A 104,513-nucleotide genomic window follows, 5' to 3' on the forward strand; every position below is an offset into this window, starting at 1 on the left:
GTGGGAATGATGAAAATGACAACGAAATCGGCTACTGAAAAAGGAAACACATCAAGGTTTGGAGTCAAAAGGTATTATCTAGTGAAAGAATAAAGACATTTTAATATATACTTTGTTCGGGAGGCTGAGGCAGGAGAATGGCGTAAACCCGGGAGGCGGAGCTTGCAGTGAGCTGAGATCCGGCCACTGCACTCCAGCCTGGGCGACAGAGTGAGACTCCGTATAAAAAAAAAAAAAAAAAAAAAAAAAAATATATATATATATATATATATACACACACTTTGTTTTCTGTAGTATTAGAAATTTATTAGACTATCTTCTCCTATATGAAAGATAACCTTCAAAGAAGAGAAAGCATCTAATGTGTACAGAACTGCAGTCGGTTGCTGTTAGGCAAGTTGAACTCTTTATGATAGAAGATATCAAGTTGACACGAGCTGACTCAAAGGAACATCAAAGTACTCACCCTATTAACATTGACAGATTTATCTGTCATGTAAGCAACTGCCAAGTTAATTCTGTCTTTTGCTTCTCAGATTAATGTGAAGGCTCAGTATACCAAGTTGAGTTTCCAATGGACAAGTGGAACTCAGCCACAAACCTTGTTTAAAGTTTTGTTGTAACCCATTAGAGTTGTGGTATGGTGCTTTTCCCCCCAAATGATGGGGTTTTTTTTGTTTTGTTTTGTTTTGTTTTGTTTTTTTTGAGACGGAGTCTCGCTCTGTCGCCCGGGCTGGAGTGCAGTGGCCAAATCTCAGCTCACTGCAAGCTCTGCCCCCCGGGTTTACGCCATTCTCCTGCCTCAGCCTCCCAAGTAGCTGGGACTACAGGCGCCAGCCACCTCGCCCGGCTAGCTTTTTTTTGTATTTTTTAGTAGAGACGGGGTTTCACCGTGTTAGCCAGGATGGTCTCGAACTCCTGACCTCGTGATCCGCCCGTCTCGGCCTCCCAAAGTGCTGGGATTACAGGCTTGAGCCACCGCGCCCGGCCTTATGATGGGGTTTTTTAACATGAAATTCCATAGCGCTCATGTTTGCATGTAGCAAAACAACGGCCTAAAGAGAACCATTTCATACAAAACAGTAAAATTGTTGATTATTAAATAATACTGTCAACCACTTAGACATTATTTGTCCAACAAACCCCCACTGAGGGCCTACTCTAGCAAGCTGTTTACTTTAAGGTTTGGCCACCCCCTTCCTGGAGCTCACATCTATCTGACCAGACAGACAAGCAAAAGAACAGTGGACAGTTAGACCATGGGAAAGGCTCTGTGAGAAAATAGCCTCAAATTTCCCTATTATCTTTTCATATATACGTACTTTGTAACCTTATATTACTAATTCAAATTATACACATCCACATGTCATGTTTTCTGACTTCCAGATTCTTTTTTTTTTTTTTTTTTTTGAGACGGAGTCTTACTCCATCGCGCAAGCTAGAGTGCAATGGCGCGATCTTGGGTCACTGCAACCTCCGCCTCCCGGATTCAAGCGATTCTCCTGCCTCAGCCTCCCTAGCAGCTGGAATTACAGGTGCGTGCCATTATGCCTGGCTAACTTTTGTATTTTTAGTAAAGATGGGGTTTCACCAAGTTGGCCAGGCTGTTCTCGAACTCCTGACCTCAAGTGATCCACCCGCCTCGCCCTTCCAAAGTGTTGGGATTACAGGCATGAGCCACTACGCCCGGCTTCTAGATTCCTTTTTTTTTTTTTTTTTAAATAGACTCAGGCGATCTTCCTGCCTGTGTTTGCTGCATAGCTCGGACTACAGGCACAAACCACCACGTCCATCTCCAAATTCATTTGTAATTCCAGCAGTAGGAAAAAAGCGAAAAGGCCAAGCTTGCAGATGGAACCCAGAAGTGGGTGGGGCTTCGCTGTGAAATCTCTTGTAGCTTAGCAATGGCGTGGGGAATCTCAGAGTAAGCCCGGAGTTAGTTGAAAGGAGTCCTCAGCCAAAACTTTTATAACTTATTCTGGTGGGGGGAGGGGAAGCAGGCAAGTGGCAGGAGGGTGTTAAAAGGAGTAAAGGGGGCTCAAAGAAGCAGATTCTTGTTTCCCTTTTCATGTAAAAAGTTTTATTTCAAAGGAAGACTAAATATTTCTCTTATTCTGCCTGAATGGCCAAGTTTCCAAGTTTTTCTCAATCAACGTGCAATCCTGTTAATCTAAAATGCTTGAATTTCTTGCCACTCTCTGCTTTACAGGGTTCCGTAACTTTTTTTTTTTTTAATCTGAAAGGTGGAAGAAAAGTCTAACACTTTCACTTTAGAGTTAAGATACTGACCAAAAAGGCGCTGAGCGCCCAGGTGTGCTGGCTTCCAGCTGAGCGCTGTCCCCGCGCCGCCTCCAGGGGTCGGCGGAATGCTTAACGATAAACGTGGCGCATCCTCAACCTTGGCCCCACAATGAATCACCCAAGAAAATTTAAAAACCACCAGGGCCCGAGCCGCAGCCCAGGCTGGAAAGTGCGGTGTTTAGGGAGACCCCAGTACTTTTTAAAGCTGCCCGGGAGAGTCCCACGTGCAGCCAAGGGTGGGAAATTACCCACTTAATAAAAATTTCCCCTCTAAATGCGATGTTTCATTTTTAATGTATAACAGTTTTCTGAAATATTTCCATTGTTTTCATGGTATAGGTGCATGTACATGTGCACACCAAGACACATGCATGTGTGTATATACTAATTTTAAAAATAATGGCTACGAGAACATTTACATCGCTCAAGTTGCTAATAAGGGGCCGTACCTTCCAAGACTTCACTCCGCCCCTCGACGCCGCGCGGCGCTGCGCGTGCGCAAACGCCTTTCCCCGGCGAGCCGGATCTCGGAGTGTCCCCGTGCCTTCCGCGGCCTCCCTGGAAGGGGACAGCCCGCCCCGCCCCGCCCGCCGAAGCTCCGCCCCGCCCGCGGGCCGGCTCCGCCCTCACCTCCCGGCCACCGCTGCCCTCTGCCCCGGTTGTCCAAGATGGAGGGCGCTCCACCGGGGCCGCTCGCCCTCCGGCTGCTGCTGTTCGTGGCGCTACCCGCCGCCGGGTGGCTGACGACGGGCGCCCCCGAGCCGCCACCGCTGTCCGGAGCCCCACAGGTAGGGCAGGGCGGACCCGGCTGGCCGCTTTACGACTCCGACCCTCCGGGAGGCCCGGGCAGTCCACAATGACGCTTCCCACATCCCACCGGTGGGCAGGGGCGGGGGTCCGGGCTCTCGAAGGAGGTGTGGGGAGAAGCACCCCAGGAAATGGGGGCGGCGTGGGAGGCCGAGGTAAGAGGGAAGGGACCTACTGGGGCTGCGTCGCTGTGAGTGAGCCTCGAGCCACCCCACACCGACTCTCCGGCGGCCCAAGCCGGCGCGCGACCTGACGGGGCTTTGCCGTCGAAGCGCTCGGTTGCCGGTGATCGCAGGCCTTCGTAATGGCGCCTTCCCGGGGTAGAGCCGGCGCTTGGGCAGGGAATGTTTGTGTGCTCGGAAAGTGTAGAAGTTGCCCTCTTCGTGCGTTTCCAGGCCACCTGTGCCTGCTCGGCCTGCGATCGCGAGGGCCCGCCGTCCCGAGGCTGCGGGGCTCCGCTGGGCTGAAGTGGGCAGAGGCAGAGACCCGGCCCTCGCGCGATGTAGTGTTTTTGTCGGATGTTGGAGAAGAAGTTCTCACGGCGGGGCGCGATCGGCGGCGTCCGCATCCGCTGGGAACTCGGCCCGTCCTCTGGGGGCGGGGCCCAGCAGTCAGGGTTGGCGAGTCCTACAGGTGCTTCTGATGCCGGCTGAGGTGGGAGAATCGCATCCTAACATTAAAACGTGGCTGATGCTCACCATTTCTGCCGTAGAGTCGTGCCTACCTAGGCCAGTATCAGCCTTTTTTCAGTAGAATGGTAGGGAAAAGTTTGAATATTTTAAAGTGCAAGTTTTCTGAGAATGACAAGAAACTATGTTGGTACACCTTATCTTACTCGTCAAGACTTGAATACGAACACTCTAAATACAAAGGTGAAGGGCACGGTAAATGTCACTTTGACCAACAAGGTGAAACCCCGTCTCTACTAAAAATAGAAAAATTAGCCGGGCGTGGTGGCAGGTGCCTGTAGTCCCAGCTACTCGGGAGGCTGAGACGGGAAAATTGCTTGAACCCAGGAGGCAGAGGTTGCAGTGAGCCAAGATCGTGCCACTGCACTCCAGCCTGGGTGACGGAGCGAGACTCCGTCTCAAACAAAAAGCAAGTTTTAACGTTTTAGGATAATGACATTACCCTATGTGGGTACAAAAATGACGAGCATGTCTCAGTTCTGCAGGGCATTCCAAGAAGCCAGACATTGCCTGCCGTAAGAACTACGTATATCTGAAATTATATGTGGATCACAGTTGCATCTGGTTAAACAATAGGAATGTGATGGACAGGCACCAAGGGACCAAATAAAAGTGAAATAGTTCTAAAAAGTTCTGGAAATATGGACATTACTTTCCTATTTTTCAAGTTTTAAAGATTCATAATTGACACCTATGTGTCAAGCGATGTTTAGGTCTATATAATCTGTGAAAAATACATTTTGACTGCAGGCTTAAAATACACTGCATTGTCAGCTGGCTCTTAGTGATTTTATTATTTCAGTTCTCCCTTCTTGGACCTTCATTTCACTTTTGGAAAGTCCAGATCTAAACTCGGAAATTCACATATTAAGCTTGGTGCAGTGGCTTATGCCTGTAATCCCAGCTACTGGGGAAGCCAAAGCCAGAGGATCGCTTGAGACCAAGAGTTGGGTGTTGGCTGATAAGCCTGGTTAACATAGTAAGAGCCTGTCTCAACAATAAACAGTTTCACAGATTAAATGAATGCTGAACAACTAAAAAGAGAATTCCATTACCTGGACTGTGTTTGTGGGAAACTGAAGTCCCTTGATCTAAGTCTTCTCAACGTCTTATTGTGAAACATTTCCAAATAGGAAAGAATTTCACAGTGGTCCCATATATTGTATAAGTGCTGTCCAGTAGAACTTTCTGCCTTGATGGTTATGTCTTTTCTCACCTTGTGAGTAGCCACTAGACTACTGTGGCCACTGAGCATTTGAAATGTGGCCAGTGCCAGTGAGGAACTGTTTTTAAATTTTTATTTAATTTTAATCAATTTAAATGTAAATAGTCACAAGTGATTAGTGTGTACCATATTGAACAGTGCAGAACCAGACTACCCTTGACATTACTAGCTTTATCACATCTGTCCATCCTCATATCCAGCCTGATATGAATTAAACTGGTTGAAGTCAGGAAAATTCTGCCTTCTTCCAATGACTCAGATTTATTGGATTATAAGCATTTTTCGGTTTTTATGTATGCAGTTGTCAGAAGTTGAGGTTATACAAGATTGCACGTAAGATTGACAAATGAAAGTTTGTTTTTTGTTTTTTTTGAAACAGAATCTCACTCTGCCTCGCCCAGGCTGGAGTGCAGTGGCGGAATCTCGGCTCACTGCAGCCTCTGCCTCCCAGGTTCAAGTGATTCTCGTATCTCAGCCTCCTGAGTAGTTGGTACCACCGGCATGTGCCACCACACCCGGCTAATTTTTGTATTTTTATTTTCATTTTTTATTCTTGAGACAGAGTCTCAGTCTGTCTCCCAGGCTGGAGTGCAATGGCATGATCTGGGCCCACTGCAAGCTCTGCCTCCTGGGTTCAGGTTCACGTGATTCTCCTGCCTCAGCCTCCCGAGTAGCTGGGATTACAGGCTCCCGCCACTATGCCCAGCTAATTTTTTTATATTTTTAGTAGAGACGGGGTTTCACCATGTTGGCCAGGTTGGTCTCGAACTCCTGACCTCAAGTGATCTGCCCGCCTCGGCCTTCCAAAGTGCTGGGATTACAGGTGTGAGCCACTGTGCCCAGTCACTTTTTTTTTTTTGAGATGAAGTCTTGCTCTGTCCCCAAGGCTGCAGTGCAGTGGCATGATATCGGCTCACTGCAGCCTCTGCCTCCTGGGCTCCAGTGATTCTTCTGCCTCAGCCTCCCAGATAGCTGGGATTACAGGCATGTGCCACTATGCCTGGCTAATATTTGTATTTTTAGTAGAGATGGGGTTTCACCATGTTTGCTAGGCTGGTCTCAAACTCCTGACCTCAGGTGATCCACCTGCCTCAGCTTCCCAAAGTGCTAGGATTACAGGCATGAGCCACCATGCCTGACCGAAAAATAAAAGTCTTTATAGTAAATTCTTCTAATATTAAAATAACTTGGTCACCAAAGAGAGGCATTCAGAGGACACTTACTTTCTTGTATGCATAACCATATATTTCACTCAGACGTATTTTAAACCACCTGTCTATTACCTTTATTCTTAGGAACCCACTTGTGTCCCCAGTGGGCATCCTATGAGTAAAGGAATTAGAAGAATTGAAGATGGTTAGGGAGAAACTTTTCAGTGTCCCCAAGTATTGGGGGAACCAGCCCCTGATATTTCAACGTAGGTTCTTTTCTGTTTTCCCTAAGTGTCGGCTGGTCTGAGGAATAAAGGGAAAGAGTACAAAAGAGAGAAATTTTAAAGCTGGGTGTCTGGGGGAGACATCACATGTCGGCAGGTTCCATAATGCCCCCTAAGCCGCAAACCCAGCAAGTTTTTATTACGGATTTCAAAAGGGAGGGAGTGTATGAATAGGGTGTGGGTCACAGAGACCACATGCTTCACAAGGCAATAAAATATCACAAGGCAAATGGGGGCAGAGCGAGATCACAGGACCTGCACGAAATTAAAATTGCTATTGAAGTTTCATGTCCCACTGGGCACTCACTGTCACTGATAACATCTTATCAGGAGACAGGATTTGAGAGCAGACAACCAGTCTGACTAAAATTTACTAGGCAGATATTTCCTCATCCTAATAGGCCTGGGAGCGCTATGGGAGACCCGGGCTTATTTTGTACCTTATCTACAAACATATAAGACAGACATTCCCAGAGCGGTCATATTAGATACCTTCCCCTAGGACTGCATTCTCTTTCTCGGGGCTGTTCCTTGCTGAGAAAAAGAATTAAACAATGTTTTTCCTATTCGCTTTTGTAAGAAGAGAAATATGACTCTGTTCTACCTGGCTTCCAGGCAGTCAGACCTAATGGTTATCTCCCTTGTTCCCTGAACATTGCTGTTATCCTGTTCTTTTTTCAAGGTGCCCAGATTTCATATTGTTTAAACACACATGCTTTATGAACAATTTGTGCAGTTAACGCAATCATCACAGGGTCCTGAGGTGACATACATCCTCGGTTTACGAAGATGACAGGATTAAGAGATTAAAGACGGGCATAGGAAATCACAGGAGTATTGATTGGGGAAGTGATAAATGTCCATGAAATTTTCACAATTTATGTTCAGAGATCGTAGTAAAGACAGGCGTAAGAAATTATAGAAGTATTAATTTGGGGAACTAATAAATGTCCATGAAATCTTCACAGTTTATGTTCTTCTGTCATGGCTTCAGCAGGTCCCTCCGTTCAGGGTCCCTGACTTCCTGCAATACCCAAGCACTTTCTAAGTATATGCAACCCTGGCTCACAAGCCTGAACTTCCAGTTCAATCAGAAGTTCTCAAGAACAATAAATATGACCTGGCTCTGAACCTCTGGTCAGGAGGCAGTAAAATGATTCAGAAATACCAGAAAAGAATTTCATTGAACTTGGTTCTCTGGAAAATATAGTGTGCTTGTGTCTGTTAATTGTCTCTTTCAAACTCTGTAATTTTACTAGGTAGGTGAGATATATATATATATAAAGTTCAGTAAGTTGCTAACAATATAGTGTATGTTCACTGCTAAACAGCAGAAGCTATAAAATGGTTTCCTAGAACAACATTGGAGGCTTACTTCTGGGCTGTTAGAAGAATTGTAGTTTATAATTAATACATTCTCTAGTTTGCAGAGGAGATCCATATGACTTGAATTTGGACATAAAACAATATAGCTGTCAATCTGATGGCTCATTGAATGTTGATTTGTTTTAGATGCACTATTGATTCTAACCCTCTAGATCAAGGGGGTCCAGGAGAAAGCCGGCTAATTCTGAGGAACTGCTAGTTGGAAAGCTTCCTAGGCTTCTAGTTGGGAAGTGAACCAAAGTCACCCTAAATGTATGATATGGGTCTTGTGTGGTATGAATCCTGTTCCACAGGTTATTCCTGGAATCAGCTCAACCTCATGAAATTTCACCAGTCTTATTCTCTCATTTGTTGGAAATTATATATAAAGTATTGAGGATACTCAGGGCCAGCAGATGTACTTGTATATTCTTTTTGATGTTTATGAACAATTTTCTAAGTTAATACAACCTCAAAGAAAAATTATTTGAGAGGAGTATTGTTTTTATTCTAGAATAACAATGTCTGTTTGTGAATAAAGTTAGGAAAAAATTTGATTTACGAATGACAGATTGTAGTTCCTGTGGTCAGTGGTAAATACTTCTTAAAATAGTGCTTGCTTCTCTATATAAAGCATGTCATCTTCAATATTTGGGTATACTGCTTTTGATCATACCTTGAGAGGCAGTAAAATTGGAGCACTACAGATACTTGTATAAGAAGCACACTCAAGAAAGGGTCAGTGCAACTTTGGTCAGGTGTGGTGGCTGACGCCTGTCATCCCAGCACTTAGGGAGGCCGAGGTGGGTGAATCACGAGGTCAGGAGTTCGCGACCAGCCTGACCAACATGGTAAAACCCCATCTCTGCTAAAAATAAAAAAATTAGCCAGGCATGGTGATGCACACCTGTAATCCCAGATACTCAGAAGGCTGAGGCAGGAGAATCGCTTGAACCCAGGAGGCGGAGATTGCAGTGAGCTGAGATCACTACTGCACTCTAGCCTGGGCAACAGAGCAAGACTCCATCTCAAAAAAAAAAAAAAAAAAAAAAAGTCAGTGCAATTTTGTTTATAAAAGCAAAAAAGTCGGAAACAACTCAGATGTCCATGGGTAGTAGAGTAAGTAAATTGGTAGTCAGAAATGGACTACTGTGATTATAGCTATGTGCATCAACAGTATCAGCTAAAGTTAGGAAGAATACATATACTGTTATCCCACTTACTTAAAACTCAGAAACAGATAAAGCTAAGCAACATATTGTTTAGAGAGAGACACACAGGTAGTAAAACTATAAAGAAAAGCAAGAAATGATTCAAATGGAATTGGGTGTAGGATTCCTTCTGTGGGGATAGAGGGCAATTATGCAGAGCCTGCCAAGGCAGGGGTAATATTTTATATTTTATCCTAGGTGGTACTTACAGGAGTGCTTATCTTTTAAACTCTACATTTGCATATTATATATTCATGTGATACTTTTCACAAGTAAATAGAAAAAATATATATTATAAAAAATTAGACCTGGCGTGGTGACTCACGTGTGTAATCCCAGCACTTTGGGAGGCCGAGGTGGGCAGATCACGAGATCAGGAGTTCAAGACCATCCTGGCCAACATGGTGAAACCCCATCTTTACTAAAAATATAAAAATTAGCTGAGTGTGGTGGTGCATGCCTGTAATCCCAGCTACTCGGGAGGCTGAGGCGAAGATTGCAGTGAGCTGAGATCGTGATACTGCACTCCAACCTGGCGACAAAGTGAGACTCTCTTAAAAAAAAAAAAAAAAAAAAAAAAAAATTATAAAAAATTGGAATTGTAAATAAGGGTGGAAAAATGGCTATAAAATGGAAAAGATGGTCTTTTAAACTCTCTTAATGCTGTTATAAGTGATTGTACAATAGATATAATTGGAGGGAAAAGAGAAAGCCATGTTATTCTCAATCTGTGAGATGTAGACCTATCCAATTTACACAATACTTGTTTTACAGGACGGCATCAGAATTAATGTAACTACACTGAAAGATGATGGGGACATATCTAAACAGCAGGTTTGTCTCCTTTTCTGGTTTTAATATATAATTTAGCTAAGTGCTATGCAGCTTATTTGATTTTTTTAACCTGCATATCTAATTTAGTTAATCTTTTTTGACATGAAGAGTTTGCTATTATTTATAAATATTGGAATTAATGTATATGCTGCTTTATTTTAAGGTTGTTCTTAACATAACCTATGAGAGTGGACAGGTGTATGTAAATGACTTACCTATAAATAGTGGTGTAACCCGAATAAGCTGTCAGACTTTGATAGGTGAGTACTACTAAATTATTTCCATAATTGCTCTGCTTTTTGTTTGTTTGTTTTTGTCATTGTTATTGTTTGTTTTTTGAGACAGTCTTGCTCTGTCATCCAGGCTGGAGTGTATTGGTGCGATCTCAGCTCACTGCAACCCCCACCTCCTAGGTTCAAATGATTCTCATACCTCAGCCTCCAGAGTAGCTGGGACTGCAGGCATGTGCCACCATACTCAGCTAATTTTTGTAATTTTACTAGAGACAGGGTTTTGCCTTGTTGGCCAGGCTGGTCTTGAACTCCTACCCTCAAACCATCTACCCTCCTCTGCCTCTCAAAGTGCTGGGATTACAGATGTGAGCCACTGTGCCTGGCCTGTTCTGTTTTTAATAATACTAAATTAGCAAAACAATTTTTGGATGTTATATATTTCCATTTTAAAGTAAAAATAGGCTGGGCACGGTGGCTCATGCCTGTAATCCCAACAATTTGGGAGGCCGAGGTGGGCAGATCATGAGAGGTCAGGAGTTTGAGACTAAACTGGTCAACATGGTGAAACCCCGTCTCTACTAAAAATGTGGTGTGTGCGCTTGTTATCCCAGCTACTCGGGAGGCTGAAGCAGGAAGGAAAATCACTTGAATCCAGGAGGTGGAGGCTTCAGTGAGCTGAGATCACACCACTGCACTCCAGCCTGAGTGACAGAGCGAGCCTCTGTCACAAAAAAAATAAAAATAAAGTAAAAATATACGTCATTGAAGCAAGAGGATCACTTGATCCCAGGAGTTTGAGGCTGCAGTGAGCTATCATCATGCCACTGCACTCCAGCATGGGTGACCGAGCAAGACCCCATCTCTAAAACACATACACACATACACACACACACACTATCAGAATGTACAATAACACTAATGTGTTTAAAACTCTATTCTTATTTTATATTGGCTGCTTCTGGCATATTCACTATTTTCCATAAGATCAGCATTGATGGAACTGCATTTCTGGTAAGTTGATATTGATGTAAGAATGTGCATAGAGGTGGGGCATGGTGGCTCTAGCACTTTGGGAGGCTGAGGCGGATGAACTGCCTGAGCCCAGAGTTGGAGACCAGCCCGGGCAACATGGTAAAACCTTGTCTCTGCAAAAAATGCAAAAATTAGCTGGGTGTGGTGGTGTGTGCCTGTAGTCCCAGCTACTCCTGAGAGGTGGGAGGATCGCCACTGCACTCCAGCCTGGGCAACAGAGTGAGACCCTGGCTCAAAAAAAAAAAAAAGTGCATAAGGGTAGTAAATCAGATAGCAAAAGCCAAGAAAATGAATTATCTGATTATCTAGTTTTCAGTTTACCCTTATGTCAGTAGAACATTTTCTTTTTAACCTATAAAAATTTTGAGTTGTTTAAAGGTGAGCAGATACGTTGCATTGGAATATGCCATATTATTTGGATGAAATAGCAAATACAAAGAATATACATAGGATTTTTTTTTTTTTTTTGAGATGGAGTTTTTGCTCTTGTTGCCCAGGCTGGCGTGCAGTGGCACGATCTTGGCTCCCTGCAACCTCCTCCTCCCGGGTTCAAGTGATTCTCCTGCCTCAGCCTCCTGAGTAGCTGGGATTATAGGTGCCCACCACCATGTCTGGCTAATTTTTGTATTTTTAGTAGAGATGGGGTTTTGCCATGTTGGTCAAGGCTGTCTTGAACTCCTGACCTCAGGTGATCCGCCCGCCTCAGCCTCCCAAAGTGCTGGGTGACCGCGCCCGGCCCATTTGTTGTTTCTGTCAGTCTTTTAGTTGGGATTTTAACTTATTTACATTAATAAAATTACTGATACATTTGGATCTAAATCCTCCTTCTTAACTGTTTCCTCTTTGTGCCAACTGTTCTGTGTTTCTTTTTCTTCCCCCTTTGCCTTCATCTAGGTTAATTATTTTTGGTATCATAGCTCCCTTCTGTCTTGGTTTTACATAATTTTACTGTTCTTTTAGTGGTTACCCTTGCTACCAATAAATTAGTACTTTTGGCTGGGCATGGTTGCTCATTGCTGTATTCCCAGCCCTTTGAGAGGCCAGAGCTGGAGGATCACTTCCGCCTGGGAGTTCGAGACCAGCCTGGGCAACATAGGGAAACCTATGAACCCGGTGTGGTGGTGCAGGCTTGTTTTCCCAGCTACTTAGGAGGTTGAGGCGAAAGGATCCCTTGAGCTCAGGAAATAGAGGCTGTAGTGAGCTGTGATTGTACCACTGTCGTCCATCCTGGGTGGCAAAGTGAGAGCCTGTCTCAAAAAATGAATTTAAAAAATGAAAATAAATAAATTTATATTTTTATCACTTCCCAAACAATGCAAGAACCTTAGAACACTTAAATCCCATTTATTCCTTTTTGCCTTTGGGTTATTATATATTTTAACTCTTTGTGTTCTTAAACCCCATGTGACATAATTGTTATTGTTTTATGCAGTCCAGTATTCATGTTAATCATGGTTACCTTTTTCATTGCTCTTTATTCCTATCTGTGCTCCCCTCTATATCATTTGGTTGGAATTTCAAGTTCTAAAATTATTTCTTCTATCCCTGTTTCTCTGTACATTCTGCAACTCCTCCCTTCCCCTCACACACATGCATTGTGCCCTCGTCATTTTCCTTCAGCCTAAAGAATTCCCTTTAGTATTTCTTTCAGTACAGGTTTGTTAGCAGTGAATGGTCTGAGGTTTCATTTGTCTGAAAATATCTCTTTGCCTTCATTTTAGAAGGCTATTTTTGCTGGCTGTGGAAGCATAGCTTAGCATTTTTGTTTTAACACTTAAAACACTTTATTTTCTCCCCTGCTGAGTGAGACTGCCAGACACTTTGTCAAGCTTTTTTGCCTCCTAGTCATTGCTTTCTACTCAGCTTTTCAACCTCTCCACCTGTTCTGCTTGGGAGTTGGCAAATGCCTTCGGGGGAAGAAGTCACATAGGATATTGTGCTCACCTCAGGGAGCTCTTTTCTTGGCCCTTCAAGTGCTGGCCGTCTTTAGCTTCTGATGCCTCTAGACAGATACAGGTTTTGTGTGTATATGTGGGTGTGTATTTTTTACATCTTCTAGCGGTTCTTTGCAAGTGGTTCATTGCAAGAGGGTTGGTGTACTACAAGCTGATCTATGGTAGCTAAGAAAGTAAGTGCTAGTACTATTGAAATAATAATTATTTTGTTGTTGCATTCACTGGAAACAGGACGTGGAATGCAGCCTCTCTGCTCTCTTATGGCCATATTTTAGTCATCCCAGTCATTGCACTGAGTTTGTTTCTATGATAACTGAAGTAAATGCTCATCTTACCCAGTGACAACAGGAATCTTCAAAACATTAGATGCAGCAGCAACAACAAATCTTCTTTAATTCTTTAAAGAAACTTTTTCTTTAGTTGGTGTATTTGTTATTTATTGCTGCATAACAGTTTAACTCAGAAATCAGTGGCCTAAGACAATATTTATTATTTCATAGTTTCTGTAGGTCGAGAATCTGAGCTTGGCTTAGCAGGGTCCTATGGTTCTCAAAAGGCTGCCATCACGTCAGGGCTCATCTGGGAAAAATCTGCTTCCCAGCTCCTTCATGTGGTTGTTCGCAGGAGTCAGTTCCTTCTGAACTCTTGAACAGAGGCCTCAGTTCCTCACCAGATGTTGGTCGAAGGCCTTCCTCAGTTCGTTGTCACATGAAACTCCCCATAGAGCATCTCACAACGTGGCAAATTAGCTTCATCATTGAGAGGACAAGAGAGACTGCCAATAAGAAAAAGAGTTCTAGCAAGACAGAAGTCACAGTCTTTAATAATCTAATTGTGGCAGTAACATTCCATCACTTGTGCTACACTCTGTTTGTTAGAAACAAGTCACTAGGCTGTGTGTAATGGCTCGTGCCTGTAATCCCAGCTATTCGGGAGGCTAAGGCTGTAGGATCACTTGAGGCCAGGAGTTCAAGACCAGCCTAGGCAAGATAGCAAGGTTGTCTCTTTCAAAAGACCAAAAAAAAAAAAAGAAAAGAAAAAAAAAAGACTGTTTCATTCATGCATAGATAGAGAGGTAACTAACTGACTAGTCACTAGGTCCAGCCCACTTGAGGAAGGAATTGCAGAAATGTCTGACTCCTTAGAGGCAAGGGTCATTGAGAGGCATTTTTGAAAGCTGCCTACCACAGTAAGGAAGTCAGAATATGAAGGGCTTTGTTGTTTTTTATTTAATTTTACTCTGTATTAGAGGTACTGTATGAGACTCTTCTCACATTGCTATAAAGAAATACCTGAGACTGGGTAATTTATAAAGAAAAGAGGTTTAATTGGCTCATGGTTCTACAGGCTGTACAGGAAGCATGGCCCCAGAATCTGCTCAGCTTCTAAGGAGGCCTCAGGAAGCTTTTACTCATGGTGGAAGGCAAAGGGGGAGCCAGTGTCTCACGTGGCAGAGCAAGAGCAAGAGAGAGCGAGAGTGGCAGCGGGGTGCTGTAACACCAAGCCATGAGGGATCTGCCCCCATGGCCCAAACACCTCCCGCCAGGCCCCACCTCCAACATTGGGAATTACATCTCGACATGAGATTTGCGGGAAACATCCAAACTATATCAGGCACCAAATTTGCAGGCTGAAGAATTGCCACTTGGGTGTATTTATATGACTGCATTTTCTCACCCATCGAGTCTCCTGTACCCTGGTCTTTGGGCTTACGGACATGGTGACACAGCATCTGCTGTTTTACGAGGCAGACCCATGGGTGTAATGGTCAGCTGAAACGTGGGGATGGACCATGAGAGAGGGGGTACCTTTGGCAGTGGTGCCTTTCAAAGGACATGAAGGATTAGGCAGGCACACTAGAGAGAGGAGCAGCGAGGGGCCACATGAGGAGCCTGAGGAGGACCAGTTAGAGGACTGAGAACCTCACAGAAGTGCCACTAAAGGTGCATGAGCAGAAGGCTGTGGACTGAAAACCACGTCACAGTGAGATGAGCCTGGCACTGTTGTCTGAATGGTTTGGAGGGGGGACTAAAGCAGGGGAGAACAGGTAGGTACATCTTATAATAGTAAGTAGTTAATGAACTAGATATTGAGATATTCCAGACAAAGGAAGTAGCCCTATAGAAGCACAGAATCAGATTAAACAGCTGGGTGTGCATTCAGATTGTACATCTGGATTCCTGTTTGGCAAATAATCTTCAGATTATTTGAGAGATAGAAACAAAATGCTCCATCTGTGGCAGGTGCATTGGTGTATGTTGCTTTATCTTTTTCGATAGCACTTCTACCTTAATAGAGTAACCATTGGCTGTATAAACCAGTTGCAGGTACTACACCCCATTTCTACTGGAGCAGGAATAGGGGTTTCCTAGCTAGAGAAGAACATGGACAATAGCTAGTCCTACCCCATTATCCATTACCAGAGAAAAATGACAGACCTCCCCGACTCTCTTTCCCCATACCTGCTTTCTCTAATAGTAATGAGTCACTTATAGGGGAAAGGATTGAGAAAAGAACTTAATGTTCTTACTGCTTGGGCATCTTTTCTCACAGGATTTTGTGGATACATGAATGGATGAATGTATGTGCTTATTGTGTTAAAACATGGGATTGACTGTATCTTCTGGCTGGCTTTATAGTTATGCCTTGTTGGTTCCTCATTGCCAACCTGTGTAAAAGAATAGGAAAGATGGGCCGGGCACGGTGGTTCACTCCTATAATCCCAGCACTTTGGGAGGCCAAGGTGGGTGAATCACTTGAGGTCAGGAGTTAGCAAGACCAGTCTGGCCAATATGGTGAAACTCCATCTGCTAAAAATACAAAACATCAGCTGGGCATGGTGGTGCAAGCCTGTAATACCAGCTACTCGGGAGGCTGAGGCAGGAGAATCCCTTGAACCCAGGAGGCAAAGGTTGCAGTAAGCCGAGATGGCACCACTGCACTCCAGCCTGGGCGACAGGGCAAGACTGCATCTCAAAAAAAAAAAAAAAAAAAAGAATAGGAAAGATGTTGCTAGTGTGGTATTTCATACAAAGTCTAAAGATCAACATATTTTGCCCTTTCAAATGAGTGTAAGCAGTCATAAAGATTTGTCAGATTGTCTTTGTTTTTAATAAATCTAAAACGGCATTGAGATCAGGGATGAAGAAAGCCAAAGAAATTGGTTTACAACTGTGTTGTTCCATGTAAATGTCATCTAAATAATCAAACTCAGTAACAAATTTGGTGGTAATTTTTGTTCAAAGCTGTCACTACTTTTTTTTTTTTATAGTGAAGAATGAAAATCTTGAAAATTTGGAGGAGAAAGAATATTTTGGAATTGTCAGTGTAAGGATTTTAGTTCATGAGTGGCCTATGACATCTGGTTCCAGTTTGCAGCTAATTGTCATTCAAGAAGAGGTAGTAGAGATTGATGGAAAACAAGTAAGATAGTATGTTTATTAATTGGGAATTAAATTATAAAGATTTAGATTTGTGCTAGGTATTATGCATGTGTTCAGTTATTTTGTTTCTGACTTGATAAGGAAGGTGCCTAATGTTGCCTATATCCAATTATTTACAATTTTTGTATATTTATTTTAGCATTTGAAATGTATTATTAAAATTTCCCATATTCACACATGTTTATATCACTTTAAAATGTATGGACATTATTAAATAGAAAGTAAGCAAAGAGATTCAATTTGGCTCATAGTTCTGCTATCATTTCCTCTATGGTAAATGAAGTCTCTGTGTGTAAATGAAATAGAATCTAGATTTAAGCTTATAATAGTAAGTGTTAAAGCAGACAGGAATATTATTAAAGTTGCAAGTTAAGTGCCCCAAAGTGGGAGTATGGGGAAATAAAGAGTAATTGTCGGCTGGGCACAGTGGCTCATGCCTGTAATCCCAGCACTTTGGGAGGCCAAGGCAGGTGAATCACCTGAGGTCGGGAGTTCGAGACCAGCCTGACCAACATGGAGAAACCCCGTCTCTACTAAAAATACAAAGTTAGCCAGGCGTGGTGGTGCATGCCTGTAATCCTAGCTACTCGGGAGGCTGAGGCAGGCGAATCGCTTGAACCCAGAAGGCGAAGGTTGCGGTGAGCTGAGATCGCACCATTGCACTCCAGCCTGGGCACAGCAAGCGCGAAACTCCATCTCAAAAAAAAAAGAATAATTATCTGAATAGGACACATGTTTTAGTTATATAAATCTGGGAGGAAAATTTGCTTTTAAATTTTTATGGGGCTGTGCCACTATTTAAAATAAAGAATAATTATATTTTCTTTCACAGGTTCAACAAAAGGATGTCACTGAAATTGATATTTTAGTTAAGAACCGGGGAATACTCAGACATTCAAACTATACCCTCCCTTTGGAAGAAAGCATGCTCTACTCTATTTCTCGAGACAGTGACATTTTATTTACCCTTCCTAACCTCTCCAAAAAAGGTAACTTAAAAGACCATTATTTAAAGTATTAAGGAGATTATTTATTTAGTTGGTAGCTTTATATATACTCTTGAACTTTGTTATTTTTTACACTATTTGCAAAAGTTGCTATTGATCTTTAATTAATAGTTAATATGTTTGGAAATGAGCTTCTTTTTTTTTTTTTTTTTTTTTTTTTTTTTTTTTGAGACGGAGTCTCGCTCTGTCGCCCAGGCTGGAGTGCAGTGGCCCGATCTCAGCTCACTGCAAGCTCCGCCTCCTGAGTTCACGCCATTCTCCTGCCTCAGCCTCCCGAGTAAGCTGGGACTACAGGCGCCCGCCACCTCGCCCGGCTAGTTTTTTGTATTTTTTAGTAGAGACGGGATTTCACCATGTTAGCCAGGATGGTCTCGATCTCCTGACCTCGTGATCCACCCGTCTCGGCCTCCCAAAGTGCTGGGATTACAGGCTTGAGCCACCGCGCCCGGCCAGAAATGAGCTTCTTTAAAAAATGCTTTATAACGTGTTGCTTCATATGTCCGTTTAAGGATTTTAGGACTCTATTTTGAGCCTTAGTAGAATGTGATCAGTGCTGTTTGCATAGTGACATTTTTCAGTAATTATTCACTCTTACTCTGGGTACTGATCACAAAATATGTAATAAGACTATAGTAAAAGTTCGTTCAGATGAAGAACTATTCCTTTTTTCACAGAAACATAGAACTTCTAAAATTTTGGCTTTCTATGTGACAGAATCATAACTGCTTTAGCTCCTTTTATGTGTCTTTGTTTATAGCTCTCTTCTGGCATTTAAATCAGTGAACATTCGGATATGTTAATTTTTTTTTTTCTTTTTTTTTTTTTGAGACGGAGTCTCGCGCTGTCGCCCAGGCTGGAGTGCAGTGGCCGGATCTCGGCTCACTGCAAGCTCCGCCTCCCGGGTTCACACCATTCTCCTGCCTCAGTCTCCCGAGTAGCTGGGACTACAGGCGCCCGCCACCTCGCCCGGCTAGTTTTTTTGTATTTTTTAGTAGAGACGGGATTTCACCGTGTTAGCCAGGATGGTCTTGATCTTCTGACCTCGTGATCCACCCGTCTCGGCCTCCCAAAGTGCTGCGATTACAGGCTTGAGCCACCGCGCCCGGCCTGGATATGTTAATTTTTTCTCCCATGGTAAAATATGTGTTCTTACTATCCTAAATGCTATTAGTTTAGTAATCTCAGGTCTAGTAGGACAAGACAACAGCATTTTGGTAATGTTGCTCTTTCTCCTGGGTAGAAAGTGTCAGTTCACTGCAGACCACCAGCCAGTATCTTATCAGGAACGTAGAGACCACTGTAGATGAAGATGTTTTACCTGGCAAGTTACCTGAAACTCCTCTCAGAGCAGAGCCTCCATCTTCATATAAGGTAAATCAAGTATTTGATGTTGTATGTATTTGGTGTTATCATAAGCATTCATGGTTATGATGAAGATCGATCTAGCATTTAAAATGGAGTGGAAATTATGAAAATGGAACCATGGAACATTGGTGATAAAGGACTCATCTTGGTCTTAATGTGATATTTTTAGGTATTCCTATTTTCCTCTTCAAGCTTTGTTTAATAATATTGTAGTCAGATCATGATTATCAAGGTGCTGGATTTCATGTGGTTGGAATTATCAATTCCACAGTTCTTTCTCATATCCAGATTTCTGTGTTTATTCTGCACCTGCTACCTTGCATACACACATGTGCATTGTGCCCTCAGGATCTTGCCCAGTGATTCAGCTCAGGTGGTTGAGAATGTACTTCCTGGAGTCAGCCTGCCCAGGCTTGAAACCTGGTTCTGCCGCTGACTAGTTGTGTGAGTTGAACAAAAAATTTTTTTTTCTTTGAGATGGAGTCTCGCTCTGTCACTTAGGCTAGAGTGCAGTGGTGTGATCTCAGCTTAATCTTCCACCTCCCGGGTTCAAGTGATTCTCCTGCCTCAGCCTCCCAAGTAGCTGGGATTACAGGCGCGTGCCACCATGCCTGGCTAATTTTTGTATTTTTAGTAGAGACAGAGTTTCACCATGTTGGCCAGGCTGGTCTCAAACTCCTGACCTCAAGTGATCCACCCACCTTGGCCTCCCAAAGTGCTGCGATTATAGGCGTGAGCCGCCGTGCCGTCCTTGAACAAATGCTTAATCTCTCTAACCTCAGTTTCTTTATCTGTACAGTGGGGCACCCACTTAATCTGAATAGTAGTGTAAAGTAGTATCTCATGAAGTTGTTATAAGGATTAAATAAGTTGGGTACTACATATAAATATGCATTGGCACCTACTAATTTCTCGAATGTTACCTGTGACATTTATACTGCTTACTAGGAATATATTGATGGGTTCAGAGAGCATCCTGATATCTCTCTGTGTATTAAGTAGGCCCCTACCCAAAATTCATTTTAAATGAGCAGGGTCTATGGTTGGTCTTAAAGGAGTAGTAGTTCTCACTGAAGGTCAGGATTGCATATTTGGGGTCACTTTAGCAGTGTGGACTGTAGCACCTTTACCCTGTCTACCTAACCTCCCTTGGCAGGTCAGCCCCAGAGCAGACTGTCTTCATAGGCCATGCCATGAGTGCCCACCTTAGGTTCTTCTCTCACTCTTAAAGTATAGAAACATGTTTTGTACACAGTGAACTTCCCGTCTGTTCTAAAAGCTATTAATATGTTTGTCTTTCTCTTCCTTCTCTTGTGCTCTGGGTACTGGAAACAGATAGTGACTCTGCTCCATTTCGTTTATAATGGACTAGCCTAACGAATCTCTTGTCAATTAGCAATTATTTTCATTTGATTTGTAGTTAGAAAATAATATAAATAATTTTGCAGGCTATTAACATTTCTGTGCTTGTATTGTTAGAACATAATTTTTAAAATTGTAAGTAACTTTATTGAGGTACATTCTAAAATAAAATGTACCATTTAAAATATACAATTAGTTTTGACAAATGTAGTCACCCATGTAACTACCAGCACAATCAAAATATAGAATATTTTCATCATCCCAAAGCTAAAACATTAAAAAATTTAAAGTTTATTCTTAGAGATCGATGCAACTTGCATATCTAATCAAAACTCCTTTTTCAGGTAATGTGTCAGTGGATGGAAAAGTTTAGAAAAGATCTGTGTAGGTTCTGGAGCAGTGTTTTCCCAGTATTCTTTCAGTTTTTGAACATCATCGTGGTTGGAATTACAGGAGCAGCTGTGCTAATAACCATCTTAAAGGTGCTTTTCCCAGTTTCTGAATACAAGTAAGTATTTCTTATTTTTGAAATGTTAGTATTTTTAATGATTAAAAAGTGAGACATGTTTGCTATGTTTTAAAGTAGAAAATATAAAAATTAGAGAGGGTAAGACAAATGGGAGGGAAAATAACACCTACTGTTTTTCTAGCCCATCTTCCAACATTAGCAAAATTGAAACACATTTATTGAATAGCTATTGGAATCAGGACATTCTTAGAGATTCAGATGTGAGTAAGACAAACTCCGCTGAGAACTTAAAATCTAGTAGCGGAGGAAGGAAACAAATATGTGTAATGGAAAATGCAAGTGTATGATCAGAGGTGAACAAAACCAGAGGACTTCATGATGTATTTTCAACCCCAGAGTATCAGTTTAAAATGTCGTTAATTTCAGTAGACAAGCAGGATACTCATTGCAGCATTGTTTGTAATAGAAAATAAAAGCAAAATAGGCTGGGTATGGTGGCTCATGCCTGTAATCCCAGCACTTTGGGAGTCCCAGGCAGGTGGATCATGAGGTCAAGAGATCGAGACCATCCTGGCCAACATGGTGAAACCCCATCTCTACTTTAAAAAAAAAAAAAAAAAAGGCTGGGCGTGGTGGCTCACGCCTGTAATCCCAGCGCTTTGGGAGACCGAGGTGGGCGGATCACAAGGTCAGGAGATCAAGACCATCCTGGCTAACACGGTGAAACCCTGTCTCTACTAAAAATACAAAAAATAGCCGGGCGTGGTGGTGGGCGCCTGTAGTCCCAGCTACTCGGGAGACTGAAACAAGAGAATGGCGTGAACCCAGGAGGTGGAGCTTGCAGTGAGCTGAGATCGCACTACTGCACTCCAGCCTGGGAGACACAGCGAGACTCCGTATCAAAAAAAAAAAAAAAAAAAAAAAAAAAAAAAAAAAATTAGCCCAGACCTGGTGGCTCATGCCTGTAATCGTGGCACTTTGGGAGGCCAGGGTGGGCAGATCACAAGGTCAGGAGTTTGAGACCAGCCTGGCCAATATGGTGAAACCCTGTCTGTACTAAAAATACAAAAATTAGTCAGCTGTGGTGATGGGCGCCTGTAGTCCCAGTTACTCAGGAGGCTGAGGCAGGAGAATCGCTTTAACCCGGGAGGCAGAGGTTGCAGTGAGCCGAGATTGCACCACTGCACTCCAGCCTAGGCAAGAGAGTGAGACTTCATCTAAAAATAAAAATAAAAATTAGATGGGCGTGTGGCACCCACCTGTAGTCCCAGCTACTCAGGAGGCTGAGGCAGGAGAATCGCTTGAACCCAGGAAACAAGCGAAACTCCCTCTCAAAAAAAAAAAAAAAAAAGTAAAAGCAAAATAAAAACCCTCTTAACTGTTTGTCAGTGAGGGCTAATGAGATTTTCTCTGGCTGAATAAGTCCAAAATCTATTATGTGGGGGGAAATATGGCAAAGCAGTATGATCACATTTAGGTAAAACAAAAGTATTATGTGTATATAAATGCATAGAAAATTTCTGGAATGAGAAAATAAGTTATCTTTAATGAATGGGAATGAGAGCAGAGGTGGAGAGACTGACTTTGACTTCCTTTTGTATATTTTTTAGTCAAAAATTATTTTATAATAACATTTTAAATGAATTATTGTATTTTCCCAAGTCAGTCATTTTATTTATTTAATTAATTTGTTTATTTATTGAGTTGGAGTGTTGCTCCATCACCCAGGCTGGAGTACAATGATGCGATCTTGGCTCACTGCATCCTCCACCTCCTGGGTTCAAGCGATTCTCCTGCCTCGGCCTCCCGAGTAGCTGGGATTACAGGCATGCACTACCTTGCTTGGCTAATTTTTGTATTTTTAGTAGAGATGGGGTTTCGCCATGTTGGCCCAGCTGGTCTTCAATTCCCAACCCGCCCCGGCCTCCCAAAGTGCTGGGATTGCAGGCGTGAGCCACCCCGCCTGGCCCATTAGTCATTTTAATTATCTTAACAGAAACAAATCTCAATGCAGATGACCACAGTTCTTGGCTTAGCTACATTGCATTATACTGTTGTATAACAGGATTTTTGGAAAAGAAGACCTAATTTGAACATTTACTTTCTGAACCTCCGACTTCTTCAGGTGTAATGATGAACTAATGCCTCACTTGAAGGATTGTTGAAAATCAAAGTCATGAAGCAAGCAAAGCACCTGCAGAGGAAAGAAATATTAGTTGCCCCTCCCACCTCTTAGTTTATGTTTCCACTGAAGAATTGGCATTCCCATTCCTTTCTGATACAGAAGTATCCTTATCCAAAATGCTTAGAACCAAAAGTGTTTCAGATTTCAGATTTTTTTGGATTTTTGAATATTTGTGTTATACTTACTGGTTGAGCATCCTCAAATCTAAAATCCAAAATGCTCTTGGGAGCATTTCCTTTGCATATATGGAAATATATATATAATACTTGTATATATTTTATATATTTATATATACATGTATGTGGGTGTGTATGTATATATGTAGAGAGAGAGAGAGACGGGGTCTCACTATGTTGGCCAGTTTGGTCTTGAACTCTTGGCCTCATGCCGTCCTCCCTCCTTGGCCTCCCAAAGTGCTAGGATTACAGGTGTGAACCACTGTGCCTGGCCAAGCATTTTCTTTAAGTATCATGTTGGCACTCAAAAAAGTTTTGGATTTTGGAGCATTTTGGATTTGGGATTAGGGATGCTTGACCTGTAATAAAAATTATATAATTTAATAGATTTTTTTTTCCCCTTTGGCTGCCAGGAAGTTCCAAACTTTTTTCGAACTTTATTATGTATACTTGCATAGAAAATGGTGTTGTAATGTTTTTCTTTTTCTTTTGCCATTGTTTTGTTATGGGTTTCTCTGCAGGAACAGATGCAATATAAAATGAAAAACCAAATTTGCAGTTGTACTGCAGATACTTCCTGGTAGAAAAGGATTTAATAGAGAACTATAGAGAGCAATGAACTGAAAATATCTCTTCTCTGTTCTTCAATTCTTATTCTTCTACCTAGAGGTAGTCATTGTCAACTGTTTGAGTTGACATTTTTAATCCAAATTCTATGTACTAATGTAAATGTATACTAGATAGTCATAATTGTTTATCAACTCAGATTTTTAATTGTTCTGCATTGCATTTTTCACTTAAGACAGAGGTTTCCCAAACTTTCTTGGTTTACAGTATCCTTAGTGTGCCAGTAATTTTTTTTAATGCCCCTATACTTAGGCCAAAAGACAAATTTAAAGATTTTAAAATTTTGTTTTTTTTTTCTTTTGAGACAGAGTCTCACTCTGTTGCCCAGGCTGGAGTGCAGTGGCACAATCTCGGCTCACTGCAAGCTCTGCCTCCTGGGTTCATGCCATTCTCCTGCCTCAGCCTCCTGAGTAGCTGGGACTACAGGCGCCCGCCACCATGCCCAGCTAATTTTTTGTATTTTAAATAGAGACGAAGTTTCACCGTGTTAGCCAGGATGGTCTCGATCTCCTGACCTCGTAATCCGTCTGCCTTAGCCTCCCAAAGTGCTGGGATTACAGGCATGAGCCACAGCGCCTGGCAATTTTGTTCTTAAATTACTAATTTAAGAAGTACTGATGGGATGTGAGTGCCTATAGAGCACTTCACAATACCTCATATCTTGGCATCAGCGGGAAACTGACATCCTCATTTCTGGTTCAGTGTTAGTTTTGTACAGTATTTGCTTTTTATCATAGTAACCACTGTGTTATCCATTTTGTGTTGCTTATAAAGTAATACCTGGGCTGGTTACTTTATATAGAAATGAGGTTTATATATTTAGCTCATGGTTCTACAAGAACCATGTAGGCTGTACAAGAAGCATGGTGCTGCCGTCAGCTGGGGTTCTGGTGAGGTCCTCAGGCTGCTTCCACTCAGCAGCAGCGCAAGGCAAAGGGGAGCAGCATGTGCAGAGATCACATGTCTAGAAAGGAAGCAAGAGGAACAGCAGGGAGGTGTCAGGCTCTTTTTAACAGCCAGCTCTCCAGGTAATGAACAATGAGAACTCATTCCCTTCCCCTCCAGAGAGGGCATTAATCTGTTCATGAGGGATCTGTCACCATGGCCCAAACACTTCCTATTAGTCCACACCTCCAACATAGGGGATTAAATTTTAACATGAGGTTTGGAGGGGAAAAACATTCCAAATCTAGCACCACCAAAACCCAGCTTTGGAAAGACTGACTTCACTGAATGTTTTGCAATCTAATGTTAAAACCATGAAGTAACCTCAAACTAATATTACACATGAAGTCTCTTGAAAATTTATAATATTCTGTGGTGCCGCCGTGAATGTGCTCACCAACCCAGGGACCTCAGTGCAGTTTGGAAACCATAGACCTAAGATCTTTCTTATCACTACATATATTCTTTTTTGTCCCCTTAGTTATTTTAATTCCATTTTATTTTTTATTACTTATTTTTGAGACAAGGTCTCACCTTGACACCCAGGCTGGAGTGCAGTGGCTCATAGCTCACTGCAGCCTCAGTCTCCCAAGACTCAAGTGATCCTCTCACTTCAGCCTCCTGAATAGGTAGGACTAAGGTATGTGTCACCATGCCCAGCTAATTTTTTAAATTTATATTTTGTAGAGCCAGGTTGTCCCAGGCTGGTCTCAAACTCCTGGGGTCAAGCAATCCTTCCACCTTGGCTTCCCAAAGTTCTGGGATTACAGGCTTAATATTATTTTTAATATTAAAAATGTGCCCAGCCCTTAATATTATTTTTAACTGACATGTCATAATTATGTATAGCTCACCTATTCTTTTTATGGCTGCATAGTTCTAAAGGAAATAGGAAAAATACTTTGGTTTTTTCCTACTCTGACATTCTGGAGTACTTCACATTGGGCACCAATACGTGTGTGGGGATTTTTCCCCACCAATAACCAATTCTCCAGTGGACGCCAGCTGGGTGTCCTGTAATTCTTTCAGTTCTGATACTTTCCACCTGGACATAGCGTCAGATTTCCCATGGGCTAAGGGCTTCAGATGCCAGTTGTAAGCCCCAGATTGTTACTTGTGATTCTGACCAGCTGGGTTAAAGAGGTTCCCATGACCTCCTCTTTGGGTTTGCTTAATTTGCTTCGGACGTCTTTGGGGCGGCTCACAGATCTCAGGGAAATACTTCCACTTACTAGTTTATTACAAAGGAAACATGAACAGGCAGATGGAAGAAGTGCATAGAGCAGGATATGGGAAGGGAGAGAGGGGTTCAGAGCTTCCCTGCCCTCCCTAGGTGCACCTCTATCCAGGCCCCATACCTCTGTGTGTTCAGATATCCAGAAGCTCTCCAAACCTAGTCCTTTTGGGGTTTTTTTTTTTTTGCAGGTTTCATCACACAGGCATGATTGATTGCATCATTGGTTACTGGTGATCAACTCAACCTTCAGTACCCCATTCCCTTCCTCAAGGTTAGGGGATGGGACTCATCTCATGATTGATACCCCTGGCAACCAGCACCCCTGGTTGAGGCTATCCAGGATCTCCCCCCACCCCCACCATCAGTCATCATTAGCATCCAAAAGACACTTACCACTTTGGAGATTTAAGGGCTTTAGGAGCTATCCAGGAAGCCAGAGGAACTTACACATCACAATATCACAGGTGTTCCACAGTATAGATATACCTTAACATAACCATTCCTCTAACATTTAGGTAATTTCCAATTTCATGTTAATCCCAGTAATGTTCTAGTATATTCTTGCACATATATTTCTTTACACATGTGTATTTATGTACAATAGATTCCTAAAAGCAAAATTACTGGGTCACAAGTAATTAACTCCTTACAACCTGATGATAATCTTTTTTGGTTTTGCTACTAAAAATATAATTCATCTTAATTTGCATTTTCATCTTACTAGCATCTTTGCTAGTTTAGGTCTGGGTGGGTTCAACATCTTTGTGATAATTGGCTATATATGATTCTCTCATGACTTGCTTACTTCGAGCCTTTGAACGTTTTTCAATTGTGTTGCATTTTGTAACTATTATTATAGAAGAGCTCTTTTGTCTATTATACATATATAATGCACATTGCAGATTTTTTTTACTAATCCCAGCCTATCATTTGTGTTTTGCTCATTTATGGTATCTCATATCATACAAAAGCTTTAAATTCGAAGTCTAAGCAATTCATGTTATTTATGGCATCTAGGGTTTTTATTTTGCCTACTAAGTAGGCCAGACTTTCCTATCTTAAAATTATGAGGCTTTTTTTGTTTGTTTTTTTGTTTTTTAAAGACAGGGTTTTGTTCTGTTGCTGAGGCTGGAGTACAGTAGCAGTGTTATCAAGGTCCACTGCAGCCTTGACCTCCTGGGTTCAAGCGATCCTCCTGCCTCAGCCACCCAAGTAGCTGGGACTACAGGCACTTGCCACCATGCCTGGCTAATTTTTGTTGTTGTTGAGACAGAGTTTGCTCTGTTGCCCAGGCTGGAGTGCAGTGGTGTGGTCTTGGCTTGCTGCAACCTCCACCTCCTGGTTTCAAGCAATTCTCATGCCTCAGCCTCCTGAATAGCTTGAGATCACAGACGCCTGCCACCATGCCTGGCCAATTTTTGTATTTTTAGTAGAGATGGGTTTCACCATGTTGGTCAGGGTGGTCTCGAACTCCTGACCTCAAGCAGTCCACCTGCCTTGCCTCCCAAAGTGCTGGGATTGCATGTGTGAGCCACCGTGCCCAGCCTAAGCCTCTGTGCCCAGCCATTTTTTTTTTAACTTTATTTTGTGTAGAGACAGGGTCTCACTATGTTGCTCAGGCTGAACTCCTTGGGCCCAAGCAGTAGGCCCACTCCAAAGGTGCTGGGATTACTAAGGGCATGAACCACTGTGCCTAGCCATTATATTTTCTTTAAATTAATTAATTAATTTATTAATTAATTTATTTATTTATTTATTTATTTTTTGAGACGGAGTCTCGCTCTGTCGCCCAGGCTGGAATGCAGTGGCGCGATCTCGGCTCACTGCAAGCTCCGCCTCCCGGGTTTACGCCATTCTCCTGCCTCAGCCTCCCGAGTAGCTGGGACTACAGGCGCCCGCCACCACGCCCGGCTAGTTTTTTGTATTTTTTAGTAGAGACGGGGTTTCACCGTGTAGACCAGGATGGTCTCAATCTCCTGACCTCGTGATCCACCCGTCTCGGCCTCCCAAAGTGCTGGGATTACAGGCTTGAGCCACCGCGCCCGGCCTTTATTTCTATTTTTTGAGACAGAGTCTCGCTCTGTTGCCCAGGCTAGAGTGCAGTGGCACAATCTCTGCTCACTGCAGCCTCCGCTTCCCGGGTTCAAGCGATTCTTCTGCCTCAGCCTCCCAAGTAGCTGGGATTACAAGTGCGCACCACCACGGCCGGCTAATTTATGTATTTTTAGTAAGAGACAGGGTTTCACCATATTGGCCAGGCTGGCCTCGAACTCCCGGACTCAGTGATCTGCCCGCCTTGGCTTCCCAAAGTGTTGGGATTACAGGCGTGAGCCACTGCGCCCGGCCAAAATTTATTTTTTAGCATTACTTTTCTGTATACTTTTAAAGCTAGAGTTCTCATTTTATTTCCCAAACAGCGGCCATTTTTCCATTAGTAATTTCTCATTGACTTAGAATGTTACCTTATTATAAACTAAATTTCCATATATGTTAGTCTTTTTCTGGACTCTTTTCTGTCCCAGTGATTTGTCTATTCCTGTGCCAGTAGCACACTTTTATTCTCATGTTTTGTTTTTGTTTTTGAGACAGGGGCTAACTTTGTCACCCAGGCTGCAGTGCAGTGGCACGATCTCGGCTCACTGCAGCCCCCACCTCCTGGGTTCAAGTGATCCTCCTACCTCAGCCTCCTGAATAGCTGGGACTGCAGGTGTGCACCACCACGCCCAGCTACTTTTTTCTGTTTTTAGTAGAGATGGGGTTTTGCCATGTTGCCCAGGCTGATCTCGAACTTCTGGGCTCAAGTGATCTGCCCACCTCGGCCTCCCACAATGCTAGGATTATAGGTATGAGTCCCTACACCTGGCCTACTATCATGTTTTAATAAAGAGAACTAGTTAAGGCAACTTTGTCTTCTCCCCATTGTTCTTTTAAAAAAAATCTTATGGCTATTCTTGCAGTTACTCCCCTGTGAACTTTAGAATCTGTTTGGTTCTATAAACAACTAACCTCTGTTGGTGTTCTTATTAGAATAACACCAAATTTCCAATATAGGGTCCTAGATTCAATCCAAAGACGTACTCTCTGGTCTGAGATTTTAAGTAACAAAAAGAGCAACACTATCTAAAGACCTAAGGTTGTGTTCTAGTGGTGAGTATTGTTTAGAAAGGGGCTTAGGCTTAGGCTTTTTGCTCAACCTGGGTGTATCTAGGAACCTAACTCTGTCTTGGAGATCTATACTTACCCTATTCTTCCCTAAAATAGGAAATAATGAACTTCCTCGATGCCTTTCTATTCTCTCAGCCAGTTTGGTTGAAGTGACTTTGGGCTCAGAGTTTGTACAACCACTATGAATTTTTAAGTAGAATGCAGCAAAAGCACCTAACCTTAGGTATATATTATAACCTTGAAGTAGCCTTTTCTCACTATCTAACTACAGGCAGAGGAAACATTTAATTTTGATAGTAATCACTTTCTATTTCAGAGGAATTCTTCAGTTGGATAAAGTGGATGTCATACCTGTGACAGCTATCAACTTATATCCAGATGGTCCTGAGAAAACAGCTGAAAACCCTGAAGATAAAACATGTATTTAAAACGCTGTTTCATAATCATGGACTCCAAAGTAGCCTATTGCCTCCAAATTTGCCACTTGAATATAATTTTCTTTAAATCGTTAAGATTATCAGTTTATACACTAGAGAAACTGCTAAACTCTAAGACTGCCTGAAAATTGACCTTTACAGTGCCAATTTAAACTTCACCTTATTCTTGGCTGGGTATGGTGGCTCACGCCTGTAATCTCAGGACTTTGGGAGGCCAAGGCGGGTGGATCATGAGGTCACATCAAGACCATCCTGCTAACATGGTGAAACCGTCTCTACTAAAAAAATACAAAAATTAGCCAGGTGTGGCTGTGCACACCTGTAATCCCAGCTACTCGGGAGGCTGAGGCAGGAGAATTGCTTGAACCCAGGAGGCGGAGGCTGCAGTGAGCCAAGATCACGCCATTACACTCCAGCCTGGGCGACAGAGCAAGACTCCATCTCAAAAAAAAAAAAAAAAAAAAAATTGACCTTATTCTCTAAAAGGGCTGGCTATTCATATGATGAATTGTTAAGGAAAACTTAAAGTGGAAGAGAAGACATGTGAAGAGACTTTGAAATTATCAAAAGAAAAAAAAAGACCAGACAAAATCTCATGTGCCAATAACTTTTCAAGGTGCCTTTGTTAAGGGAATTATATCCACTTAATTACTATAATATATAAGACTATGAAAAGCACTTTATAAAATTCTAATTTAAAAGCTCAAGAACTTAACACTTATTTTTTTATTTAGTAGTGTGCCTTTATATGAAGTGTGTGACTCAGTATAAAATCACTGAAGTGTATCATGATTTGACTGTATCCTGTACCAAGACTACTTACCTTGAATGTGCCAAGATTTAAAAGTAGTATGACATGTTCTCACTCCAAAATAAACTTTTTTTTTTTTTTTTGAGGAAAAAAGTATAGCCGTTTTGGTTACACTGATATAAAACCTTTGCCCAGGTAAGAATGACCGAGATGCAGGAGTAGGTATACTTTCATTTACACTGGCTGAAAGCATGGCTCAAATTGAATGAGTCCATTGATATCATGAGTTAGACTGTGCCCTTGGTCTTGTGGTTCTAGATACAGTGCTGTTTACCCTAAAAGTGTTTTATTACCTTTTTAAACCATCACTCATATTGACATACTAATATTTTACAATGTGAGTACATATAACTCATCTCTATGTGACTGATAGTTTCTATTGTTTCATTAAAGAATATTTTTACTGCAACCCATCATTCTGAAAACATTATCCAAGAAAGTAATGGTTGTTTTTTTTTGAGATGGAGTTTCACTCTCATTGCCCAGGCTGGAGTGCAATGATGTGATCTCAGCTCACTGCAACCTCCGCCTCCCAGGTTTAAGCAATTCTGCCTCAGCCTCCTGAGTAGCTGGGATTACAGACTCCCACCACCATGCCCGGCTAATTTTTGTATTTTTAGTAGAGATGGGGTGTCACCATGTTGGCCAGGCTGGTCTCAATCTCCTGACCTCAGGTAATCCACCCACCTAGGCCTCCCAAAGTGCTGGAATTACAGGCGTGAGCCACCATGCCCGGCCATGGTTGGTTTTTTTGAGACCACTTTATATTTAGCCCAAACAGGTATGTGTGTGGTGGGGGTGGAGAGGATGACAAGAAGTAGAATGAAGGAGTGATGTTTCATTTTGCCAGACTTTAATTGTTACATTGCATGGAATACTGCTGAAAAAAAAAATAGCCTGCAACTTATAATTTGATCCTAGAGTTAACCAGCTAGTAACACTTTTTCTTTATACCCTTTCTCATTCCGTAAGTTATTAGAAAGCACCAGTTCTAACTCCAAATGATGACATGGTCTTATTTTATCTATTAAGCATAAGCTTACAGATTCTAGTGAAGAAAAAACTTTAGGAGGCTACATGGTCTATTGGAGAGTGTAGACTTTGCAGTCAGCAGATCCCTATCCGGGCTTCTTTCTTTCTCAATAAGACTTGGGACCATAGCAAGGTCCGCAATCTCCTGAGGCTCTGTTTTCTATGGTTGTGATAACATGGTAAATTATTTTTTTCTAAGTAGTCACACATGGAAATCTTACCTAAATTTTATACCATTAACTTTCATTTCACTTATTAACTTATACCATTAAATATTACTTTAGCTATGTTTAGTATGCATGAGTTAATGAGTGATTAGAGTACTATGAGCAGCACAGGTTTAGAAATGCCTATTTGCCTATAGTGCAGCCTTTTATGTAGGCAAAATCAAAGTCAAGTAAGACTTTTATTTTTTCTTTTTAAAATGCAAAGTAAAATGTGTCTTTAAAACTCTCCAGGAGGTGAAGGGAAGCTACCATAACACCAGGTGTTATGGGCTTGGCTCATGCTTTAATTAGCTACTGTGTAAAAATGTTCCAGGATTTTCGGTTATCCACTGGCACCCAGAGGCAATGGGTAAAGTTTAACTGGAGCTAGAGCCAATTTTTTCCTCCCTATAAGGAGTGACAGCAGCAAACAGTGGGAGAGAAGATGCCAAGTTAGAAGTGCGTATAAAGACAGCTTTCCTAGGCCCTGAATCAAGACAGGTGGTGGTTTGCCATTGTAGCTGTTGGTTTCAAACAAGAGCCAAGATTGATGTCTTTCTTATGGTCTGTTGGCTAATCCCAATATGAATGGCCAGTTCAGTTGGAAGAAACACAGTCTTGAAAAAAATAGAAAAAGCAAAGAAAAAAAAGAAAAGACAGCTTTCCAAGCTAAGTAACATTTGTGTTGTAACATTTGTGGTCAGTGAAATAGAAATCTAGTAATGCTAAAGTAAAACAAATTTTCAGCTTAAAAATACTGCCTTTATTCAGAATCATACAGGTTTAAAAAAAAATCTTACCATTATGAAAGTTAAAAAAAATATAGCACTCAGTGCAATGAATTACTACATTTAATATTCAAACACTTAAGGCACATTTCTCACAATTCACATGTGAGAATTTAGCATGATCCAAACTCAAATATCCATTTCTCATATCTTTCAATGTCTGCAGCAGACACTGACTTAGAAACCTTTTTTAAAGCCATCTCGAAATCCTCCATAGTTGTAGGCATGTGCATTTCTTCTTTGGACAGATTTCGGATTTCCTCTGGAGTCAAACCTTCAATGCGCCTTCTCATTGCCATCAAGGACGCATCCCTAGGTTTTAAGTTAAAAACAATAACAACAACAGACAAAGTGTTACTTTGGTTAAATGAAAACCTGTTAATAGAAACATTTTCAATCGATCTGTTGTAGCCTTCTCTAATTATATATATGTAGTATTGTAGAGAAGCTTATTGGAATACAAAGCCTGTTGTGTTTTTTAAGCAGTTAAATCTGTAATGAAATAGGATGCTAATTTAAATAATTAATACTGAATATAAAGCCCCAGAAAAAGCAAAAGGGGTATTAAAGCTAGCAATTTGAATTTCATTATAACTATTCAATAAAATGAAGAATAAGCATCACAGAGTCAGAAGAGAACCTGTTAAGAAAATTAAATATTTTCTCCATGTAGAGGAAAAGCTAGGTAAGTTCAGTGGTTTCTCCTTTTCTCCTCTATTTGTGTTAAAAAAAAAACAAAAACAACTTCAGATTCAAATAGCTCTTTCCTTTTACCAAGTTTTATCCTTAATAGCAGCCACCATTTATGCAAAGGGATAGCAATATAGCTGATTGATGTATTCACCTTAGTTTTAATCCTCAGAACCCTGTGTGGGATGCTCACTTTAGAGAGGAGGAAATGAGCGCAGTCAAGCCCCTGGGTAATTAAGTACCTCTACTAATACTTAGATTAGGACAAAACTGACTTGAACCAGCTGGATTAAAGACAGTCTTTTTTTCTTTTTACTGCTATTCTATCACATTTAGGATAAGTTCACTGAGAATGAGACTGTACTCTGTGCATATGGCAAGTCAATATCTTTCACAATCATTTCCTATTTTATAATATAGTGAACAAAGGCACCAACAATTTTTTTAATCCAAGACAATTATTGATGTTCTATGTTACACAATTTATCCTAACATTAGGTTCTTGAACTTGTAGCTTTCAAATGAACTGTAGACTCTTCACTGACATGAAAGATACCCAGATATCTTACCAGTACCTGCTAACACCAACAAAACCAGAATTTGTGACCCTGTCTACAAAATGTATGGGGGGCTGGGCACAGGGGCTCACGCCTGTAATCTCAGCACTTTGGGAGGCTGAGGCAGGCGGATTACTTGAGGTCAGGAGTTGAGACTAGCCTGTCCAACATGGTGAAACCCCATCTCTACTAAAAATACAAAAATTAGCTGGGTGTGGTGACACACACCTGTAATCCCAGCTACTCAGGAGGCTGAGGCACAAGAATCACTTGAACCCAGGAGGCAGAGGTTGCAGTGAGCTGAGATCAGACCACTGCACTCCAGCCTGGGTGACAGAGCGAGAGTCTGTCTCAAAAAACAAAACAAAACCAAACAAAACAAAAAACTGGAATGTGAGTCTTTATTCATCTTTTTTTTTTTTACACAGGGTCTTGCTCTGTCACCCAGGCTGGGGTGCAGTGGCACAATCATGGCTTACTGCAGCCTCAACCTCCTGGGCTCAAGTGATCTTCCTGCCTCAGCTTCCGGAGCAGGTGGGAACCACAAGTGGGCACCACCATGCCCAGCTAATTTTTAAAATTGTTTCATGGAGATGAGGTTTTGCTATGTTGCCCAGGCCAGTCAAACTCCTGGAACTCCTAGGCTCAAGTGATCTCCCACTTGGCCTCCCAAAGTGCTGAGATTACAGGCGTGAGCCACCACCAAGATACTGATCTATCTTAATTCAGCATAAGAACTTCACATCAGAGGATCACTTGAGCCCAGGAGTTTCAGGCTGCAGTGAGCTGTGAATGCGCCTCTACTCCCCAGTCTGGGTGACAGAGCAAGACTTGGTCTCAAAAAACAAAACCAAGAAACTTCATATTAGAAGTTTATGCCTACAAAAACTTATGCTTCTGTGATAATCCATACCTGCACACGTTGGTAATGTCCGCACCTGAATAACCTTCCATGTTTTCTGCTATACTTGCAAGGTCAACATCATCAGCCAATTCCAGCTCACGTAGACTTATTCGTAATAGCTCCTCCCTGCCTTTTGCTAATGGTAGAAACAAATTTTAAAATGTAAGCCTGCAGCATAAACATAGTATACTGTTGTCTCAAATCTTCTTTGTGTGAGATGTTGTTTTCCAGTAAGAATTGGATTTCTAAGAAGAGATCATTTGCTTAATTCAAGAGCCATTCTTTACTTTTTAATTCCTTACTATTTAGTATTAAGGCATTTAGCCTAACTAGTACTGTAAGGGAAAATATTCCTCATGTATCTCTTCGGGAAAGTTAGTTAATACCAAATTTTAAATTCTCTAAACAAAACTACCTGAAAGTTAACAGGCTTTCTGACAAGATTGAAAAGAAGATACCTGATGGCAAAGGAATATAGATTCGTTTCTCAAGGCGTCGTCTTAAAGCCTCATCTATATCCCAGGGAAAATTCGTAGCTGCCAGAACCATAACCATTTTGGAAGGGTCATCATTTTCAGAAGCACCTCCAACACCTAAAATAAGGGTAAGGAGAGAGTGAAAAAGATACTAAGTTGGATTATACCAAATAAAGCTCAGCTATTTAAAGATCATCAGATATTTAGTACAATACAAGGAAGCATAGTCTTCAAGCCTCCTTAAGACTTAACTGGTACATATGTGAATTTGTAATCCAAAGAAAATGAGTTCTGTAGTAAGCAAATATATGACTCAAAATAGATTTAATCGAAAGCCAGATCAGCTCAACTACATAACAATTTTAAATCTTTTTCAAAGCATACAAAAAGGCCAATTTATCTGCATTTATTTATTTCAGTTTCATAGCTAAAGTAAGATAGTTGTATATACCAAAAGGGTGCCCTGTGGGTGGCCATTAATTCTGACTTGTCACCACTGTCAGTGTACCAGATCTATTACTATCACTATCAGGAACTACTTGCCACCCCCTCTAGTCCATCTGAGGTTATGAATACCTATTAAAAGCCTTGGGTTAGCAGTATGAGTAAAGTTTGACCGACTGGAGCTGGAGACGCCATACCTAACAACCTCCCATCCCTGGTCAACTCATGCTAAACACATAGATACCATCCATTTGAACAAGCAGCTCCGCTTTCACCCTTCTGCTTGCTTCATGTTCTTCAGAAGTCCCTCGGCGACTACAAATGGAGTCTATCTCATCAATAAATATGGTGGCTGGAGAATAAAATCGAGCCTAAAGGAAAAAACCATGCAATACCAAGCTATTTCATTTTAAAATAATCCACAGGTTAGCAATCAGAAAACAGCTGAGGGAGGCTGGGGGCAGTGGCTCACACTTGTAATCCCAACACTGGGAGGGTGAGGCAGGAGGATGGATTGAGCCCAAGAGTTTGAGACCAGCCTGGGCAACATAACAAGACTCCATCTCTACAGAAAATTAAAATATTAGTTGAGTGTGGTTACACGTGCCCGAGTCCCAGCTACTCAGGGGAATAGGTGAGAGGATCCCTTGAGGCCAGGAGTTCAAGGCTGCAGTGAGCTATGATCACACCACACCACTGGGTGACAGAGTGAGAACCTGTCTCCAAAACGAGGAAAGAAAGAAAACAACAAAACAGCTAACGAGCCTGCCACACTGTGCACCTTTCACACTAACATTGGGGAGATGGGATAGAATTAGAACAGCTAAAGTATGGCTTCTAATGCAACCGTTTTTTATTTATTTTTCTCCAGGCTGGGGTGCAGTGATAAGATTTTAGCTCACTTCAACTTTGAGCTCCTGGGCTTAAGCAATCCTCTCACCTCAACCTCTCGAGCAGCTAGGACTACAGGTGTGTGCCACCATACCGGCTTATTTTTATATTTTTTGGTAGAGATGGTGTCTTATTATGTTGCCCAGGCTGGTCTCAAACTCCTAGACTTAAGCAATCTTCCTGCCTCGGCCTCCCAAAATGCTAGGATTACAGACATGACCCACTGTACCTAGCAGCATAATTTCATCTTTAAAGAAGAGTCAATACTTGGGTTTCTATGTATAAATATTTTTGTACTTTTTCAAGAAATGGAGAGGGAAAGAGTGAACTTAATCATCATTAAAACATCCAACAAAATTCTCAAATTTTAGTTAGGAACCATCTGTCAAAAGAACCTACATCAACACAAATTAAATTTCGATCTGTTGCCACACCAAGCAAAAGTGACTAGACTGATTCTTCCCACATACTGAGGGTATGTAGAATGATCTGACTTCAAGTAAAGGCTACGTGTCCTGGGTTTAGCTGGCCCAGGAAGGTACTGTAGAGGACACCAATTGGTTCTCCCTGCACAGCACACATCTGGTAAAAGAAGCCTCTTTTTCATTTGCAAATCATCCTTCCTTTACTTCCTTTCCTTTCTTCCTTCCTTCCTTTTCTTTCTTTCTTCTTTTGAGACAGGAGTCTTGCTGTGTCTCCCAGTCTGGAGTGCAACACCACGATCTCGGCTCACTGCAACCTCTGCCACCCAGGTTCAAGCGATTCTCCTGCCTCAGCCTCCCAAATAGCTGGGATTACAGGTGCATACCACCATACCCGGCTAATTTTTGTATTTTTAGTAGAGACGGGTTCATGATGTTGGCCAGGCTGGTCTCGAACTCCTGACCTCAAGTGATCTGCCAGCCTCGACCTCCCAAAGTGCTGGGATTACAGGCATGAGTGAGCCACCATGCCTGGCCCCTCTTTCATTCCTATTCCACTACTTCAAAGGAGGCTAACTCTACTTGGAGCTCCAGGGGTTTTATTCAGGCCTGGCCAGTCAGAGCACTCCAATTCTCTGACCAAAAACAAGGAGTTTAGGCATAGATATGAAACTCAAAACAGGCCAAATATTAATCATTGGACTTTTGCTGGAACTATGTAGCCTGGGCAACATAGTGAGACTTCATCTCTACAAAAAAATCAAAAAAGGCCAGGTGCAGTGGCTCATACCTGTAATCCTAGCACTTTGGGAGGCCAAGAGGGCAGATCACCTGAGGTCAGGAGTTTAAGACTAGCCTGGGCAACATGGCAAAACCTCATCTCTACTAAAAATACAAAAATTAGCCAGGCATGGTAGTGCACATCTGTAGTCCCAGCTACTCAGGAGGCTAAGGTGGGAGGATCGTTTGAGGCTAGGAGGTGAAGGCTGCTGTGAGCCGAGATTGCAACACTGCACTCCAGCCTAGGTGACAGAATGAGACCCCGTTTAAAAGAATAGAATTCATGTCTTGACCAGGATTGGTGACCCCTGCCTGTAAATCCAGCACTTTGGGAGTCTGAAGCAAGAGGATCACTTGAAGCCAGGAGTTTAAGATCAGCCTGGGCAACAAAACAAGACCCATCTGTAAAAAAAAAAAAAAAAAAAATTAGCTGAGTGTGGTAGCTCATGTCCATCGTCCCAGCTACTTGGGACGCTTAGACGGGAGGATCACTTGAGCCTGGGAGGTCACGGCTGCAGCGAGTTGTGATTATGCTCCTGCATACCAGCCTAGGCAAGAGTGAGAACCCATTTCAGAATAATAAAAATTAACATCTTTGTCACTAATAGCATAACTCTATCCTAATTACATAAAACTACTCTGTTTCTTAGAGGCAAGAAGTAATCACTGAAGCTTAACAAAGTCTGAAGTTTAAAAGGCTGTGGAATTCAATCTAAACACTCTACCAGAACTTGTTGAATTACATTTCTTCTCTTGGTACTCTGATTTGTATTGGTGGAAGAAAGAACCTAATCCAAAGATTAGGTCATTAAAATGAAGGCATTTGATATAGTTAATAGATTGGAAGTAACCTAAGTTCCACAATAACTTAACAATCCTCACCTTTTGGCATCATTGTTACAATACTGTGGTTATCATATTATAACTAAACTTATTGATTTAAAAAACACAGTAATTTCAGATTCCTACAGAAGACTAGTAATGCAGATCCCATAATGTGAGCATGCCCCAAAACTGGTAGATTTGGATCTACATCTGGAGAAAAAGAGACAAAGAGAAACTCTTAATTATTCATGTTTGTAAAGAAAGCTAGCTTTAAGGACACCAAATCATACTCTGGGCAAAATGGCATCCTGCCTAACTATTCCATACACTGGAGATAGTTACAGCTCTCTCTCTCCCCTTTTAGAGAGGTAAGGAATCATTAGAGCTGTCTCAAACATTCACCATTTCAAACAGAAGACGAACAAGCTTCTCAGATTCTCCTCTGTATTTGGAAGTCAGAGTTGATGAAGAGACATTGAAGAATGTTGTCTTGCATTCTGTAGCTACTGCTTTAGCAAGGAGCGTCTTCCCTGTGCCAGGTGGGCCGACCATCAGTACTCCCTGTTGTGAATATAATAGCCTAAGCAGAGGATTTATCTGCCATTGTTCTAATTCATAAAAATGTCATTACTAAGTAGGAAATTTCAACCAACTTATATATAATATCAAGACAAATAAAAGACAAACAGATAAACAGAAGAATACTTTGTCACAAATTTACTCTTCCCATTAAAAAAGAAGATAACCACATTATTAAAAATTTGGAACTCAAAGATGAGAAAAAGTAGTTTATAATATCAACACCCTAACAGAGGTACCATTAGCATCTAAATTTATATCCTGATTGTCCTTTTGCTCAAATTAGGTTTTTTAAAAATATAACTTATTCGGCCAGGCGCGGTGGCTCACGCCTGTAATCCCAGCACTTTGAGAGGCCGAGGCAGGCAGATCACGAAGTCAGGAGATCAGGACCATCCTGGCCAACACGTGAAACCCCGACTCTACTAAAAATACAAAAAAAGTTAGCTGGGCGTGGTGGTACGTGCCTGTAATCCCAGCTACTCGGGAGGCTGAGGCAGGGGAATCACTTCAACCTGGAAGGCGGAGGTTGCAGTGAGCCAAGATTGCACTGAACTCCAGCCTGGCGACAGAACAAGACTCCGACTCAAAACAAACAAAATATATATATATATATAATTTATTCAAAGTATGTCTATCATTTTGTATCTTGCTTATCACTTAATGTATAAAGAATTTTTACAACTATTCATACATGCAGAGTTACCTATTAGTGTGTCTTCCAAATCCAAGAAAGGCTTTTTTGATGGTCTTTTTTTAGATAAGCCCATGACTTTAAAAAGTATTTATCACATGCAGGTATTTCCCATTAATTTATTGAGAACAATCCCCAAAATACAGGTTACAATCATGCAACATGACATAATAAGCATTTCTGCACTAGCTGACTAGGTCATATTTGCAAATACAAGCTCATTCTAAATGGGGTGAATTCTAATTTTTTTTTTTTTTTTTTTTTTTTGAGACAGAGTTTTGCTCTTGTTGCCCAGGCTGGAGTACAATGGCATGATCTCGGCTCACTGCAACCTCCGCCTTCCAGGTTGAAGTGATTCCCCTGCCTCAGCCTCCCGAGTAGCTGGGATTACAGGCACGTACCACCACGCCCAGCTAACTTTTTTTGTATTTTTAGTAGAGTCGGGGTTTCACGTGTTGGCCAGGATGGTCCTGATCTCCTGACTTCGTGATCTGCCTGCCTCGGCCTCTCAAAGTGCTGGGATTACAGGCGTGAGCCACCGCGCCCAGCCAAATTCTAAATTTTAATGCTGTGTATTCCACTTTCCAAAGATCACATTGTATGTATTTCTTATTCTAGAAATCTTGCAATAGCTTACGGTTTAACAAAATTCTCAGCAGCACAACATATACCTTTTAATTAAAAAATTTCCTTACTCTACTTTCTCCCTCCACTTTTCCCAATATAGATAAATATTGGCTGTCTAAATCAACATGCTGCCATTTACTTTGACAATGCCATCACAGTAATAAACTTACTTTCCATGGTCTTCTAATGCCCTTAAAGAATTCAGGCATCCACATTGGTAACACTACGGCTTCCTTAAGCAACTTTTTCGCTTCTACTAAATCAGCGATATCATCCCTGAAAGAGAGGACATTTTATTAACAACCCCTTAGATGATACATGCCTATGGAGTCACTCGTGAGAACCACTGGAAGCACAGGATGTTGCGCTGCTGACAGAATGGTAAGCCTCTCTCTGAGCCCAGGTGAACTAATGCACTGTGATGAGGCCCACCATGTCAACCAGCAGATATATGCGCTGCTGACAGAATGGTGAGCCTCTCTCAGAGCACGGGTGGACTAACACTGCAATGAGGCCCACCATGTCAACCAGCAGATATATAGAGAGCACAATGTTTTCTTCAGTTCTTGGCAGTTGACAGTTTTTAGCCTGGATCATGAGAACATAGTCTACAGGCACACTCTTCAGGGTTATGTGTCATCTCATTTTAAACTCCTGCTTTTATGGTCCTCCTTCCATAACCTCCATGATTTAGAAACAATAAGCCCATTTTTTTAATTAAAAAAAAGCATAAAGAATAAAAAGGGTATAAAGCAGAGACACGCTACAGCATAGCTGCTTTGCCTCCAGCTCATTAAGAGGTAGATGCCAACGTTAAAGAGTATCATAGAGATTGCTATGAAGTCATCTCCAACCACTAGAATACCTACTACTACTGCTACATGTGGCAATTTCTGTTGAAACAACAACAAACTTTTCATTGTATAAAATATTAATGTCCCCAATTTTTTTTTTTTTTTTTGAGACAGAGTCTCACTCTAACGTCCAGGCTGAAGTGCAGTGGCACCACACCGTCTCGGCCCACTGCATGCCCGGCTAATTTTTTTTTTTTTTAAGTAGAGACGGGGTTTCACCGTGTTAGCCAGGATGGTCTCGATCTCCTGACCATGTGATCTGCCCGCCTTGGCCTCCCAAAGTGCTGGGATTACAGGTGTGAGCCACCACGCCTGGCCCCCAATATTTTTTAATATAATTCAAACCCATACCTAATAATCATTAAGGTTTTAACAGAAATATAATATACCTAACTTTGTGGAAAAGTTAACTTTAACTCACTGTAATACATTACAGATCTTTGATTACATGTAATATTAATAAAGTTGAGAACCACTGCTCTAAAAGAAAAGCAACATTTCTAGGATGCTATAGATAATAAGCAACACACATACATACAAATCATTGCCTTGGCCAGGTGCAATGGCTCGTGACTGTAATCCTAGCACTTTGTGAGGCTGAGGCAGGAGGATCACTTGAACCCAGGAGTTCAAGACCAGCCTGATCAAGACTCCATCTCTACAAAACACTTTAAAAAATTAGCTAGATATGGTAGTGTGCACCTGTGGTCCCAGCTACTTGGAAGGCTGTGGCAGGAGGACCACTTGAGCCTGGGAGTTTGAGCCTGCAGTGAGCTATGATCGAGCCACTGTCCTCCAGCCTGGGCAACAGAGTGAGAACCTGTCTCTAAAAAACAAAAACAAAAACCTCAGACTCTCAGACAAAAATTGGAACAGGCTGAATGCAGGGAAATTATGCTTATGCTGCACATACTCCGAGTCTGTCCTCAAGTTCTGCTCTTCAGTACATTCTCCATTTTCCATTTCGAAAAGCAACATCAGCACCCAGTTATTTGGTTGTGATATGACTTACCATCGAACATTGGGATTCTGGGAAATTATATCTCTTTCCAAAGCTTCTACTAAGTCTTTATCATATCCGGTACTGTCAAATTTATTTGTCTCTGGTTCTGTTACTGCAGCAGGTGATTTGTTCTACATCAAGAGAAAAAAACAAGAGCTTTTGATTCATTTATTTTGTTTCTGTGAGTCAGAAACACAGATTGGACTCAAGTGACATCCTTTAAAAAGCTAATACATCATTTGGCTGGGCGTGGTGGCTCATGCCTGTAATCCCAGTACTTTGGGAGGCCGAGGCAGGTGGATCACGAGGTCAGGAAATCGAGACCATCCTAGTTAACATGGTGAAACCCCGTCTCTACTAAAAATACAAAAAATTAGCTGGGCGTCGTAGCGGGCACCTGTAGTCCCAGCTACTCGGGAGGCTGAGGCAGGAGAATGGCGTGAACCCAGGAGGCGGAGCTTGCAGTGAGCCAAGATCGTGCCACTGTACTCCAGTCTGGGTGACAGAGCGAGACTCTGTCTCCAAAAAAAAAAAGAAAAAAGCTAACACAATAGTGCAATAGTACAATAACAAGGATAGGATCAAAGACTCTAAGTCATCCTTCTATATCAACATTGGTTTGATGTATCAAAAGTATCAAAGGAAAATAAAAATGACCATGCATATGAACTGGCTAGCATAAAAAAATTAATACTGAGATAAATGTGGTCGCAAGCGAATATCAGATATACACAAAATGTATTTCAGTCCTTTAGAGGAGATCAGATTAAAGATAGATGGCTTATTTAGCCAAGACTATGGCTCAATCTTTAAACACCTACTTGGCCCTCGTCAATGCTCCTAAAAATATCCCTTTTCATTATTCCCACTACCCTCCAAAAGACACATCTCAGTCCTTACATGGGATTCCTCTCACCCTCTGTGATGACAGTCATTAGGGCCACAGTTCCTAAACTAAACCCAGAACACAATGGCAAACTCGCAAGGTACTGTGGGATACTTTAAATTTATGAAAGAAACACAGCAACAGCTGTTGAACATTGTGTGAACTAATAGCTCGAGGTAGTTCACAATTCCTATGTAAGACTGCTATATCCTCTTCAATAATGCCTTATTTATTTATTTATGAGACAGAGTCTCACTCTGTTGCCCAAGCTAGAGTGTAGTGGTGTGATCTTGGCTCACTGCAACCTCCACCTCCTGGGTTCAAGCAATTCTCCTGTCTCAGCCTTCTGAGTAGGATGACAGGTGTGCACCACCACGCCTGGCTAATTATGTTTAGTAGAGACGGGGTTTCAGAACGTTGGCCAGGCTAGTCTCGAACTGCTGACCTCAAGTGATCCACCCACCTCGGCCTCCCAAAGTGCTGGGATTACAGGCGTGAGCCACCGCGTCTGGCCTCAATAATGCCATATTTTTGTGAAGCTGGGTTTTGGACAGTTGCTGTGATAAAATGTACAGAGAGAAAATCAATGTGGAAGAGAAATGAGGGTAGAATGTCCATTCTGACTGCAGAGTTTGAGAAACTGTGTAATAGGGCCCAGTAGGTGTTAAACTGCTAGAACACAAACTGTTTGAACCTAGCTTCTTCATAAATGGATAAGTATTTTTCAGAAGTGGATGGGTATCCTGGCCTAGAGATGCTATATAAAAATTAAGATACTTATGAATTTTAAAGGCCAAGAAAATTTATGAAGCCCTGCATTAGGGTAAATAAACATTTCTTCTGTCATACTAAGATTGTTACCCAATTCCCATAACATTTTTTTTTGCACGTAACATGATGATTCCTTTGCCAACTGGTGCTAATGCCATTATTAATGTCCAGACTTAACCAACATTTATGATATTCAAAATGTTAACCTAGATGGCCAAATAAGCATCTGTTTCACAATGTATGTATTGAGCCTCCAATATTAACATTAAAAGATTCAAGGAAGGAACTGTGTAACTTTTTCTTTTTTTTTTTTTTGAGACCAAGTTTCGCCCTTGTTGCCCAGGCTGGAGTACAGTGGCACGATCTTGGCTCACTGCACTGCAACCTCTGCCTCCCAGGTTCAAGCAATTCTCCTGTCTCAGCCTTCCGAGTAGCTGGGATTACAGGCATGCGCCACCACACCTGGCTAACTTTTTATATTTTTAGTAGAGATGAGGTTTCACCATGTTGGCCAGGCTGATCTCGAACTCCTGACCTCAGGTGATTCACTCACCTCAGCCTCTCAAAGTGCTGGGATTACAGGTGTGAGCCACCACACCTGGCCAGAACTGTGTAACATTTAAAAGAGAAGATAATCTTTTCTTCAAAGTATTTATAAAGTTGTTATTCATTTACAGGTATTTAACAAGTATCTGTTCTGTGTTAGCAGCTATGGAGAACAGAAAGAAGACACTGTCCCTAACTATCAGGAACATGCCGTAAGCCAGGGAAGATACAAATATAAGTCATTTTCTCTTTCTCTTTCTTTTCTCCCACAGAACACAGTACTAAGGGAATGTTCGCAGACAAAGCAAAACAAATTCAAGTTGGCAGAAAAAAGAAACAGTGTTGTGATAGGCCAGCCAAAGGAAGCTGTGGAATTTCAAATGCTGACATATTTAATAGGATTTTATTTAATTAGTTGAAGTACTACAATTTCTTTTAGGTATACATCTATCTAATAATTTGTTCCTGGCTAGGTGCAGTGGCTCATGCCTATAATTCTAGCACTTACAGAGGCTGAGGCGGGTGGATCACTTGAGGCCAGGAGTTCGAGATCAGGCTGGCCAACATAGTGAAATCCCCTCTCTACTAAAAATACAAAAAAATTAGCTGGGCATAGTGGTACACGCCTGTAGTCCCAGCTACTCAAGAGGCTGAGGCCGGAGAATCCCTTGAACCCAGGAGGCGGAGGTTACAGTGGGCTGAGATTGCACTACTGCACTCCAGCCTGGGCGACAGAACAAGACTCCATCTCAAAAAAAAACAAACAATAACTTGTTCTAAGTGAAAAGAGTAACTAGTAGAAAGTGGAAAAAAACAGTTGAGGGATTCAAAGGGACCAAGACTCCTTTTTTCACGCTCAAAATGAAGTTTCAGATAGACGGATGAATCAGGATATAAGTCCTTGGGTTTAAAACTAGTTCTTTTGTTGGGCTCGGTGGCTCACGCCTGTAATCCCAGCACTTTGGGAGGCCGAGGCAGGCAGATTACCTTAGATCAGTAGTTCAAGACCAGCCTGGCCAACATGATAAAACTCTGCCTCTACTAACAACACAAAACTTAGCCAGACATGATGGCGCACACCTGTAATCCCAGCTATTCAGGAGGCTGAGGCAGGAGAATTGCTTGAACCCAGGAGGCAGAAGTTACAGTGAGCCGAGATCACGCCACTGCACTCCAGCCTGCGTAACAGAGTGAGACTCTATCTCAAAAAAGAAAAAAAAACTAGTTCTTTTAAAAGTTGGCAAAATTATAAATACAAAACCCATTGCCCTCAATTAAAAGACTTAATTAAAAATGACAGCTGGGTTCTCATTTCTAGGAAGATGGAACATACTTTTCAGCATTTCTTCTGCTAGGTAGAGCTAAAACCCTTGGGTATTATACATACCACAAACACAGGAGGACTCTGAAAGGTGCAAAGAAGCCAGCAGAGCCACTAAGGAACTCAAACATGGTGTGAGTTCCCTGGGTTTTCTTTCTTTCAAATATCCAGACTTGGGGCTGAAGAGCTGGCAACCTGGATATACCAATTTGAACAAACAAAAATGCCCCAACAGAAGCTTGCTCTTTCTGGGCAAAGGACCAAAAAAGGGGCAGTCTAGCAAGACAGAGCTTTTAGACAATTAACACTCTACTCCAGTCAAGCACCACCAAAGACTTGTGGCCCCAGCCCCACCCAGGGCAGCAAAGGCAGGGTGGAAGGCCTAGCACTTTCTCCCTCTGGAAGCCTACAGTGAAGTACCTCAAACCCCCACCACGGTAGAATCAGAGGCTAAATAAGAAGCTGAAACTTTCATTCCCAAGAATGAAATGAACAAGAGCTCCTGCATGTTCTCTCTCCCACCCCTCCCCGCCACAGTCACTGGGCATCATAGAGGGAAACTGGACTTCCACTCCCCAACCACAGTGTCTCTGGAGAGCGTGTGGAGAACTTCCACCACAGCTCAGGGGTAATGAGAAGGCCTCTGCCCCTGTGCAGGTGCCGAAAGAGGCTGGCTGGAGAACCTGAACTTCCATCCCCATCCAGCAGTGGTGGCATCCCTATTCTCCCTGCCAGAGCAATGTTAGGAAAAGTCAGCTAAACAAGTTTAAATAAGATCTAGAGTCTCGTAATATAATATGAAAATGTCCAGGTTTCAACAGAAAATTCCTCATACCAAAAACCATGAAGATCTCAAACTAAAAGAGACAATCAACAGATGCCAAGACCAAGATGACAGTGATGTTAGAATTTCCTGACAGATTTTAAAGCCTTTTACATGCTTCAACAAGTAATTATGAATATACTTGAAACATTATGAAGAAAAATAGCCTCAGAAACAAATAGAAGGCCCCAAGACTCCATGCCAACACACATTATACTTTAATTTCTGAAAACTAAAGACAAAGAAAAAATTGAAAGCAATGAAAGAATATCAACACCTTGCTTATTGGGAAAAAAATTTTGGATGAAAGCAGATTTCTTCTCAGAAAAGCAAGCCAGAGGAAGTAGTGGCATAGTATTTTTTAAGAAAAAAAAAAAAAGGCGGACTTCCCAGCCCCACTCCTGTCGGGATGTCGGGACTGTATCAGGAACCCCGCCCGAGAGCCCCACCGGGGGACTCTGTCGGCCTTCTTTGCCGGAGGCCGACAGACCTCTCCCCCACACCTTAGGTGACCAAAATAAATTTGCAGTTTTGCTCCTACCCTTGCCTGGTCGCTGGTTCTTTTGTGCCCGCTCTGGTGGTCTTTAGAAAAACAAATCAGTTGGTGCCGAAGACCCGGGAGGAGACCCCTCCTCAGGCCTCTAAGGGTTGAGGAACCTCCTCCTGCTCCCACGCCGCAGACGGACCAGGACCTGAGACCCGCTTCCCTCACTCTCATGGCCTCTCTGGGGTAAGTGCCCTTGTCTCCTCTTTACCTCCCTCGGCCAAAAATCCTGCGCAGGTCCGAGGCCCACTTTTGAGCCACCATGTGGCTCGGGAGACCTGTTCAGGATGGAGATGTCCGCCTGAAGGTAATCTCCACTTTGGCTCCATGAGCCTCCAGTCTGTCTCTGCTGGTTCCAAAGGACGCTTTGAAGCCAGGCAGAGATCCACTTCCATTTCCATTGTGTCCATTGTGTAAGTAAAGAGGAAACAAATGGGAAACCCCCAGTCCAAATTTCCAAAGAGCACCTCCTTAGGGTGCCTCCTAGCCAATTTAAAAACCTTACAGCTCGAACAAGACCTTAGGAAGAAGCGGTTAATTTTCCTTTCCACTGTGGCGTGATCGACCTCAGCAATTTCTGCCAGCGGCTAGGCAAGTGGTCTGAAATTAATTACATACAAGGCTTTTGGGCCTTACGCTCTCGTCCCGATCTGCCCTATACTCCTCCTTCTCTCCCCGCTCTCTCCACCCCCTCCCTTCCTGCCCAGACTCCTCCTTCCTCCTCCTTATCTACTAGTAATCCACTCGGTCCCGTGCCTCCTTCGGGGCCCCCAACTGGCTGTCTTGAGTCCCCTATTTCTGCCCCACACCCTCCTACAGTGTTAGCACCTTTGAGAGAGGTAGCTGGGGCGGAGGGGGTAGTCAGAGTACATGTCCCTTTTTCACTGGCCGATCTTTCCAAAATTGAGAAGCGTTTAGGTGATTTCTCAGCTAATCCTACCATATACATAAAGGAATTTAGATACCTTTGTCAGGCCTATGACTTAACTTGGCATGACCTCCAGGTTATCCTAACCTCTGCCCTAAACTGACTGAGGTTCTAACCCAATATACCCGGTTAGATCCGGCCTCCCCTACAGGGGCCACCATTTTGGCATCTTATTTCATTTCTCAATCAGCTCCTGACATTCGTAAAAAAACTTCAAAAGGTAGAGGATGGTCCTCAGACACCAATACAAGACCTAGTTAAATTAGCCTTTAAGGTCTATAACTCCAGAGAGGAGACGGCTGAGGCACAGCTCATAGCAGCAGCTTTACAGCCCAGTCGTAACCCCAGACCAGAGAGCACACACCCCACAGACTCCAAGGCTACGAAAGGAGCCTGCTATAAGTGCAGCAAGGCAGGACACTATGCCAACAGGTGTCCGCAAGGTCCCCGAGCCCCAACGCAGTCTTGCTATAAGTGCAAGGCGTCAGGACATGGGGTCAGTGAATGTCCTAACCCTCGTCCACCAGCAACTCCCTGCCCTGCTTGCCAACAGGGAGAGCACTGGAAGTCTGATTGCCCACCCTGAGAACAGGTGCCGCGTCTCCACGTGACCCCCTTTCCCAGGATCCTGGGAGCTCCTTCCAGCTCCTACATCTGGACGACGACAACTGAAGGTGCCGACACTCGGGGACCCCCATCACCCTCGCCGAGCCGCGGGTAACTCTCCTGGTAGCGGGTAAGACAATTAATTTTTTAATCAACAGCGAGGCTACCTATTCTGTTTTGCCGTCCTTCTCTGGACCTAGCCTTCCATCCAATATCTCTGTAGTAGGAGTAAGCAGAAAGCCATCCACTCCACAAAAAACTCCACTCCTTAATTGCTACCTAGCCAACAACTACTTTGCGCACTCGTTCCTCATTCCCAGCTAAAAGGGCCCCTACCGAAAGCAATCAGTGGAAATCAGTTTGGCTTTCCCCCACTCGCCTCAAACTTACTACATTTTCTTAACTATCTCATACTCCCCAACCTTGCCAGGACCATCCTTCTGGGTTTTGCCCATATTCCAACAAATGCTTCCATTCCTCATTCTTATACTAATACTGTGCCTTATTTTATGTTTTGTCCCCATTTTGATCAAATTTCTCCGTGCCAAGATTCCGTACGGCCAAATGCCAACCATGGGCCCCGACCTTAACAACGCCCCTTAACAGCAGGAAGTAGCCAGACAGACCACGGCGCCCCTTTATCACTATTATCAATAAAAGGTTGGACTGTTTGGACGAACGGAGGCAAGATGGTGCACTTCCGGGTTCTTCTTCACCAACTTTTCCCGCGCGCGCGAAAATGCAGTCAGCGCCCAGGGAAGGTGCAGACCAACCGGGCATGCGCCAGGTGACGTCAATCCGAAGAGACTAAGATTTACCTGGTCGCACCTGCGGAATGCCCCCCCAACACGCCCGTGCCCCGCCTATTGCCCTCCCACTCCTAGAAAAGCCACTCCGGACGGACGCCACGCGCGGACTTCCCAGCCCCACTCTTGTCGGGATGTTGGGACTGTATCAGGAACCCCGCCCGAGAGCCCCACCGGGGGACTCTGTCGGCCTTCTTTGCCAGAGGCCGACAGACCTCTCCCCAACACCTTAGGTGACCAAAATAAATTTGCAGTTTTGCTCCAAAAAAAGAAAAAAAAAAAGTATTTTTTCAAGAAAAAACTCAGGCCAGGTGCGGTGGCCCATGCCTATAATCTTAGCATTTTGGGAGGCCAAGGTGGCAAGACTGCTTGAGCCCAAGACTTCAAGACCAGCTTGGGCAATAAAATAAGATCCAGATGTGGTAGCTCACGCTTGTAATCCCAGCACTTTGGGAGGCTGAGGCGGGCAGGTCATGAGGTCGGGAGTTTGAGACCAGCCTGGCCAATAGAGTGAAACCCCGTCTCTACTAAAAATACAAAAATTAGTGGGGCATGGTGGCGGACACCTGTAATCCCAGCTACTTGCGAGGCTGAGGCAGGAGAATCGCTTGAACCCGGCAGGCACAAATTGCAGTGAGCTGAGATCGCGCCACTGCACTTCAGCCTGGACTCCATCCCAAAAAAAAAAAAAAAAAAAAAAAAAAGGCCAGGGGCGGTGGCTCATGTCTGTAATCCCAGCACTTTGGGAGGCCGAGGTGGGCGGATCACCTGAGGTCAGAGTTCAAGACCAGCCTGACCAACATGGAGAAACCCCATCTCTACTAAAAATACAAAATTAGCCAAGTGTGGTGGCACGTGCCTATAATCCCAGCTACTCGGGAAGCTGAGGCAGGAGAATCGCGTGAACCCGGGAGGCGGAGGTTGTGGTGAGCTGAGATCGTGCCATTGCACTCCAGCCTGGGCAACAAGAGCGAAACTCTCTCAAAAAAAAAAAAAAAAAAAAAAAGAGATCCTGTCTCTGCAAAATAAAAATTAAAAAATTAGCCAGGTGTGGTAGCACACATCTGTAGTCCCAGCTACCTGGAAGACTGAGTTAGGAAGATCCCTTGAGCCTAAGGAGTTCAAGGTCGCACTGAGCTATGATTGGTGCCACTGCACTCCAGCCTGGGCAACACAGTAAGACCCTATCTCAAAAAAAAAAAAAAAATCAGCAAGGATATAGAGCTCAGTAACACCACCATCCAAAGGATCCAACAGACATTTATAGAAAATTCCACCTCACAACAGCAAAATACATACTGTTTTCAAGTGTTCACAGAACATACACCAAAACAGACCATATCTTGAGCCAAAAACAAACTTAGACAAGTTTTTTAAAAACTGAAATTATATGAAATATATTCTCAAAGCACAAAAGATTCAAACTAGAAATCAGTAACAGGAAGAAAACAAGAAAATCTCCACACAATTGGAAACTAAACAACACGCTACTAAATAATCCAGGTCAAAGAGGAAGTCTCAATGGCTATCAAAGAACACACTGACCTGAAGGAAAATAAAGATACAACTTATCAAAATTTCTGGGACACGGTTAAATCAGTGCTGAGAGGGCAATTTAGAGCACTAAATGCATATGTTAGACAAGAAGAAAACGTCTCAGGCCGGGCGCAGTGGCTCACATCTGTAATCCCAGCACTTTGGGAGGCCAAGGCAGGTGTATCACCCAAGGTCAGGAATTTGAGACCAGCCTGGCCAACATGGCAAAACCCGTCTCTTCTAAAAATACAAAAATTAGCTGGGCATGGTGTTCCATTCCTGTAGTCCCAGCTACTCAGGAGACTGAGGGAGGAGAATTGCTTGAACCTGGAAGGTGGTGGCTGCAGTGAGCCGAGACTGCACCATTGCACTCCAGCCTGGGCAACAGAGCAAGATTCCATCTCAGGAAAAAAAAAAAAAAGTCTCAATCATTTAAGCTTTTACCTCATGAATGTAGAAAAGAACAAAATAAACTCAAAGCTAAAAAGGAAAATATTAGGCCGGGGCAGTGGCTCACGCGTGTAATCTCAGCATTTTGGTAGGTCAAGGCAGGAAGGGCTGCCTGAGGTCAGGAGTTTGAGACCAGCCTGCCCAACATGGCGAAACTCTGGCTGTACTAAAAATACAAAAATTAGCTGAGCATGGTGGTGGGGGCCTGTAATCTCAGCTACTCAGGAGGCGGAGGCAGGAGAATCACTAGAACCTGGAAGGTGGAGGTTGCAGTGAGCTGAGATCATGCCATTGCACTCCACCCTAGGCAACAAGAGTGAAACTCTGTCTCAAAAAGGAAAAAAAAAAAAAAGATATTGATAAGCGCAAAAAGCAATAAAGTTAAAAACAGAATAACCATAGAGAAAAATCAATGAAACAAAGGAGTCTTTTAAAAAGATTAAAAATTGACAAACCTCAGGCCGGGCGCGGTGGCTCAAGCCTGTAATCCCAGCACTTTGGGAGGCCGAGACGGGCGGATCACGAGGTCAGAAGATCGAGACCATCCTGGCTAACATGGTGAAACCCCGTCTCTACTAAAAAATACAAAAAAAGCTAGCCGGGCGAGGTGGCGGGCGCCTGTAATCCCAGCTACTCGGGAGGCTGAGGCAGGAGAATGGCGTGAACCCGGGAGGCAGAGCTTGCAGTGAGCCGAGATCGCGCCACTGCACTCCAGCCTGGGCGACACAGCGAGACTCCGTCTCAAAAAAAAAAAATTGACAAATCTCTAGCAATACTGGCAATGCAAAAAGGACAGAGAACACGTATTACTGATATCAGGAATGAAAAAGGAGCTATCATTATAGACCTGCAAGCACGTAAAGAATAAGGTATATGGCTAGACACGGTGGCTCATGCCTGTAATCCCAGCACTTTGGGAGGTCGAGGTGAGTGTATCACCCGAGGTCAGAAGTTCAAGACCAGCCTGGCCAACATGGTGAAACCCTGTCTCTACCAAAACTCACCAATAAAAGAAGATAATCTGAACACTGCCGTAACTATTAATGAAGGTGATTCATAGTTTTAAAGAAATATTCAAGCCCAGGTGGTTTCATTGTAGAAACATTTAAAAAAGAATTAAGGCCGGGCGTGGTGGTCACACCTGTAATCCTGGCACTTTGGGAGGCCGAGGCGGGTGGATCACCTGAGGTCAGGAGTTCGAGACCAGCCTGGCCAAATTGGTGAAACCCTGTCTCTACTACAAATACAAAAAAAGTAGCAGCGTGTGGTGGCATGCATCTGTAATCCCAGCTACTCGGGAGGCTGAAGCACAAGAATCTCTTGAATCCAGAAGGAGGAGGTTGCAGTGAGCCAAGATTGCACCACTGTACTCCAGCCGGGGTGACAGAGTGAGACCCTGTCTCAAAAAAAGTTTTTTTTTAAAGAATTAAATCAATTCTATACAAACTCTTCCAGAGCACAGAAGGAACATTTCTCAATTCATTTTATAAAAGGCTATATTACCCTGATACTGAAATCAGATGAAGACAGTTCCAAAAAACAATACAAAGCAAAAACTATAGAATAGTATCATTCATGAATATATAGATGCAAAAACTGTTAACAAAATATTACCAAATAGAATCCAGCAAGATATAAAAAGAATTACATACCATGATCAAGTGAGAATTATTCCAGGGACATAAGACTAGTTCAATGTTCAAAAACTAATTAATATAATCCACTATATTAAGAGACTAAAGAAAAAGACCCGTGTGATCATGCAATAAATGCAGAAAAGCATGTGCTAAAACTGAATACCCATTCAGGACATAAGCTCTCAGAAAAACAGAATTTAAAGGGAATATCCTCAACCTGATAAAGAGTCTCTACAAAACCATCCTGGCTAACATGGTGAAACCTCGTCTCTACTAAAAATACAAAAAAATTAGCCAGGCATGGTAGCAGGTGCCTATAGTCCCAACTACTCAGGAGGCTGAGGCAGGAGAATGGCGTGAACCCAGGAGGCAGAGCTTGCAGTGAGCGGAGATCATGCCACTGCACTCTAGCCTGGGTGAGAGAGCAAGACTCTGTCTCAAAAAAAAAAAAAGAAGAGCATCTACAAAAACACCTACAGCTAACATTAGACTCTCTATGATGAAACACTGAATTCTCTTCTCCTAAAATCAGGAACACAGCAAGGACACCTACTTTGTCACTCTTATTTGACACAGTACTAGAAGTTCTAGCCAATGCAATAAGGTAAGAAGAGGAAATAAAGGCATAGAAATCCAAAAATACAGAAATATTTGCAGATAACATAATTGTCCACAAAGAAAATACTAAGGAATCTACAAAAATTCTCCTAGAATGAACAATTCTAGCATAGTATTAAGGTGACAAGATAGAAGATAAACATAAAAATCCATTCTTGGGACAGGATAGTGGAAGACTGGCAGAGTAAGAAGCATCAAGAATCTGTATCTCCACCTAAACAAAAACTGCACCCGCAGAATCTGTCTGATGCAACTATTTAGGAACTCTGGAGTCTATTGGGAGGAATGCAACTTCCAGGGGGAAACCTGGATGGTAAATGACAAATTATGGTTAATTTTGGTTAATTTCAGCCCAGCTACTGCTATGGTTTTAATGTGTCCTTCCAAAAGCAAGGTGTTGAAACTCAATAGCTAATGTGCTAGTATTAAAAGCTGGGCCTTTGAGAGGGGATTATGCCACAAGGGTTCCTTACTCATGAATGGGAGTAAGGCCCTTATAGAGAGGCATCAGACAGCATTTGGGTTTCCTGCCTTCTTCCTTCAGCCATGTGAGAACAAAGTGTTCCTCCACTCCAGAGGATACAGCCCTCACCAAACAACTGAACATGGCAGCACCCTGATCTTGGACTTCCTAGCCTCCAGAACTGTGAAGGAAAAAAATTCTGTTTTTTATAAATTACCCAGTCTGTGGTATTCTGTGATAGCAGCACAAAACGGAATAAACTTCTCAGCCCCTAGTGCCTTAGTGGGCAACTGTACACGTGTTCCTGGAGGAGTCTGCAGGCATTTCACAGGAGCCAGGATGGTCAAAAAGGACCCGGTCCTCCAAAAACTGGATATTTGTGTTTTGATTGCCAAATGCAGCTTCTGACCTTGCAGTCATGGGGGGCAGCTATGGTTGCACCCCTCCTCCCACTGTTGCAAGCCCTTCCCCTTCAGGCTGAAGCAACTTCCGGAGAGATCAAGGGCCACCGACCTTTTATTTCCCCCATCCCTTCATTTTTCTCGTTTTTCCCTTTTGGGGAAACAGACATTTAAAGTCTAGGAAATTCAAAAGTAACCACACACAGGGGAATTTTTAAAGTCTCTGTGAGTCACACATGGTTGGCTCATGCTTGTAATCCTAGTACTCTGAGAGACTGAAATGCAAGGATTGCTTAAGGCCAGGAGTTTGAGACAAGCCTGGGCAACACAGTGAGACCCTGTCTCTACAAAAAAGATGAAAACATCAGCCAGGCTTGGAGGTGTACACCTGTAGTCCCAGCTACTCAGGAGATTAAGGTGGGAGGATCGCTTGAGCCCAGAAACTTGAGTCTACAAGTAGCTATGATCTTGCCACCATATTCTGGCCTGAGAAACATGGAGACCATAAAGAAAACAGCTATAAAATATACAAATATACACAAAAGAAAATGAGAAGGGAATTAAAACATTTCACTGCAAAAAATCAACTAAATGGCCTGGCGTGGTGGCTCACGCCCGTAATCCCAGCACTTTGGAAGGCCGAGGCGGACGAATCACTTGAGGTCAAGAGTTTGAGACCAGCCTGACCAACATCGTGAAACCCTGTCTCCACTAAAAATACAAAAATTAGCTGGGTGTGCTGACATGTGGCTGTAATCCCAGCTATGTAGGAGGCTGATGCAGGAGAATCGCTTGAACCCGGGAGGCTGAGGTTGTAGTGAGCTGAGATCGCGCCACTGCACTCCAGGCTGGGTGACAGAGCAAAACTCCATCTCAAGAAAAAAAAAAAAAATCAACTAAACACAAAAGAAGACAGTAAGTAGAAAATTATTTTTTTATTTTTTTATTTTTTTTGAGATGGAGTGTTGCTCTGTCATCCAGGCTGGGGTGCAGTGGTGCAATATTGGCTCACCGCAACCTCTGCCTCCCGGGTTCAGGCGATTCTCGTGCCTCAGCCTCCTGAGTAGCTGGGATTACAGGCACCCGCCACCATGCCCAGCTGATTTTTTGTATTTTAGTAGAGAGGGGTTTCACCATCTTGTCCATGCTGGTCTCGAACTCCTGAGCTCAGGCAATCGGTCTGTCTCGGCCTCCCAAAGTGCTAGGATTATAGGCATAAGCACCATCCCCGGCCACTAATGTAGAAAATTAAGGAAAAAGATGGATAGGCATATAAAAAACTGAAATAACAGAAGTCCCTCCTTATCAGTAATTACCTTAAATGGATTAAACCCTCCCATCAAAAGACAAACTGGCAGAATGGATAAAAAACCAACAGGGTGTGCACCTACAGTCTCAACTACTTGAGAGGCTGGTGGGGGAAGGGGGGCAGATCACTGGAACTCAGGAGTCTGAGGCTTTAGTGCATTATGATATAGCACACTGTGAATATTTACTGTACTCCAGTCTGGGCAATGCAGTGAGACCCTGTCTCTAAAATTAACAAAATAAATTTTAAAATAAAAAAAATGAACCAACTATATGTTGTCTACAAGAGACACTTTAGATCTAGACACACACATAGGTTAAAAGTGTAAGAATGAAAAAAGATACTCCACACAAACAGTAACCTAAAGATACCAGGGATGGCTATAGATAAGCCTGTCACAAAAAGACAAATGCTATATGATCCACTTATATAAGTAGCCGAATTCACAGAGACAGGAAGTAGAAGGGTGGTTGCCTGTGGCTGGAGGGAGGGTGAATGGTGAGTTATTGTTTAATGGGTATGGAGTTTCAGTTTTGCAAGATGAAGAGATCTGAAAATGAATGGTTGTGATGGCTGCATAGCGATGTTAATGTGCTTAGTACAACTGCACTGTACACTTAAAAACTGTTAAAATGGCAAATTTTATGTTATGTGCATTTTACTACATACAAAAAAGTCAACTATATCATTGGGAAAAAAGTCAACTATATGATTGGGAAAATGGAAATCGATACCACAATGAGATACTACTTCACACCCAATTACATGGTTGTTATCAAAGAAACCCAAAAATAACAAGCATTGATGAGGATGTAGAGAAACTGTAATCCTGGTGGGAATGCAAAATGGTGCAGCCACTGTGGAAAACAGTTTTGTCATTCTTCAAAAAATTAAAAATGAGGCCGGATGCAGTGGCTTACGCCTGTAATCCCGGCACTTTTGGAGGCCAAGGGGGGTAGATCACCTGAGGTCAAGAGTTCAAGACCAGCTTGGTCAACATGGTGAAACCCCGTCTCTACTAAAAAAATTAGCCGGGCATGGTGGCGGGTGCCTATAATCCCAGACACTTGGGAGGCTGAGGCAGGAGAATCACTTGAACCCAGTAAGCGGAGGGTGCGGTGAGCCAGGATCACACCATTGTACTCCAGCCTGGGAAACAGAACAAGACTCCATCTCAAAAAAAAAAAAAAATTAAAAATGGAATTACCATATGACCCAGCAAATCCACTTCTTGTATATATCTAAAAATCTTAAAAGCAGGGTCTGGAAGAAATATCTGTGCACCCATATTCATAGCAGCATTATTCACAAAAGCCAGTGAGAGCAACCCAAGTGTACATCAACAAATGAATGATAAAGCATGAAATATACATGCAATGGAATATCACTCAGCCTTAAAAAGGAAATTTTGACATACTACAACACGGCAAACTCCCTAAAACACTATGCTGAGTAAAATGAGTAAGTCACAAAAGGGAAAATACTGCATGATTCCACTCAGGTGAGGTACCTAGAGTAGTCAAATTCACAGAGAAACACAATGGTGGTTACCAAGGGCGGGGATGAGGGGGAGAATAAGAATGATGACTTTAATGGGTTGTAGTGTTTCAGTTTTGAAAAATAAAAAATGTTCTGTGGATAGAGAGTAGTGATGATTCCACAACTAGTGGAACATGTGAATGTACTACTTAATACCACTTAACTGCACACTTGAAATATTTTAAATGGTAAATTTTATGTTATGTATATTTTACCACAGCTTTTTTTTTTTTGGAGACGGAATCTTGCTCTGTCCCCCAGGCTGGAGTGCAGTGGCCAGATCTCAGCTCAATGCAAGCTCCGCCTCCCGGGTTTACGCCATTCTCCTGCCTCAGCCTCCCAGTAGCTGGGACCACAGGCGCCCGCCACCTCACCCGGCTAGTTTTTTGTATTTTTTAGTAGAGACGGGGTTTCACCGTGTTAGCCAGGATGGTCTCGATCTCCTGACCTCGTGATCTGCCCGTCTCGGCCTCCCAAAGTGCTGGGATTACAGGCTTGAGCCACCGCGCCCGGCCCACAACTTTTAAAAAATAAATAATTTTTAAAACTCAATTGAATTTCTATAGCTTAGCAATTAACATACAGACACTGAAATTAAAAATACAACACTGTTTATAATCACTTAAAAAATGAAATACTTAGGTATAAAATCTAACAAGACATATACATATATGACATGTGCTAAAAACTATAAAACAATGGCCAGGCACAGTGGTTCACGCCTGTAATCCCAGCACGTTGGGAGGCCGAGGCTGGCAGATCACGAGGTCAAGAGATCAAGACTATCCTGACCAACATGGTGAAACCCTGCCTCTACTACAAATACAAAAAATTGCCAGGCATGGTGGCTCACGCCTGTAATCCCAGAATTTTGGGAGGCTGAGGAAGGTGGATCACCTAAGGTCAGGAGTTCGAAACCAGCGTGACCAATATGGTGAAACCCTGTCTCTACTAAAAAATACAAAAATTAGCTGGGCGTGGTGGCCTGCATCTGTCATCTCAGCTACTTGGGAGGCTGAGGCAGGAGAATCGCTTGAACCCAAGAGAGATGGAGGTTGCGGTGAGCCGAGATCGTGCCACTGCACTCCAGCCTGGGTGATGGAATGAAACGCCGTCTCAAAAAATAAAACATAAAATTAGCTGGGCATGGTGGCACGTGCCTATAGTCCCAGCTACTTGTGAGGCTGAGGCAGGAGGATCGCTTGAACCTGGGAAACGGAGGTTGCAGTGAGCTGAGATCGCGCCACTACACTCCAGCCTGGTGACAGAGCAAGACTGTCTCAAAAAAAAAAAAGAACTATAAAACACTGATGAAAGAAATCAGTGATCTGAATAAATGAAGATACATACCATGTTTATGAATTAGAAGACTCATATTAGTCTGGTATTCTGAAATGTAATTTTTTCAACAATAGCCTGGGCACATATTTTCAACAAACACACACTAACTTGGAAAGAATACCTATTCTATACACTTTTGCTTTAATTTCTGATGACTTTAGCTTCTAACAAAGCAATGTTGGAGTGATGTCAGCAAGATGGTTAACTAGAAGTCCTTTGTGCTTATCCCTACATCCCAACAAGGACAGCCAAAACAATAAATAAACAGCTACATTTCAATGAAAATAACTACAGGAGAGCACAGGAGTCATCAAAGGAGTAACAGAAACCCAAGTGAGCACAGAAACTCAGGATAGCCGTATAGAAAACAAGGAAACAGGAGGCCTCCACCTGTCATCCCCCAGCTGGGATCAGCTGGGAACCAGGAGGAGCTTCCTGTGCTGAAAAGGAAGCAAGCGGATCCCAGCAGCCCCCTCAACAACTTGGGCACCCACAATCACGCCAGTGGGGTCCTCTGCAGTCCTCACAGGAACTAAGCCCAGCTGAGGGAGCTACCTGGGGTCCACAGAGCTGTGCCCCTCCCAGGGGAGCAGGCACTGTCTCACCCACTGTGGCCCATGCAGCTACTATGCTACACCACTGTGGAACTAGAACTACTGCTGGAGTGTGTCTTGCAATGGGGCAGGTAGCCAGGGCACCTCCTCCTCCTTGAGGCTAAGCTGCCCCTGATCCACCCCTGCCTGGTGGCCTGACATCCCCAAGCTGAGCTGTGAGTAGCTGTTATGCCCATCCCCATGGGCCAATCTACCTCACCCTGTCCCTGCCGCCTCTCAGATCTAAAGTAATGTACTCCCTCCTGAGGACGTGTGCCCTGGCCGAGCTCCTCCATCTACCACTCTCAGTTACTGCTGCACTCTGTCTCTAGGGGCTGAGGGAACCGTGCCACGGTGCAGGGGCCGCATATACCTCTCTCCAGTTGCTGCCGCATCCTGTATCCAGACTCTGTGAGGCCAAGTACAGGGATGGCAAATGCCTCAGAATGGTAGAACACAGCTGTTATCTGGGCCCTAAGAAGCAGCACAGCAATGGCTCCACCTGGCCTCATGGAGTCTAGAAGACTGCCAAGTGCCACCATCCCAGGGTCTAGACTCACCAGTATACAATGCCTCATCCCCTATTGTCACTGTGCTCTATTGGCTCAGGTTCCTGAATTGCAGAGGCCATACCCTGGTCTCTGGGCCCAAACTCGCAGAGTACCTCTTCTTCCTGGAATCAGGTCAGAGCTGTACCCTGCCCTCCAGGGATAGAATTATAGCTGCATCCCAGCCCCCTGGACCCAAGCTGCTAGAGAATGGTTCATAGTCTCAGATACTGGCTCTGTGGTCAACGTACATCCAATTTTGCCACAGAAAGCAAACCAGCATATCAAGACCCAGGTACCACAATGGGTTCACAAGACCCTGAGCCTAGGACCTGAGTCCTACAGCCAATCCAAGCATCTGCACCTGGAACCCAGCTCCTCTGCAGCTGCTTGGAGACCATGTCAGATCTGACACCATTAGAAGGATCCCCTTGGCTAAGTCCCCCCACTGAGGGGAAAACAAGAAGACTCCAAAAGCCCTTGCCACCAAGGACATCAACAACCTATGTAGTTACTGCCACAAACTTCTCCAGCCTAGAACACTGAGGTGTCTGCCATTATTGCTGATTTTGAAAGCAGCTGAAGAAGTTGCACAGAGACGATACCACTGCAGCACCCACAAGGAAAGAGAGTAACCACACTCTTCCCAACTGGCATACTAAGATCCAACTACAGATGAAAGTCTTTCACTAGAAGAGTGGTTCTAGAGGCAATTACTCTACCAGATGTGCAGACATCAGTGCAGGGAGACAAGAAACATAAAAAAAAAAACAAGAAAATATGATGCCACCTGAAGAATGTAACTCTCTAGTAATAGACCCCAATAAAAAGGAAATCAACAAATGCCAGGAAAGAAAAATATTTTAAGGACACTCAATAAGATACTAGAAAATACAGACAGACAATTCAACAAAATAAGAAAATTCATGATATAAATGAGAAATTTAACAAAGTGACAGATATCATAATTTAAAAAAAAACAAAACAGGCCAGGCGCGGTGGCTCATGCCTGTAATCCCAGCACTTTGGGAGGCCAAGGCGGGCGGATCACAAGGTCAGGAGATCGAGACCATCCTGGCTAACACAGTGAAACCCTCTCTCTATTAAAAATAATTTTTTAAAAAATTAGCTGGGCATGGTGGTGGCACCTGTAGTCCCAGTTACTCGGGAGGCTGAGGCAGGAGAATGGCATGAAACCAGGAGGCGGAGCTTGCAGTGAGCCAAGATCGCACTGCACTTCAGCCTGGGTGAGAGCGAGACTCTGTCTCAAAAAAAAAAACAAACAAAACAAACAAACAAATAAAAAACCACGTATCTTGCAGCTGAAGGATTCAATTAATGAAATTAAAAAACAGAATAGAGAGCTTCAACCACAGAACTGATCAAGCAGAAAAAAAATCTTGAACTTCAAGATGGGTTGTTTGAAATCGGAGAAAAAGAAGTAAGAATGAAAAGAGTAAAGAAAGCTCGCTCGTAAGATGTCTGGGACACCATTATGTGAACGCATTTCTTATTATGGAAATTCCATAAGAAAAAGAAATGAGAAAAGGCATAGAAAACCTACATAGGCCAGGCACAATGGCTCACGCCTCTAATCCCAGCACTTTGGGAGGCCAAGGTGGAAGGATCACCTGAGGTCAGGAGTTCGAGACCAGCCTGGTCAACATGGTGAAACCCAGTCTCTACTAAAAATAAAGTATGCCAGGTGCGGTGGGTCATGCCTGTAATCTCAGCACTTTGGGAGGCCGAGGCAGGCAGATCACTTGAGGTCAGGAGTTCGAGACCAGACTGGCCAACATGGAGAAACCCTGTCTCTACTAAAAATACAAAATTAGCCAGGCGTGGTGGTGCAAGCCTGTAATCCCAACTACTTGGGAGGCTGAGGCAGGAGAGAATTGTTTGAACCTGTGAGGTGGAGGCTGCAGTGAGCCAAGATCGCTCCACTGCACTCCAGCTGGGCAACAGAGCAAGACTCGTCTCAGAAAAAAAAAGAGAAAATCTATTTAATAAAATAATAGCTGAAAATTTCCCAAGTCTGGGGGAAAATATGGATATCTAGAGCCTGAAAGCTCAAAAGCTCCAAATAGATTCAACCCAAAAAGGTCTTCCCCAAGGTATATTATAGCCACATTGTCAGAAGTCAAAGGCAAAGTGAGTATTCTAAAAACAGCCAAGAGAAAAGCATCAAGTCATGTATAAAGGAATCCCCTTTAGACTAACAGGAGAAACCCTACAGTTCAGGAGAGAAGGGGATGACTATTCATCATGCTAGAAGAAAAAAAAAAATCATCCAAGAATACTATATCCAGCAAATCTATCCTTCAGAAATGAGGGAGAAATAGTCTTTTCCAGGCAAAAACACAACAAAACAAAACAAACACCCAAGGGAACTCAACTAGACCAGCCTTACAAGAAATGCTCAAAGGTACTGTATGTACATCTGGAAGGGAAAAGATGATAATCACCATCATGAAAACATGCAAAAGTATAAAATGCACTGGAACAGCAGATATACAAAGGAGAAAGATAAAACAATCAAACCTTATCACTACAGACCAAACTGCACTGATAATAAGAGAGAAGAAGGGAACAAAAGATATACAAAACAACCAGGAAAAGTCAGCAAAATGACAGGAGTAAGTCCTCACCTATTAATAACCTTGAATGTAAACAGATTAATTTCCCCAATTAAAAAATGGCTGAATAGACTTTTAAAAACTTTTTCAAATATATGCTGCCTACAAGAAACTCACTTCACCTGTAAAGACACATGTTGAAAGAAAGTGAAGGAGTGGAAAAAGATACTCCACACAGACAGAAACAAAAAATAAGCAGGAGCTGCTATACTTAAATGAAATAAACTTTAAGTCAAAAACTGTAAGACAAAGAATGTCATAATACAATGATAAATGGATCAATTCAGCAAGAAGATATAACAATTGTAAATATCTATGCACCCAACATTGAAGCAACCACAAATATAAAGCAAATATTTAGATCTAAAGGGAGGGATAGACTCCAATACAATAATAGGGACTTTAACACGCCACTCTCAGCATTAGATAGAGCATTTAGACAGAAAATCATCAAATAAACACTCCATTTAAACAGCACTTTAGACCAAATGGACCTAACAGGTATTTATACGGAACATTTCATCCAACAGGTACAGAATACAAATTCTTTTCATTGGCACACAGAACATTCTCCAGGAGAGTCTATAGTCATACCACTCTGGACACCCCCAATCTCGTCTGATCTGGGAAGCTAAGCAGAATCAGGCCTGGTTCGTACTTGGATGGGAGAATATTCTTCAGGATAGACCACATGTTAGGCCACAAAACAAGTCTCAACGAATTGAAAAGAACTGAAATCACATCAAGTATCTTTTCTGACATAACAAGAGCAACTTTCAACACTATTCAAATACAGACAAACTAAACATGCTCCTGAAGAAACTATGAGTCAATTAAGAAATTAAGAAGGAAAATAAAACATTTCTTGAAACAAATGAAAATCAGAACACAATATACTGAAACCTATGGGATATAACAATAGCAGTACTAATAAGTTTATAGCAATAATTGCCTATACCAGAAAGCACCAAGATTTCAAATAAACAACTCAGAAATGCAGCTCAAGGAACTAGAAGAGCAAGAACAAACCAAATTCAAAATGAGTAGAGGGAAATAAATAATAAAGATCAGAGCAAGGCCAGGTGCAGTGGCTCATGCCTGTAATCCCGACACTTTGGGAGGCCAAACTGGGAGGATTGCTTGAGCCCCAGGGTGCAAGACCAGCCTGGGCAATGTAGTGAGACTCTTGTCTCTTACAAAAAACTTAAAAATTAGCTGGGCATGGCGGTACATGTTTGTACTCTCAGCTACTCATGAGGCTGAGGCAGGAGGGCTGCTTGAGCCCAGGAGGTTGAAGCTGCAATTAGCAGTGACTGTGCCACTGCACTCCAGCCTGGTGACAGACTGAGACCCTGTCTCCCCACCCCATGAAAAAAACAAAAAATCATAGCGGCAAAAAGTAAATTGTGACTAACACAAAAGATAAACAAGGCTGGGCGCAGTGGCTCACACCCAGCACCCTGGGAGGCTGAGGCTAGAGGACTGCTTGAGCCCAGGAGTTTGAGACCAGCCTGGGCAACATGGCGAAACCTCATCTCTACAAAAATTACAAAAATTAGCCAGGCATGGTGGTGCATGCTTGTAGTCCCAGCTACTTGGGAGGCTGAGGTGGGAGGATCACTTGAGCACCAGTAGTGATGGTTGCAGTGAGCTGATATAGTACCATTGCATTCCAGCCTGGGCAGCAAGGCAAGAGACTGTCTCAAAAAAAAAGCCCGGGCATGGTGGCTCACGCATGTAATCCCAGTACTTTAGCAGGCCAAGGCGGGTGGATTACCTGAGGTCAGGAGTTAGAGAGCAGCCTGGCCAACATGGCGAAACTCATCTCTACTAAAAATACAAAAATTAGCCAGACGTGGTGGCATGCCCTTGTAGTCCCAGCTACTTCAGAGGCTGAGGCAGGATAATTGCTTGAACCCGGGAGGCAAAGGTTGCAGTGACCCGAGGTCACACCACTGCACTCCAGCCTGGGTGATAAGAGTGAGACTCCATCTCAAAAAAAAAAAAAACAACAAAAAAACAAAAACAATCAATAAAACAAAAAGTTGTTTTGAAAAGATAAACAAGGCCAGTACGGTGGCTCATGCCTGTAATCCCAGCACTTTGGGGGGCCAAGGTGGGCAGATCACCTGAGGTCAGAAGTTCAAGATCAGCCTGGCCAATGTGGCAAAACCCTGTCTCTACTAAAAATACAAAAATTTGCCAGGTGTAGTGGGGCGCACCTGTAATCCTAGCTCCTAGGGAGGCTGAGGCAGGAGAATCACTTGAACCCAGGAGGTGGAGGTTGCAGTGAGCTGAGATCGTGCCATTGCACTCCAGCCTGGGCAACAAGAGCGAAACTCTGTCCCAAAAAAAAAAAAAAAAAAAGATAAAATAACCATTAGATAGACTAATCAAGAAAAAAAAAGACTCTAAAAATAAAATCGGAAACAGAAAAGAAGACATACAGATGATACCACAAAAATGTAAAGGACCATTAGAGACTACTAGGAACAACTATACATCAACAAATTGGAAAAGCTAATGGAAATGGATATATTCCTGGAAACAAACAACCTACCAAGAGTGAACCAAGAAGGAGCCGAAAACCTGAACCAACCAGTTATGAATAATGAGATTAAATCAGTAATAAAAAGTCTTTCATGAAAGAAAAACCCAGGACCTGACAGCTTCAATGCTGAGTTCTACCAAATATTTGAAGAACTAATACCAACTCTCGAACTATTCCAGAAAATTGAAGAGAGGAGTAGATTTCTCCCAAACTCATTCTATGAGGCTACCATGACTCTGATAGCAAAACCAGACAAAGACATGACAAAAAAAGAGAAAACTACAGGCTAATATCCCTGATGAACAAAGATGCAAAATCCTCAGCAAAATACTAGCAAGCCAAATACAGCAGCACATCAAAAAGATCATTCACTATGATAAAGTGGGATTTATTCCAGTGATATCAGGATGGTTTAGCATATGCAAATCAGTAAACCTGATACATCACATCAACAGAAGAAAGGACAAAAACCATATATGATCATCTCAACAGAAGCAGAAAAGTATCTGATAACATTCAACATCCTTTCATGATAAAAACTCTCAACAAACTGCATACAGGACCATACTGCAAAACAATAAAGACCATTATGACAAACCCACAGCTGGCATCATACTGAATGGGACAAAGCGAAAAGCTTTTCCTCTAAGAACTAGAACAAGACAAGGCTGTCCATTCTCACCACTTTTATTCGGACTGAAAGTCCCAGCCAGAGCAATCAGGCAAGGGAAAGAAATACAGAAACAAGAAAGTCAAACTGTCCCTATTTACAGACAACATGACCTTGTATCTAGAAAACTAAAAGATCCGCCAAAAAACTCTTTGAACTGATAAATTCACTAAAGCTGCAGGACACAAAATCAACATACAAAAATCAGTAGTGTCTCTATATAACAACAATGAACTAATAGAAAAAGAAATCAAGAAAGCAATCCCATCTATAGTAGCTAAAAAACAAACAAAAAACCCCCAAAACCCAAGAATAAATTTAACCCTAAGAACAAATTTTTAAATTTTTAAATAAATTTAAATAGAGGTGAAAAAACTCTACAAGAAAAACTATAGAACACTGTTAAAAGAAATTGACGATAACACAAAAAATGGAAAGATATCTCCTGTTAATGGATTAAAAGAACTAATATTGTGAAAATGACCATACTATTAAAAGCAATCTACACATCTAAGGCAATCCTATCAAAATACCAATGACATTCTTTAGAGAAATAGAAAAGCCTCGACTGGGTGCAGTGAGTAGTGGCTTACACCTGTAATCCCAGCACTTTGGGAGTTGAGACGGGCAGATCAGCTGAGGTCAGGAGTTCAAGACCAGCCTGGCCAACATGGTGAAACCCTGTCTCTACTAAAAATACAAAAATTAGCCGGGAGTGCTAGTGGGCGCCTATAACCCCAGCTACTCGGGGGACTGAGGCAGGAAGAATTGCTTGAATCCGGGAGGCAGAGGTTGCAGTGAGCCGAAATCGTGCCACTGCACTCCAGACTGGGTGATAGAGCAAGACTTCGTCTCAAAAAAAAAAAAAAAGAAAGAAAGAAATAGAAAAGCCTAAAATGCCTAGAGAACCACAAAAGACCCCAAAGAGATCCTGAGCAGAAGGAACAAAGTTGGAGACATCACATTACTTGACCCTAAACTGCAATGCTATTGTAACCAAAACAGTATGGTACTGGCATAAAAACAGACATACAGACCAATGAAACAGAATAGAGAATCCAGAAATCCATGTATTGAACATTCACTGGAGCAAGTACAGTGTCTTCAATAAATGGTACTGAGAAAACTAGATATCCATTTCCAGAAATAAGGAGCTAGACACCCTAACTCTCATCGTATATAAAACCAACTCAAAATAAATTAAAGATATAAACGTTTAGACCTGAAACTATGAAATTATTAGAAGATGACATAGGGGAAATGCTTCAGGACATTGGTCTGGGTCAAGATTTTAGGAAGACCTCAAAAGCACAGGCAACAAAAGCAAAACTAAACAAATGTGATTATATAAAACTAAAATGCTTCTGCGCAGTAAAGGCAACAATTAAAAGAATAAAGAGGCAACCTGTAGAATGGGAGAAAATATTTGCAAACTATTCATCTAACAAGGGATTAATATCCAGAATATACAAGGAACTCAAACAAGAGCAAAAAAATCCTCACAAATAATCCAATTAAAAAATGAGTAAATGAATTGGAATAGACATCTCTCAAAAGAAGACATATAAATGGCCAAGAGGCATATGAAAAAAAATCCTCAGTGTCACAAATCATCAGGGAATTACAAATCAAAAGCACCATGAGATACCATCTTGCCCTAATTAGGATGGCTGTTAGCAAAAAGACAAAAACTGCTGGGCGTGGTGGCTCATGCCTGTAATTCCAGTACTTTGGGAGGCAGAGGCAGGTGGATCACCTGAGGTCAGGAGTTCGAGACCAGCCTGGCCAACATGGTGAAACCCGGTCACTACTAAAAATACAAAAATTAGCCTGGTGTGGTGGCAGGCACCTGTAATCCCAGCTACTTGGAAAGCTGAGGCAGAAGAATCGCTTGAACCCAGGAGGCGGAGGTTGCAGTGAGCCGAGGTTATGCCACTGCACTCCAGCCCGGGCAACAGAGTGAGACTCCATCTTAAAAAACAATGATAATAATTTCAACAAAAACCCTTACTGTCATAGACTTACATACGTGTGTGTGTGTGTGTGTGTGTGTGTGTGTATGAGGGGTGCATCAAACAGTACCAGGTAATATTAAGTGCTATCAAGAAGAATAAAGAAGGGGGCCAGGCATGGTGGCTCATGCCTGTAATCCCAGCACTTTGGGAGGCTGAGGCAGGTGGACTGCCTGAGCTCAGGAGTTCGAGACCAGACTGGGCAACATGGTGAAATCCCATCTCTACCAAAATACAAAAAATTAGCTAGGCGTGGTAGTGTGTGCCTGTAGTCACAGCTACTCAGGAGGTTGAGGCATAAGAATTGCTTGAACCTGAGAGGCGGAGGTTGTAGTGAGCCGAGATGATGCCACTGCACTCCAGTCTGGGCAACAGAGTGAGACTCTGTCTCCAAGAAAAAAAAAAAAAAGAGACAAAACCTAGCAAATGCTAGTGAGGATTTGGAGAAAGAATTCGTATACAAAGTTCTTGGAAATGTAAAATAATATAGCCACTATGAACAGTATGGAGGAAGGGATTAATGGAAGAATAGGATTAATGAACATAGGAGTGCAGATCTCTCTGACATATTCATTTCCTTTCCTTTGGATATACTCAGCATCAGGACTGCTAGATTATATGGTAGTTCTAGTTTTTGTTTTTTAAGGAACCGCCATACTATTATAAGCACTATTCACAATAGCCAAGACATGGAATCAACCTAAGTTCCCATCAACAGACGAATGAATAAAGAAATTGTAATATAAACATGTTATGTTTCATGTAATATAAATACATGTTAAGAGAAATAATGCAAGCACAGAACGATAAATAACACATGTTCTCACTCATGACGAAGCTAAAAAAGTTGATCTCATAGACGTACAGAGTAGAATAATGGTTACTAGAGGCTGGGATGATAGGGGAAGGTACAGGTATATTAGACATTGGTTAACAAATACAAAAGTACAGCCAGATAGGTGGAATGAATTCTAGTGTTCTATAGTGCTATAGGGTGACTGTAATTATTATTATTTTTTAATTTTTTTGAGACAGAGTCTCACTTTGTCTCCCAGGCTGGAGTGCAGTGGTGCAATCTTGGCTCACTGCAACCTCCGCCTCCCAGGCTCAAGCAATCCTCCTGCATCATCCTCCCAAGTAGCTGGGACTACAGGTGTGTGCCACCACGCCTGGCTAATTTTTTTTTGTATTTTTAGTAGAGACAGGGTTTCACCATGTTGGCCAGGCTGGTCTCAAACTCCTGACCTCAAGTGATCTGCCCACCTCGGCCTCCCAAAGTGATGGGATTACAGGAGTGAGCCACCACGCCCAGCCAGATGACTGTAATTAAAAATAATTTATGGTATATTTTCAAGTAAGTAGAACATATTTTAAATATTCCCAACACAAAGAAATGATAAACGTTTGAGGTGATGGTATGTTACTTACTCTGATTTGATCACCACCCATTGTATATGTGTACTGACTTATCACACTGTACTCCATAAATATGTATGATTATTATGTGTCAAAAATAATAAACGAAAATTTTTAAAAGCCAACGTCTACACTCAGCTTTTATAATTAATATAGAAGCAATGCTGGCATTAGAAAATTATGCTTTTGCAATCAGTGCAGAAATAGTTGATTCAGACAAGAATCACTTGGTGCTAAAACGAGTAGATGAGATATTGATGAGAAACAGAATATTTACATAGTCTCAAAGTACCTCCCACAAATTATTACAAAGGGTCAAACAGTAAGTTTATTGTGGAGAGGCCAAGCAGACACCACCTAACCAAGCGATCCAACTTATCACCAGTAATAGGACAGACATCTGTGCCTTCTTATAAGATACACTGAGAGAAAAAAACCATCATACCAATGGTATGCCTGCCAAAAATAATCTTTTTTTTTTTTGAGACTGAGTCTCGCTCTATTGCCCAGGCTAGACTGCAGTGGTGTGATCTTAGCTCATTGCAACCTCTGCCTCCCGGGTTCAAGCAATTCTCCTGCCTCAGCCTCCCGAGCAGCTGGGATTATAGGTGCCTGCCACCATGCCCAGCTAATTTTTGTATTTTTAGTAGAGATGGGTTTTCACCATGTTGGCCAGGCTAGTCTCGAGCTCCTGGCCTCAAATGATTAACCAGCCTCAGCCTCCTAAAGTGCTGGGATTACCGGCATGAGCCACCCCGCCCAGCCAAAAAAAAAAAAAAGAATCATCTTTGTTTTTTTTTTTTATACTTTAAGTTCTAGGGTACATGTGCACAACGTGCAGGTTTGTTACATATGTATACATGTGCCATGTTGGTGGGCTGTACCCATTAACTCGTCATTTACATTAGGTATATCTCCTAATGCTATCCCTCCCCGCTCCACCCACCCCGTGACAGGCCCTGGTGTGTGATGTTCCCCACCCTGTGTCCATGTGTTCTCATTGTTCAATTCCCACCTAAGAGAATATGCGGTATTTGGTTTTCTGTCCTTGCGGTAGTTTGTCCATAATGATGGTTTCCAGCTTCATCCATGTCCCTACAAATGACATGAACTCATCCTTTTTTATGGCTGCATAGTATTCTATGGTGTATATGTGCCACATTTTCTTAATCCAGTCTATCATTGATGGACATTTGGGTTGGTTCCAAGTCTTTGCTATTGTGAATAGTGCCGTAATAAACATACATGTGCATGTGTCTTTATAGTAGCATGATTTATAATCCTTTGGGTATATACCCAGTAATGGGATGGCTGGGTCAAATGGTATTTCTAGTTCTAGATCCTTGAGGAATTGCCACACAGTCTTCCACAATGGTTGAACTAGTTTACAATCCCACCAACAGTGTAAAAGTGTTCCTATTTCTCCACATCCTCTCCAGCACCTGTTGTTTCCTGACTTTTTAACGATCGCCATTCTAACTGGTGTGAGATGGTATTTCATTGTGGTTTTGATTTGCATTTCTCTGATGGCCAGTGATGATGAGCAAAAAATAAATAATCTTAATCTAATCCTGAGGAAGTATCAGGCAAGCCCAAACTGAGGAATATTCCACAAAATAACTGGCCTGAATTCTTCAAAAATTCTGGTCCAAGAAAGGCAAAAACTGAGATGTTTACGTTAAAAGGGACTAAAGAAACATGATAACTAAATTCGATGTGTGCTTCTACATTGTAATCTGACCTAATGGGGACAGAAGGGGGAAAATCTCTATATGACATTCTTGGGATAATTGGCCAAAATTTATAAAGGTCTGTGGATTAGATGAATAGTACTATAACAATGTAAAATTTACAGCTTTTGATAATTGTGTTGTTTTTATGTAAAAAAATGTCTTATTACTCAGGATATACATTCTGAAATACTGAAGGTTAAAGGAGCGTTATATCTACAACTCAGTCTCAAATGGTTCAGGAAAAGGGTATACAGAGAAAGAAAATGATAAATCAAAAGGGGCACAATATTAATCATTGGTAAAACTAGGTAAAGTATATATGGAAGTTCCTTATACCATTCCTGCAAATTGTCTGCTAGTCTGAAATTATATCATAATATAAAGTTACCAAAAAAAGCCAAAATATTTGTTGAATTGCAAGTGGGGAAAATCCCAGCCTAGATGTAGCAGAACTAAGGTTTTATTATAGCTCTAACAAACTGAAGACTACAACTTATTGAAATTTAGGCTGGGCACAGTGGCTCACGCCTGTAATCCCAGCACCTTGGGAGGCCTGGGGGGGCAGATAACCTGAGGTAAAGAGTTCGAGACCAGCCTGGCCAACTTGCTGAAGCCCCATCTTTACTAATAATACAAAAATCAGCTGGATATGGTGGCGCCTGCCTGTAATCCCTGCTACTTGGAAGGCTGAGGCATGAGAATTGCTTGAACCCAGGAGGTGGAGGTTGCAGTGAGCCAAAATCATGCCACTGCACTCCAGCCTGGGTGACAGGGTGAGACTCTGTCTCAAAAAAGGAAAAAAAGAAAAAAAAATAAATGTGTACAGTATCAATTTTTACGGTTCAGAAATACCTTTTTCGCTTATAAAACTCAATTAACATTTACCTTTTCCTCTCTTCCTTTATTCTGTTCTTTCTTTTCACGACAACGAACAGCTTTCCCTCTGTCATTGTGAAGATTCTGTGCAGATGAACGGTGAACTCTGACAGTTGTACCTGGACGATTACCATGTGATTTAGGGTCACTGTACTGAGAAGACTGGCGTTTTCTAGGTCCTGGTGAGGGTCTAATCAAACAAAAACTCATTAATATCATAATCAACTCCACATACAGATGAACAGACATACTGTGTAAGTTAGAGTCAGTGAACTAAAGAAGCCAATGCAACAACTGATCACAAGACACGACTGAATAAACTTCAGGATGTTGCATCCTAAGATCTAAAATTCAAATCTGGGCCAGGCGCCATGGCTCACACCTGTAATCCTAGCATTTTGGGAGGCAAAGGTGGGTGGATCACCTGAGGTCAGGAGTTCAAGATCAGCCTGGCCAACATGGTGAAACCCCGTCTCTACAAATACAAAAAATTAGCCAGGCATGGTGGTACGCATCTGTAATCTCAGTCACTCGAGAGGCTGAGGCAGGAGAATCATTTGAACCTGGGAGGTGGAGAGTGGAGTGAGCCAAGATCACACCACTGCACTCTAGCCTGGGCAACAGAGTGAGACTCCGTCTCAAAAAAAATAAAAATATAAAAATAAATAAAAAATAAAAATAAAATTTAAATTTGACATATCTGTTGGTGGTGACTTAAAGGAATGAGGTATAGTCATATTACAGAAATAATGGGGGGGAAGTAGTGGTCACCTCTTAGAAAGGAAATTGTTGTGTATCAAAGATGAATGCATCTGATTGTTGGAAGCTGAAAAAAAAATTATCAGAGAAGAGAGTTTTATCGAGACAACCAGAATACAACACAAGTACTCAATTCACATTAATCCACTGGTATATATGCAATTTGGTACCATTTATTTAGAATATACAGATTTGAGTATCCCTTATACAAAATTCTGGGGACCAGAAGTCTTTTGAATTTTTGATTTTTTCAGAACTTGGAATATTTGCATATACATACCAGCTGAGCATCTCTAATCTGAAAATCCACAATCTAAAATGTCCCAATGAGCACTTCCTCTAAGTATGACCTTTGAGTGTCATGCTGGTGCTCAAAAAGTTTCAGCTTTTGAAATATTTTGAATTTTTGGATCAGGGAAGCTCAATCTATACCATAATTTTTGTGTTTTAATTAATAAGATTTAATCATTTTTCCATTTAAAAAACTGATACAGCACTAGCTATCAACAGTTACTAGAACTCATGTTCGGTGCTTTACAGTTACATACATCACCTCATTTCACCTTTATGTATTTATTTTTTATTATTATTATTTTTTGACACAAGGTTTGCTCTGTCACTGCAGCCTTGACCTCCCAAGCTCAAGCAATCCTCCCACCTCAGCCTCCCGAGTAGCAAGGACTACAGCCACATGGCACCACACAAGGCTAATTTTTGTATTTTGTAGAGATAAGGTCTCATTATGTTGCCTAGGCTGGTATCAAACCCCTGGGCTCAATCGATCTTCCCATCTTGGCCTCCCAAAGAGCTGGGACTACAGGAGTGAACCCTGTGTCAGACCTCATTTCATCCTTATTTCTGTAGCAGGATTCAGACTTCTCAAATATCCGTTAGGCTCCTACTCTGCTCCCAGATTTGGTTGCAGCCATTTACAAGGGGGAAAACAAACAAAAAAAGGAGTCCTATTTTCAAATAAACTACAGTATAGTTAAACAGACAGAAGATGTGTGAAGCTAGGCATGTATACCAGAAGGTGTGAAACAGACCTCATGCTATGGCAATGGGAATGGCCTCATGGAGACAGAAAATAAACTGGGACTGGAAATGCAGGAGTTGAACTAAACAAGAGGGTACAATTATAGACAGAACATCAAAGAAAAGCAAAGAAACAAAAATGAGCTTAATCTATGTAAAGGATTATAAAGACACCAGTCTAACACATAATGCTGAACATTAAGCAATAATACTGAACAGAAATGGTTTGGTACACAGAAGATACGAATACCAGTTCAAGAGGCTTAGCTTTCAGCTAACTGCTAACAAGGATCCACTGAAAACATTTTAGAAATATTAGTCTAATACTGAACATGATATACTGCTAAAGAAAACACAGAAAGCAGTGAGATGTTTGTGATTACAAATGTTACTGAGATATGAAATGAGGGCCTAGTTTAAGGTAGTAACAATGAGAAGAGTCTCAGAGACACACTATTAGTAAAGACACTCCTGGCCGGGCATGGTGGCTCACACCTGTAATCCCAGCACTTTGGGAGGCTGAAGTAGGCAGATCACTTGAGGCTAGGAGTTCGAGATCAGACTGGCCAACATGGCAAAACTCCATCTCTACTAAAAATACAAAAAATTAGCTGGGTGTGGTGGCATGCACCAGTAATCCCAGTTACTCAGGAGGCTGAGGCAGGAGAATCACTTGAGCCTGGGAAGCAAAGGTTGCATGAACCGAGATTGTGCCACTGCACTCCAGCCTGGGAAACAGACCTCGACTGTCTCAAAAAAAAAAAAAAAAAAAAAAAAAAGAAAAGAAAAGAAAAAGAAAGAAAGAAAGAGAGAGAGAGAAAGAGAAAGAAAGAAAAGAAAAGAAAAGAAAAGAAAGGAAAGAAAGGAAAGAAAGAAAGAAAGAGCCGGGCGCGGTGGCTCAAGCCTGTAATCCCAGCACTTTGGGAGGCCGAGACGGGCGGATCACGAGGTCAGGAGATCGAGACCATCCTGGCTAACACGGTGAAACCCCGTCTCTACTAAAAAATACAAAAAACTAGCCGGGCGAGGTGGCGGGCGCCTGTAGTCCCAGCTACTCGGGAGGCTGAGGCAGGAGAATGGCGTAAACCCGGGAGGCGGAGCTTGCAGTGAGCTGAGATCCGGCCACTTCACTCCAGCCTGGGCGACAGAGCGAGACTCCGTCAAAAAAAAAAAAGAGGAAGGAAGGAAGGACGGAAGGAAGGAAGGAAGGAAGGACGGACGGACGGACGGACGGACGGAAGGAAGGAAGGAAGGAAGGAAGGAAGGAGAAAGAAGGAAGAAGGAAGAAAGAAGAAAGAAGAAAGAAGGAAGGAAGGAAGGAAAGAAAGAAAAGACATTCCTAGGCTGGGTGCAGTGGCTCACACCTGTAATCCCAGCACTGTGGGAGGCCGAGACAGGTGGATCACCTGAGGTCAGGAGTTCAAGACCAGCCTGGCCAACATGGCAAAACCCTGTCTCTACTAAAAATACAAAAATTAGATGGGCATGGTGCTGTGCACTTGTAATCTCAGCTACTTGGAAGGCTGAGGCATGAGAATCACTTGAACCCAGGAGGCGGAGGTTGCAGTGAGTCGAGCTCATGCCACTGTACTCCAGCCTGGGTGACAGAGCGAGACTGGAAAGTTGAGAATGAGAATTTGGGAGGATGATAACGCCAAACTAACGTGTATGTGAAGCAATGATGGGGGTTTAATTTTGGATTCAGGAAATATTTCTGTGTATGTATTCTTCCCTTTGCTACAGAAATAATACAAAATAGACACTGACATATAATAAAGTATAGTTGGCCTTCCATATCTGCAGATTCTGCAATGCTGAGTCAATCAACGGCCAATGAAAAATATTTTGAAAATAAAGATGGTTGAGTTGGTACTGAACATGTACAAACTTTTTTTGTCATTATTCTCTATATAATACAGTGAAACAACTATTTATATAACATTTACATTGTATTAGGTGTTACAAGTAATCCATATATGATTTAAAATATACAGGAGGATGTGTGCAGGTTATGTGCAAATATACACTATCTGGCTGGATATGGCGGCTCACGTCTGTAATCCCAGCAATTTGGGAGACCGATGCAAGCAGATCACCTGAGGTCAGAAGTTCAAGACCAGCTTGGCCAACATGGCAAAACCCCGCCTCTTACAAAAAAAGCCGGGCGCAGTGGCTCATGCCTGTAATCCCAGCAATGTGGGAGGCTGAAGCAGGCGGATCACGAGGTCAGCAGTTCAAGACCAGCCAGTCCAAGATCAGCCTGGCTAACATGGTGAAACCCCATCTCAACTAAAAATACAAAAATTAGCTGGGTGTGGTGGCATGCACCTGTAATCCCAGCTACTCGGGAGGCTGAGGCAGGAGAATTGCTTGAACCCAGGAGGCGGAGGTTGCAGTCAGCCAAGATCGCACCACTGCATTTCAGTCTGGGCGACAGAGTAAGACTCCGTCTCAGGAAAAAAAAAAAAAAATGAGCTGGACATGGTGGCGCAGGCCTGTAGTCCCAGCTACTTGGGAGGCTGAGGCAGGAGAATTGCTTGAACCAGGAGGCAGAGACTGCAGTGAGCCAAGATCACACCACTGCACTCCAGCCTGGGCAACAGAGCAATACACCATCTCAAAATAAACAAATATACACCATCTTATATAAGGGACTTGAGTATCCATGGATTTTGGTATCTGTGAGGGTCCTAGAACGAATTCCCCACAGATAATGAGAGACAACTATATAAAGAATTAAAAAGTTGTCTGTAACTCCACTATCCAGAATTAACCAAATAACATTAGTCTATTTCTTGTAGTTATCTTTCATTTAAACAAAATCAGAACCATTATACACACATACACTCTTGTATTTTTCTCTCCTTATTATACTTTGAGACATTTCCAATAACAAAACCTCATAAATGACTGGATGGTAGTCAATTACATAAAATGTGCCATTTCATCTACTTCTTACTGCTAGCCATTCAGTCATTCAAAAAACAATGTAAAAATAATTTCAGGCCAGATGCAGCGGCTCATGCCTGTAATTCCAGTACTTTGGGAGGCCAAGGCAGGTGGATCACCTGAGATCAGGAGTTCAAGATCAGCCTGGCCAACATGGTGAAACCTGGTCACTACTAAAAATACAAAAATTAGCCTGGTGTGGTGGCAGGCACCTCTAATCCCAGCTACTTGGAAAGCTGAGGCAGAAGAATCGCTTGAACCCGGGAGGTGGAGGTTGCAGTGAGCCGCGGTTATGCCACTGCACTCCAGCCTGGGCAACAGAGTGAGACTCCATCTTAAAAAAATAATAATAATTTCAACAAAAACCCTTACTGTCATAGACTTACATACGTGTGTGTGTGTGTGTGTGTGTGTGTGTGTGTATGAGGGGTGCATCAAACAGTACCAGGTAATATTAAGTGCTATCAAGAAGAATAAAGAAGGGGGCCAGGCATGGTGGCTCATGCCTGTAATCCCAGCACTTTGGGAGGCTGAGGCAGGTGGATCACTTGAGGTCAGGAGTTTGAGATCAGACTGGCCAACATGGAGAAACCCTATCTCTACTAAAAATACAAAAATTTGCCTGGCCATGGTGGCTCACGCATGTAATCCCAGCACTTTGGGAGGCCAAGGCAGGCAGATCACTTGAGGTCAGGAGTTCAAGACCAGGCGGACGGATCACTTGAGGTCAGGAGTTCGAGACCAGCCTGGCAAACATGGTGAAATCCTCTCTCTACTAAAAATACAAAAAAATTAGCTGGGCGTGGTGGTGCATGCCTATAATCCCAGCTACTTGGGAGGCTAAGGCAGGAGAATCGCTTGAACCTGGGAGATGGAGGTTGCAGTGAGCCAAGATTATACCACTGCATTCCAGCCTAGATGACAGAGTGAGACTCCATCTCAAAAAAAAAAAAAAAAAAAAAAATTAGCTGGGTAATTATTCCAGCTACTCAGGAGGCTGAGGCATGAGAATTGCTTGGACCCAAGAGGTGGAGGCTACAGTGAGCTGAGATGCACTACTGCACTCCAGCCTGGGTGACAGAGCAAGACTCTGTTTCAAAAACAAAACAGAGGGGTAAGGGGCTACGGGATCATGCAGGATGGTTTTTAGGTGGTGTAGTCAGACACAGACTTTCTGAGGTGACAATTAGCTAGAGAACTAAATGAAAGAAGGGAACAGGCCATTCAGCACTGGTGCTGAGGGAAAGGCAGGTGAAAGGAGTGAAGCATTTTTGGCCTTGGCTCATTCAAGGCCACAGCACAGTGCCTGAGGGAGAGAGCTGTAAGAACTTAGGTCCCAGAGGCTGCGGGGAACCAGGTCTCATAGGGCTTGAAAGACATGAAAACTCTGGGTTTTATTCTGTGAGATGGGAAGATATCTTAGGGGCATCAGCTGACTGTTAAAAGACATTTGAAAAGAATCACATCTAGTGGCATTTAAGCTATGTCTAACTTTTTCTACATAAGGCTTCACAAACCTCCACGTACTCAATTTTTTGTGTACCGTTCTAGAAGAGAATATTGGATCATTTGAATCTGTTCTTTAATGGTACTAAAATTTAGGTGATGATAAGGTTAGAATCACCAACATAGGTGAAGAAAGAATGACTCTTGGCCAGGTACCGGTGGCTCATGCCTGTAATCCCAGCACTTTGGGAGGCAGAGGTGGGTGGATCACGAGGTTAGGAGTTCGAGACCAGCTTGGCCAACTGGTGAAAGTCCATCTCTACTAATAATACAAAAATTAGCCGGGCGTGGTGGCGCACACCTGTAGTCCCAGCTACATGGAAGGCTGAGGCAGGAGAATCGCTTGAACCTGGGAGGCAGAGGTTGCAGTGAGTCGAGATTGTGCCACTGCACTCCAGCCTGGGCAACAGAGCAAGACTCCGTCTCAAAAAAAAAAAAAAAAAAAAAACTCTCTTAAGCATGAGTACAAATGAAGACTAATAGAAAAATAAAAAGAATCTTAAAAGATCCAGTTAAGGGAGCAAATAAATTACAGGAAGAAACAGATGCCACAAATAAAGTCAAAAAGGAAAACGTAACAGTAATCTAGAGCATTCAAAATCAGGAACAGAAAACGATACTGAAGAAAGCAAGAAACAATAAGAAAGAACACCCAAATTTAGGGCTTAACTTCCCACCACCCCTCAGAGGAAATCCTGCCTCTCTGCTTGTGAGACTGAGGTGATCAAACACTTCACTAAATTCAGAATCAACTGATTTCCCACTGGGAACATCTATTTGTTGGAAAGGTCTTACCAATAACTGAGAAGAGTTATAGGACTGTTAGAGGTTGAATGTTTGTGTCCTCCCCAAAATTCATATGTTAAAGCCCCAATGCCCAATATGACTACTAGGAGTAAGGAATTAAGAGTCCCTGATGTGACATGATTAATGTTCTTATAAAAGACACCAAAGAGCTCACTCACTCTCTCTGCCATGTGAGCACACAGAGAGACAGTGGCTGTCTGCTCAGGGAGAGCCCTGACCTGGAACCAAATTGGCCACATCTTGATCTTGGACTTCCCAGCCTCCAGAAGTGTGATAAGCAAAGTTCTGTTGTTTAAGCCACCCGGTGTATGGTATTTTGTTATGGTAGCCCAAGCAGACTAATACAAGACCCAAGTGATGATTCTCCAGAAGGAGAAAAGAAAAGAGCAAGTAAATAAGAATAAAACAAATTAACAGACAAAAGCAAAAACACAACTTGACTCATCTATTAGTTCTACTTCTGAAATTAGGGGAAAACATTATAAATGTGGAAAAATTTTTACTCACAACTATTCACTGCAACTTTATTTATAATAATGAAAAAAACGGGAAAAAACATTAAGAGCATGGTTAACTATATAGGTTACATACCAGTCAGAACAGTGGCAAATAACTGCAGGGAAAAAGATCTGACATGGTTTATAATTCATAAATGTTTAAAATATGAAGAGCAAATTATTTAATCTATCTTAGCTTATCGTCATCAGAAATTGGGCCTAAAAAAATCAGTACCTACCTTCTAAGGTGGTTTTGAGAATTAAATAATACATGTAAAACAACAAACACAGTACCTGGCACACAGTAATATGCAATGATTGTTGACTATTATTAGGATTTTTCTTGTTTTTTTTTTTGAGACGGAGTCTGGCTCTGTTGCCCAGGCTGGAGTGCAGTGGCTGGATCTCAGCTCACTGCAAGCTCCACCTCCCGGGTTTACGCCATTCTCCTGCCTCAGCCTCCCGAGTAGCTGGGACTACAGGCGCCCGCCACCTCGCCCAGCTAGTTTTTTTTTTTTTTAGTGGAGACGGGGTTTCACCGTGTTAGCCAGGATGGTCTCGATCTCCTGACCTAGTGATCCGCCCATCTCGGCCTCCCAGAGTGCTGGGATTACAGGTTTGAGCCACCGTGCCCGGCCTTATTATTAGGATTTTTCTTAAAAGAGGGTACAATGTTGTAAATTATGGATATAGCACAACTACAACTATGAAAATGATGCATAAAAGAACAGAAGAAAACAAACTAGGATGACTGTGTGATTTCCCCCTACTTCTATGAATTTTTCTATTTTTCTTTAATAAGCTACTGTGTTTTAGTGAACTATTATGTAATAAATAGAAAATGTAATTATGTGAAAGTGCTTATGAGGCATGGAAAAAATTTAGCAAATCTCCAAAGGATACCAGGAGTCAGTAACAGAACACTAGTACAGTCCTTTTATGTGAAGATTAAGAAAATAAAAGTGGCAGCTGGGTGCGGTGGCTCACGCTTGTAATCCCAGCACTTTGGGAGGCCAAGGCGGGTGGATCACCTGAGGTCAGGAGTTCAAGACCAGCCTGGCCAACATGGTGAAACCCCGACTCTACTAAAAACACAAAAATTAGCCAGCGTGGTGGCACATGCCTGTAATTCCAGCTACTTGGGAGGCAGAGACAGAAGAATTGCTTGAACCAGGAGGCGGAGGTTGCAGTGACCCGAGATCATGCCACTGCACTCCAGCCTGGGCGACAGAGCAAGACTCCATCTCAAAAATAAAAATAAAAATAAAAATAAAAGTGGCTAAGAAATAATCAACACTCATCAATTGATTTTAAATGTCAAGAACATGAAGGTATGAGTCTTCTCAAAATGTGACCTAGGGACCACCTACATCAGAATCACTTGTGGATTCCTGATTTCTACCTGCTGTCTACTATATTAGACTCTCTGGGAGTGATGTCCCTAAATCCACATTTTTAATTAGAGATTGTTAGGACTGCTATAGCAGAGAGTGCCAGCTTTGTAATCATTATTATAAAACACAATATGTATAGGTTCAAATCCTAGCTCTACCAGTTATCAGTTTTGTGATAGTGGGGAAAAGTTACCCAACCTTATTGTACCTCAGCTGTCTTATCGGAAATAAGGGAAAATATGACTTATTTGGAAGGCTTATTGTAACAAATAAATAAAATAACACTTATAGCTTAAAATAGTTCAGAACACTGTGGATGTATAATCCAGCACCCATATTATAAAATACAACCAGACCGGGTGTGGTGGCTCACGCCTGTAATCCCAGCACTTTGGGAGGCCAGGGTGGGCGAATCACGAGGTCAGGAGTTCAAGACCAGCCTGGCCAACATGGTGAAACCCCATCTCTACTAAAAATACAAAAAATTAGCTGGGCGTGGTGGCAGGTGCCTGTAATTCCAGCTACTTGGGGAGTTGAGGCAGGAGACTTGCTTGAACCCCGGAGGCAGAGGTTGCAGTGAGCTGAGATCATGCCATTGCACTCCAGCCCGGGCGACAGAGTGAGACTCCGTCTCAAAAAATAAATAAAATAAAATAAAATAAAATAAAATACAACCAAGGCTGGTTCAAAGGCAGTGAGTTATCTCAATTGATTGTTCACAGTCAGTTACAGATCAAACTCTTTGTTCTACTCTTCCCCACCTTCTCACTACTGCACTTAACTAGTCTTAAAAAAAAAAAAACCAAGAAATCAGAGTTGCAATGACAAAATGTTAAAACTGAAAACCACCTGGGCAACATCTTAATGCAAGGTTAACGGGCAATGAACCCAGGAAGTCGTAAGTGTTCTTTCTAGAAAGGCATGACACAGTCAATATTTAAATCTATAATACAAATTAGAAAATCTATCATGTGAATGAAGTAGATAACATCCACCTGCACATTTGTCAGTTAAAAAATATGCAGTAAAACTATGCATGATTGGCTAGCTACAGTACTTCAGTAAATATCAGTATCACTAGTTGTTCCTTTGCTGGCACTTGGTAGTAGGAAGTTAGGGAAAAAAGGCCAGAGAAAACCCTAAAATTCAGAACATTTTATTTTTACTGTTCTCTATGAATTAAAAAGCCCTTTGTTTTTGTTTTTGTTTTTTTTAATTTTAGCAGTGTTACAGCTTGATGAAAAGAAATATTCTGTGATCCCTGTTTGAGAACCACTGTTAGTCTAACTTCCTCTCTTTGCATAAGAAAAATCTGAGGCCTGGCCGGGCACGGTGGCTCAGGCCTATAATCCCAGCACTTTGGGAGGCTGAGGCTAGGCGAATCGCGAGGTGAGGAGATCAAGACTAGCCTGGCCAACATGGTGAAACCCCATCTCTACTAAAATACAAAAAAATTAGCCAGGCATAGTGGTGCATGCCTGTAGTCCCAGCTGCTCAGGAGGCTGAGGCAGGGGAGTCGCTTGAACCCGGGAGGCGGAGGTTGCAGTGAGCTGAGATCGCAACACTGCACTCCAGTCTCCTGACAGTGTGAGACTTCGTCTAAAAAAACGAAAAAAGAAAAAAAAGAAAAATCTGAGGCCTAGAAAGGTTTTATTATTTTCCCAAATCTACAGAGAGTGGCAAAGACAGACAGAGAGCCTGAATATTTCAATTCCTAACCCCACTCTCCTTCCACAAGATAACACTGTCTCTACCACTTTAAGGTCATTCACAAAAGCATATTTTTAAATTATTCCTACCGAAATCTTATTTTTTGAAATAGGTCAAAAAGACACAAGGTTCAAGACCAGTGAGTTATAAAAGAGAGAACATTCAGTAAAGAAAACTCCCTCCCATTCCTGTCTCTCAGCCACCCCATCCTCCTCCTAGATATAATCAATGCTATAAGCTTCCTGGGCTAACTGGTTTCTTAAAAGGTCTCCACTTACCTTCGTTCAACAGGTACAGGCATGGACCAGACTTCTCCCTCAGAAGCTGGAAGGTCATGCTGTGCTGCCTTCAAGGGAGTGCTGTCTAGTTTAAAGCTCTCTAGTGTTTTCATGATATCTTTAACATGTTTAGCTTCCACATTTATTTCCTGCCAAACCTGATTTCAAAGAAGAAGAAGCATCTTTAAATTTCCACAATAATCACTGTCAAAATTAAATGAGGGCCATTTATTAGAGATGTTAGAAAACTCCATTTTGATATCAGATATCCAGTAAACCACATCAAGATATTCTATCGACATTTTAAAAACAGTTCATTAAATTTATGTTTTCAACTGCAAATTTTTTTTTTTTTTTTTTTTTTTTGAGACGGAGTCTCGCTCTGTGGCCCGGGCTGGAGTGCAGTGGCCGGTTCTCAGCTCACTGCAAGCTCCGCCTCCCGGGTTCACGCCATTCTCCTGCCTCAGCCTCCCAGTAGCTGGGACCACAGGCGCCCGCCACCTCACCTGGCTAGTTTTTTGTATTTTTTAGTAGAGACGGGGTTTCACCGTGTTAGCCAGGATGGTCTTGATCTCCTGACCTCGTGATCCGCCCGTCTCGGCCTCCCAAAGTGCTGGGATTACAGGCTTGAGCCACCGCGCCCGGCCTTTTTTTTTTTTTTGAGATAGAGTCGCATGATCACGCCTCTGCTCACTGTAAGCTCCTCCTCCCGAGTTCATGCCATTCTCCTGCCTCAGCCTCCCGAGTAGCTGGGACTACAGGCGCCTGCCACCACGCCTGGCTAATTTTTTGTATTTTTAGTAGAGACAGGGTTTCACCGTGTTAGCCAGGAAGGTCTTGATTTCCTGACCTCGTGATCCACCCGCCTAGGCCTCCCAAAGTGCTGAGATTACAGGCGTGAGCCACTGTGCCTGGCCCTCAATTGCAAAATTAATTCTGATAAAATGACTTAAACATCCAGGATAGGCTAGGCATGATGGCTCATGCCTGTAATCCCAGCACTTTAGGAAGCTGAGGCGGACGGATCACTTGAGCTCAGGAGTTTGAGACAAGCCTGGCCAATATGGCAAAACCCCATCTCTACTAAAAATACAAAAAATTAGCTGCGCATGGGGCATGCGCCTATAGTCCCAGCTACTTGGGAGACTGAGGCAGGAGAATTGCTTGAGCCCAGGAGGTGGAGGTTGCAGAGAGCCAAGATCGCGCCACTGCACTCCAGCCTGGGCAACACAGCAAGACTCTGTCTCAAACCAAAAAAAAAAATCCAGGCTAATTAAATAATACTACTAATTTACATTCTTATTTAAATTGCATAGCCGGGTATGCTGGCACATGTATGTAATCCCAGCTACTCGGGAGGCTGAGGCAGGAGAATTGTTTGAACCTGGGAGGCGGAGGTTGTGGTGAGCTGGAGATCGCGCCATTGCACTCCAGCCTGGGCAACGAGAGCGAAACTCCGGCTCAAATAAATAAATAAGTTGCATAATAGGCTGGGCGCAGTGGCTCACACCTGTAATCTCAACACTTTGGGAGGCCAAGGAGGGCAGATCACCTGAGGTCAGGCTTTCAAGACCAGCCTGGCCAAAATGGTGAAACCCTACCTCTACTAAAAATAAAAAAATTATCTGAGTGTGGTGGCGGGCACCTGGAATCCCAGCTACTCGGGAGGCTGAGGCAGGAAAACTGCTTGAACCCAGAAGGCAGAGGTTGCAGTGAGCTGAGATCATGCCACTGCACTCCAGCCTGGGCAACAGAGCGAGACTCCATCTCAAAAAAATAAAACAAAACAAAACAAAACAAATTGAATAACAAACTGAAAAGTCAGGCATAGCTTTAAAATTCTACAAGAATAATTAGCTAGGCATGGTGGCCCATGCCTGTAGTCCTGCCTACTTGAGAGGCTGAGGTGAGAGAATTGCTTGAGCCTAAGGTGAAAAAAAAAAACATCAAAGCACAACTTGTGAAAGTTTCATTTTTGTCAAACTTTACTGTTATTTCTTAGAGACAAGGTTTCATTCTGTTGCCCAGGCTGTACTGCAGTGGCACGATCATAGTTCACCATAACCTCAAACTCCTGGGTTCAAGCCATCTTCCCACCTCAGCCTCCCAAAGTGCTGGGATTACAGGTGTGAGCCAACATGCCCGGCCCTACTTTGATAACTTTTATGCTATTTAATTAACTTTTAAATGCTGAATAATCCCAATTACCCTGATTTGATAATTAAATATTGTATATAGGAAACAAAATATAATGTGTATGCCCAAGATATGTACAACTATTATCTATCAGTAAATAATTTCTAAAAAACGAATACAACACTGATCAGAATATACTAATTTTACGACTAATGGGTCACAACCTACAGACTAAAAAAGGTCTCAATTCATATGCAACCAAGGTATTTTTTTAAAAGCAGTCTTTTTTTTTTTTTTTAATATTTTTTAGAGATAGGGTCTCATTCTGTCATCCAGTCTGGAATGCAGTGAAATGGCCCTAGTTTTGAGAGTAAGGCTCCAACTCAAAAATAAAAGAGAAAAGCAATCTTGACGCAATTTAAAAACTAAGCCTGGGCAACATGGCAATACCCCATCTCTAAAAAAAATAACAATAATAAACCAGACATGTTGGTTTGTGCCTGTGGTCCCAGCTGCTCCGGAGGCTGGATGGGAGGATTGCTTGAGCCTGGGAAGTTAAGGCTGCAGTGAGCCATGATTGCACCACTGTACTCCAGCCTGGGGAACAGACTGAGACCCTGCCTCAAAAAACCCTCAAAAACCTATATATAGTTTTGATTCAACTCTATTATAGTAATGGGTCTTAACTCAGCCTAAAAACTATATATGGTGACGCTGTACATTATATATGTATTTAATGCCACTGAGTTGTATACTTAAAAATGGCCAAGGCCAGGTGCAGTGGCTCACATCTGTAATCTCAGTACTTTGGGAGGCTGAGGCAGGCGGATCACCTGAAGTCAGTAGTTCCAGACCAGCCTAGCCAACATGGCAAAAACCCTGTCTCTACCAAAAGTACACAAAAATTAGCTGGGTGTGGTGGCGCACACCTATAATTCCAGCTACTCGGGAGGCTGGGGCAGGAGAATCACTTGAACCCAGGAGGCGGAGGTTGCAGTGAGCCGAGATTGCGCCACCGCACTCCAGCCTGGGCAAGAGAGTGAGACTCCGTCTCAAAAAAAAGAAAAAAAAAACAGTAAAGTGTTATGTATATTTTACCACAATAAGAAAATGGTAGGAAGGGCATGGTGGCTCATGCTTGCAATCCCAGCACTTTGGGAGGATCCCAGCACTTTGGGAGGCCAAGGCAAGCGGATCACCTGAGGTCAGGAGTTCGAGACCAGCCTGGCTACAAGGTGAAACCTGTCTCTACTAAAAATACAAAAATTAGCTGGGTGTGGTGGCAGGCTCCTGTAATTCCAGCTACTTGGGAGTCTGAGGCGGGAGAATCACTTGAACCCAGGAGGTGGAGGCTGCAGTGAGCTGAGACTACGCCATTGCACTCCAGCCTGGGCAACAAGTGAGAAAATCCGTCTCAAAAAAAAAAAAAAAGAAAGAAAATGGTAAAAAAAACCTATATATATAATATTGAAATGAAATTTAAGATGATAATGTTTTGTTTTATAACTTAAATGATTTAATCTTAAGTACCTTTAAACAAAAGCTTAGACTTAAGTAGAAGTCTTTGGCCAAACAACAAAAGGTCTAAAAAGTCCCTCACTGACAAACTTAAGACTCCTTATGAAATAAAATATTTTCTAGGCCGAGCATGGTGACTCACACCTATAATCCTAGCACTTTGTGAGGCTGAGGCAAGAGGATCATTTGAGTTCAGGAGTTCAAGACCAGCCTGAATAACATAGTGAGATGCCATGTCTATAAAAAATAAATAAATAAAAGATTAATAAAATAAAATATTTGCCCCTTCTGGTAATTATATGGCGTGATCTCGGCTCACTGCAACCTCCACCTCCTGGTTTCAAGAGATTCTCCCACCTCAGCCTCCCAAGTAGCTGCGATTACAGGCACCTGCCCCTACACCCAGCTAATTTTTTTGTATTTTAGTAGAGATGGGGTTTCACCATGTTGGTCAGGCTGGTCTTGAACTCCTGAACTCAGGAGATCAGCTCACCTCAGCCTCCCAAAGTGCTGAGATTACAGGCATGAGCCACCACGCCCGGCAAGACTATTATTTTCTTAACATTTTTTTCCTCTTGTGACATAGTTGAGCCCTGTTATAAATGCCACCCTCCACTGGACCTGTAAGTTACACAATTTCCAATTTTAAATTTCTGTTGGTCCTCAGTGACTGAAATTTCTCAATGGGATTCAACCATAATCTGCTTTATAAAGTTCTGTTATACAAGGAATATGAGGCTGGGTGTGGTGGCTCACACCTGTCCCACCACTCAGGGAGGCTGAGGTGGGAGGATCACTTTAGTCTACGAGTTTGAAACCAGCCTGGGAAACATAGGGAGATCCCATCTCTACCAAAAAATTTAAAAATTAGCAGGTCAGTGGGGCACACGTGTGGTTTCTCCCACTCAGGAGGCTGAGTGGGAGGACTGTTTGAGTCTGGGAGGTCATGGCTGCAGACTGCACCACTGCACTCCCTCCTGGGCAAGCGAGCAAGACCCTCTCTCAAAAATTAAAAAAATATATATATATGATGCCTGTGAGATTCACAAGCCATTTACAGTTTCGACAATGGCTTAATAAAGTCTACTCTACTTTTACCAAGTAAAAATCTGAACAAAAAATGTCAAAACAATTATTTTAAAAAACCCTTGGCTGGGCGCAGTGGCTCATGCCTGTAATCCCAGCATTTTGGGAGGCCAAGGCAGGCAGATTACCTGAGGTCAGGAGTTCGAGACCAGCCTGGCCAACATGGTGACACCCCGTCTCTACCAAAAACACAAAAATTAGCTGGGTGTGGAGGCAGGCGCCTGTAATCCCAGCTACTCGGGAGGCTTGAACCTGGGAGGTGAAGGTTGCAGTGAGTCGAGATCGCGCCACTGCACTCCACCCTGGATGACAAGAGCAAAACTCTGTCTTGAGAAAAAATAAACAGCCAAAAACCCTCTTATTAGATTCCAGCAATTAGAGTTAAGTAGAACTCATAATACCGCTGATGGTGAAAATGATTAATAAAGTTTCAAGTAATATTATATAGAAATCTGTGTAATAACTCAAATACTCATGTTTTGTTTTGTTTTTTATTTTGGAGACAAGGTCTAGCTCTGTTGCCCAGGCTGGAGTGTAGTGGTACAAGCATAGCTCACTGCAGCCTCAACCTCCCAGGCTCAAGTGATCCTCCCTAGTAGCTAGGACTACAGGCATGCACCTTCACACCTGGCTAATATTTTATCTTTGTAGAGATGAAGTCGTGCTATGTTGTCTAAGCTGGACTTGAACTCCTGGCCTCAAGTGATCCTTCTGCTTTGGCTTCCCAAAGTGCTAGGATTACAGGAGTGAGCCACTGTGTACTGTGCTCGGTAGTCATACAGTCTTTTTTTTTTTTTGAGACAGAGTCTTGCTCTGTCACCCAGGCTGGAGTGCAGTGGTGGGATCTCAGCTCACTGCAAGCTCCACCTCTGGGTTCACACCATCCTCCTGCCTCGGCCTCCCGAGTAGCTGGGACTACAGGCACCCACCGCCATGCCCGCCTAATTTTTTGTATTTTTGGTAGAGACAGGGTTTCACCGTGTTAGCCAGGATGGTCTCGATCTCCTGACCTTGTGATCTGCCCGCCTCAGCCTCCCGAAGTGCTGGGATTACAGGCGTGAGCCACTGCACCCAGCCATACAGTCTTAACATGTAACTACATATAGCATTGGCATTTGATCTAAATTTTCTCTTCCTAGTACTTAAGCCATTAAAACACACAGCAGCCATTATTCTCACCTGTTGCCATTTCTGCTGGAGGTATGTATCTTTGACTGAGTACAGATACTTGTTCATTTGGTCAAGAACTCCCTGATAATAGACCATCGCAGAGTCATAGTTTCCCAGCAATGCATATTCACGAGCCAATTTTACATTCTCACTAATCATAAGAAGACTCATGTTCAACTGTAAGCTAAAAAGAAGAAGAAGAAAAAAATAAACACTTGAGGTTTACATGTCTCTTAAAAATAAGTATAGTTATTAAAAAATACTTTCCAGTGCTCCCTCAAGAAATTCACAATCATACATACCACACTTCCCATCTCTGTGTGTGCTCATGCTATTTCCACTCTTCAAAGAAAGCTTTTTTTTTTTTTTTTGAGACAGAGTCTGCCTCTGTCTCCCAGGCTGGAGTGCAATGGCATGATCTCAGCTCACTGCAACCTCCGCCTCCCAGGTTCAAGTGATTCTCCCACCTCAGCCTCCCAAGTAGTTGGGATTACAGGCACCCACCATCATGCTCGGCTAATTTTTTTTGTATTTTTGTAGAGACGGGGTTTCACCACGTTGGCCAGGCTGGTCTTGAACTCCTAACCTCAGGTGATCTGCCCACCGCCTTGGTCTCCCAAAGTGCTGGGATTACAGGCATGAGCCACCGTGCCTGGCCTCAAAGAAATACTTTATTTAGGAGGCCAAGGCAGGCAGCTCACTTCATTCCAGGAGTTCAAGACTAGCCTGGCCAACATGGCGAAACCTTGTCTCTACTACAATGTAAAAATTAGCTGGGCATGGTGGCACATGCCTATAGTCCCAGCTACTTGGGAGGCTGAGACACGAGAATCACTTGAACCAGGGTAGCAGAGGTTGCAATAGGTCAAGATCGCGTCACTGTACTCCAGCCTGGGAGACGGAGCAAGACTGTTTAAAACAAACAAACAGGCCAGGCGCGGTGGCTCATGCCTGTAATCCCAGCATTTTGGGAGGCTGAGGCGGGTGGATCATGAGGTCAGGAGATAAAGACTATCCTGGCCAATAGGGTGAAACTCAGTCTCTACTAAAAATACAAAAATTAGCTGGGCATGGTGGCACGTGCCTGTAATCCTAGCTACTCAGGAGGCTGAGGCAGGAGAATCGCTTGAACCAGGGAGTCAGAGGTTGCAGTGAGCCAAGATCACGCCACAGCACTCCAACCTGGCAACAGAGTGAGACTCTGTCTCAAAACACAAACAAACAAACAAACAATTAAAATATTGTTTTAAAAAAGTTCCCACATTCAAACCCTCCCAATTGTCAAAGCCCAGCTCAGATGGCAGTTTTCCTAGTATGTCTACCCCCTGAACTCCTCAGTTCAAAATAAACTCTCCCTCCTCTAAAGTCCCCCTGCACTGTACTGTGACTTTCATCCCAAGACACTGTCTACTTCAAATTATATTTTCTATATATGTCTTATCTCTATTAGACTGGTATCTGACAGTAGGATTTGCATCTGAAAGGTGTGAGACTATATGATCCTTGCATGACACACATCTTATTAAACATCTGCAGAATGAATAGTGAATATTACATACATTTTTTGAAGCAGTGTGGATTAGCAGAAGGCATATGTATTTTGAAGTTAGAAAAATCTTGGCTAGAATTGTAATTCTGTCACCTTAGTCGAGTCCCTAAACTTTTTTCTAAGCCTGTTTTAATATCTGTAGAACTGTCATAGCAACTACTTTCAGGAGTTATGCTATAAACAATAAAAGACTATTTAAAGTACCAAGCATACTACTTGACAAATAGTAGGTCTTCAATAAATGTTAAATGTATCTGCCATGAAACTTTCTATATATGAGAACCTAATCCAACCTTTAAACCTAGGAGTTCAAGACCAGCCTGGGCAACATGGCAAAACCCCATCTCTACAAAAAATACAAAAATTAGCAGAGCATGGTGGTGTGCGCCTGTAGTCCCAGCTACTCGAGAGGCTGAGATGGGAGGATTACCTGAGCCTGGGGAGGTCAAAGCTACAGTAAGCTGAGATAGTGCCACTGTACTCTAGCCTGGGCAACAGAGACAGAGTGAGACTGTCTCAAGAAAACATTTTTGGCCGGGCACAGTGGCTTATGCCTGTAATCCCAGCACTTTGGGAGGCCGAGGCAGGTGGATCACGAAGTCAAGAGATCGAGACCATCCTGGCTAACGCAGTGAAACCCCGTCTCTACTGAAAATACAAAAAATTAGCTGGGTGTGGTGGCAGGCGCCTGTAGTCCCAGCTATTCGGGAGGCTGAGGCAGGAGAATGGTGTGACCCCAGGAGGCGGAGCTTGTAGTGAGCTGAGATTGCGCCACTGCACTCCAGTCTGGGCGACAGAGCAAGACTCCATCTCAAAAAATAAAAAAAAAAAGAAAGAAAACAATTTTAAAAAATGCACCTAGTAGGATATGGATATATGGATGTGGATATAAAGCATTAGAAGCAGATGCCTGATAAATGTCAGCTTTGTTAATGTTCACAATGACTATTATTATTTTCTAACTGTAAATCACATGGTGAAGTTCAAGGCTGGAAAGATTTACATGCTTTTGGGGAGCAATAATTTGGATTAGGGATGTGGCTATGGGAATAAAAAGAAACAAATCAGAAACACTATGGTGAAAGAAATGCTGAGATTACTCAGGAACTCACTGTGTGGAGAAAAAGTTGAAAATGAATGAAGTTTCAAGCCTAGAGGACTAAAAAGGTGAAGAAATCATGAAAGATCACAGTAAAGTTGAGAAGACATATAAGTATAAAGAAAACAAGACTTTTTTTTTACTTCTTTTGTGTGTCAGTGGGGTATCTAGATAAGTGTATTTCATAGCTTGTTTTCTAGCTGCGTCCTTTCTGATTTTCATTGCACTGGCCAATCTTTGCTCACTTGAGCCCTATCCCACCATCAGACAGAAAAACAGCAGTGCCAGGCCAATACCAGATAGAGATAGCAGAGTATTTTAGGGCCAACCTAGACCTGGATAGAGTGAGGAGCTGATGACAAAAGAGACGTCAACACAGCAGCTCTTAAAAGTGGTCTCAGCCAGGCACGGTGGCTCATGCCTGTAATCCCAGCACTTTGGGAGGCTGAGGCAGGAGGACTACTTGAGCTTAGGAGTTCAAGACCCACCTGGGCAACATGGCAAAACCCCATCTCTACGAAAAACACAAAAATTAGCAGAGCATGGTGGTGTGTGCCTGTAGTCCCAGCTACTCGGGAGGCTGAGGTGGGAGGATTACCTGAGCCTGGGGAGGTCAAAGCTACAGTAAGCCGAGATAGTGCCACTGTACTCCAGCTCGGGCAACATAGACAAAGTGAGACTGTGTCTCAAAGAAACTTTAAAAAAAAAAGAAAAAGAAAGAGCTCCAGGTCCAGATGATTTCTATAAGTATGATGGGGTTTCTTGTTTTTTGGGTTTTTCTTCTTTTTTTTGAGACGGAGTCTCACTGTGCTGCCAGGCTGGAGTGCAGTGGCGCAATCTCAGCTCACTGCAACCTCCGCTTCCCGGGTTCAAGCGATTTCCCTGCCTCAGCCTCCCATGTGGCTGGGACTACAGCCACGCACCACCACACCCAGCTAATTTTTTGTATTTTAGTAGAGATGGGGTTTCACCATGTTGGCCAGGTTGGTCTCGATCTCTTGACCTCATGATCCGCCTACCTCGGCCTTCCAAAGTGCTGGAATTACAAGCATGAACCACCACGCCTGGCCTCGGGTTTGTATTTTTGTTGTTGTTGTTTTTGTTGTTTTTTTTTTTCTTTGAGACAGAGTTTTTGCTCTTTTTGCGCAGGCTGGAGTGCAGTGGTGCAATCTCGGCTCACCGCAACCTCCGCCTCCCGGGTTCAAGCGATTCTCCTGCCTCAGGCTCCCGAGTAGCTGGGATTACAGGCATGCGCCACCACGCCTGGCTAATTTTGTATTTTTAGTAGTGACAGGGTTTCTCCATGTTGGTCAGGCTGGTCTCGAACCCCCGACCTCAGGTGATCTGCCCGCCTCAGCCTTCCAAAGTGCTGGGATTACAGGCATGAGCCACCGCACCCGGTCTGGCCTCGGGGTTTTTTTTAACCAAGCTTCTGAACAGAAATAATTTCAACCACATAAAAGTTGATCCAGAAAACAAGAGAAAAGCTGAGCAACTCTTTTTTATGAGGCTGAAATCATCTCAATTGAATAAGAACACAAGACCCATTTCACTTATGAACATGGAAATCCTAATATTAGTTTACCTACAATGCATCGACACACACATCCCATGATCAAGAAGGGTTTACCCCAGAAATGCAAGGATGACTTAAGATCAGAAAATCTATCATTGTAATTCCTCACATTAATGGACAAACGTACCTCACAAGAAAATGAGAAAAGAGTACAAGGGACAATTCACAGAAGGGAAACCCAAATGGCAAACAAGCACAGACAGAAGTGACCAATAAATACAAACCGAAGCCATGAGAAACCTCTTTTTATTATTATTTATTTATTTATTTATTTTTTGGAGACAGAGTCTCTGCTGCCCAGGCTGGAGTGCACTGGTGTAGTCTCGGCTCACTGCAACCTCTGCCTCCCAGGTTCAAGCAATTCTCCTGCCTCAGCCTCCCGAGTAGCTAGGACTACAGGTGCTCGCCACCACACCCAGCTAAATTTTTGTATTTTTAGTAGAGAAGGGGTTTCACTATGTTGGCCAGGATGGTCTCAATCTCTTGACCTTGCAATCTGCCCGCCTGGGCCTCCCAAAGTGCTGGGATTACAGGCGTGAACCTATGAGACTGGCCAAGAGACCTCTTTTATTCACCAGACTCAAAAGTAAGTGCAATAATACTAAGTATTGGCAAGGATTTGGGAAAAAGGAAACCTTTACATCAACTTGCAGGCATAAACTGGCATAGTCATTTTGGAGTGCAATCTGGCAGTACTTGAAGAAATTATGTATGCATGTATACGTATATGTACATACATACACACACACATACACACACATATATATGTATATATACACCCCGTGACCCAGCAATCCCACTCTCGTGTAAATCTTCCAGAGAAAGTCTCATACTGATCCATAAAGGAACTTGGTTTTGGACATTAATGACAGAAATCTTTGAGAAATCAAGTAGCGTCAATTTATTTATTCCCTGCTAGGGGAAATATGGTGGATACAGACCACAGAGTACCATGTAGCAGATAGAAGCAATGAATAAAATTTACATATAGCAACATGGATAGATCATCAAAACAGGGTTGGGTGAAAAAAAGGTCTTAGACATAGAACAAGATCTAAATCCCAATGTCATTTTATAAATTAAAAATACATATGCTATATAAAATACTCATTTTTAAAGGATGCATACATACCCAAGAAAGTACCTTAAATATATTAGAAAGTCTGTGGAAGGTGAGGAGGAAAAGATGTGAGTGGAGAAATTGCTTATGACAAGTAGGAAACAAAAAATAAATATAACAGAAGAAGGGCCTTATATCCATGGATAATCATAGGGAGCCTCTAAGATGGCACTCAATGACCTTTGCCTCTTGGTATCTGTACCCCTATATAATTACTACCCCTTGAATGTGTGCTTGTAACAAATAACATAACACCATTTCTGAGATTAGACTATGACTTCCATCTTGTTTGCTGTCTCTTGCTGACCCCACTCAAATGGAACACCAGCTCCACGCAGTGAGCTGCCTGGGCAGAGGCACACACGGCAAAATGCTGAGGAAGGCTCCAGGCCAACAACCAGTAAGGAACTGAGGCCCTCGGTCCAACAGCCCCTGAGGAACTGAATCCTGCCAACAACCATGTGAGTGAGATCTAAAGTGAATCCTTCCTCACTAGAGCCTTGAGATGACTATAGCCCTGGCCAATATCTGACCACAGCTCTGAGAAACACCCTGAATCTAAAGCATCCAGCTGTTATGCCCAAATTCCTGACCCAATGAAACAGTGAGAGAGACAATAAATGTCTGTTGTTTTAAGTCACCAAGTTTTGGGATAATCTGTTATGAAGCAATATAGCTATGAACTAAGTAAGGTCTATGAGTAACTCAAGACTGGGCATCTGAGCTCCAAAAGAAAAGGAATAAAATCCTATGACCTAAATCTTGCCTCCCTGGATTCATGACCACTGATGACATTCTGTCTTAATAAAATCCTAAAGGCCAAGGACTATATCTCTCTTATTTACTGGTATCTCTCTAGCACCTAGAACCATGGCCTCAAATGTAGATCTCAATCAATCTTCCAAAGACTGAATACTGCCTAGTTGTTGTCCTTTTTTTTTTTTTTTCTTTTTTTTGAGACAGGGTCTCACTCTGTAGCCCAGGCTGAAGTGCAGTGGCACCATCATGGCTCACTACAGCCTTGATCTTCTGGGCTCAACTGATCCTGAGGAGCTGGGACCACAGATGTGTACCACCACAGCCAGCTAATTTTTTTTTTTTTTTTTGGTATGTTTTGTAGAGACGGGGATTTCACCATGTTGCCCAGGCTGGTCTTGAACTCCCGGGCTCAAGCAATCAGCCCACCTTAGCCTCCCAAAGTGCTAGGATTATAGGCATGAGCCACTGTGCCTGGTCAGGTTTTTGCTGTAACTACCAAGAGTTTGTAACCTTGTCCAGTTCCTGACCCTCAGCATGTTCACATTCCTTGATCCTCAGCTCATCCCTTCCAAGCTGGGATTACAGCTTGATTCTTGTGTGATTACTTCTGCCCTGAAGTCATCCATGCCCTACAGAGACACCTAGTCTGGGCAAGGGTGTTAGAAAAGTATAATTGGGGCCTGCTGCTAAAAGTACACAGTTGTTCTAGATGAGCTTGGATGTCAAGCCTTTCAGGTCTTTTCCCTCTCTTCCTCTTTTCCATAATAGTCTCCCTGGAGATCTTTCTTCCCATTTTCCCACTAAAAAAATCTAAAATCTAAAATAGTCAGGCATGGTGGTTCATGCCTGTAATCCTAATACTTTGGGGTGCCAAGGCAGGAGAATCGCTTGATCCCAGGAGTTCAAGACCAGCCTGGCCAACATAGTGAAACCCTATCTCTACAAAAATTACAAAAAATTAGCTGGGCATGACGGGACGCGCCTGTAGTCCCAGCCACCAGGAGGTTGAGGTGGGAGGATGACCTGAGCCCAGGAAGTCAAAGCTGCAATGAGCTGTGATCATGCCACTGCATTCCAGCCTGGGTAAGAGAATAAGGCTCTGTCTCAAAAAAAAAAAAAAAAAAAACTAAATTAAATAAAAATAAATTTAAATTAAGTTGTTACTTATATATAGGTGGTCCTTGTTTTTTTCCTTGAAGGCCATGATTCAATAGCCCAAAACTCATACAAGTCCCTCTAAGCCTTCTTTAAAGGTTCTATGTTTTGAACTCTTTCTAGTCAGATAAAATTCTTGAGAAGCCAAAGAATTGATATTTTCTAACAAACATGAATGTAAAGTCTAATCCAAGGCTCATTAACAAATGACTTGAAAAATCCTTGATTATTAAAGAAACAACGTGTTTGCAGAAAACAGTATTAAAGCACTTAGTTCACTAAATGTTAGCCGAAAATAATTTTCTGCATTCCCTTATTACTCTCTAAGCCCAAAACACCCTTCTCAAATGAATGTTACAACTGTAAATTTATGAAATTCTCCCAATTTTCAACAATACATCTTTATCATTGCTAAAATTCTACTGCAGGAAGATAGAAACTGGCTCTATTTAGCACAATATCTGGCAATATTTGAAGAAATGAATCTATTTGAAAAAAATAAAAGCTGGCTGGGCACGGTGGCTCATGCCTGTAATCCCAGCACTTTGGGAGGCCAAGGCGGGCGGATCACGAGGTTAGGAGATTGAGACCATCCTGGCTAACACGGTGAAACCTTGTCTCTACTAAAAATACAAAAAATTAGCCAGGTGTGGTGGCAGGCACCTATAGTCCCAGCTACTCGGGAGGCTGAGGTGGGAGAATCGCTTGAACCTGGGAGGTGGAGGTTGCAGTGAGCTGAGATCGCTCCACTGCACTCCAGCCTGGGTGACAGAGCGAGACTCTGTCTCAAAAAAAAAAAAAAAAAAAAAAAAGAAAGGAAAAAAAGCTGACTGACACAGTGTAAGTACTATGAACTATAAACACAATCTGTTGGTTCAACATTAATAGAACACTTATAAAGATGAGATTGCCCCAAAATTCAGGCTCTTGGTTACACGGATTATTAGAGAGAAGGATAACCATACGCTATGCCTGCTTTATCTCACAGCAAGTTTTTCCTTTACATTATTCTAACAGAACCACCCTTTTGCTTACATGCCTTGAGTATTTATGAGTCAGCAAGTGACTAAATTAACTTAATTAAACTGAGCAAGATGCAATGTGAAATTTTAACTCAAGTAACAGAATCAAATTTTTTAAAATACTGAAATCCTAATTTTACAGCAAAATTTCTAGCAAATATAGTATGTGATGCAGTGTTGTGTCTCCACGGAGAAAGTTGTTTTTTTTTTCTCCTCTAGGATTAGGAAAAAGAAGTGATCAAAGAGACTGAAAAAGAAAAGGCAAAATATCCAAATATCTGAGTTCTAAGATTCTTATTCTCTCTCTAAACAACAAATACAGGGCCCTGCCTATTTCACACCTAAAGAGGATACCTTACCCATTTAATTTTTAAAGGACTCAGGCTGGGTTCCACTTATTTGCAGTTTTTTTTAACATAACGTACATGGGTCATTCATTCAAGAAATATTAAAGGAGGCCGGGCGCGGTGGCTCATGCCTGTAATCCCAGCTCTCAGGGAGGCAGAGGCGGGAGGATAGCTTGAGCCCGTTTCGAGACCTGCCTGGGTAATACAGCGAGACCCCGTTCTCCACAAAAAGGAAAAAAAAAAAAGACAAAAAAAAAAAAAGAAATATTAAAGGAACACCAACTAAGTTGCAAGGAATTGCACTGAAGACAAAAACAAGACAGAATTAGACCTTGAAATCCTTGAAGTTTAATAGAAGGGATATCACCTTATTTATTCTAGGTGGGTTTTTTTCCTTTGCTTAGTAAGAGAAGACAAACATAGAATATTATTAAACACAGACTAAAAAATCAGCAGCAATGTTGGAAGCCTGAAAATGTTTTTAAAATACCTATCTGTGAAATTTACTTAAAACAAAAAGATCACGAAACCCAATCATGCATCTTCCTGAAGGCATTTCAGTAAAGCAAGTGTATGTGACTTCAAAAGTGGCAATACACTGGTAAGCAATTTTCAGAATGCTCATCTCTGGGATATGAAAGAAACCACATGCTAACTTAAAGTCAGCCACTGATTATTACGAATAGGCACAATAAATGAATGATCCATGACCAATTACATCATGGCATACATTTTTCTTACCTTTATAATCATCATATGATAAATACTTAAGCACAAGACAGCACTATTTTTTAAAAATACCAAAAAGAAACTTGTTCAGGAAAAAAGTACATATAAAGTTCACTCTATTTGTAAACTTTCCGTTTACCCTAAACAAAACAAACAAATCAGTGAGTATAATTATTAAAATGTAATTTAAAAGTCATATTCAAGCTTATCGATAAACACCACAAGCAAAATCTACTTAGCATGTTATCAACACTGACCATATTTATGTGATAATACTATCTTTTTTAAACAGTCAAGTGGCTAAAAAAACCCAAACTACTGTCAACAGAAATTCAACAATGTTGTTAATAGAATTAATTCAACAAGATTCTCTAATCCTCAATATTTGTCAGCATCTTGATACCAGTTTTAAAATGAGGTGGAGAATCCCTTGTGGACTACACAGCATGCCTAATACTGAACCTATAAAACTGTAAATGCTTCTTGAATAACTAATGCTATAAAGCAGCTTTATACAGCTTTTCATAGTCTAGGAATGTTGGAAAGTTGATCAGCACTGCCTGTTTTTTGTTTTTTTTTTAAGGTATTTACAGGCCACAAGTTGTTAATGTTAATACAAAACAGAGTTTTGCTCCTATTTCTTGGTATAAGAACAAAAACTGGACGAGCGCAGTGGCTCATGCCTGTAATCCCAACACTTTGGGAGGCCTAGGCAAGCGGATCACGAGGTCAGGAAATCGAGACCAGCCTGGCCAACATGGTGAAATCCCATCTCTACTAAAATACAAAAAGTTTGCCAGGCGTGGTGGAGGCGCGCCTGTAGTCCCCGCTACCTGGGAGGCTGAGGCAGGAGAATAGCTTGAACCCAGGAGGCGGAGCTTGCAGTGAGCCGAGGTCGCGCCACTACACTCCAGCCTGGCGACAGAGCAAGACCCTGTCTCAAAAAAAAAAAAAAGAACAAAAACCAGCTCCTTTGGAAAAGAAAGCAGGGCTTTATATTGAGACATTTAAGCCCGTAAAAACATTTCAAGAATCTGTCTTAACATCTACTAAGGTGACTATCATTGTGACTACGTGACAAAGATCTACTGCACCCATTCTAAAACATCGGGAATGTTTTCAGCAATAACTAAACGTCTAATTTCAAAGAGGAAGCCGTAAATTAGTGCTTTCAAGAGAAAAGAGCATCACTGTGCTGTTGGAAGTTAGTAACTAATATAAAAGCGACCCTTCGCGGTTATAGCAGGAAACTATTTTTGATTAAATAAGAACTTGAGATTATCCACCATAAGGCACTTCAGGATCTACTTCAGAAACTATTTTTGATTAAATAAGAGCTTGAGATTATCCACCATGAGGCACTTCAGGATAACTTTGTCATCACATTTACATGAAACTAATGTTTCGAGGGAAAACTTTTCTAAAAGGTACCAACTCTAAACCAAAAGGCCCACAGGCCTTCCAGAGGACGCCAGGCTCTAGAATAAATAAGAAATAACATCCCCAACAATATCACTCTAACCTAACAAATTTTAAGGAAAGTTGCCTCCCAATGTCATGGCCATCGGGGTTTTTACCTGTGAGAGTTTCGGGGTGGGGGGCGTGAACGGGTTCGGGAGAGAACCAGTCAAAAAAGCGAAGGACTAAAAACTCTAGGCTGGTGACTTCGCTAACGACACAGACCAAAAGACGGGATCGACAGGAGCCCCCGAAAAGTCCCCCGCCGGACAGGACTCCTCAGGTAGGGGGACTGTCACCTAAGCTAAGTTGTCGGGGACAACAGCAAGGACCTAAGACCTCAGGTAGGCAGGCTCACGGAGGGTTGCGCTGCGGGTTCTCCCTGCGGGCCTCCCGAGTCCCTCACCGGCCCGGCCCTGGAAAATCCGGGGTCCCCAGAGCACCGCCAGAGTGAAAACTCACCTGCGGCGGCCCAAGCTCCTCGGGAAACCGCCCAACGCCAGGCACAGGGTATTGGCCGAATGGAGGTCCTGGAAGCGAGGAAGGAGGGCCTGACCCAGTCCAGCCCACCTTGCTCTCCGCTCACGGCCCCAGTACTGCCCAGTTCAGAAGTCACCACCACCTGCCGGCGCGGCTTCTGTTCGCCAAGAATTTGAAGACAAACCCGCCAGGGTCACTTCCGGTGCCGGGGACGACCTCGGCGACTCCGGCGCACGCAGGGCGACACCCCGGGAGCGAGGGCGCTGGGCGGGAACGGCGGAAGAGGGTGTGGCCGGGCGCGGGGGCGCGCGTGCGCAGTCTGGCACCTCCTACCGGGGGACGCGGCGGCGACCAGGGATAGTATAGACCTTGGTATAGATGGTATTATAATGCTACATCGCGCGCCTCTGTACTTTGTTCAGGTGCTTGCCCACTTTCCCTCCCATTTAATTTTCACCACACTCATACACACACCGAGGTCAGGCGTCTATTTTAGAGGTGAATGTCCAGGATCAAGCAATTCGTTTATGACAAATCCTGTTTTAGAACCTAGTATTCAGAATTCCCCAGCTGGGCTCCGTGTCATGACATAACAATAAGGGAGGGGGTAAACAAAGATTCTCGGACACACTGCTAGTGGGATTTTATTGATTTTTTTTTGTCACCGTTTTAATACGACGAGACGAGGAAAATTATGCTATTTCATGATTTACAGGTATGTACTTCACAGGGCTTCCTCCAGTCTCAATCATCCTCTGCCATCACTTGAGGCAGAATAGGGCACTTATCACACATTCCTTTAAAAATGCAAGGTAATTAAGTTTCTAACATTAAAACATCCCAACTGGGCACAGCGGCTCATCCCTGTAGTCCCAGCACTTTGGGAGGCTAAGGCGGGAGGATACCTTGAGCCAGGAGTTCAAGACCAGCCTGAGCAACATAGTGAGACCCCCCCCGTCTCTACAAAAATTACAAAAATTGTCTGAACACGGTGGCGCACGCCTGTAGTCCCAACTACTCAGGAGACTGACACAAGAGGATTACTTGAGACCAGGAGTTGGAGGCTGCAGTGGGCCATGATGGCACCATTGCACTCCAGTCTAGGAGACAAAAGTGAGGCCCTATCTCTAAAAAAAATAAAAGCACCCCAGTCATCTAACATAGACATGTAAAAGCAATTCAGGGGAAATACATCCATTCAGTCAACAAATGTTTACTCAGCAACTACTATGTGTGAGACAGTGTTGGCACTGGATATACAGTGGTCACAAAATAGAAGGTTTCATGGGGCTTAAAGTCTTGTAACATTCTCAACTGAGTAGAAAATAATAGTTTAACTGCAGTAAATATGAACTCTATTATAATAGGGAACAGGAAACTATATTTAGTATATATTTTTGGAATCAAAACCAATTCAGGGAGGTACAGATTAATTACCCTAATTCAACCTTCATCTTTTATATGAGTTCAAAGGTATACTTTGAATTTATAAAGCCAATTTACAGTTTAAAAACTTCTCAAAGGCCACAAAATGAATACACATTGTATGATTCCATTTATACAAAATTCTAGGCCAGGCACGGTGACTCACACCTGTAATCCCAGCACTTTGGGAGGCCGAGACAGGAGGGTCACTTGAGGTCAGGCGTTTGAGACCAGCCTGGCCAACATAGTGAAACCCCATCTCTACTAAAAATACAAATATTATCTGGGCCTGGTGGCGCACACCTGTAATCCCAGCTACTTGGGTGGCTGAGGCATGATAATCACTTGAACCCAAGAGGTGGAGGCTGCAGTGAGCCAAGATTGTGCCATTGCACTACAGCCTGGGTGACAGAGCAAGACTGTCTCAAAAAAAAAAAAAAAAAAAAAAAAAAAAAAAAAATCCACAACAAGCAAAACTAATCTATAGTAATAGCTGATCAGTAGTTGGCTGCCTGAGGCTCTATTCAGGAGGTGGGGGAGAAGAACTAGATTGTTGAAAGACCCCAGGAAATGTTTAAGGTGATGGAAAGGAAATGTTCTGTTAGGGTAGTGCTTACAGAGGTGTATACATTTATTAAAATTCATCAACAGTACACAAACTGGGCACATTTTATTACGTGTACATACGTGTATTATATATGAAGTTTTTTTGGTTTTTTATTGTTGTTGTTGTTGTTGTTTTGAAACAGAGTCTAGCTCTGTCACCCAGGCTGGAATGTAGTGGCACGATCTCTGCTCACTGCAACCTCCACCTCCCAGGTTCAAGCCTCACCCTCCTGAGTAGCTGGGATTACAGGCACCTGCCACCATGCCCAGCTAATTTTTGTATTTTTAGTATAAACAGGGTTTCACTGTGTTGGCCAGGCTGGTCTCAAACTCCTGACCTCATGATCCACCTGCCTCGGCCTCCCAAAGTGCTGGGATGAGCCACCGCTCCCAGCTGGAGATTTTTTTTAGGTGGAAAGACAAACCTCCAGAGAGTGGCTTACATTCACTACTTCCATTTCTTCACTAGCTGTACTAGTCAAGCAAGAGTGGATTATGCTGTAGCAACCATTAAGTTACAGAGGTTTCAACAACAGCATTTTTTTCCTTATCTACTCTTTATGTTCATAGCTTGAGTGGATGCAGGCAGTGGGACCCTTGGCAGTGAAAAAAAGGGAGAGAAATTGCACAGTCTCTGCCTGGATGTGAAACTTGCCACTCTGCCTACATTTTTTTGGCCAGAGCAAGTCACTGGTCAAGCCTGACTTCAAAGAAATGCAGGTGTTCATCTCTGCATTGTGCCTGGAAGAGAAGCAGCAGAATATTTGTGTAGCACTCTCATGACTGGGAGTCATTTCTTCTTTTACAGTGTGGCTTCTACAACCACCACCCTTTTAAAATGATTGTGTCCAAACTGTGACTCAGAAAATCTGAGATTTTCCTGGTGAATGGTCAGATTAATTTGGCAGAATCATAGGACACACAAAACGAAGTTAGGGGAAAAGAGATAGAAAGATAGGTGCCAGCTAAAGAGTTCAAACTTTATTCAGTAGACAAAAAGGGATCCATTGAAAGGCTTCAAATGAAGACATAAGTTATATAGCAAATAGGAGGATTAATTTGACAGCTAAACGTAGGAAGTTTTGGAGGGGAGAGAGAATAGATTGGGGGACCATTGCAAGAGGTACTGTGACCCCTGGAATTACACAGAAGGGGAATGGCCATAAAGACCTTCTTTACGTTATATATTTGTTTCTCTTGCCCCAGTGAGTAAACTTAATGAAGTCAGATACTTTGTCCATATGAGTAGAGCAATGTCTGGCACATTGTAGGTGTTAATTAGATGTTTGTAGAATAAATAAAATAAAATAATTTAAAAGAATTTGAGGGCCGGGCGCGGTGGCTCAAGCCTGTAATCCCAGCACTTTGGGAGGCCGAGACGGGCGGATCACGAGGTCAGGAGATCGAGACCATCCTGGCTAACATGGTGAAACCCCGTCTCTACTAAAAATACAAAAAAAAAACTAGCCGGGCGAGGTAGTGGGTGCCTGTAGTCCCAGCTACTCGGGAGGCTGAGGCAGGAGAATGGCGTAAACCCGGGAGGCAGAGCTTGCAGTGAGCTGAGATCCGGCCACTGCACTTCAGCCAGGGTGACAGAGCAAGACTCCGTCTCAAAAAAAAAAAAAAAAAAAAAAAAAAAAAGAATTTGAGGGCCAGGTGTGCTGGCTCACGCCTGTAATCCCAGCATTTTGGGAAGCCAAGGCAGGCGGATCACCTGAGGTCAGGAGTTTGAAACCAGTCTGGCCAAAATGGCGAAACCCCATCTGTACTAAAAACACATAAATTAGTGGGCATGATGGTGAGCGCCTGTAGTCCCAGCTGCTGAGGCTGAGGCAGGAGAATCACTTGAACCTGGAAGTGGAGGTTGCCGTGAGCAGAGATTGCACCACTTCACTCCAGCCTGGGCAACAGAGCGAGACTCCGTCTCAAAAATAAATAAATAAATAAATAAAAGAATTTGAGACACTTTTTACATTTCATGAGAGAAATTGGAAAGGACTTTCAGGACCAGTTTATTAACTTCACTCACCTGGTTGACGCATCTGACATTCTTCTATGTTTCAAACATTTGAGCCATCTCCTGGGATACAGTATGTATAAGGCTAGAAAATCTAACCTTAAGTAAGATTTACTGAATTTTTAGATTATGTCACACCATAGCTGCAATTAACAGACTGGGACAGATTCACCAGTGTTCTTTACTAACCTTATACGCATTCTTCCTAAACAATAGTTTCCATCACTGATCTGCTAATACCAGGCTGTTGAATGCTACCAAGAAAATCACATCACTGTGAAGATTGATGCGCCATAGTTTCATATCTTTCTAACCCAGCTGAAACATTTTGCTACCTGTCTCACTTCAGTTATGTCTCATTCTTCCCATTAGTTCAGACTTTTATTTTTTGAAACAGGGTCTTGCTCTGTCCCCCAGGCTGGAGTACAGTGGTAGGATCTCAGCTCACTGCAGCCTTGACCCACTGGGCTCAAGCCATCCTCCTGTCTCAGCCTCCTGAGTAGCTAGAACTACAGGCACATGCCACCAAGCCCAGATAATTTTTAAATTTTTTTGTAGAGACAAGGTCTCACCATGTTGCCCAGGCTGGTCTCGAACTCCTGGGTTCAAGGATCTTCCCGCTGCAGCCTCCCAAACGTGAGGCTGATGGGATTACAGATGTGAGCCAGTGCACCCGGC

General features: G+C 42.6%; 2 protein-coding genes and 1 non-coding gene across 7 annotated transcripts; 2 read left to right on the plus strand and 1 right to left on the minus strand.

Moving 5' to 3' along the window:
- Positions 1-2,798: 2,798 nt before the first annotated feature.
- GINM1 (glycoprotein integral membrane 1) lies at positions 2,799-38,729 on the plus strand. 4 transcript variants are annotated; one of them, XM_030928676.1, is made up of 8 exons: positions 2,799-3,089; positions 9,808-9,867; positions 10,031-10,127; positions 16,359-16,510; positions 17,363-17,519; positions 18,778-18,908; positions 20,609-20,772; positions 38,696-38,729. In XM_030928676.1, the coding sequence occupies exons 1-8, from the start codon at positions 2,970-2,972 to the stop codon at positions 38,712-38,714; spliced, it is 900 nt and encodes a 299-aa protein (XP_030784536.1). In that variant the 5' UTR covers positions 2,799-2,969; the 3' UTR covers positions 38,715-38,729. The 4 variants fall into 4 exon arrangements, with proteins under 4 accessions (XP_030784536.1, XP_010379337.1, XP_030784534.1 ...); XM_010381035.2 differs by lacking the exon at positions 38,696-38,729 and adding an exon at positions 29,385-30,409; XM_030928674.1 differs by lacking the exon at positions 38,696-38,729 and adding an exon at positions 26,092-26,430.
- KATNA1 (katanin catalytic subunit A1) lies at positions 31,063-100,104 on the minus strand. Of its 2 annotated transcripts, XM_010381036.2 has the most exons (11): positions 99,770-100,104; positions 88,503-88,677; positions 82,584-82,741; positions 71,658-71,838; positions 42,098-42,219; positions 40,402-40,507; positions 38,734-38,892; positions 35,658-35,784; positions 34,952-35,086; positions 34,503-34,629; positions 31,063-32,654 (listed from the first exon to the last, which is right to left on the minus strand). In XM_010381036.2, the coding sequence occupies exons 2-11, from the start codon at positions 88,662-88,664 to the stop codon at positions 32,456-32,458; spliced, it is 1,476 nt and encodes a 491-aa protein (XP_010379338.1). In that variant the 5' UTR covers positions 88,665-88,677; positions 99,770-100,104; the 3' UTR covers positions 31,063-32,455. The 2 variants fall into 2 exon arrangements, with proteins under 2 accessions (XP_010379338.1, XP_010379339.1); XM_010381037.2 differs by lacking the exon at positions 38,734-38,892.
- Positions 32,036-32,170, plus strand: LOC115897180. Its single transcript, XR_004057109.1, has one exon. It is a non-coding gene; the product is annotated as a small nucleolar RNA SNORA2/SNORA34 family (small nucleolar RNA).
- Positions 100,105-104,513: the final 4,409 nt, after the last annotated feature.

The sequence above is a fragment of the Rhinopithecus roxellana genome, chromosome 4 (genome assembly GCF_007565055.1).
Source record: "Rhinopithecus roxellana isolate Shanxi Qingling chromosome 4, ASM756505v1, whole genome shotgun sequence".
Lineage (NCBI taxonomy): Eukaryota > Metazoa > Chordata > Mammalia > Primates > Cercopithecidae > Rhinopithecus > Rhinopithecus roxellana.

Excerpts from the sequence above, each read along its gene's own strand:
- GINM1 (XM_010381035.2), top strand. The coding sequence starts at position 2,970 with ATGGAGGGCGCTCCACCGGGGCCGCTCGCCCTCCGGCTGCTGCTGTTC. Across the intron at positions 17,520-18,777 it reads TCCTAACCTCTCCAAAAAAG|AAAGTGTCAGTTCACTGCAG; the intron begins GTAACTTAAAAG and ends TCTCCTGGGTAG. Across the intron at positions 18,909-20,608 it reads AGCCTCCATCTTCATATAAG|GTAATGTGTCAGTGGATGGA; the intron begins GTAAATCAAGTA and ends CTCCTTTTTCAG.
- KATNA1 (XM_010381036.2), bottom strand. The coding sequence starts at position 88,664 with ATGAGTCTTCTTATGATTAGTGAGAATGTAAAATTGGCTCGTGAATAT. Across the intron at positions 42,220-71,657 it reads ATAAAGGAAGAGAGGAAAAG|AACAAATCACCTGCTGCAGT; the intron begins GTAAATGTTAAT and ends CTCTTGATGTAG. Across the intron at positions 35,785-38,733 it reads TTCGTCTTCTGTTTGAAATG|GCTCGATTTTATTCTCCAGC; the intron begins GTGAATGTTTGA and ends TTTTTCCTTTAG.